Source organism: Emys orbicularis, chromosome 16 (genome assembly GCF_028017835.1).
Source record: "Emys orbicularis isolate rEmyOrb1 chromosome 16, rEmyOrb1.hap1, whole genome shotgun sequence".
NCBI lineage: Eukaryota > Metazoa > Chordata > Testudines > Emydidae > Emys > Emys orbicularis.
Genome location: NC_088698.1, coordinates 5,480,342 through 5,622,496, shown reverse-complemented (window position 1 = coordinate 5,622,496; position 142,155 = coordinate 5,480,342). Strand labels below are relative to the sequence as shown.

General features: G+C 53.4%; 1 protein-coding gene and 1 non-coding gene across 2 annotated transcripts; one reads left to right on the top strand and one right to left on the bottom strand.

The window, feature by feature from the left end:
• The first annotated feature begins 70,315 nt into the window (after window positions 1-70,315).
• On the top strand, window positions 70,316-124,596 carry RTN4R (reticulon 4 receptor). The gene is made up of 2 exons (XM_065417958.1): window positions 70,316-70,379; window positions 123,167-124,596. Exons 1-2 carry the CDS (start codon window positions 70,316-70,318, stop codon window positions 124,594-124,596), a joined length of 1,494 nt encoding a protein of 497 aa, XP_065274030.1.
• Window positions 124,597-141,491: 16,895 nt separating this feature from the next.
• On the bottom strand, window positions 141,492-141,564 carry TRNAK-CUU (transfer RNA lysine (anticodon CUU)). Its single transcript has one exon. It is a non-coding gene; the product is annotated as a tRNA-Lys (tRNA).
• Window positions 141,565-142,155: the final 591 nt, after the last annotated feature.

The window sequence follows — 142,155 nt, the reverse complement described above, 5'->3', positions numbered from 1 at the left end:
CATTGAGGGTGGAGCCTGGAGGAAGAATTTGGTCTCTTGCATCTGGTGTGGCTCCAAGACACAGCAGCAAACATGTGTGACACTGACTAGAGTGGCACCACCGAGCTAGTGGAGACATAGTCCACTGTTATCATGACTGAGGGAGGCCAGCTCTGTGTCCCTCCCTCTGCACCAGCCCCCACTCATCCCCAGCATTGCAACCATGGTTCGCACCAGGACGCCTCTCCTGGCGCGGTTCCCCAGGCAGCATGGTGGGGCAGAATGCTGCTAAGGACAGAAAGCCTGTGTCTGAAATGCTGCCAGCTCCACTGTTCCCTGATGTGCATCAGAGCCTCTCCTCTTCTACAAAGGGTTAAAAAGAGGAAGTAAACAGTGGAAACCTTGCAAATAAAGCCCAAGTTCCAAAGGAAAAGAATGGATCTAAGGGCGATGGAGAATTCGGAAGAGATGACCATATAATTATCCAGGCAAAGCAAGGTGTCTCCTGGAGATCAAAAGTGTTGGCTTCGTTCCCAACGGCAGCTGAGCTGCATGGGATCAGTCACACGGTAACTGGCAGCCACCCTGGATTTCCCAGGAGTCAGCCACTCAGCAGACTCCTTCCCATTCACCCATCCGCTGCCATATTCGGCTCTTTTCCCAGCTGCCCGCAGCACAGACAGAAGAAGAGAAGCTCTCCAATTAGCAACGAGCAGGTCTGGAGCACTAGCGAGCTCAGGGGGCTTGGGAACAGGCGTGAGGGCCTTTCTAGCTTGCCAGTTCAAATTCAGCCCGGTCATCAGACCAAAACGGTTACCATCCGATGGCCACTTGGTGGCTTATGTGCTGCGAGCTGTTGGGTCTCAGCCCATCCCTACTGGTGCAGGCATCAACTTGGAGATTCTGCCCCTGCAAATACTGACACACTCTCCCCATTTCCATATCTACCTTTCCGAATTAACAGTCAAACACCCACAGCTGAGGGAGAGACCCTGCATTTGTCAGATGTTGCGACTGTCACTCCTGGTGTTAATTCCTTTGCTGATCACCTTTATCAACCTCAACCCACCCTTCCCCCAGGCCATACTTGCTTTGCTGCCGTTTTCCTGAAGGTAAGGTCTCCAGGAGTGACATGCAAGCTTGTGTCGCTCAGGGGTGTGAATAAGCCACCCCCTGAGCGATGTAAGTTACACCCACCTGAGCCTCCCGCCAACATAGCTACTGCTGCTGCATGAGGGTTTTTTAAAAAATGGCACAACCCCAACCACCCACCACCCAGTTGACACTGATCGGGCTGTTCTTGCAAAGAGAACAAGGGCTGAGTGAGCCATCAATGCACTGATCTTTCCTTCCATCCCTAGAGGAGATCTCCCAAGTCCGAGGTGAGGCATGCTGCCCGCTGAGGGTGGGCAAACACTCCTTGTCTCTGCCCATGCTGGCCTTGTGCTGTGGACCAGTCAAAGCCCAATCCAGCACCTTTCTCCACCAGTAATATTCACCCCCCCCTCCCCCCATCATTACCAGGGCCCCAATACCAGCATCGCCACAGAACCTACACCAAGGTGCAGGAGAAATGCAAGGCGAGGGGCCAGCTTTGTGCTCGGTCCTGCGGGGTGGACCCGGGGCACAGGTGGGCAGTGGCCCGTTCTCCAGCCCCCATGGCATGAGGGGAAAGGTTTATTGAACCAATTAGATGAACTGAAAGGAACAAGCAGCCCTTCCATGCTCCTCACCTGGTCCCCTTTTCAACCCCAGCTCTTCCTGTGATCTTCTGTAGCGTGTGCCCAACATTTCCCACCGTTTGGCTATATTGTCATCATACCCCTGAGCTGCTGGCTTTCATTTCCCAACACGGTTGAATTCGAGACCCAGGAGCTGTCTGTCTCCCAGCTGTTTTAGAGAACATTCTGAACGCTCCACAAGGCCGGCAAGGGATGTGACCCAGATTTCAGTAGCCCGTTCACAGGAGCGGCAGACCTGGCCACCGGGCTGCCTCCCAAGATCTACCCTTGTGGATCGATAACCATTCTCGACATTGGTTTATCACAGCAGATGTAACTCACTCACCCCCCTTTTTGCCCTATGACTGCAGAGGCGTTAACAGGTCACTCCACCTTGAACCATCCCTTACAAACTGTGCTAACTACTTATGCTAAACAATCTGTTCCACCTGTGACACTGAGAGTATCTTTCCCAGACCTGTAGAAGAGCTCTGTGTGGCTGGAAAGCTTGTGTCTCCGACTGACAGAAGTTGATCTAATAAAAGATTACCTCTACCTCCCGCACCTTGTCTCTCTGATATCCTGGCACCAACAGAGCCACAACTACTCTGCCTACATTCTAGAGATAGGCCGGAGCCAGCCCAGCTTCACATCTGGCCTGACCCCACAACAGGCTGAGCTAAACGCTGGTGGCTGAGCACCCCGTGACGATGGAATGGTCAGAGTCAGTCACAGCTGTGTGGTGTGGGCCGCTCTTTCAACAGCAGAGGCCAGCCTGGCTCCCGCAAGGACATAACTCTCCAGAAAGGGCCTGTCTGTTCATAGGTGTGCAAGGCAGGGGTGGGACAGGGGCGTCCCTGCAGCGTGCCCAGGTGTGCAACACAGGTGGCATGAGTAGGGGCTGGAATGTGCACAGGTGTGCAAGTTGGGGTGAGGCAAGAAGGGGCCAGGCTGCATCCAGGTGTGCAAGGCTGGCAAAAGATAGGAAGGAATGGGGGTGGGGTATTCACTAAGGCTGGAGTGTGCACAGGTGTGCAAGGCAGGAGGCGGGGCTAAGGAGCTCGCCCTGTATCCTCCGTTGCACAAACGACTTGGAAGGGGTGGGCGGGAGGCAGGGTCTATGTATGTATGTGTGTGTGGGGGGGGGGACAGGAGGAGCTCAAAAGGGAGGGGGGATGTGGGGAGCCAGCGTCGGGGGCTGTCGGGACAAGGCAAGGCCAGACCAGGGAGCTGGGGGAAGGTTGGGTGAGGGAACCAGAGGGAGGAAGGGAGGGGGGCTAGGGGAGCCTGATTGGGGGGAAGGTGGGTTTAAGAGGGGAAATTGATTTGACTGGGAGGCATTGCAAGGGCTTGCAAGTGGGGAGTATGCAAATGAGGTCATGCATATTCATTGGGTTTGTTGCTTAACCCCCAGTGCCCATGGCCCTAGCTGGTGTGGGAGGGCAGTGCCCAGTGCAGCCTCCTGTGTGCTGAAGAGATCTGCCTGGGGGTGCTGGTGCTGCTGCATCTAGTAAATCTGAGACCTCGGATTGGCTGCTGACCCATTTGCCTGCCTCTTGGGGCAGAATAGCCAATCAGAGCTGCTGCAGGCAGAGCTCTCTCCCCCACCCCTCTCTGCAGCAACTTGACCCCATGAGCAATAGGGACAGGATGGTTCCTTTCCCCCTCTCCCACGCAGCACCTGCCTGGGAAGGGGCAGGAGCGGGGACCCCGCTGTAGCTGCTCACCTGGGTGGGGGTGTGTGTGAAGAGTCTCAGGAGGAGAGAGGGGAGGCTGGGGGCTGGGGGCTGGACTGATAGGGGATGGGGGCAGAATTAATTGCTGGGCAGGGCAGCGAGCATATCATCCAGTGCACTACTCCAGTGGCATGGCCGGCTACTGAGAGATGGCCAGTGTGAGGGAATCCTTGGCTGGCAGAAAGCCACAGTAGCTGGCCTACTGGGTTGTAAGGGAGCACATCAGGGTAGGAGGGGGTGGGGCTAGAGCACACAGTGCTCCTCATGAGCCTGGGCCAATGGTATGGCTAGCAGGGAACGGTCCCTGCTGGCCAAAACGGCCCCAGCCAGGCTCAGGATTGCCTGGGTCAGAAAGGTGGCATAACCATCAGTACACCATGCTCAGCTCAGGCACTGAGCCCTCAGTGTCTTTTTCAAACCTCTGCTGCTGAGCGTAACCCGGCCAGCCTACTGCGAAGTCCTGGATCCCTGCCTTTGCAGCTACTGCCGCAGCTGGGACAGGCCCTAGTTTGAATTCTTCAGCCCAATTCTGGGAAGTAAGACAATCGGTGTTTCACCGCACTCAACACTCCTGTAGTTAGAGGCTTGGTAAATGTTCACGCTGACGACAACGAAGGAGAGAGCACAGGGGCTAAAACGAGGCAGTGTGGGATGAACTAGCTTCCCTCTGCCAACATGTGGCAATACAGCCTCTCTGCTACTCCAGCCTTGGGCTCCCCGCAGTGCCTCTGCCAATGCCCCTCAATCTTGACCCGCAGTCCCCCTGCCATTCCAGTTCTGCCAGTCCTCAGTCCTTCTCCGGGGCATGCCTGCACCATTGGTCTGCCAATGCACCTCATCCGCAGCATCCCCTCCTACTCCAGCCGTCCTCTTCATCAGTGGGTGGCAGCATCACTTCCTGTGTCAGCTCTGCCCCTCACCCCACTCTGCTCATGCTCCTCAATCCTGACCCGTAACAACACCCTTCAGTCAAGCTCCAGTAGCCTCCCTCAGGGGGCGACTGTCAGCTCCTAGCAGTGAGACATATTCGCCTGTGGAATAGTCTAGGCATACCAGCATGGGGGACAAAGACTGGAGAAGACTGGACGAAGCGCTGGAGAGTAGAGTGTGGGAACAGTCCTGCCTTTGCCAGGAGCAGGGGGGAATGGCTGCGGGCTGTAGGTTTTTACTATCTCCAATGTGGGGTTCTCCATTGAGCCATGTGGTGGCTAGCAGATGATAAATGTGGCTAGTGGCATTAGAAGAAGGGCAAATTCATGTCCCTCCTTACTCGAGCCAGATATCAGCAAAACTCTCTAGAAGTCATGGGCTGGATGGCACAAGCACTGCCCCACCGGTGCTCTGCAGGCTGGGGGGGGGGGATCAGCCCAGAAGCCCCTGTTCCTGCCATTCCGTTGGGTGGATTTCCATTTCTGGTGTCAGCACAGAGCGCGTGGCAGATTTAGGGTTAGGTAAGGAGAGGCGTAACTGAGGTCATGATGCTCTGTGAGGACAGCCCAGCCCAGCTCATGGCTACCTAGAAGGAGCTACGTGTGCCCCAGCACAGGAGGGTGTCAGGGGGGGTCAGGCTCCAAAAGAGACTCACGCTCTGTTCTGCTCTGGCTTCCCCCACCTGGAAACACTGGGGGCCTGGGCCAGCAGAAGCAGAACTGAATCCACAGTGAGGTGTAACTGGCCCAGCCACAGCAGCAGGGCAGAGCTGACTCCAAAGCACCCTGGGAGGGCCAGGGCGGGGAAGCAGAGCTGAGATCATTGACCTGACTCTCTGGACTGAAGGAGAGCTGCCCCTGGGCTACCACTAAGGCCAGGTTGACGCTAAAAAGCTAGGTTCACCCAACTACCTCACTCAGGGGTGTGGAAAATCCACCCCCCAAGTGAAGGAGTTAAGCTAAATATAGTAGAAAGAGAGAGCCTGGGGCATGAGGCCTGGTACAAGAGGCCCGGTATGAGGCCTGAACTAAAGTAGTGGTCAAGCCCTGCCAATATGAAGCAAAGTTAGCAAAAGTCAGGCTGTGAGCAGATGTCCTGATCACAGAACCCGGCAAGAACAGGGCTGGTATTGCAAAAACACACACATTCCTGAGACGTGCTAGGCGCAGGACACTCGTGTCAGCACATTCCACGTATGGTACAAACACACTCCCCAAGGAGAACAGGACCTCTTTTAAAGATAAGGTCAGGAGGACAGTGTGATGAATAGAGACGTTTTAATCACACCAACAGGTACAAGGTAAAGGGTGGTACCTGACTACATTTGTATGGGTGTATAAAGAGGGGTCTCAGAGGGAGCGTGGTTGGCCAGCCAAGGGGGGAATGGACAGTCCCACCATTCACTGAGCTGAGTCTATTGTCATGGGCAGTATTGGTAGCACGTATCAGGTGCTAATACTGTGCTTTGTCGACTATAAACCTAGCCGGGTGCCTTTGCTACTGAAACAGATTTGTGGTCTTATTGGGTGGTTCGCTCGAGGTCAACCGGCTAACTGCGCAGAGCTGGGACAGCTCGTGGAGAGAACACACATGCAACCAGCGTCCGACAACACCGACTAACCCAAGAGGTTGGCAGAAGAATTCTTCTGTTGGCCTAGCTACAGCAACAGGAGAACCCCTCCTCTCACACAAGGGTTACATTGAAGTCCTATGCTGGCTGCAGTGGCACCAATGAGCAGTTTAAGTGTAGACACAGCCGAAAACTGAAATGACCGAGACGATACCAGTGTAGCTACATCGCTGTAGCTATGCCAGCATAACCATGTAACCAAAGGGGTTTTTCCGTCCGTGTGGGAACATCGCCTCCCCAAACAAGGGTCACTGTGTGGATGGAAGCACTCTTCTGGTGACATATCTGTGTCTCCACTGGAGGGCTGGTCAGCAGAGCTACGCTGCTCAGGGCTGTGGTTTCTTCACACCCCTGCTGTTGTGCCTGTGTTGACTTAACTTTTAAGTGTAGACCAGGTTAGACTTGCTGGAGGGGTTTTGGGGGAGCCTGGAACTCCATCCGCTGGCCATTTGTTACCTGGAAGGAGGGCACTGACCCAATCCCTGGCGTATTGGTTAGCGTTGCTCCATTTCTTATAGGAAAATATATGTAGGGGGGTTCCTTGTTTCTTTTGCCTGTGTTCCCCTCCCCCCTCCCCACCCCAGGTCAAAGAGCATTGTGGTTCCATGTTCCCAAAGGTCTCTGAGTGCTGCAGGGGCGGGGACCACCTGCTAGAGTGACCATGTAATGTCCCAGAGCCAGGCAGTGTGGGGACTGGAGCCAGCAATTATTTTGTTGTAGAACAGGCCCTCTAGAAACAGTGCCGGCTGGCCCTGGTGGGCCCCGTTGGCAGAAGGGGGACGCAGCAGAGGGTGTGGGGTAGGATATATCCTGCAGGACCTCTAACTTAGGGGGCTAGACAGAAGCTTGCTCTGAGATCCAGGTGTCTCATGACTGCCGCTGCAGGGCCACCTGCACCTTCCTGCGGGGCCGGCCTCTGGCAGAGCCCAGACACTGGGCTGGAGGGCCCCGGGTCTGATCCTGTGTCAGCAGGGGGCTCCGGGACCAATGAATGGACGCACCTGCCTTTGCATCGCCAGGCGCTGGTTCCCCTCAAACCACCCCTCATGGGGAGGCTGGCGATCGCCCTCCGGGGGCCAGCGCAGGGCCTGGGGGGAGGAGCCCCCTGCCGGCGGGGCAAGGAGCGGGCTTCCTCTCAGCGTCGGCAATGGCACCGCCCCATCGCCGGCAAGGAGACCCGCCGGCGGGCCGGTGCTCCGGGGCCCCTCGGTGGCATCCCGGCCCGGCTAGGGCAGTGCGGGATGGGGAGAGCAGCCCGGCCGCCCCCGCCAGCTCCCTTTTGGCATCAGCAACGAGCCCCCGTCCCCGCCGCCCGTCCTCCATACCCCGGGCGCTCTCTTCAGACCCCTGTCCCATGGAGCCCGGCAGCGACCGGGGCCCTGGTCGGACACCTGCCCAGCAAACCCGCCCTCCAGGCGGGCCGGGCCGGCCGCTGTGTCCCGTTATCCCCCCTCCCCAAGTGCGCGGTCCGGGGTCCCCGCACGACCCCGCTTCGCTCCCCTCTGCCCCCTTCCCGTCCCGCGGGCAGGCAGCAGCCCCGGGATCCCGGTCCCCACCGGCGGGCGGCGCCCCCCGCCAGCCCCGTGCGCCCCCTCCGCTCCGCGCTGCGCCCCGCTCCCGGAGCCGCCCCGCCCTGTCCCCCAGCCCCCTCTCCAGCCAGGAAATCCGAGCTCGGCTGATTCCTCCACGTCAAACCACATGATCCCATAAAACATTCAGCGCGCTGCAGCCCGCCCGGCAGCCCGCGTTCCCCTCCCGCGCCCCGCTCGGCTCCCAGGGACCCCGCGCCGCAGCCGCCTCTCCCCGACAGGACCCGTGCGCGCCGCGGCGGCCGCTGCGCCCCAGCCGTGCGCCTTGGGGCGGGGAGCCGGCGCCTGGATGCTGACTCCGGCCCCGGGGCGACTTGTTCCCCCGCTGCGCGCGGGCTCCGGCAGCGGGCGAGCCCCCGCCCTGCGCTCGGGCTGAAGTTCGCACGCGGACCTGCCCGCGCTGGCTGGCGAGGACTGTACCCCGGCGCCCGTTTGCCTGCCGAGCCGAGCCTGCCCCGACCCCTAAGATGAAGAGGGCGATCGCTGAAGGTAGGTGCGTCCCCACCGCGGGGACCCTCGGCCGGAGCGCCATGGGGGCTGGGGGCAGGGCTCCAGCAACTTCCCAGCCGGCAACTTTAGTCCCGTGGAGAGCGCGGAGCGGCCAGGACCCACCTGCTTCCACTGCCGGGACATGGGACTGAGCCGGGGGACGCGCTGGGAGGCGATCCGGGCTCCCCGCCCCGGCAGTCTGAGCCGGGCTTGCGACCCAAGTTCCTGGGGGTGGGGGGGATCGGGAGCAGGGGCCGGTGCGCTGAGGTGTTGGGGGCAGGCTGGAGCTAAGGAGCGGACACTGTATTCCCCAAGGAGGGAGAAATGGGGGAAGGGCTCCCGGCTTTGCCCCCTCCCCCGGCACCTGGCTCAGCGCTTCTGTGCCATTGCGGAGTCCGAGCGCTGGTGTGAACAGCCGGGATCCGGAATCCACCGCTCCCATCCCCCCCGCTAGGTCAGGGACCAGAAGGGCACCGGGCTGGCTGTTGTGCCCAGCACCATCTGGGCTCTCCGTCTGGAGGCTGCACCCCGCACCCCTCCCGAGCTGCCTCCAGCGGGGGCTGCGGGGCTTCCCGGCCGAGCTGGGGCAGCGGGAGTGGGAAGGAGGCTGCTGGGGGAAGCAGCCTCCTTTGCCTCCCAGGGGGATCCGGGACATCTGCTCTGCGCTCAGACCGCACCGAGGCGGTGGGCAGGTGGGACGAGAAGCCAAGACCTGGCTGGTAGGAAAACCGGGGAGCGAGCCCCCGAGCCCCCCCAGTGCCGGCGGAGGGCTCCGTGTTCAGCCGGGGTCAGCACTGCCCGCTCCCGAGCGCTGGGGCTGGGAGAGAGGCAGCAGGTTCTCTGACCGCCCCCAAACCTCGGCGCTTTGGGCTGGGAACAAGCGCTCCAGAAAGGAGGGTTACATTAAAACACCGGGTGGAAGGAAGGGCAGCGGGTGCCGAAGGTGTGCAGCAGAGGGAGGGCAGGGAAGGGCCAGTCACCAGCATCTCTGGCTCTGCGTCCCGGGGAGGACTGCGAATGGGAGGCGAGGAGGGGGACAAAGGGAAATCTACAAGGCAAGTTCTCCTGACTTGGCAAAGTTTGCGAATTCCCCCTTAAGGGGCTCGGGAGAGTGACAGGCCACTGGAAGCCGGATCAGGGCTGGGGCAGGGGGTCAGAAGGAGAGGAAGTGGTTCCCTGGCAGTGAGCCTGCAGTGAATGTGCGGGGCTGGGAGAAAGCCCGAGATGATTGAGGGTTAGGGAGTGTGTAACAAATACATCGTTAACTAATTGTTCCTCTGGCCTACTTTGTCTCATTTCAATGTCCATTCGTCAACGGCAGTAAACTAGATGAAGGGGGAAATGTCTGAGAACAAACCGTGGTGTGTAGGTTAGGAATTGAATTGGTCTCACTGTGGGGAAGATCTGTGTGTGTAATAAGCATTCAGTGCCGCTGGCCTTTCAGAAAAACCCCGTGGGCTGTTGCCATCCAAAGGAATAAAAGCTTCTCCTTCCACAGAGAATAGCTCTGTTTGGTTGCTCAGACAGTCCCCGCGATATTGTGGGCTACCTGGCACCTTGCATGGCTGAACAGGGAGATGGCTGCCAGGAGCAGGCAGTGCTTGGGTAGTGGCTCATGCCGTTAAGGGTAGCCAGCTTGTTCACCTTGGGGTAAAACTTGAAGGACCTACATTTGGGAAAGCGTGCTCCCATCCTGCAGGGTGCAGAGACGCCCACTGGCTCCGGGGCATGGCTGAAAACAACCCACAGGTTGCAATTTTTAAATCAAAAGACATCAACGCATGTTAGCAAGCGAGTATTGTCCAGGCTGCCAGTCAAAGGGATCTGTGTGACACAGCTCTCTCTAATAACCTGTCCGTGTGTGCAGTCTCCACAGTCCTCCTTTCTGGGAGTGACCCCAGCATCACCTAGCGTTGTTTCTTGGAGGGCACACGGTGGCTGATTTATTTGCAATGCTCTAGTGAGATATCCCAGCTCCAATCCAAACGGCAAGCAGCGTCTTCGGAGAGTTTGAACGGCATCTAGTTTTGTGTGCATGCGTGGGAGCAGGTTGCTGAGGCCCCTCCGGGCCAGGGCATTGGTGTTTCAGGAGTCACCAATTCCATGATGTATTACGGCCTTGTGCACAAATGTCCTTAGATCTGAATGGGTGCCTGTATCCTGAGCACCCTGCGGATTTGGCTGTGCGCAGACTCCTGGCACCGATCTGGTGGTAACCTGTGGGTTTTCTGCCTGCCATTCTATTGCAGGGAGCTGGCCGTGCCCAGGGTGTGCTGTGCCCCAGATACAGAGAGCACTACACAGAGGTGGGGGCAGCAGCAGAACGTTTTCTCTCTGTTGGCGGTATGCAGGGCTGCGTAGGGCATGCTCTCTGCACAGTGGCCCCCCACGAGCGCCCGACAGTCATCGGCATCACGTGAAAAGCCAGGACATTAAATACAGGAAAGCTGCTACAGGACCTCTGTTCATAGAGCATGGCAGGTGCACAGGGGCCTTTAAAGGACAGCCCTGGCCTGCTCCCGGGGGGTGCTGAATGCCCTCCACTGCTGGCCCTAAATGTGAGTTGGGAAGATGACTGTGAAATGCCAGGTGTACCTTGGAGGACGTGCTCCCCAGGATCAGGCCCTGAGCGAGTGAACTGTGGGGCTCTGGCTGCCTCTCCCTTCCTACCTGCCCCCACTTTCCCAGAGTTCGCTGCTAGTAAGCTGGAAATACACAGCTGGGGCAGCAAAGCCTTTCCTCTGCCGCCTTAGCTCACATCAAGCCTTCACACCAACCCCCGTTCCATTTACAGCCTATGAAATCCCCATTCTTCTCCGGGATTCCTCAATGGGAAACAGCTGTTTTAAAACCTTTATTCCCCCAAGAAACTAAGCCTGGTGAATAAGTATTGATTGGAGGAGGAGATGAGCAGCATTTGATTGCTCTGACCAGGAGGTAACATTCATCAGCTCTTTTTTGTTTTGTTTTGACCCTTTATTGCTTTCAGGACAGTTTTTGTTACATAATTTATTGGGGTGGGGGGGAGATGTGGCATTTCACAAGCCTTGCTTCCTCCTGGAACCTGTATTCTTTGGGCCATACCGGGATGGGATACCGAGACATACAGAAGTTGTGATCTTAGGGTTGTGTGAGCCCCAGTGCTTTGGTGCTGCTCTCTGCCATGCTGGATTGTATCAGCACAGATGGTGGTGTGCCCCCGCTTGGTTCGGTGATGTTTTCCTCACTAGGAGTGCTGGAAAAGGCTGTGCTAGAAAACGATTTAATTAGATCTGGTGAGACAAAGAGCCGCCGTGACCCTCGCGAGCTCTCTAGCTCGTGAGCAGCGTGTTCCAGGGCTGCTTACCAATAAGCTGCGACACGCCAGCCCCGTCTTCAAACTAGCCACGTCCTCCGTTAATTACCTCCCTGCCGCTCCCTGCTGCTCTGAGCTGGCCTTGACTCGGAGCCTTGCGGGAGCCTACGCAGGAGAAGCTTGTAGGCCCAAGTGTGTGGGAGGCTGGGACGGAGGGACAGGGCAGCTTGCAATGGAACCGAGATCCCGTCCCCTTTTAGAACATGACACCCGCCCTGCTCGGCAGGACCAGCCAGGATCTGCAGGACAGCGGCTGTCTGGCATTCATCCTCTGCACGTGTTCCTCCAGTTGAAATAAGGGCCGAGTTCCTGGGCAATCCTGGTGTAACTGCACTGACTTCAGGGATTTACAGCAGGGATGACTTTGGCGTCTAGGCAAAAACTGCCCCTCCAGCAGCGTCTAGTTACTCTGAAGCGCCCAAAAGCCTTAGGCCGGAGCTGCTGAGTTTAAAGTTAGAGCTCTGGGGCGCGTGGGCCCAAGGGACGCTCTGGTCGGGTGTGCATTCCCATGCCATGTTGCTGCTGCTATTTGCTGTACTTGCATATGTGGTGGCAGCGCTAGTTGTGAGTGGCAAAGCCCAGGCAATCCCCCCTGTAAGCCGGCCCTTGCCGCATGTACCTGTGCTCCCGAGGGAGCCTGGGCACGCTCCTGCCGTCTGCCTCGGTGCTGGATGTTCTGTGCTGCGCTGCTTCCCGGAGAGCCGCTTCTTGCTTGCGGAAAGTGCTGAGACGGAAGCCCGGTGCTTGGAGCCTAGGTGAAGGTGTGGGCTGTTGCCTGCTGGACTGGAGGAGGCTTGGGAGGGTGGATGGAGCCAGCATCCCTAACGAAGAGACTAGAGCTTGTACTACAAGCTCCACTCTGAGCCAGCATGAACACAATGTGCCTGGCTCCTGTGCCAGCTCCTCATTGTGCTGTGCGGCAGCTCCTTTTCAAGAGGCTGTGAGTACAGCACAAGAGTGCTATCCACACTGCACAGCAGACCAAAAGGGGGGGGGGGAAGGAGTCGGTTTAATTAGGTGTGTACTCGCTTCCCCCTGGATTTGAAATGCTTTCTGCTGCCGTCGCCTTCATTAAGACATATCTCTGAGAGCCAGGAGCCAAATTCCTCCTTTGATGTTTCTAGAGGAGTTGATTTATCCGGGAGGCGCACCCCGCAGCAGGAATATCCCGTGCCTCTCCGAGGCGGCGCTATACAAAGCCACGTGACCATACAGGGGTCTGTGAACGCACTAAGGGCTTGAATGCACTTGAGACACTGCAGCGGCGTTGGAGCCTTTAGTGTAGACAGAATCTGCACCGACAGCTCTGGTCTCCACCTCCCTGAGAGGCAGTAGCTATGTGGACAGAAGAATTCTCGTTCCATCCACCTAGCGCTGCCTGCACCAGGGGTTCACTCGGGGGTGGATTTTTCACACCCGTGAGCAGTGTAACTTTTTAGTATAGACCAGGCCTGAGAGCCTGCTGCCTGTCTACATGGAAGGCTTTGAGGGTGGGTGTTTGGAGCTGCATTCTGGGGCCGCCGCTGGCTGGTGGGGTTTGAGTGTATGGGGTTCTGGGACTTCTCCAGAATAGATACCAGTGAGTGTGGGGCAAAGAGGCCTGCATTCTGCACTCTGCAAAGCCCAGCCTCCCACCTCCCATATTCACTGTTCCAGCTTCGGGAGGGGCCAGCGGCCAAGGAGAGCCGTGAACAAATAAACAGCGTCAAGCAGGAAATGGGGAGTCTCAGAACGTGTGTGTAAAGAAGTCGAGACTTAATACAGGCTCCCTCGCCCCCCAGCTATGTCTGCAGTTGGGTCTTGTTATGTTTGCCTGTGTCCCCTGCACAAATTCTATACCTCGAACCCCTGGCTGACTGCTGCTCAACTCCAGTTCTGTGCTGGCCAGTGGAAGGCCATAGATTTCAGTGCATTGATCCTGGCCTAAAGCTGGAGTAGCGCTGGGTGAATGGAATCCAGTGTGTACAACGGCCATGTTGTGTGTGCAGTCTGCTGTGATGATGGGCACTCTACGTCTGCCTTAGCCAGACACGGTGTACACGGGCATTCTGCACATGCTCAGACTGTTCATATCTGCTCCATTGTTAGAAGGGCACCGAGAGCTGGGCCTCCGACATCCTATTCTTAGCTCTGCCATTGACTCGTTGTGACTGTGTCTTTCACCCGTCTGTGCCTTAGTTTCTCTGTCTGTAAATTGGGGATAATGGTGCTGACCTGTCTCCCCAAAGGCTCTGTGATGGGGCTTGGAGGTCACGGGGCGAAGGGGGTGGAGATGACAAAGTAGCCTCTACTACTTGTTCATATCTTGGTATTGGCTATTCCAAAGGAGAAGCAGGCGTGGCTGTGCCGGGGCATGTGGGAGGGTCCCTTCTATGGCAGTGACATTCTAGTCCCAGGATTGGTGCTGTTTCAGAATCAGCTGTGTTCTGTTGCCTACGGTCTGTCCTCCTCAGAGTCCCAGGGCCTTACATTTCAGCTCTTGGGCTAAGCAAAAGTGTCACCAGCTCTTGTGATATGGGATGGATTTCTTAAAGCCCGAGCTCCTAGAGTCAGGGGATTTAGGTGGGAATCTCAGATTCCATTAGGAAAAAAAAATCAGTTTCTAGCCCTTGTGTTTGCTGAGAAAAGTGGGAAACATGACCCGAGTGTGAGCGAGAGGCTCAAGAACCAGAAGACAAATAGCCCCCACATTTATGATTTTTAAGCCTGTCTCATGGCGTTTTGGGGGCCTGGCTCATGAGTTTTGACAGTGTGGGGTTGGCGAAACAGAAACCAGTGCTGGCCTTGTGGCAGGGAAGTTAAATGGGATTTGGGTGGGGTGGGTGCCTGAGCCAAAGCCCACTGGAGCCAAAGGGGGTCTTTCCATCAGCTTCAGCGAGCTCTGTCTCAGGCCCCAAGGAGGACCTGGTGGGTGTCTGATTGGGGGGTCACAGTGGAGATACCTAGGTGAGGCCTGCTATGGGCCCCACTGGTCCTTGGGATTTATGGATCTCTTGTGGTCCGGCTGCATGTGAGGCACGTTTTCTCCCAGGCGGGTCACTGTCCCAGCCAGCATGTTCCTCCATTTCACTGTTAATTGAAGCAGAATTGCTTGGCAAACAGCCCAGAGTGGAAAAGCCTGAGAAATGCCACAAACTTTGCTAACATTCCAGTTGATCGCATACACTTGCAAAACTCTGCTCCGTTTTCTTTAATTCACATATTTCAGTGCAAGTTCACAACATTTCCTGGAATTTTCACCCCCCTGCCGTTCCTCCATCTGTTCTCCCCCCTCCCACCTAGATGAAAGCTCAATAGTTTTACCTTTCCTGGGACTAGCCTAGATGGATGTTTTAACTTCAATCACACTTTCCCTTTTACTCACATGCTGCTCCTCGAACGGGAAGCAAATGAATGTTTATGCTTAATATTTAAACCTCCTGTTTCCCTTGCTTCGCTGCGTGTGTGGGGAAATTGGATTGAGAACGCAGCAAGGATGTGGCCTTGTAGTAACTGATCAGTTATTATTGCTATTTATTACTTATATTGTGCCCTAGGTGTGTGTAGTGCTCTTACAGAAAGAAATCAGCCCTTTAAATTTGCACTTGAAAATCACTTTCCTGGCTCCTGGAATTGTCTCCTGTATTCTGCTCTGTGGGGGAAATTGGTTCACTCCTTTTTTGGTAAGAACAAAGGTTTTTTGAGAACCATCTGGCTGCTGAATTCTTCTCCGGAAGCTGTGCAGTTTGCTGGGAGTTCATTTGCGTCTTTAGCTACTAAAGAGAAAGTAAAAGTGACTGATTAGTCTGAGACTGGAAGCGTTCACATCAAAGTGACAGATTTTGCGAGCTGGGTTTGGGAAAGTGTTTAAAACTGGTGTGTTTTCATTAAATGTTGAAGACTGTGGGCAGATTTGGGCTCTCGGCGCTGCCGCACGGCCCTGGACTCCGCAACCCGTGTGTTATTGTTGGAGTGAATTGTGTGGCTGTTCCCGGTGGTGTGTGCTTATTTGATTATTTTAAATATTGATTTTAATTGTGTGTCTTTCTCAGGGCTGGGAGTGATGATGAGACCTGCATACAACACACCCCGTGCATAATTCAGCAATGTTTGTGTGGATCAGGTGTGAGCTCAGCCTGATTTCAAGGGGGGAGGGAATCTCTGGAGACCCTAAATTCAGCTCCTCACCCTTCTGTGCATCTAGGGGCCACGGCCGGGCTGCAGAGCAAGGTGTGAATTCAGCAGCCCAGTTTATGTGCCTCCGCAGACAAAAGGCAGCACTGGAGACTGTAATAGGAAATATTGAGATTAACGGTCTCTCTCTCTGCACATGTCAGTGGTCATTGAAAAGCTGTGGGGAACTTTCTGCCTGGGATGTTTCCCTGGGCACCCTCCAGCTGAGAGGCTGCGTAGGGGTCTAGGAAGTTGTAGTTTGGCTGTGGAGCACAAGTTGTGTCTCTCTGGAAGCGTCTCCTTCTCCCTGCAAGCGCCGTTTGGTGACTAGCGTTTTCCATGCCAATACGCATGCTGCTAGCTTTGGCTTTACACTAGAGGGCTGTCTGTCCCTTTCCCTTCGGAGGGACCGCGTTAGTCTGTGCGCTCCGGATGGGTATGTCTGCAGTCGCCAAACAATTCAATAGCAGCCGTTTGGTCAGGTGGGAAATGCTTGGAAAGCTTTTATTTACCACTCCTGGAGTCTATTTGTGCTGCACACAAACAGCTGCGCTCTGGTGCCGCTCCTTGCATTGGAGCTGTTTGTATTAAACTCTGGGGAGACCTTCATTTCTGTCCATTGGATCCCATTCTCTCCTGACCCACTGCGGAGGGACGGCCGCAGCCTGCACGCCATTCAGAGGAGCCAGGGGTCCTCTGGGTCAGTTTGGCTTCCCTCTCTTGTACATTCCCTGGAGCTTGGTGCCAATCTTGGGAACTGGGGAGTGGGGCTGCTGCTTGCCTGTCGCTGCGCTGCATGCCCCCTACCCCGCTGCAGAGGGGGGATCAGAGCCCCGGAAGGTGGAGGGGCCTGTGCTTTGCCACTGGGCAGAGCCTTCCAGAGCCCTGGGCACCAAGCCATTGAGAGCAGGGCGAGAAGGCAGCTGCGGGTAATGGAGAGGAGCCGCTCCCTGCAGGGAGAACAGGCCTATCAAAAATCAGGGTGGGCGGTAGTGTCATGTGCAGGCTTGGGCCCTTAGCAAGCACAGGGCCTTACTCCTGAGACTGTGGGCACCAGTGCAGGAGGAATGGGCCTTGCTGGGGATGGGGGCCATTGTTTGAATAAGAGAGTGATGAGGCCCCAGAGAAGATAAGAAGCCTGCTATTGCTGCACGCTAAGGGAGTTCTCCTGTAGCTTGCATGGCAGAGGCTGGTGGCTTTGGAGCAGAAGGACACACGCTAGCACAGGGGTGGGCAAACTTTTTGGCCCGGGGGCCACATTGGGGTTGCAAAACTGTATGGAGGGCCGGGTAGGGAAGGTTGTGCCTCTCCAAACAGCCTGGCCCCTGCCCCCTATCCGACCCCTCCCACTTCCCGCCCCCTGACTGCCCCCCTCAGAACCCCTGACCCATCCAACCCTCCCTGCTCCTTGACCCCTGACTTCCCCCTCCTGGGATCCCCCGCCCCAACCACCCCTGGGACCCCACCCCCTATCCAACCCCGCTGCTCCCAGTCCCCTGACTGCTCTGACTCCTATCCAGACCCCTGCCCCTTGACAGGCCCCCTGGACCCCACACCTATCCAACCCCCCCGTTCCCTGTCCTCTGACCCCTATCCACACCTCTGCCCCTTGACAGCCCCCCTGGACTCCATGCCTATCCAACCCCCCCCCCATTCCCTGTCCTCTGACCCCTATCCATACCCCTGCCCCCTGACAGGCCCCCCCGGGACTCCCACGCTTATCCAACACCCCCCCACCCTCGTCCCCCATCCCCTGACTGCCCCCAGAAAACCTCCACCCCATCCAACCGCTCCCACTGCCCCCCCAGGACCCCCCGCCCCTTATCCAACCCCCCGGCCCCCTTACCATGCCACTCAGAGTAGCATGTCTGGCAACCGCGCCGCCTGGCCGGAGCTAGACACACTGCCACGCTGCTTGGCAGGAGCGCGCAACCCCCGCCGCCCAGAGCGCTGCCCGTGTGGCGGCGTGGCTGTGGGGGAGGGGGACAGCAGGGGAGGGGCCGGGGGTTGCCTCCCCGGCCGGGAGCTCAAGGGCCAGGCAGGACGGTCCTGCGGGCTGTAGTTTGCCCACCTCTGCGCTAGAGCGTGTGTGTGATTTATACTCATCATGTCTCTTGTCTGTCACACGTAGCCCTACTACAGACGGATCATTCCCAGGGACAGAGTCCCCAGCCCGCCCCCTCGACCGCTGGCACCTCAGCTCTGCCCGCCCAGCCCCAGGCTGGAATTCCTTTGCAAAACGCCTTTGACAAATCCAGGCCTTCCAGGGTATGTGTTGCCATAAAAGAACCAAAGCATTTCTCCTAGACTCTAGACCAGGTTTAAAGTCGCTAGGCTGCAGAGGGCCACAAACCCGAATGAGGAGGGTAATGGTCGAGGCAGAGGGCCTTCTGAAGTCCCAGAGGCGTTTCCGCAATCTATTCACCGATTGTCACTGTCACTGTCTGGGAGAGGGCAGGTTCCCTGCAGCCGGCCCAGGAAATGCGGACGCATTCTTGGTGGGCCCTGCTTGGACGGTGCACAGGTGTGTAGCCCAGCAGCACGTGGCTCCGGCCGCTTCTGGCACATGTCAATTCCTTGTCAGAGCCTGACTTAGCGCGAGCGATAACTTCTCCCCCTCCCCCTCTCTCAATTTGCAGCTAACATCCCCTGATGGGAGGGTGGAATTAATAACGGTAATTGCAGCCCCTCACGATGCGGCGCGCTCACGCTAACCACACAAGCAATGATGGATTGTGGGAAACCGCTCACAGGAACCGCTCCGGCACGAGGAAGTTGATGCGGAGATGGCCTATTAGCGGCCCCTCTCCATCCATCACTGCGGACGGGCGCTTCGGGGAACACGGCACCTCCTCCTTGGAAAACCCCTTCGGCCGGCGGGCGTCCCCGGTAGCCTGCCAGGGGAGAGGGCAGGAGAAGGGCGCGTGGGCAAGGAAGGGGAGTGGAGTGGGACCCGTCCATGCTGTGAACTACCAGGCTGTGTGTTCTGCAGGGGCTTGGCTGTCTCCCAGCAGTGACTGGCGCTGCCCTCTCCCTTCTCAGCGTGGGCTCTGCCCAGGCATTGCCTTGATCATTCAGCGACCCACCTGCAGGGGCCCAGGTCCTGGGTATTGCCCTAGCTTCCTTCCCCATGCTCCGCCCAGCTGCGGGGCCCTGGCTTCCCCTCCCTCTCCCGCCCCTGTGGTGGGAGCTGTGAATTAGAAGCCCTGTGGAGGATGCCATTTGCTGCAGGTTGATAATTCGTCGCTCCCTGATTTCACATCTCAAACACGATCTACTCTAAACCCTGTCGCGACAGGTGATCTGGGAGCAGCCCGGACTCGCCTCTTTACCGACCCCCCCGTCTCTCTGCCTCCCCAGCTCTGCCGGGCCCCTCGTCCCGTCTGGCCCTGGCAGCAAATCCAGTGGCACTGGGGCCAATTCTGGCATTGGGTGGTGTTGTACTTAAAGCCCCAGCTCCTGGAGTCCTGAGGTTCTGGGAGGATCTCCACTTGCATTTCAAAATGCAAAGTACATTTCTGCCCTTCCGGCTGTGGAGAAGAGCTGGAAAATGTGGCTCCTGAGGGCTCAAAACCCAGAGGGCAAATAAACAATATTGTCGTGTCTGTGTAAAGGTGTTTAAAAAAAATCTCACCATTTTTGCGGCCCTGACTCATGATTTTGGATGCATTGGGGTTGGTGCTGCTGCCATGTCCTTGACTGACTGAAACGCAAGGCCTGGAAATTAGGCAGAAATGATCTGAGCTGTGCCCCCAGCCCCGGTTTGGTCCCCATCCTCTAGGGGATGCTGGCCCCTGACACAGCTCCTGTCCTGTGTGGAGTGGAGCCGCTCCCCAAAACCTGGCCACATGGGCTCTGGGTGGGTCACAGCTGACTGCCTGTGCGTGGTGGGAACGTGCCCGTCTGGGCCCTGGTGTCCCTGCTGGAGGAGTGGCGTTGTCTCTGAATGCTGGCCTCTGCCTTTCGGATTGGAAGGAAGCATCCAGGGATCAGCATGGCCAGAGAGAGAGATCTGCTCTAGCTGCTGAATAAATGAAGCCAACCCTGCCCCTTGGCAGCCGCCCAGGAGCGACTGGCTTTGCTTGGACAGGTCTTTCCAGGGTGAAATGCTTTTCTTCACCTAGGATTTATTTTTGGCTTTCCTAGTGCTTGGCTAGTCTTACAGTTAATCCGGGGATTCTAGCCCGTCAGCTGGGAGCTCCTGCCATGCTGCTGGGAGACAGCCATCTCCCAGAGTGTTTGCTAGGTCGTGGCCCGTAGATTTGCAAGATGATCTTGGATTTGTTTGCCATAATCATCTGGGCGTGTGTAACCCACGTGTGCCTGGAGAGAGGCAGTGCCCCCGCTGGTGGAAAGAGATGTCTGTGTCTGCTCTGTGAGCGGGCGGAGGAGAGAGCTCTTTGCACCACACACACCACAAAGATGGGGAGTTTGCTCTCTCTTCGGAGACGGGGCCAGCCAGCTCTGCGGGCGCGCAGGCTCTGTCGCGATTCGGGAGCAAATGCTGGGATAAGGACCAGCTAGGTGTCATGCTGTGTGCGCGCAGATTGGCTCGGTTCTCATTGCATGAGTGTGTGGCTCTCTCCTCTCCTAGGCCTTGGGAGATGGCGTGTTTCAGATGTAAATGCCCCGGGATGGCGTCTGGGCTGCTCCACCGCTGCATTCTCGTCGCTTGCCACTGGGCATCTCCGTGGGGAGTGTTGTTTGTTATTCTGATGAATTTGGATCTCCGGGCTGGTCACAGGTGCTGCCTTGAGGCCACAGATGCAGAAATCTCTGGGAGCAGCCGGGCTGGAGCTGTGCAAGGTTCCCCACAATGCATCCCCAGTGCGCCTCCCCCCTGAGCATGAGGGAGCACATCTAGGGATGGTGTGTGTGTGGGGGGGGGGGAGTTCAGGCTCCATTGGCTTCTCTTTGGCAACTTTCAGCAAGGGCCCAGCGAATGGCAGCTCAGGCGGCGTGCTTTGTCCCCCCCCCCGGAATCCAGGGAGAGCACCACCCGCTTGTGGCACAGCTATCCAGCCACCTGGGTGTAGTAACTTCCTGTTGCTACTGGTCTGGGCGGAGTTGTTACAGCCCCACTGCATGCTGCATTCAGATCCTCTTCCTCTCCGCGGAAGAGACCTGGGAGCACATGGGCCACGGGCAGCTCTGTGGTTCCCAGGCTCCAGCGAGGGCTGTGGCAAGCAGCCCCGAGGGCCAGGGGGCCATGCACTGGCCTCCACTCCATGTCTGCAGGTGAGAAAAGGAGTTTTGAGGCACATGCTGCTGTTTCGACACTAGCAGGTAGTGTGGTCTAGTGGGTAGAGCACAGGGGCTGGATGGCCTGGGTTCCAGGCCCAGCTCTGTCACTGACAGGCAGAGGTTCTGATAGCCTGCGGCTATCACAGAGTGGTGAGTGCTGAGCGTCCCTGAAAAGCCAGGCCTGCAACCTCTGTTTCCCTGCTCTCCGTCTGTCAATGAGATCATGTTACTCACTTGTCCATCTTCCGATTGAATGTGCGTCAGGCCTCACCAGAGAGCGTGCTGGGGGCTGCTTACCCTAGACCTGCTCTCTCCAGGTAGTAAAGATGAGACCCTACCAGAGCCTGAGCATCGCAAAAACAGGAGCTGGAACAAATGGATCAATCAAAGCCCCACAGGTCACCAGGCCCAGCTGGTCCAGCTGAGAGTGCTGACGGGCCTTGAGAATGAGCTGCTAGAAAAAATAGGCCATCTCTCCTTAAAATCAGCTGCTGTGCCAGAGAGCTGGAGGGCAGCGTGTGTTCGCCTGTCTTTTAAATGACAGGAACTAAGAGCAGTCCTGGGAATTAGGGCAGTGAGCTGGACCTCTGCACCAGGGGCACTGGGAAGCAATAATTAAAGACGGGTATAAAAACACTGGAAGGATCCTGATATGATGGGAGTTAATGGTTTCTGTAAAGGAAAACTGGGCATCTCCAGTCTGCAGAATTCTTTGAGCATGTCACCAAAAGCATGGCTAGGGGAGGAGGGGGGTGATGTTTGGACTTTCTGAAGGCTTTTCCCAAGGTCCCCAACAAGGGGCTGTTAAGGAAACTAAGTGATCGTCATTTCTGATCCATGACAAAATGTTACCTCTCCCTCCAAGAAACAGAAAGCAGAAAGTAGGAATACAAAATTCTGTATTCAACATGGCCGAAAGTTAACATCGGGAGGCCTCAAGGATCTGTCCTGGGATTGGTGTCGATCATGGATTGATGGCTGATCTAGAAAGGGGTGTGAACTCTGAGGGGGCAAAACCCTGGGACACAGATGACACAAGCCTTTAGCTTAATCGAGAAGAGAGGAGACTTCACGGCCTGTCGGAGGGAACTAACCAAGGTTGGTGACTGGGCGTCAGAATGGCCGAGGAATTTCCGAGCTGATCGATGCAAAGCAGCGTGCGCTGGATGGATTATTTCCATCTCCTCATTCATATTGCTGGGTTTAGATGGACTGTAACACCTGTGCCTGCCAAAGAAACCTCGGCTCAGAGCGCATCATCAGGCAAGATGTTCGTGTATCCAGAAAAGAACCCCAAGGAACCAGAATGCCTTCTTGTTCGTTAATGGTACGCCGTCCTTTGGGGGTATTTTGTGTACTTCTGGTCACCTGATCTCAAAATAGACACCGTCGCCCATCTTTATGCTAAAATTATCCGAGAGAGGAGACAAGTTCACCGTGGAGAGACGTCAGAAACCCTGGGACTGTTTGCTGCAGTAAGGCGACGAACCAGAGGAGGCAGGAGAGTGGAGGACGCAATAGTGAATGGCACAGAGAGGGTAGATCGGCCCCTTTCCCCAGACCACACGGGGGCATTCAGTGAAATCGAAAGGCAACACATGTAAAGCTGATAAAAAGGGATGACTTTAGGCGACACATAGCTAGGTTATGGAACTCATTGCCTTAGGGTGTTTCTTGCCCCTTCCCCGCATGCATCCAGCCTGGCCACTGTGGGACTAGAAGGGTTCCCAGTCTGGTCTGGTCTCTGGCAGGCAGGGACGCTGGGAGGATGAGTGGTTAGCATTTGCCCTGTGTGCTCAGTAACCTTCGCTACCTTGGGGGCAATATTTTATTCCCCTCCAACCTAGGGGGCGCCGTGGAGAGTCCGACGGGCCCCGCTGGACAGCGTGTGCTGCATGCGGTGCCGCTCTCTCGAGCCGCTGTGCAGCGCCAGGACGCTGCACGGAAACGTGCACGTTTAGCTTTGGGATTCGTTAGCGGCTTTGTTTGCGGGAAACGAGACTCAACGTGTCCGGGTGGGGCTGGCCTGTGCTGGGGAGGGGGTGAGCACTGGAGGCCGTTAGCCAGTGAGCACAGTGGCTTTGGAGGGAGCATCAGCCTAGCATGCACCCCAGTGGTGCCAGGTGGTGGTGTCAATCCGTGGTGCCTCCATGCAGTGTGGGGCGGCACGGTCCCTGGCAAATGGGCGCTGCCCGGCCTGGCCCCTGCTGGCCCGGCCCCTGCGTGGCCTCGGCTCGCTGGCAGCAGAGGCCGGTCACCGACGCGAGGTGATGTGTGGAGTATGTTTCTGTGACTGGGGCTGGCTCTGGAGTGATAACTGGGGGGAGGGGAGCCATGGTCAGTAGTGGCACATTTCACAGCAGTGAGAGCTGCTCACGGTGCCTGGACTTGATGCAAGAAGCCTCTTCCTTTCCCTTTACAACAGGGCTTTCTTCCAGGGCTTGACCCACCGCCAGCTGGAGACAGTGGGAGCCTTTCCGCTGGCTTGAATGGGCTTCGGGCCTGGAAAGAGTTAACAGCAATAGTAGATTCATAGGTATTAAGGCCCAAAGGGACCAGCATGACCCTCTCGACTGATCCCCTGGCTAGCCAGGCCAGAGAGTAGCCGGCCACTCAATGCTCAAGAGAGCCCGTCCCATAACAAACCAGCGTGTTCACGACAGTGCTAATGACAGACCTTCCCATAACAAGCCAGAGTGCAGCTTGCCTTTACGAGCCTCCCTAAAAATAGCACACCTGGATGCCCATGTGATGCGCTTTAGTAGGAAAATAGGTTCATTTCCCAGCTCCTCCGGGAGCATTGGAAACAGCAGAGAGTAAACAGTGGTTTTTTCAGGCGATAACAACTACTTTGGAGGTGCCCTTTCCAGCCATTTTCGATTCCACCCCCGTCTCCAGCGGGGCTGCGGAGGGCAGCACCCGGCCCTGACGATCTCTGGAGAAGATCTCACCGTGCTGTATTTGCTTGGCTGCTAATTAAGAGACTGTTCAATCCCCGCTCTGTCCCCTGCAACTCCCTGTAAATGCAGATAAGAGCCATTACAAATCCATCACAAGGTGCATTAAAATCCCCTTAATTAATAAGCAGGAGACACTGAAATCTACAAGAGCGTGAGCAGCCAAGGGGAACGTGACACGGCTGGGCACTGAGATGCTGAAGCAACTGGGCAGGGCGGCTCTGCTCCCTGCTGGGCCCAGGCTCACCACAGGGGCGGCACCACCTTAAAGGGAACGTCGGCTTGGGGAAGCAGCTGCTCACGCAGCATGGTATAAATGGCCAGTGTCGATGCCAGAGCCCTCTGATGTGCCCAGGGACCCTCTCCCCCCGGCTCCCCGGCTGAGCCTTGCTCAGATGGTTGGAAAGAGAACCAACCATGTGATTTAAAATCACGAATGAGCTGACAGCACCTGCCCCCAGTAAAGTAGATCATTCTGTAGACAGATAGTTGTGCAGTTTGCCGAAGGCCAACATTTTCCAATTTGGCCTCGCTTTCAGGTGCCTCCATTTCTGGATGCCAGAGGGGTTGCTAGCTGGGTTCCTAAAACTGGAGTCACCCAGATTTAGGACGGAATTGAAAATGTCAGCCCACGCGACTTGCACAAGGTCCCAGAGAGAATCAGTGGCAGCGCTAGGAGATGAACCCAGGAGTCCTGGCCCCAGCTGTTCTGGGCGCGCTGCAGCCTCATTCTTTCTAAACTGAAACACAAGATGAAATGGATGGGACATTTTGGGAGGGGCTGGCTGGTTTCCAGTTGCACCCTCCAGGGAGGAGACAAGAGAGACATCAGAGCAGTCTGTTTTGGGACGGGCATGGGCTGTTCTGCATCACAGCCGCTGGCAGGGTTTGGATTGTTAAGCCCGTTTATTTAGATAGTGCTGCCCCCTGCCCCGAACCCTCGCTAAGGCGACTGTGCCATGTGCTAATTGGGAGCATCCCCACCCTAGCAGGAGCCCTCTAACGTTGGGCCCATAGAGTCAGAGGCCCCAGAAGCTCTTTAGAAGGCTCCCACCCCCCTGCCATGCACGCCTCTCTTACCCAAGCCGTGAGGCAGTGCAATGTAGCCTGTAGCCGAGATCTGGGACTGAGGCTCAGCCCAATGGCCCTGGTGCCGTCGTCTGTGATTTCCTCTTGTTTAGCTGATGACGGGGCTTGTCTCACAGTTAGTTACCTCTCGCCTGATTGCTTCCTCGCAGCGCCTCTCCTGGGGCTATCGCTCCTTGTCATGCACACTGCGCCCCTTGCTGCGCACCTGGACGGCTGCTTGGCACAGCCAAGGCCCAATTACAGTTTGAATTCCCTATTTGGAAGAGGCTGTGAAGTTCTCCATTAGCACCTGGCAGGGCAGGCAGCGAGAAGTGGAGTTGGCAGGACATGGCCCCCTACTCAGAGGGCCAGGATGCACCGCACGCACATCTCTCAGGATCTCGTTGTCACGGAGTCTGGGGGGACTCGGGGCCCTGCACCCCCGGCTTCCTGCGATCCACCATGACTCTCAGCCAGCCAGTAAAGCAGAAGGTTTATTTAGACGACAGGAATACAGTCCAAGACAGGTCTTGCAGGCGCAGACAACAGGACCCCCTCAGTTAGGTCCATCTTGGGGTCCCCAGGCACCCTAGCCCCCCTGGGAGGTCAGAGCCCCGTCTGCCTCCCAGCCATCTCCCCAGCCAGCTCCTGAAGCTCTGCCTTCAGCGACCCCTCCCACAGCCTTTGTTCAGTTTCCCGGGCAAAGGTGTCGCCTGGCCTCTAACCCCTTCCTGGGTTCTCATGTTACATGCTCAGGTATTCTCCGTCGGTCAGTCTCCCATCCCCCAATGCAGACCATCCTAGCCACACTCCCCTGTCAGCATTCACAGACCACAGTAAGAACAGTCCCAGTTCATCACATCTCTCCCCCCTTCGAGACCGAACTGAGCGGGGTCACTTTAGTCAGTGACCTGGGGAAGTTCGAACCTACCCCCATTCCCGTGGATGCCCCAGCATCCCTCCCATTCCTTGGTGAGAATTGCACCAGGCCCCTCCAGTTTCACACACACCCCTTAGGTCGGGGGTGCTCGATGGCACTCGTAGTTCGCATGTGGGAAGGTTTATGCGGCCTGTGCCCTTTTCCCACCCCAATACCCCCGGGGGTTCCAACTGGGCTGGGGTCTTCTCCCAGCGTTCCAGTCTGGATGTCGGTGATTCGGGCTCTCTTGGTTCAGAGCCCCCCTTTTTACCCTGGCCGCCCTCTGGAAAGGCTCCTCTATGCTTGTTCCAATGGTTAATTATTCTCATAGTTAAAAATGTATGTCTTATTTCCAGTTTGATTTTGTCTAGCTTCAACTTCCAGCCATTGGATCATGTTAGACCTTTCTCAGCTAGACTGAAGACGCTATTATTAAATATTTGTTCCCCATGAAGGTACTTACAGACTCTGATTAAGTCACCCCTGAGCCTTCTCTTTGTTAAGCTAAATAGACTGAGCTCCTTGAGTCTATCACAATAAGGCAGGTTTTCTAGTCCTTTAATCATTCTCCCAGCTCTTCTCTGAACCCTCTCCGATATATCAACATCCTTCTTGAATAGTGGGCACTGGAACTGTATTCAAGCAGTGGTCTCACCAGTGTAAACACAGAGGTAAAATAACCTCTTTACTCTGACTCAAGATTTTCCTGTTTATGCATCTCAGGATCACATTAGCTCTTTTGGTCAGAGTTACATGGAAAGCTCATGTTCAGCTGACTATCTACAATGGCCCCAGATCGTTTTCAGAGTCCACACTTCCCAGGATTGAGTCCCCCATCCTGTAACTACAGCCTACATTCTTTGCTCCTGGATGTATACCTTTATCCAGATTAAAACACATATTGTTTGCTTGCACCCAGTGTATTACACTATCTAGATTGCTCTGTACCAGTGACCTGTCCTCTTCACTGTTTACCACTGCCCCAATTTTTGTGTCATCTGCAAACTTTATTAGGGATGATTTTTTTGCTTTCTTCCAGGTCATTGATAAGTATGTTAAATAGCATAGGGCCAAGAGCCGATCCCTGCAGGACTCCAGTGGGAACAGACCCACTCGATGGTGATTCCCTGTATACAGTTCCATTTTGGGACCTATCTGTTAGCCAGTTTTTAATCCATTTATTTGTGCCATTTTAATTTTATATCATTCTAGTTTTTTAATCAAAATGTCATGCAGCACCAAGTCAAATACGTTACAGAAGTCCAAGTATGTTATGTTAATACTATTACCTTTATCAACCGAATTTGTAATATCATCAAAATAAGACGTCATTAGTTTGACAGGATCTATTTTCCATAAACCCACATTGATTTTCATTAATTACATTACCCTCCTATAGTTCATTATTTATCGAGTCTTGTATCATCTGCTCCGTTATCTTGCCCTGGATCGATGTCAGGCTGACAGACCCATAATTACCCAGGTCATCTCATTTACTCTTTTTAAAAATTGGCACCTTAGTTTTCATCCGGTCTTCTGGAACTTCCCCAGTGCTCCGAGTCATATTGAAAATCAACATTAATGGTCCAGCGAGTTCCTCACCCCCCTCTTTTAAAACTCTTGGATGCAAGTTATCTGAACCTGTTCATTTTAAAATGGTCTGTCTTTAGTAGCTTCTTTTAATATCCTCCAGAGATACTAATGGAATGGAAAGAGTGTTATTGTCACCTTATTCTGAGACTATATCATCTGTTTTTCCCCAAATACAGAACAGAAATATTGATTGAACACCTCTGCCTTTTCTGCATTATTATCCATAACTTTACTAGTTCCATCTAGTAATGGACCAGTACCATCATCAGGATTCTTTTTGTTCCCAATATATTTAAAACAATTCTTCTTATTGTCTGTAACTTTGCTGGCCAGAGATTTCTCCTTGTGTTCCTTGGCAGTTTTCTATAATTCCTAAATTCTGATTTATATTCATTACTATCAACTTCCCTTTTCTTCCATTTGTTATAGATTGTTTGCTTTTAGTTTTTTTACAGCTGCCTTCACTTCCCCTCTAAAGCAGTTTTAAAAAAAACAACAACCACCTAGCATTGCCTTCTTTCTCAGTTGTGGGATTGTGGCTTTTTGCACATCTAGTAAGGTGTTCTTAAATAATTCCCAGTTAGCATTTTTCTGATTATATTTTTCCTCCCAGCTGAGTTGGTTCATCCTTTTTTTTCAGCTTTGTGAAATTGGCCCCAAGAATATATATTATTGGTCTGGACATTATTCTGCTGCACATTCTAAGTCATGATCACTTGTACCTAAGCTACCATTCACTTTTTATTCTCTGATCAGTTCCTTTTTACCTGTTAGGACAAGGTCTAATACAGAATTCCACAGTGTTGGCTGCAACACTTTTTAGTTAAGAAATTGCCATCTGTAATGGTTAGAAATTCCAAGGTCGTTTTAGTACCTGGCCAGGGGATTCAGGGGACCTGGGGCAAAGCAATTTTGGGGGCCCCTTCCATAAAAAAAAGTTGCAATACTATAGAATACTATATTCTCGTGGGGGCCCCTGTGGGGCCCGGGGCCTGGGGCAAATTGCCCCACTTGCCCCCGGGCGGCCCTGGTACCGGCAACCTTTGTGAGATGATGCACAAGCAAAGCACCAAGCAGCCAAGTCAAAAGGCCCCTTCGCCGTCTCTGGACCAGGAGGGAGACTGCAGCATTCCTCGCTTCCTCCTTTGCGGATTTCCCAGTATTTACTGGCTTGTAGCACGATCGCAATGCAATTTGGGTATAAAAGTGAATACATTAACCCTCTGGCCTCTTCTACCACTCAGGCAGGACTGACACGCGTTCCCCCGTATTTGATCAGGACGCATACAGCCCCAGGGCTGGAGGGAATTAGGAGGATGGGTAGAACTGAAACAGAATTTCCCTTCCTCCTAAGAGGAGGCATTCCTTCCAGAAGAGCTTCCCCCACGCTGTGCGGTGGCGCCTAACACCTGAGCTACTATTTCCCATTTCCGGTGCCAGCTCCACAGCAAAGCGACAGAGCGAGATTTCAAATATTACAATTTGAGGACAGAACGGGCCTTTTCTTAATTGCCTTGCTTGTCTGGAGAAAACCCCCAGTGTAGTTACTAGGAATTCAATATAGAAATTACTAGTTCCTACCCTCGGTGGACTAATTTTGCGGGCAGCGGAAGAATGAGGGAGTTAATGCACACTCTAATGAATGTCAATCTTGTCTCATAATGAATAGGAATCACAGTTTGCTGCACATTGTAGGGAAATGAAAAGCACCCAAAGTTCAATTCACTTTTTCCCCCCCCGTTTGCAAGATAATACAGTGCCTGGCAGATGAGTAGATTCATTTGTCAACGCTCAGGATTTTTATCTTGCACTGTACAAGGTTTTCCTTCAGCTGAGCTTCCTTACATTTCCTATACAAGCCAAGCCACAATGCAGTTTACAGAGCTGAATCTTTCTGACAGTAGAGTGCTTTCTCCCTCTTAGCAAACCATCCAGACAATGCCAAGCAGAGATGACCCAGTCCCTGCATGGTGTGTGGCTGCTGCTTGCAGGCATGACTTTGCTTGCCGGATTTAGAGAGAAGTGTGTGTGTGTGTGTGTGTGTGTGTGTGTGTGTGTGTGTGGCTCTTTTGTGCAATAAAATTCCTCAGAGGAAACACAACCCCCTGTCCTACCCCCCACACGCGAAGGCAGTATCCTTGTCCATTAGACCTGCTATCTTCGTTGTCGGCAAGGATCCCCCACCACCATGTGATGCCAAAGCTTTTGTTTGCAGTGCAAACTTTACATCTGACTGAGGCTGGGCTGTTGTTACATTGCTCTGGGCACTGGCAAAAGAGGCTGGGTGGCTGCCTGGAGGGACAAGGGGGTGGATCAGAGCAGGCCAGGCTGTCCCATTGCAAGGGGGGGACATCAGTAAGGAGTGGGAGGAGACACAGCACTGTCCTGCCTGTTTACTGGGCACTAGGGGAAGTAGGATGTTTAGAGCCCCATCCAGCTCTCCCTTCCCCAATACCGGTTCTCCTCACCACATTCCTCTGCTTCCATCCCTGAACTTCTCCATCCCTGTGTATTCATGATGCCCTCCTTCCATCTTCCCCCGGCCTGCCAGCAACCTCGATGTCAGGACGATGGTATTGAGTGCTGGTCTGCTGGGTCCCTGGATGGCGTCCCTAGTCTCCGCACCACGCCGTATGCTGAACCAGCAGCCTGACCATCAGCCTCCGTGCTCACGGCCCAGGCCCTGACTGTCTGGACAGACAGAATTCGCATGGGACACGTGCACTATATAAAGACCCTGACAGGAAGAGGAAGCTCTCTGAGAAACAGGCCATTTCCTGCTGGTTGCTGCCTAGCCCACCTTGCCTAGCCACCCTGGCATAAACCTTACCTTGCCCCCCTGCTGCGTTGCCTGACCCTGTGTCACTTGGACTTGCCTTGCTGACCTTGGTGCCCGTCTGCTCTCACCTCTCTGACCCACCGACCTGACCCCTTGGACTGGGACTGTCGGCTTCTGACCCCTGTTCGAACTCTGATCGTTGTTCCGGGCTGCATCTGATAGCGACTGACTTCTTGGCTACCCACCGCCACACACACTTGACCGCTGCCCTGCCCTGTACCTGCCTCAGCCATCAGGCATGACGCACCTGCTGTTTGGGGCAACCCCTCTTCCCCCTCACCAGCTAGAGGCTATTGCAGCCTGGGGACAGGATGCTGGGAGGTGAAGCCAAAGCCCAGCTGTCCAGGGCCTGCTGATATCCGGCAGGCGCTGGGAGGGGCACGAGGGTACTGCAGGGTCCCGGGAGCAGTGTGCCTCGGAGGCTGTGCCAGTCTCTCAGACCTGTTGGGCCTGTGCACTGATCAGTGATGGGGCACTGGGTACAGGTGCCAGGACCCGTCACCGCAGTGTGCCCCTGGGAATCCAGCACCTCCCTGCTGATGGCGTGCAGGCAGCTTCAGCACCAGGGACAGCTCCAGCCCCTGGTCTTGGCCTTTCCCTGGAGTCTAATGAAGGGCACAGCAGCCCCTTGCCCGGGGTGCCAGGTGAGCCAGGCAGGGCTGTGGGGATTCTTGGGCTCCTTGGGAGTCCCACAGCAAACACCTGAGTCGTGGCCCCGCCCAGCTGAGGCACCATTGAACGGGGAGGGAGGGGGGACCCATCTCTGTCCCCAAGCTCTGTGGGTCGGGGGTTGGCAGGACTGGCTGGGCCCAGAGCCCTCACGGAGAGTCTCTGGGGTGTTCAGGGTGTCTGCAGCATGTTCTCCATGGGGCTCATCCTGGCTCTGTTCTCCCCAGAGCCCGCTCTTTCCTTGCTCTGCCTGGCAGCCCTACCAACTTCCTGCAGGCCTGGCACAGGCAGAACCTCCCTGGCCTGGGTCGGGTGGGCGATGAACTCGGAGAGGGCCACAGGGTCAGGCCGTTCGACGTCATGGCAGCTCTGGCTGCACGGGGTGAGTGCAGCCCCTGAGGGCCATGCTTCTGCCCACTGCGTGTGTTGGCACATCCGGCACTGCCTGTTTCTCTGGGCTCGGCCTTCCCACTGTGCCCTGCCTGCGCCTGCCCAGCTGTGCATGATGCAGTGCCCAAGCTCCCCTGAGGGGCCAGGTGGAGAAGGCAGAGCTGAGGCCTTGGACCCGGGCCCCACTTATGAGCTCCCGAATGCCCTTCTCTCCCACTGGCTGCGCTGGGAAACAAGGGATCTCAGCAGCTCCCGCTGCACCTCGCAGAGCTGGGTCCTTCCCATGGGCCCTAGGGGTCAAACCCTGGGAGCACCTGCCCCTTCGTGTGGGCAAGTGTAACCCGCTGAGTACAGGGGACAGCGGCAGGCCCTGGCTCCGGCAGGGATAAATGCCCGACGTTGCCTTTCATAGAAAGATCCCCGACCGCTGCCTGGGGCCAGGGCCGCTCCCCAACTCCGGGGCAGCCCCTGACCTCTCCCAGTCCTTTCCATGTGGCAGCCAAGGAAAGCTTTTCAGTACAGTTTCTCTCCAGCGCAAATGAAAACTCCAGCTGAGCTGCAGCCGGCTTCCTGCCAGGGGAGTTTAAAGTTCCCCTGTTTTTAAATATTTATTAACATGAAAATGTAGTTAGCACTTCAGCTGAGGGCCATACAGGAGAGGTCTCTTTGTTGGAATGGAAGTTAGTGATGCTGAAAAGCCATTAAGCCGTAAATATAAACTATATTAAGTGCTCAGTAGTAACCTTAAATGTCCCTTTGTCGGCTGCTTTGCTTCTGGAAGCTGCACGGCTGGTCGGGGATTAGTCACTGCTATCACTTCCCTGCAAGCGCCGGGCTGCCTGCTAGCTTGGAGGTGGTGGCGAGCAGTTCCGAGGGAGGGGAAGCACAGGGCTGATTATCCCCCCGCGCCGGGCGAGCGGCACGCAATGAGTGTGAACGGGGCACGGCAGCTCTCAAACAGCCCTGCTGGGGGATGGCAGGGCCTGGACTCTGTGGCATCACTCGGATCAAGCCCCAGATGGCCAGATGCTCCTGCATCTCCCTTCCGGCTGCTTCCTGGACCTTTCCCAGCTCACAGTCCCAGGCTCGTGCGCGTCAGGCTGCCCCAGGCGTAGGCTCCAGATTGCAGGGCTCTGGCACCCAGGACGGGCTGCGAAGCTGCTGGCGGTACGGAGACCCTGGGCCAAGGCAGGGGGCTGCTAGAGAGGAGGGAAATCAAGGAAGGGACTCGACCCAATCACAGCCTGGCTTGGGTCAAGATGTGGGCCACGATGCAGAAGATCCTTATGTTGTTTTCTGTGCTGGCTCCCCATTGGCTGGTTTGCTCATGAGCCATTGGGGTACCTAGCAGTGTGGCTCTGCCTGGAGCAGCCCCCTGCCCTGTCTCTCATGGGGTGGGAGCAGCACACACTGAATTCCTCACTGTTTCCCCAAGCTGCCGGCTCACCCTCAGGCCAGGACAGCCCTGCCCCATGGCTCCTGGGGAGAGGGGGCTTGGTCTCTTTGCTCTGTTTGATCCCTGACTTCTTCTGGGCTCCAGAGCCAGAGGCCCGGTTTGTGCCACGAGACTGAGACCCTGTGATGCGCCGCAGTTTCTGGACCAGGTCAGCCCGAATCTGAGACAGGACTTGGTATGTGATTCTGAACCCCCCACCCCTGATCCTGGGCGGGACGGGAGCCAATGTTGTGCCGACTCTAAGCTCTGTATCCTGTGCCCCAGACCACTGTTGCCGTGTCTGTTTGAGCCATTTGCTGAGGCCAACCTGGAATGCTGGGTAATAGCCACATGGCCTGGGCCTGATCCTAGTCCCCTGCCTCAAACAGCAGCTGTGGGTGCATGGTGGAAACGGCTGGCTCAGCTCTTTGGCCTGTTCTATGCTGAAGGGCAGACTGGATGGTCATAGCAACCCTCTGGCCTTAACGCCTAGTAGGGTGACCAGACAGCAAATGTGAAAAATCAGGACGGGGGTGGGGGGTAATAGGAGCCTATATAAGAAAAAGACCCAAAAATCGGGACTGTCCCTATAAAATTGGGACATCTGGTCACCCTAGCACCTGGGACTGTATGCCACCCCCAGCCCTTCCTTCTATTCCCTCTGCCCATCCTGCCATGATGGCGCCACCAATAAGAAAGGACGTGATGTGGATTGCATCCTCAGCAAGTCTGCAGATGACACTAAGCTGGGGGGAGAGGTAGATAAGCTGGAGGGTAGGGATAGGGTCCAGAGGGACCTAGACAAATTGGAGGATTGGACCGAAAGAAATCTGATGAGGTTCAACAAGGACAAGTGCAGAGTCCTGCACTTAGGAAGGAAGAATCCCATGCACCTCTACAGGCTGGGGACCGACTGGCTAAGCAGCAGTTCTGCAGAAAAGGACCTGGGGATTACAGTGGACGAGAAGCTGGTTATGAGTCGATAGTGTGTTCTTGTTGCCAAGAAGGTTAACGACATATTGGGCTGCATTAGTAGGAGCATTGCCAGCAGATCGAGGGATGTGATTATTCCCCTCTATTCGACACTGGTGAGGCCACATCTGGAGTATTGCACCCAGTTTTGCCCCCCCCACCTCCACTACAGAAGGGATGTGGACAAATTGGAGAGTCAGCGGAGGGCAACAAAAATGATTAGGGGGCTGGGGTACATAACTTACGAGGAGAAGCTGAAGGAACTGGGCTTGTTTAGTCTGCAGAAGAGAAGAGTGAGGTGGGATTTGATAGCAGCCTTCAATAGGGTGATCAGATGTCCCGATTTTATAGGGACGGTCCTGATTTTTGGGTCTTTTTCTTATCTAGGCTTCTATTACCCCCCATCCCCATCCCAGTTTTTCACATTTGCTGTCTGGTCACCCTAGCCTTCAACTACCTGATGGGGGATTCCAAAGAGGACGGAGCTCGGCTGTTCTCAGTGGTGGCAGATGACAGAACAAGGAGCAATGGTCTCAAGTTGCAGTGGGGGAGGTTTAGGTTGGATATTAGGAAACACTTTTTCACCAGGAGGGTGGTGAAGCACGGGAATGGGTTACCTAGGGAGGTGGTGGAATCTCCTTCCTTAGAGGTTTTTAAGGTCAGGCTTGACAAAGCCCTGGCTGGGATGATTTAGTTGGGGATTGGTCCTGCTTTGAGCAGGGGGTTGGACTAGATGACCTCCTGAGGTCCCTTCCAACCCTAATATTCTATGATTCTATGAAAATGGAGTCAATGGGGCTAGCAGGCCGTGTGCCCCTGGCCCCGCGTGCTCCTCACCCGCCGATCACTCCGGGTGCAGCTTGCCGCTCTCCCCCGCCCTGTGCAGGCTGTGGGGCGAGGCCTCTGAGCACTGCTGCCATGTCCACACCTCTGCAGCGGTGCCGCGCTGCTCCGCTGACTGGCGTTAACAGGCTCGCTGGCTCCTGCACTCAGGCTCGGCACCTTCCGTGGTGTCGTCTCCATGGAACGTCACCAAGCGCTGGGCCTGGGAGATCACAGGGCCCGGCTCCCTGATCAGTTGGCAGGCCCCAGGGGCTCTGGGTCAGGGCCCAGCTTCCTCCACGGGCTTTGCTCGGCTGGGGCACTATCTGAATGACTGCTGTTCTCGCCCATATGGGAGGGTGGGGACCTTTGAGGTCTCTCTTTCCTTCCCAGCCTTTGCCAGTGCACTGCGAGCAGCAAGGCGTTCCCTGGGGACACGGGGGTTGGCTCTGGCTGGCCTCCTCTCCACTGGTGAGCTTAATGCCAATGGGGGCAGGGCTGGGAGGCAGACCAGCCAAGCAGGCAGCATGCTCTGTTTGGATCCAGAGGTTTTCTTTGGAAGCGCAGCTCCTTCCCCGCGTGCTGGGCTCGGGGCCCTGCTGCACACCCGGCTGTGCTGCGGGGATGGGATCCAGACCACAGTCCGTGGGACTTTATGTAGCAAACTTCCATCACGAAGGAGAGTTTATATTTCGCTGTAGCACCAGCCTGAATAAAGCTTGCAAATCAAAGTCCCTCTCTGGTTGCTGAGAGTGGATTCACGAGGCAGGCTATGTGGATTTTGTAGGCAATTAAATTTTACATAATAGAGTAACTAGACTGTACAAATTTAAAGAGCACCTGGAATACTCAGGCATATTCTGAAAAATCTAATCTCGTATTTCAGCTCTGGCCCATTAATCTGTCATGTTCCTTTCCTGAATTTCCTCTTCTATCAGCACTGCTGCAGACGCAGGCAATTGGCTGGTAAATGCACACTTTCTCTGCCACGCGAAGCTCCCAGCCAGAGCTCTGTTATACAAACCTGCTCTCCCCCGAGTCCCGCTCCCATCCCGCCCGCTGCCGTGTGAGAGCCTTCTCCTCTGCAGCCCCTGAGCTCTGGCCGATCCTGTGTTTTTCTCTCCCTCATTGAAAGATGAGGGTGAGTCACATCTCAGCGCCCTTCTCCCTTGGCCTGCACCTCCTAACTTCTCCCTCTTACTTCTAATTCATTCTTGAACTTGACTCTGGCAGGCGTCTGGGGCTGCAGCCTGCGTGGGAGTTTTGCAGAGCTCAGAGCGGCTGGGGTGTCTGCTCAGGCCAGAGAGCAGCAGGCGGCTTCTGCCTCGTTACTGGCCTCCCGGGGGCAGGAAGGTGCAGCCAGGTGGTGGTACTGCCTGGGGAGTAGCATGTGGGGTGGGGTCGGGTCCTGTGTGTGGAGGGGAGGAGTGGACATGCGTCGTCAAAGCCGAGACGGCAAAGGCCTATTGGATCCCATCCTGCCTTGCCGTCCCGGCCACACGTGCACCCTCAGCCCACTCCCTAGTGCTCTGCCCTGGGGTAGTGCAGCCCAGTTTGGCTCTGTGCACTTGGCTCTCTCTCCCCAGCCCTGCTCTGTGCTCCAGTGTCACCTGTGTGTCACAGGCCATGCTGCCAGCTTCCCCTCACAGCTGGTGGGTGCAGATCCTGAGCCCGAGTCTGGCCTGCTGCTTCCTCTTTGCTGTGAAGATTCCCCTGCCTGCCAACGAGCTCCCAGCTGGGATCCCATTACAGAGTCCTGCTGGACCGAGCCAGCCTTCTCCCTCGTCTCCTTTCCTCCAGCCTGTCCCTAACGAGCTCCCGGCGGCCAGCGCTCAGGCACTGGCCTGCTCACAGCACGAGCCAATCCATGCAGTCCCCTTTGTGTCCTTACACACTTCTCTCATTGCTGCCCTTGTCTCTTGCTCCAGTTCTTTCTGGCCAGATGGACTGCAACAAGAGGCCGGCTGCTCGCTGCACTCGGCCCAGGGGGTTGGAAGAGACTCCAGCTCATCTCTTCCAGAGCACGACATTCCTGTATGTCAGCGCTCCCTAAGCCAGAGCTGCAGCGCGAACGGCCTTCTGCTGCAGAGAATCCGGCTTCTTTGCCTGAGCCTCCATTCCCAGATTTGGGGCCTGGAGGACTCTGATGTCAGCCATCGGCATGTTTAGATCCCGGGTAACAGGGGTCGGGCTGGGTGGTTAATGTCCGGGGTCAGGAATCAGGGATGAGGCTGTTTCTCTCATAGAATCATAGAATCATAGAATATCAGGGTTGGAAGGGACCTCAGGAGGTCATCTAGTCCAACCCCCTGCTCAAAGCAGGACCAATTCCCAACTAAATCATCCCAGCCAGGGCTTTGTCAAGCCGGGCCTTAGGAGACTCCACCACCTCCCTAGGTAACACATTCCAGTGCTTCACCACCCTCCTAGTGAAATAGTGTTTCCTAATATCCAACCTAGACCTCCCCCACTGCAACTTGAGACCATTGCTCCTTGTTCTGTCATCTGCCACCATTGAGAACAGTCGAGTTCCATCCTCTTTGGAACCCCCCTTCAGGTAGTTGAAGGCTGCTATCAAATCCCCCCTCATTCTTCTCTTCTGGAGACTAAACAATCCCAGTTCCCTCAGCCTCTCCTCATAAGTCATGCGCTCCAGACCCCTAATCATTTTTGTTGCCCTCCGCTGGACTCTTTCCAATTTTTCCACATCCTTCTTGTAGTGTGGGGCCCAAAACTGGACACAGTACTCCAGATGAGGCCTCACCAATGTCGAATAAAGGGGAACGATCACGTCCCTCGATCTGCTGGCAATGCCCCTACTTATACAGCCCAAAATGCCGTTAGCCTTCTTGGCAACAAGAGCACACTGTTGACTCATATCCAGCTTCTCGTCCACTGTGACCCCTAGGTCCTTTTCTGCAGAACTGCTACCTAGCCATTCGGTCCCTAGTCTGTAGCTGTGCATGGGATTCTTCCGTCCTAAGTGCAGGACTCTGCACTTGTCCTTGTTGAACCTCATCAGGTTTCTTTTGGCCCAATCCTCTAATTTGTCTAGGTCCCTCTGTATCCGATCCCTACCCTCTAGTGTATCTACCACGCCTCCGAGTTTAGTGTCATCGGCAAACTTGCTGAGAGTGCAGTCCACACCATCCTCCAGATCACTAATAAAGATATTAAACAAAACCGGCCCCAGGACCGACCCTTGGGGCACTCCGCTTGAAACTGGCTGCCAACTAGACATGGAGCCATTGATCACTACCCGTTGAGCCCGACGATCTAGCCAGCTTTCTATCCACCTTACAGTCCATTCATCCAGCCCATACTTCTTTAACTTGGCAGCAAGAATACTGTGGGAGACCGTATCAAAAGCTTTGCTAAAGTCAAGGAATAACACATCCACTGCTTTCCCCTCATCCACAGAGCCAGTTATCTCCTCATAGAAGGCAATTAGGTTAGTCAGGCACGACTTCCCCTTGGTGAATCCATGCTGACTGTTCCTGATCACTTTCCTCTCCTCTAAGTGGGACTGAGGGATTGTGATGCTTGGATCTGGGATGGCGGGGCTCCGGGGTTGGCGTCTGGGACAGGGATGTTTGCATCTTGGACATCTGGAGCGGAGCTGAGGGAATCTATTTTTTCTTTTGATGAAAGAGGGGCTGCCCCTCCTCTCTCTTTAGTTGGACCTTTAACTGGAAGCTCTTTGGGGCAGGGACTGTCTCTGCATTGGTCTGGAACAGCAGCTAGCATGGTGGAGCCAACACTGGCATCCCTGGGTGTGACTACAACACTCGTAATAATTAAAGTAGTACCTCCTCTTTCAGGGCCTCGTGCAGCTCCCTCTGGAGCAGGGTACGGACTGGGAGCCCCTGCCCCATCTCTGCGCTGGATCGCCAGGCACAGCGACAGCTGCATCCTGGCCCCCGCAGTCACCGACACCAGAAAGTTGCAGCCGTTTACAAACCAGTTTAGCTAAACGGGGCAACCCCTTGTGTAGACACACCCACTCTCTCTCTCTGATGGGAGTGGTTTATCTCGCTTTAGGTGAAGTCGGTGAGGAATCAGTTTAAGCCAAATTACTATGAGCCACTGGGAAGCCCCTCCCACACACACACTGGGGTTGCCTGGGCTTAATGAAATCAGTTTAAAACACCCCTTCAGGACATGGGGTGTGGACATGGGGATATTACATCAGTGAGGTTTGTTTGCTTTAAAGGCAGAGATTTAACTGTAGTGAACTTACATTTCGTCCACACAGCTTTGCGTTAGTTCAGATTAACTGCCCCGCTTTCTGGGCAGAGGCAGAGATGCTCCTACATTGATGCCGGGGTAGCTGTGGTGAATTAATGCTCTGTAAGCAGGGAAATGAATATTAGTTGGCTTCCCATTTAGGGGTTGAGCTGTACCCGAATGAAGTTTGTCAGACAAGTGACAATACGGCTTCAATTAAACTAACAACAGTTCAACAAGGAACCTAGTGCAAACTTTTTCCAACGTAATTCCCCATGCTCTAGGCCCCCTGTACTTTATTTGGGAGCTGAGTCGGTGTGTGGGGTGGGAAAGGGTTCTGGAGATATTTGTAAAGGGGTTTTGTTTGGGAGTTGGGCGGTCGGTTTCTGTACATAGAGACGCGGGCTGGTGTGTCCTGATCCCCTCCCATACTTCTCTCGGCTCCCTCACATGTTTCAAAACCTCCTCTTCTCCTTGGCTCAGCTGAGACTATCATAAAACTGACTCTGGGAGCTCATTTAAAATCCAGCTAGAGGGGAAATAGAAACAAATATTGACCTGTTTTGGTTTCCTTGTGTGAACAATCCAAGCTATTTGACTGATTTAAGCTCCCATCCTTGATTAGTGAAAAGATAGATTATTTTCACTTTGAATTGTTCAGAAACAAATAAAGGGCTGGGGTATTGGTAGGGTCATTTATCTTTGCCGTTCTTGAAAGAATCAAACAATTCCAGAGTCGGATACCTAACGCGAGCACTGCAGGTGGGGTTGCTGGTTTTTGTGGGTGCATTTTTTGTTTGTGAGATGTGTTGGAGGGATCTACTTTTCAGAACAAAATGAGCAAGAATTGAAAAGATTTTGAAAGCACTCTCTGGAGAGGTTGGAAAGTCCTGAACACTTCTGAGATGTTTTAGAAATTCTGAGTTAACCCTGATCATTTTGTTTAAAAAAAAAAAACCCAACAACCCAGCCCTGGCATTCTTTGTGAGGACTTCTAAAAGACTCCGGAATGCACTGGCTGCTGAATAAATTATAAATGCACTTCCTCTGGTAGGGCTCCCGTTCCAGGCAGCAGATCAAAAAGCAAATTAAATACTCTTTGGTGTAATTTCAAATGGAGCTAGTGGGTTCATTCTGAAGATTATGGATTCAAATTATTTATCTTTTCTGTTAAACTACTGAGAGGGGAAAACGCTTTGGTTAAAAGTTTTGACTTGGAGTGGGTTGAAAGGGGAAAGCCGAGAAAGAGACCGGAGCGCCTCAGCCCTTTGCATTGATCTCCCGGGACTTGTGTTGGGTTGTGCCTGCGTTGTGCTCTGGCTGCTGCATGCCCAGGAGATGACGTCTGCTCCACCCTAAGGCCATCGCTGCTTGGTAACAGAATCTGGAGGGGAGCTCCCGAGGCGTCCTCCTTTCCACGTGGCGTGGAGATCACGGATATCCACTTAAGAATACTTTACTCAGGCTGATCCAGTGTTCATAAGCTGCCCATCACGGAGAGGGGGGACTGAGTATTTCGGCCCAGGAGTGAAATCCAGGCCCCACTGAAGACAGTGGTAATTTTGCCATCGACTTCAGTAGAGGCAGGATGTCAGCCGCAAGTGTGCTGGTGGTCATGGGTGCTCCCAATTCTGGGCCTGCAGGGCAGTGTGGCCTGATCCACAGCCCACGGAGATCAACGGGAAACCCTCTCACTGACTCCACAGACCCCCATCAGACCCACAGTCAGAGCCGTTCTGCAGACTGAGGGCCCGTGGCTGGGGATGACTCAGCTAGAAACTAGGCTCCATGAGTGCTGGAACTAAGGGTGCTGGGGGGGCTGCCGCACCCCCTGGCTTGAAGTGATTTCCATCATATCCAGCGTTTACAGCTTGGTTGAATGGATGTGAGCACCTCCCTCCCCCTGTACAAATTGTTCCAGCCCCCTCCCTCCCCCCGTTGGGATCCCAAACTGAAGGGTCATCATGGTGTCTATGCACTTCTCAGCCAAGTGCCTGGCCCCTGAGCCCTGCAGCACTCCATCCCCGGGGAGCCCACGTCCTCTCCCCTAAAACGGGTGCTTGTGGCGTGAGCTGTTTGGGCAGAATGCTCCCTGGGTGTGGGGCCAGCGCAGGGGAAGCGCGGGTAGGGTAACCAACTTTCTAATTGCTGACAACCAGACCCCCCTGCCCCACCTCTCCCCCCCCCAGGCCCCGCCCCTGCTCTGACTTTTCCCACCAAGCCCTGCCCTGCCTCTTCCTCCAGGCCCCACTCGGTCATCTTCCCCTCCCCCCGTCACTTGCTGCTCTCCTCCCTCATCCTTCCTTGTAGCGGATCCTCTTCACCGCCCCCCATGCCCCCCGGAGCTGGCATGGCATGGCATGGCTGCCTGCCCACGAGATCCAGGTAGGAGGTGGCCCCGGCTGAGCAGAGGCTGGCGCAGGTTGATGACTCGTCACCTCCCCACACCTGCCCACGGTAACTGGACTTTTGGTGTCCGGTTAGTACATCTGAGTGGACACTGTCAGGTCCCCTTTTCGACTGGACTTTCTGGTCGACTGGACTTTCTGGTCGGGCACATGGCAACCGTAAGTGGGGCCAGTGCAGGGGAAGCATGGAGCAGTGCGGGGCCAGTACACAGCCCAGTGCAGGAGGCGCGTGGGGGCGAGTGCAGTGGCCAATGCAGGGGGCATGTGTGTTTAGTGCAGGGGCCAGCTCAGGGAGTGTGTGGGCCTGGTGTCGGCCCTTGGCACTGTGGTGAATTTCACCCTCTTGAGCAATTGCCAAGTGTGCAGCAGCGGCCCCGTTTGCCTGCAGAGCTGCCGCACCACCGGCTTTTAACGTGCTAGCGCAAACCATTCAGGGAGCCCTGGAGAACGAAAGACAAGCCGGAGCCGGCTCTGAGTGGAGCCTGCTGTGCCACTGGCGCTGGAGAGGAAAGGTGGTTTTATTGGAACGGCTGTGCATTAGGTTATGTAAGGCTATAATAGCGCTGGATGCTGTAGAACAATCCAAACTGCACTTTCTCTCTCATTCCTCTGGCTTCCTGCCTGCAAATTGGCCGCATGATGTGTCAGTTTCACCCAGCTTCGGTCCCGGACATGAGTTATCAACTTGAGTTCAAAAAAGGCTTGAAGTATATTTGAAACATTTAAAAAATCCTCTTGAATCTCCGCAGTGAGCGCCGATAACGGGGAACGGTCAGAAATATTATAAATTGATCAGTGCTTGGTCTGAAAAAGAAGATGACTCCTTAACATCATTAAGTGGTGACCTTTAAAACTCATATTCTCCCTGCCAGCCAGAAATGACAGCGGAATGGAGCAGAGACGGATGGCGGTGGTGGGGAATAAAATCAATTGTTTGCCGAGATGTGTGTGTGTTTTCAGTGGTGCACAGGTCCCTGGACCGCTGTTCGTTGCCTCTTGCAGCACATTTCTGTTTTACAGCAGAATAAATTCTCTCTGCTACCCAGGATGAATTGTCAGTCATATGTCATGTTTTACAAGAGGCTGACAGCCCCAACTGGGGGAGAGGGATGGTCCCCAGCCTGAGCTCACCTCAGTGACTTGATTAGATTTCTCATGCAGAAACAGACGAGTGGGTCGTGTCCCGGTGGGTGTTCTGGTTGGGACGTTTGTCCAGTTGGTTTGCACCCCACTTGCACCTGGCTGGGCCTTTGTGCTGCCTCTCTGCTCTGTCTGGGTTATTGCCACGATGGGCACTAGGGGGCAGCGCCAGACCTGGGGTGCAGTGCCCATCGGGGCAGTGCCAGCCCCACTGATCTCGCCCCAGCTCTGGCCCTAGAACCTCAGCTGCCCGGGTACTAACTGGCTGTGAATGGGCGAGGAGACCGGTCCGAGGTTCAGTCTCTCCATGGGGGCCCTGGAATAACCATTGCCTCAGGGGAGGGGCTCGACTTGAGCCCTCATGTGGGGTGGAGGCAGGTAGGTCCAGGCCCTGGTGGTGTGGCCCTGACTCCAGTGGAGTCTGGCCCGTTGTTCTCCACGGTGCTCTGCACCTGATCACGTGACCCTAAAGAGCCCCCCCCCCCCCCCATTCCTTAACATGCGTGGGCATGTCAGCACCCGTCATGCCTCAGGCGCCAGGGGACCTGCTCAAACAGCACTGGCTTTCTGGGTTAAACCCTCAGGATCCCGGTCCGGCCGCGCAGCCCATGGCTGGGCCCTCACACTGCTGGCCCTCATCCCCTAACTCCTGCTCCAGCCATGCACCGTGCGAGCACGTACTCCCCGGAGAGACTTTGAGCTCCTCACCACTGGACTGATGTAGGGACCGTGCTGGTGCCCCCATGGGCTCTATGTCTGATGGTGCTTTGGGATGTGGCTGGCAGGGTGGGGGGCTCTGCACGTTGGCCACCAGGGCTCTGGAAGTCCTTGCTCACACCTAGGGACGCGGGTGGTTGTCTTGTGCCTGGAAAGGGGAGACTTCCCCGGCGTGCAGTGAGCGCCTGGCTGGGTGAGGCGGTGGCATGGTCCGTGTGGCTCGGGGGGCAGGAGGGGGGAGGAGGGGGGCTTGGCAGAGTGGCACACCTCAGAGGGTCCCCAGGGAGCAGTGCAGAGGAGGGAGGAGAGAGGCTGCACGAAGCCCGAGCTGGACTGCGCTGTCACCGGTGGGACTCTTAGGGGCCTTTGACGGTGAGGTGCCGACATCGGGCCTGATTCTGATCTTCCCCATTGATTGCACTGTGGTTACTCCTGGTTTACATCAGCATCAGCTCAGAATCAGCCCCGCTGGGCCAAACCCACAGTGCAAACCTGGAGGAGCTCAGGGATCTCGGTGGAGGGCAGGGCTTGGCCTTTGCTTTGATTTCTGCCACCTCCAGCTGTAGGAATCGCTAGGGGCCATCTGGCTGGGGACCCCGCCTCCATCCGGGGCTAGCAGATGCCCCACAATGCACCTGTGCAATTATGCCTGGAGGGAGGGGTCACTTGGTGACCCTACTTGTCTTGCACGTAAGGGTCAGTGTGTAACTAGAGGCCCAAATTCTGATCTGAGCCGCCCTGGGGTAGATCTGGAGCGGCTCTGTTCCATCCGTGGCACGTCTCCATGGAAAGCTCAGGACTCAGTTTGCTGCTGTCTCGGCTGCGCTCTTCGTCCGCTCCAGCGCGCACCCTCCGAAGGGGAAATGCTGCCAAGGAAGTGCAGGGAAGCAATGCATCTTCTTTACGACCCGCTTTATTTCTCCTTTGAACTTTCCGAGGCTGATGGAGAGGATCCCGTGCGCTGTGGTGCGAGAGACCGGCGCCACTGCAGAGGGAAATGTCACTTTGTCGTTGGTCCACTGGGCAGTCAATCATCCCTACCAAAGAGGAGCCGAGACCAGGGAAGGAGTGTGGCTGCTTGGAGGAGAAGGGCTGGGAAAATCCCGGGTCTGGGCGGCCGAGGGAAGCAGCGGAACAGATGGGCATGTGCGCTAGAGCCTGGAGCTGCAGAATAAGCAGCATCCCAGATGCCCAGTTTGTCCAGTGGCCTGTGGGTTGCAGACCCAGGCAGCTCCCTGCACTGTGAGACAGGAACGTGCCCGTAAGGTGGCCAGCTGGGAGCCCGCTGGTCCTGCGTTGCAGAGCTGGGGGGAGTGCGCTGACCAGCTGCGCTGGGGGTTAGGCACAGCCAGGAGCCCAGGGCCGAGTGAGCTCACCACTGCGGGAGGAGACGAACGGGGGCTGGGAAGAGGCGGGGCTGCCCCACCATGAGCCGTAAAAGAGGAGCGCCCCTCCATTCCCTTCACCAACCCCAGCGCCACGTGCCTCACCACCTGCCTCCACCCCATGCCAAGTCTCTCTCCTTTGCAGTAATCCTCAAAGCATGTGGTCCCTGCTCAGGCTGATGCGCGTCACATTTCTGCCCCCCCAGGACCGACCCCAGGCTGCTGCTGCTCTGACATCCCCAGGAGCCACCTGCATTCCCAGTGGCTGTGGCCAGTTCCGCTCTCTGCCCCGCCCCGGGCAATGGCACGTCATGCCCAGCCCCTCTCATTGCCTGCCAGCTGCTTTGCTGCCTGGGTAAAGGGGCCTGAAGGCGGAGCGCTTGCATTGCAGCTGCAGATCTGTGTCTGCTCCCAACTTGGCCTGACTTTGGGCTGTCTTTGGCTGAGCTCGTGCAGCCCTTAAAGCAGGCAGTTACCCTCATTTATAGTCCCCAGATTTATGGGAGCCGTAGATCAAGAGGGAGACTAATAGCTTTGGTGTAACCCCCCTCGCAGAAGGGTCCCCAGCCTGGGAGCGGGTTGGCTCAGACACGTCCGCAGGATCCTTTCTGGGACAGAGCCTCCTTAACTCTCTAGCTTCCAAAGCAGCCGTGCAGGGCTAGGCTGGGTCTGTTGCGGAGGGACGGGATGCAGGGACAAGCGCTCACTCCACACACTGCGCGGCGGGGGGATGGGTCTCCACAGCCTCATGCCTGGTCTGCAAGTCGACCCCAGCTACAGAGCTCAGGGGTGTGAGAAATCCACGCCCCTGCGTGACAGCGGGAAGCCAGACGAACCCCCAGTGGAGGCCGTGCTAGGCTGGCAGAAGAAGTCTTCTGTCGACCAAGCTACTGCCTCTCAGAGAGGTGGATTAATCACGCTGATGGGAGACCACATATGTAGTGTCTACGCGGAAGCGTTACATGGCACAGGTGTGCCATGGCAGCGGTTCTAGTGTAGACAGGACCTCAGTGTCTAGGCCAGGAACAAAACACTGGTGGGTTCTTCTAAGCTGCCCCAAGCTCTCCAAACCCCCTCGGCTCCCCAAAACCTCAGGAGAAGAGGCTCCCTTGGCTTCCATCCTGGGGACCTTCCAGTCCCAGTCCGAGCAGCTGTGGGTCACCCTGGCTGTGCTGCAAAGCATCTGCCGCTCCTTTGGGTGCGGTCAGCACAGTGGGTTGTGTTACTGCTGCTGTTTTCGTCCCCCGGGAGCTCTGGTCAGGCCGAGCCTTGGGATCAGAGCTGGACCCATCATGGATTTGTAGGGCCGCTGGCAACTCTGCAAAATGACCAAGAATTGCTTTGGATTGAACAAAGCTTGAATTGGCCCCGCAATGAACCCTTCCCTTTGGATTGCAGGCGGTTTGAAATGTTTTAGAAATAACATTCACGGACGCTGGGAAGTGCCGAGGTGTTCAGCGTTGGGAAGGGGAGAGGCTGGAGCTGGGAAACGTGGACAGGAGACATTTTGATTGGTTGGATATTTCCGTTTGTTTGTTTCTAGGGTTTTTGTTGAAACAAATCAGAGAAATGGAGGCAGATTCACAGAGCCTCTCCCCAGCTCTACATAGGCCTGGCTGGCCTGATCTCTCCCGACCCCGGGGGGAGCTGCTGCTCCTGGGGCCCAGAAGGCTGGGGGAACTGGCTTTTGAGCTTCCAGCTCTGTGCTTCCTAGTCATAGCGGGCTCCACTGGGCCCTGCTTGGCGTACCCTTGGCCCGGAAGGCAGCGCCGCTTACTCTCCCCTACCTCAGGAGCACTTAAAGAGACGGGTGCGCAGAAAGCGGCGAGCTGCTGGCCCAGAGCCACCAGGGATCTGCTCCCTCCGGCCACGTTCTCCTGTGTGTCTCCAGCTGCTCTCGCCCGGCCTGTGGGTGCTCTCCCCAGGAGGCTTTGACTCTGTGTCCCTCTCCATCCAGCTATGCTGAGGGGATGCACTGTCCCACCTGCACCCCGGGTTCTGCTCCTCCCCACAGTGTCCTGTAGGGCCACTCTGCTTGCGGGAGGGACTCAGAGCGGCTCTGCGTGGGTCCTCTGCCGCGCCCCACCAGGAGCCCATCCCAGGCAGCATCGTGGCTGTCACTGTTGTTCCCTCTGGTGTTTTCGCTCTGGAGGGCCTAATTATTGTGTGGCTCGGTGAGAGAGCCTCCATGGTGCATGCACAAGTGTGCGTGCTTCCGAGAGGATGTCAGCACCTGCACAGCCAGGACAGTACTTATTGACTGTAATCAAATCATCCTTTAACCTTCTCTGTGCAAAGCTAAAGTAGATGGAGCTCTTTGAGTCTATCACTAGAAGGCAGGTTTTCTAATCCTTTAATCATTCTCACAGCTCTTCTTTGAACCCTCTCCAGTTTATCAACATCCTTCCTGAATTGTGGGCACCAGAACTGGACCCAGTTTTCCAGCAGCCGTCGCACCAGTGCCAAATACAGAGGTAAAATAACCTCTCGGCTCCTACTCGAAATTGCAGTTTATGCATCCAAAGATCGCATTACACCTTTTGGCCAGAGCGTTGTACTGGGAGCTCATATTCAGTTGAGTATCCACCATGACCCCCAAATGTTTTCACAGTCACTGCCTCCCAGGACAGAGTCCCCCACCCTAGGTTACTAGTGGAGTTCCTCAGGGATCAGTTTTGGGACCAATCTTATTTAATCTTTTTATTACTGACCTTGGCACAAAAAGTGGGAATGTGCTAATAAAGTTTGCGGATGACACAAAGCTGGGAGGTATTGCTAACACAGAGAAGGACTGGGATATCATACAGGAAGATCTGGATGACCTTGTAAACTGGAGTAATAGTAATAGGATGAAATTTAATAGTGAAATGTGCAAGGTCATGCATTTAGGGATTAATAACAAGAATGTTGGTTATAAATTGGGGACACATCAGTTGGAAGTAACAGAGGAGGAGAAGGACCTCGGAGTATTGGTTGATCACAGGATGACTATGAGCCGCCAATGTGATATGGCCGTTAAAAAAGCTAATGCGGTCTTGGGATGCATCAGGCGAGGTATTTCCAGTAGAGATAAGGAGGTGTTAGTACCGTTATATACAAGGCACTGGTGAGACCTCATCTGGAATATTGTGTGCAGTTCTGGTCTCCCATGTTTAAGAAGGATGAATTCAAACTGGAACAGGTACAGAGAAGGGCTACTAGGATGATCCGAGGAATGGAAAACCTGTCTTATGAAAGGAGACTCAAAGAGCTCGGCTTGTTTAGCCTAACCAAAAGAAGGCTGAGGGGAGATATGATTGCTCTCTACAAATACATCAGAGGGATAAATACCAGGGAGGGAGAGGAATTATTTAAGCTCAGTACGAATGTGAACACAAGAACAAATGGATATAAACTGCCCATCAGGAAGTTTAGACTTGAAATTAGACGAAGGTTTCTAACCATCAGAGGAGTGAAGTTCTGGAACAGCCTTCCAAGGGGAGTAGTGGGGGCAAAAGACATATGTGGCTTCAAGACTAAGCTTGATAAGTTTATGGAGAGGATGGTATGATGGGATAGCCTAATTTTGGCAATTAATTGGTCTTTGATTATTAACAGGTAAATATGCCCAATGGTCTGTGATGGGTTGTTAGATGGGGTGGGATCTGAGTTACTACAGAGAATTCTTTCCTGGGTGTCTGGCTGGTGAGTCTTGCCCACATGCTCAGGGTTTAACTGATCACCATATTTGGGGTCGGGAAGGAATTTTCCTCCAGGGAAGATTGGCAGAGGCCCTGGAGGTTTTTCACCTTCCTCTGCAGCGTGGGGCACGGGTCACTTGCTAAAGGATTCTCTGAACCTTGAGGTCTTTAAACCATGATCTGAGGACTTCAATAACTCAGACATAGGTCAGGGGTTTGTTACAGGAGTGGGTGGGTGAGATTCTGTGGCCTGCGTTGTGCAGGAGGTCAGACTAGATGATCATAATGGTCCCTTCTGACCTTAAAGTCTATGAGTCTATCCTGTGAGTTAATGACATCTTCATCATATAGACCCACGGAAAGGAGGCCCTTGAAGAATTCCACCTGGACTTCAACAATTTCCACCCCACCATCAATCTCAGCCTGGACCAGTCCACACAAGAGATCCACTTCCTGGACACTACAGTGCAAATAAGTGATGGTCACATAAACACCACCCTATACCAGAAACCTACTGACCACTGTACGTACCTACATGCCTCCAGCTTCCATCCAAGACACATCACACGATCCATTGTCTACAGCCAAGCCCTAAGATACAACTGAATTTGCTCCAACTCCTCAGACAGAGACAAACACCTACAAGATCTTTATCAAGCATTCGTAAAACTACGATACCCACCTGGGGAAGTGAGGAAACAGATTGACAGAGCAAGACGGGTACCCAGAAATCACCTACTACAGGACAGGCCCAACAAGGACAATAATAGAACACCACTGGCCATCACATACAGCCCCCAGCTAAAACCTCTCCAGCGCATTATCCACGATCTACAACCTATCCTGGAAAATGATCCCTCACTCTCACAGACCTTGGGAGGGAGGCCAGTCCTCGCTTACAGACAACCCCCCAACCTGAAACAAATACTCACCAGCAACTACACACCACACCACAGAAACACCAACCCAGGAACCAATCCCTGTAGCAAACCTCATTGCCTACTCTGTCCCCATATCTACTCTGGCGACACCATCAGAGGACCCAACCACATCAGCCACACCATCAAGGGCTCATTCACCTGCACATCCACTAATGTTATATATGCCATCATGTGCCAGCAATGCCCCTCTGCCATGTACATTGGCCAAACCGGACAGTCCCTCCGCAAAAGAATAAATGGACACAAATCGGACATCAGGAATGGTAACATACATAAGCCAGTAAGTGAACACTTCAATCTCCCTGGTCATTCTAGTACAGATTTAAAAGTCACTATCATTGAACAAAAAAACTTCAGAAACAGACTTCAAAGAGAAACAGCAGAACTAAAATTCATTTGCAAATTGAACACCATTAATCTGGGCTTGAATAGGGACTGGGAGTGGCTGGCTCATTACAGAAGCAGCTTTTCCTCTCCTGGAATTGACACCTCCTCATCTATTATTGGGAGTGGACCACATCCACCCTGATTGAATTGGCCCTGTCAACACTGGTTCTCCACTTGCGAAGTAACTCCCTGCTCTCCATGTGTCAGTATATAATGCCTGCATCTGTAACTTTCACTCTATGCATCTGAAGAAGTGAAGTTTTTACCCACGAAAGCTTATGCCCAAATAAATCTGTTAGTCTTTAAGGTGCCACCAGACTCCTTGTTGTTTTTGTAGATACAGACTAACACGGCTACCCCCTGATACTATCCTGTGAGTGTGGCCTACATTCTTTGTTCCCAGATGTACACGTTTACATTTAGCCGTATTAAAACATATATTACTTGCTTGCATCCAGTTTACTAAGCAATCTAGATCGCTCTGTGTCAGTGCCCTTCATCATTTACCATGGCCTCAAGTTTTCTGTCATCTGCAAACCTGATCAATGATGATTTTCATTTCCTTCCAGGCCATTGATAAAATGGTAAATGGTGAAGGGTCGGACCCTACTAGAAATGTGTGATGACGATTCCCTGTTTACAGTTACATTTTGAGACCGATCAGTTAGCCAGCTTTTAATCCATTTAATCTCTGCCATGTTCATTTTATATCATTCTCGGGTTTTGATCAAAGTGTTCTGTGGGACCAAGTCGAATAGCTAACAGAGTCTAAGTATATTACATCAATACTATTACCTTTATCAACAAAACTTGACAAAAGAAGATATCAGGTTAGTTTGGCAGGATGAATTTTTCCATAAACCCATATTGATTGGCATTAATTACATTACCCTCCTTTAGTTCATTATTAATCAAGTCCCATATTGGGCACTCCATTATCTTGCTCAGGATCAATGTCAGACTGACAGTAGATAATTACCCAGGTCATCCTGTTTACCCTTTTAAAAACTAGCACACAATTAGTTTTCTTCCAGTCTCTGGAACTTCCCCAGTTCTCCAAGACTTATTGCAAATCTGCATTAATGGTCCAGCAATCTTCTCAGCCAGCTCTTTTAAAACTCTTGCATGCAAGTTATCCGGACCTGCTGATTTTAAAAGTCCAGCTTTCGTAGCAGCTGTTTGACATCCTCCTGAGATACTGGTGGAACAGAAAGAGTGTCATCATTATTGGGTGGCAGGACTACATATGATCTGGCTTTTTCTGAAATATGGAATAGAAATATTGTATTGAACACCTCTGCCTTTTCTACACAATTCTATCATTTCCATCTTCTTTATACACTTAAACATGCCTTCTGCCTGATGCAAAGGGAGGGCCACTCCCTGGAAATGCTGCCGAATGGGGTATCCCCTGGCTGTCTGGCACTGCTCAGCACCCCCTGCTGTTTCATGGCAGATACACCAGCTGTGTCTGGCTGGGGCTCGCCTGTCATTCCCATCTGATGGCTCCAAGGTGGCCTATCTGGGATCAGGGGATGTTCTGAATCCAGTGCCCAGTCACAGCAACCCCCACTGGCAGAGGTGCCAGGGACAGCCTGGGATTGAACCCACTCTATGCCCATCAAGTTGGCACTGGGCAGAGTGATGGGCCTGGGGGCAGAGGGTTCTGTTCCTCTCTCTATGCCTCTGACTCCGTTCTGTGGTGCTGATGGTACTGGGTTGGGGGGAGTCTCCATCAGTGGCCGTTTTAAAATCCATGGTGGATTTTTTAAAATCTGCTCTGGTTGAAAGGGAATTATTGGGGGGCTGCTCTGCCCTGTGGGATACAGGGAGGTCAGTCAGGATAGTCCAATGGTCCCTTCTGGCCTGGGAATCTCTGTGGGGGTTGCTCACGTTTGGAGCAGCTCATGCACCCTGCAGCCTGACAGGCAGAATAGCTCCGATTGAGACTCCTGGAGCCAGCAGTCAGGGGCCAATAAAGCAAAGATGGGGAAGGAGACACTCTGGGAGCGAGCCGGGCGCCGAGGTGCTGAGCCGCAGAGAGTTCCAGGCGCCAAGGACATCGTGCCACAGAGAGAGCTGGGCGCCAAGGGCATCATGCCGCAGAGAGAGCCAGGTGCCAAGGTGCTGAGCCACAGAGAGAGCCAGGCACTGAGGGTGCTGCATTGCAGAGAGAGCTGGGCACCGAGGGCATCATGCTGCAGAAAGAGCCAGGTGCCGAGGGCATCATGCCACAGAGAGAGCCAGGTGCCGAGGTGCTGAGCCACAGAGAGAGCCAGGCACTGAGCGTGCTGCATTGCAGAGAGAGCTGGGCACCGAGGGCATCATGCTGCAGAAAGAGCCAGGTGCCGAGGGCATCGTGCCACAGAGAGAGCCGGGCGCCGAGGGCATCGTGCCACAGAGAGAGCCGGGCGCCGAGGGCAACGTGCTGCAGAGAGAGCCGGGCACTGAGGGCATCGTGCCACAGAAGGAGCCGGGCGCCGAGGGCATCATGCCACAGAGAGAGCCGGGCACTGAGGGCATCGTGCCGCAGAAGGAGTCGGGCACCGAGGGCATCGTGCTGCAGAGAGAGCCGGGTGCCGAGGTGCTGAGCTGCAGAGAGTGCCAGGCGCCGAGGACATCGTGCTGCAGAGAGAGCTGGGCACCAAGGTGCTTAGCTGCAGGAGGAGCCGGGCGCCGAGGTGCTGAGCTGCAGAGAGAGCCGGGCACCCAGGGCACCATGGAGAGCCGTGTAGCCACAGCCGCGTGAGCTAGCCACCAAGCACGTACCTAGGCTCTCGGATGGATCGTAGTCACGCCGGCCAGCCCCTCCCGCCGCTGGTGCTGCCATTGCCACACAGTGATGTTTAGCACCATGGCTCGGTCTGGGCCAGTGAGGGTACGTCCCCTCGGTTGCCATTACACCTCCTGCTCCAGCGTCAATGGACACTGAGTGGTGCTGTGCCCAGGCGGGTGCCGACTCCGGGCTGCTCTCTGATGCCCCCCGCAGACATGAGACAGGGCAGGCTGGAGCTCTCTGCGTCTGGCGAGGGAGGAGAGGCCTGTGGCGTTGGCTTGTGGCCACGAGAGGAGCAGGCCCCTCCCCTCTTTTCAGGACTTGTCTACACTACCTCTTAAGTCAACGTAACTTACATCGCTCGGGGGGTGAAAAAACCAACCCCCTGAGCGACACGTTACGTTGCCGTCAAGCCCTGTCTGCACTGCGCTGTGCGGGCGGGAGACGCTCTTCCTCCGTCAACAGGAGAGCACTCGCCCATCGATGGTGTGCGGTAGTGAAGACAAGTCCTTTGTTCCAACATGTCTCTAGCAGCCAATGTTTTCCTGAATAGAGTCCGGGCTCGATACTTTCTGCAAACTCTCAGCTGGGGACTGCCTTGGGGCCAGCTATCCCAGACAGTAGAATTGGGCCAGACTGCACTGGGAGAAGAAGGGATGATGGTAATCGGACTGCTGTGATTTTTAAGGTTGCATCCTTGCCCCCGCCAGGGATCTGCTAGAGCTCACTGAGGAGCTGGCACCATGGCTGGGAGATATTCTGCTTCTTTAGCCCTTCGATTGCTTGAGCAGTTACAAAAAATTGTCTTTAAAAATTCATGTTGTTCTGTATCATGTTAAATATTTATTTTTGAGGAACAATGCGAGCCCCTCTCCCCCTGCCTTGCTATGATCCCTATTTTGCATATGAAGTGATTAATAATTAAGCGGCCGTATTTTATTTTGACTAGCAGATCAGATGCAGCAGCCGGTTGGGTGCTGTGTGGAGCCATGAATTTCAGAGAAGGGAGGGTGCAGGAATTCACCTTCATCTCCAGACAGAGGGCTGTTCCTGCTATATTACTGCAGCTTGCCGGATGGGATCAGGAAGTCAGCACTCCTGGCCCAGGTCACCCTGGGAAGGAGATCTCAGAGATCAACAGGGACCATTGTCATCATCTAGCCTGACCTCCTGTACAGCACAAGCCAGAGAACTGCCCCAAAATAATTCCTAGAGCAGATCGTTTAGAAGAACACCCAATCTTGATTTAAAAATTAACCGTGATGGAGAATCCACCATGATCCTGGGTAAATTGTTCCAGTGGTTAATTGCCTTCACTGTTCTTAATTTCCTCCCTATTTCCCGTCTGAATTTGTCTAGTTTCAACTGCCAGCCATTGGATCATGTTCAACCTTGCTCTGCTAGAGCGAAGAGCCCATTATTAAATATTTGTTCCCCGTGTAGGTATTTACAGACTGTGATCAAGTCACCCCTTAACCTTCTCTTTGTTAAGCTAAGTAGATTGAGCTCCTTGTGTCTGTCACTAGAAGGCAGGTTTTCTAATCCTTTAATCATTCTTGTGGCTCTTCTCTGAACCCTCTCCAATTTATCAACATGCTTCTTGGATTGTGGGCATCAGAACTGGAGGCAGGGCTGGCTCTACCATTTTTGCCGCACCAAGCAAAAAAAATAAAAAAAGCCGCCCGGACGGTGCCGCCCCAAGAATGGACGGAATGCCGCCCCTTAGCATGTGCCGCCCCAGGCACGTGCTTCCTCCGCTGGTGCCTGGAGCCGGCCCTGATTGGAGGCAGTATTCCAGCAGGTTTCAGAGTGGTAGCCATGTTAGTCTGTATCAGCAGCAAAAACAACGAGGAGTTGTTTGTTATTCCAGCGGCAGTCTCACCCGTGTCAAACACAGAGGTAAAATAACCTCTCTATTCTGACTCGAGATTCCCCTGTTTATGCATCCCAGGATCATATTAACTCTTTTGGCCCCCGCATTGGCCTGCTCACGTTCAGCTGATTATCCACCCCCAAATCTTGCTGAGAGTCAGCCTTTTCCAGGGTAGACTCCCCCAGCTGGTCAGAGTGGCCTACATGCTTTGGTCCTAGCTACAGTATATGCATTTACATTTAGCCGTATTAGAACTCAGATCGTTGGCTTGCCTCCAGTTTCCCAAGTGATCCATCTCACTCTGTAGCAGCGACCTGCCCTCTTCACTATTTACCGCTCCCCCCCTCTCCGTTTTTGTGTCATCTGCAAACTCTGTGAGGATCCTTTCATGGCTTCCTCCCTATTTGTAGCATCAAGGGGCACGGGTTTGCCCTGCCATGGAAAAGGCCATGAGATCCAGCCCCACACCCAGAGGATCCCCAGGATCAGGGCAAGACCAGGACTATCTCTGTAGCCTCAGGCCATGTTATCCCTCTGCATTGTCAACTCTGCTGGGCTCGTGCTGAGGCGAAGAGGTTACACTATTGTTTGTCTAGGTACTGATGGATGGAGAAGAGATCTGATACAGGGCGGGGGGAGAGGCTTGCAGCCTCACTGCCAAAGGCACAAAACGTTCCAATGGCTGAGAGTTAAAGTTAAACAAATTCAGGCTTGAAATAAGACACAATTTCCTAGCAGTGAGGGTGGTTAAACACTGGAACAGCTCACTGGGGAGGTGATGGACTCCATCACTTGGAGGCTTTAAAATGAGATTCAATATCTTTCTAAGAGATTGCTTTCATCCAGTTTCAGGGGGTAATTCTGTGGCCTGTGGGTGGGCTCAGGCTGGCTGGTTGAGTTTCCTTCTGGCCCTTCCTGGGCCATGAAGAGCAAGGGAAGCTCTGCATTACCCTCAACATGCCCATAATACTTGCAGCTCTGCATTAAGACAGGGGCTATAATCAGTTCAAATCTCATGCTTCAGGTCGCCAACCAGTCCATTGCAGGGGTCAGGAAGGATTTTCCCCCTGAAGCATAATTGGCCACACGTGGTCTGTATTTTGTTTTGCCTTCCCCAGAAACATCAGGCATTGGGGACAGGTCATCTGGTGGGGTGGACAGCTGCCAGGAGGTGATACAGAGACTCCCCTTTCTTAGATGCCTGGCTGGTGGGTCTTGCTCACCTGCTCAGGATCATACTGATTGCCAGCTATGGGGTGAGGAAGGAATCTTCCCCCAGGTCAGATTGGCAGGGACCTTGGGAGTGTTTCACCTTCCTCTGCAGCGTGGGGCATGGATCGCCTGCTGGGACCATCTGGGCATGTCTCACCTAGACAGTTCCCTGCCGTCTGGTGGCACCTTGGTCTCTCCCATTCACATCACAGTTTAGTCTCCCGGGGACTGGCTAACCCAAGTTCTCGGGCTCAGTGTAGGGGGATCTGGGTGAAACACAATGACCAGACTGGATGATCTAAAGGCCCCTTCCAGCCGTTCAACTCTGTGAAACTGTGTGAGGATGCTGCACGTCCCTCCCTGGTCCTGCCCAGCCAGCCCAGCCCTTTGCCTGGCTCTTCCTCACCTGCTGCTCCCCGGGCCAGTGAAGAGGCCGCGCACGGTTCAGGAGACTGTCATGGAGGGGGCTGACCCCATGCTGCAAGGAGGGAGATCCACTCGTGCCTGATTTCCCCCACCCTTTAGTATGGGGGGGAGGGTTCAAAGGTGCCCAGGCTCCTCCCATTCTGCCCCTTGAGAGGTACGTGAGGGCGCTGGGCAGGGAGCGTGGCAGTATCATCTAGGCAATATCCAATACAGTAGACATATGTCTAACATAGTAAGTTGAATTCAATACAGGCCGAAACAAACCCGACACGCTGAAACGAGACATCCGGACATTATGGAAGTGAGGAGTTAAAACAAATTGCTCTGAAATCTCTCCATCAAAAATGGTGTCAAAATTGACACGTTCTCGTGAACCAATTTGGTTTCCACAGAGCTGCGTTTTCCAGTGGCAAACGGTTCCATCCCAGACGAGCTCTACGTTTATGGCTCGAATGACAGACTGCCGGCACTGTGGGAGATCGGCTCCAGAGTCCCAGGAAATCTGTGTCGCCAAACTACTTCTGCTTGCCTGGGGTGAGGCCTTGTCCTGGAGAGCGAGGATGCTCTGAAGGACCTGTAGCAGAGGGTAGGTCACTGGCAGTGCCTGGAAATGAGGCGTGCTGTGTCTGGGGATAGGGTGTGGGGGGCACACGGAGTGGCTGGTATTTCTTATTTAACAGCTTCATTAGTGAGCTGGAGGAAGGAATAAACAACATGGTAATGAAATTCACAGATGGTGCTAAACTGGGAGGTGTTGCAAACAACAGGGAAAGTGGAGAAATAACGCAAAAGGACTAAGAGAGCCTAGAAATTCATGCACAACACAATGGAGCGAGAGTCCGCTTACAAGCAACTGATACAAAACAGACATTCAAGGACAGGGCCGGCCCTGAATAGGAGTAACGATGGAAGGACCTCAGTGAGACTGTACAACAGCAAAGTAGCGCTGAGCTGGTGGTACGGTGTGGAAACTGAAAAGGCCAACAGCATTTGGGATCCCTGCACCATGGAGCAGGGAAGGGCAGGCTGTGTCCGCGTGGCTTTGGGGTGACCGCACTTGGAATCTTGCCTTTATTTCTGGGCACGCTGGTAGCCAAAAGACACTGAAAAACAAGAGGAAAATACTTGCAGCTCGCCCCAGCGATGGCTGGCGTGTGTGTAACAGTCAAAGTCTCCAAGTGGCTCTCCTTTTTTCCAGCTCTCCGATCAGTTTCTGGCTCTTCTCAGCCCCTTCTCCACTGCAAACGAGAACCCCTTTGTACCTGGGCCACTGCATCTTAGCACTGAGCGTGGATGGGCTCAAATGATTCCCCGAGGTGCAGTAATGTGCAAATCCTGGGCAGTGGCAGCAGATGCCTTCCTGGAGTCAGGCATAGCAGGGTGGGCATGAGGGCAGCAGTGGTTCCTTGCTAACTGGCGTATTGCTGTCCCTCAGCCAGGCCAGGGGGACTTCAGCTGTGACGCTTTCTGGCCATTGCATTTTATAATAAGCAATTACTGGTTGAAGTCCTGCCCTGGCAGAACTGTGGGGCTGGGACCCAGGGAGAGATGGGAGTCGCTGTCTTGTGAAATGGAAAATGGATTTCTTTTCATCTGAAGCTGCCTGGCCCAGTGCCAGCCGAGCAGCCGCCTCTCCAACCAAGCACACGGCGGCTGTGAGATGTGACTCGCTCTCTTTCCTTTATCAGCTGTTCAGTGCAGAGAATGGCTTTGCTGAGAGAGGAGCTGGGGCGGGGAGCCGGGTTTATGGAGTCGGGAATGCAGCACGAAACGGAATTGGGGTGGGGCGGGCTTTGTTCTTTGCCTCTCTCCCTGTGAGGCTGGCAGCCCACGCCCACAGCTCTGCAGATTTCCAGCCACTGTGACTGCCCCCGTCAGCCACCCAGGGCCCTTGGTGAATTGATACTTGACGAGGACGATGGCACTTAGCGCAGCTCCAGCAGCCGCCACTTCACAAACCAGCACGCAGGCAGGCACTGATTTGCAGCTGAGGGACAGAGAGATTGTGTGACTTGCCCAAGGCCTTAGAGTGCACGAGTGGCAAAGGCAGGACTACAACCCCTTCTCCTCCCACGAGTGAGTCCTGACGGCCAGCCCCCTAGAGATACACAGGCCCCAAACTCAGCCCCATACACCAGTGCAAGTGGGTCGGGCCTGTTCTTGGGTGGCTGAGGGAGAAGCCGGTGGAGGTTTCCTTTGGGGGAAAGAAGGAATGTGTTTTACTATTGCAGTGACTTTTGGCCCTGGTGTCATGCTGAGTTTGTGTATTGCAGCGCAAACACCCGCCATCAGGGAAGGGAACCTTGTCAGAAATGTCCCATTCGCATCCATTTCTTAGCACGCACATCTTGAGCTGTCTCCAGCCCTTCCTGGGGCCTGCTGACCAATGGCAAACACGGAGTGATCGCTGCTGGTCAGCACGGAGCACATCAAAACCCAGTGCTCCTCCCAAATGTGCAGAACACCAACTCCTGCTCTTCCAGCCAGCTGTAGAAAAGACACTGGTGGGATCATGGAGTCCTGGGTGGATTCGTGGACACGGGGTGACCCTGGTTTGGCCTGATCATCTCAGACTGCCATGTATTCTAGACCACTGCGTCGTTTGACAATTCAGATCCCAAGGGGAACGCTGGTCACCGTTCGGTCTGGGAGCTTCGCCTTCTAATCCCCCTGTCCTAGGGTGCTGGGCTGTGATCTGGGGCTGTGGGTCAATATTTGGCCTGGAGGCCTGGCAGGAAAAGCCGGCTTGGCAGGAGGAAGCGGTGGGGCTGAGTCAGGGGTTGGCATTGGTCTCTCAGGGTGTGCAGCACCCCAGCATGATGTTGGAGGAGGTTTGCTGCTAGACGTTGTTATGTTCACAGCGTGCATGCAGAGAGTTAGATAAAAATACAACATGCTTTTGCTGGAAGGTTGTGACCTAACCCTCCTTTGTTTCTTACAGTCCAGAAAGATGACACACAGGAACCGCAAACCAGAGAGAGACAGAGCAGGCTGCTCCCTCAAACAGAGAGGCCCAGGCCATCCCTTCTTACTCTAGGCTGTCTGCCTGTTGCTGGCGTGGCAGGTCCAGATCACACACTTCCCTACAGCGCCCCCCAGCCCATAGAAAGAACAGGGAAGAATCCCTGAAATTTAAAGTGACAACCTATGATTTTAAATGTGTTTTCAGTACAGCACAGAGATAGAATCATAGGACTGGAAGAGACCTCGAGAGGTCTTCTAGTCCAGTCCGCTGCACTCATGCTAGGACTAAGTATTATCTAGACCATCCCTGCTTCTCACCACCTTAGTATCATGGCCTAGATAAAAGCCTGGTTCCTGGGAAATCAGCTTCCTAGAAATAAGCAATGGAAGGGACCTACTTAGTCACCTGATCTGTCCCTGGCCAAGGCAGGGCAGATGCCATTGAGAATTAGAGACCAAGAAATAACCCCAAATAACATCAGTGGAGTGGCTGTTGTATGGTACTGGGGGTGGGTATGGGGTCTCAGTGCAGCTGGCTCCATGGGACGGCTCCAGAAGTGGGAAGAGCGTCAATCTGACTGGGTCTGTCGGGTGGTACCAAGAGATGGGAGAGTGTGACTGACTCGGTGGGATGGTAGCGAGGGTGGGGACTTCTACAGACTAGGGACCGAATGGCTAGGCAGCAGTTCTGCAGAGAAGGACCTAGGGGTTATAGTGGACGAGAAGCTGGATATGAGTCGACAGTGTACCCTTGTTGCCAAGAAGGCTAATGGCATTTTTTGCTGTATAAGTAGGGGCATTGCCAGCAGATCAAGGGATGTGATCATTCCCCTCTATTCGGCACTGGTGAGGCCTCATCACCCACACTACAAGAAGGATGTGGAAAAATTGGAGAGAGTCCAGCGGAGGGCAACAAAAATGATTAGGGAGCTGGAGCACATGACTTACGAGGAGAGGCTGAGGGAACTGGGATTATTTAGTCTGCATAAGAGAAGAATGAGGGGGGATTTGATAGCTGCTTTCAACTACCTGAAAGGGGGTTCCAAAGAGGATGGATCTAGACTGTTCTCAATGGTGGCAGATGACAGAACAAGGAGCAATGGTCTCAAGTTGCAGTGGGGGAGGTTTAGGTTGGATATTAGGAAACACTATTTCACTAGGAGGGTGGTGAAGCACTGGAATGGGTTACCTAGGGAGGTGGTGGAATCTCCTTCCTTAGAGGTTTTTAAGGCCCGGCTTGACAAAGCCCTGGCTGGGATGATTTAGTTGGGGATTGGTCCTGCTTTGAGCAGGGGGTTGGACTAGATACCTCCTGAGGTCCCTTCCAATCCTGAGATTCTGGGATTTATGACTGGTTCGGTGGGAGGGTACCGGGGGTGGACGTGTCAGTGTGACTAGCTTGGTCACACACTCAGTGTGACACTGGCTCTGCAGTGGTAGCCGGGCCACATGGCTGGGCCCTCCGGGGGCAGCGTGGGGGGTGGGGGTGTGGTGGCCGTGTGCTGGGCACTGTCAGGCTGTGGGAGTTATTGGATTGGGGGTGAGGGGGTTCCCTGGCTATAGAAAAGGGACAGAATCTGGGTGCTTCGCCAGCAGAATCCATCCCTCCCCCTTAGCCCTGCTCATGCTGCCCGTCTGCTACAGTGCGCTGGAGGACGTGTGTAATGGCTCCTGTGGGCCCGGCTCTGCCACAGCACCACACAGTAATCTGCTCAGCCGGGTGCTGCTCTGATTGTCACCCGGCAACAGCCCCGAGAGGATGACTGTGCCCAGGGACCATGCGAGGGCACAGCCAGGTCCCGCCGCTGGCAAGGACAGCTGGGGAGAGGCAGCTCACAGCCTCGGAAGCTATGGAGCCCCCACGGGGCAGCAATGGGAGCCCCGCCTACCCCAAACAGGGGGAGCATGGCGTGCTAGGGGTGTGGGTCGGGAGAAGGGCTGCACTGGTGGCTCAGGAAGTCGTGCAGGAGGGCCGAGTGATTTGCGTGGTGTCCGTAGCCCTGAGGTACCTGCCTGCAAATGGGAGCCCCACGGCGAATAGGTAAAATATTGGTCCTCCTTACATGTCTCTGTGTCCTGTGTGTGCACATGGCGTGTGGAGGGTGTGTGCATGCAGCGTGTGCGTGTGGAACAGGCACGCGTGTGGCTCGCTCTCAGCGCTGCAGACCGGGCCCCGGTTCCGCTGACCGTTGCACCCTTTGTTCCCGATGTCCGCTGCATTCTACCGGTTTCGCAGAAATTCTCCATTTCGCTGCAAAAACGAGGGCAGAGTGAAAACTCAGCATTTTCACAGCACTCGGGTGGGGAACTGGGAACGGACCAGGAGCCTTTCTAACAGAGGTCAGCAACTCTCCACGCCTCTCATCGTGCGGGGGGCCGGGCTCCTGGGGAAGGCAGGCCGGCTTCCTGGGCTGCTTTGGCTGATGTCCGGCTTTCAGACGTGGAGCAGGATCTGGCTCAGCGGGCGGCTGGCTCTGTAGTTAGCAGGCTGCTGGGAGGCTGAGCCTGGGCTGGGGAGCAGAAGGCCCTGACATTGCTACGGAGAAGGTTCTGACGGCCTGGCCGGCGCTGATGCTGCCAACGCCTTTCTGGAGTGAGGATGGTGGCAACACTGAGGCATAAATGTTAGTGTTACAACACAGGCAGGGGGTCTGTGGGCAGTGCGTGTGAGTGTGCATGTGTGTGTTGTTAATAAGTAATAGCCACACAAGAGTGTGAACTGAGGGAGCCGTGAAGGCTGCGGTCTCAGCCCACGTGCGAGGCCGAGCGAGGAGTGGACGTTCTCCTGGGGTATTGGCAGAGCATGGAAGTTTGCGGATGAGTACGAATGAGAAGGGGATATGGGATCCTGGCTAACAGCGAATCCAGTCGCATAGCCTGCTCCTGCTGCGTCGGTTAGTTGCACAATCCCTCCAATCTGGGAACAGACCATGTGAACGTGAATCTTGGCCACTGATTTGCTTGTTCCTTGAAGAAATGCCCAAACGCCCTAGAGATGGCGAGGCACCACGACCCCGTAGCGATGGGGGCAGAGAAAGGCCATTGACAGACTCTTGGGCGCAGGACAGTGCTTGCAACCCAGATCCAGATGCAGGCACCAGAGCCAGCTATTCTGGCTCCAGGTTACGGTGGAGGCCCCTGGCGAAGGAATGGAAAATGTTGGTCACGGCTGCACCTCACTCTGTCCCGGGGGTGTGGAGAAAAGGTGGGCAGGACAGGTCGGGAAGGCAGGGACCCGCGCAGGATTCCCGGTGTGGCGAGCAGTGAGGCAGTGGCCCTAGGGACAGGTCAGGGCTGCAGGAGGCTGGGGGCTGGCCATGCAGAGCTGTGAGTTGAGGTAACATCCCCCAGTCTCCCAGCAGCCCCATTCTGGAGCGGGGCATTGTACCCGTGTAGCATACAGACTCAGAGAGCCAGCCGTCCCCTCCCTGCACCCCAGAGAGGTGTGCTGAGGGGAGCAATGAACACAGCCCCAGGCACAACCCCCAGCAGCAGTGGGTGTGCTTCCCCCCGCCTCTCTCCTCGCTTTATTCCCCTGCTCTCTGGCTCGTTCTCCTGCAGCCTCCGGCCCTGCTCCTCTGCTTTCCCTCACTCTCCGCTCTTCATCAGATCCACTTCACGGCCTGCTGCCCACCCATTGCCCTCTGGGATCCAGCCCCCCATCTCTCTCTTCCACCTGGGGAAAGGACTGCAGGATTGGCCTGGGGCCCCTCCTCCCCATACCTGGTGTTTCCAGTTGTGCCCCCTCCTGGCAGCAGGGCGGGGTGGCAGTGCCCTCTGGCCTACCCAGAGCTGGGGCTGCAGGGGCACCGAGAGAGGGGGATGTATCCCTAGCAGAGAGGTGTGGCCTGGCCTGGCACGGGCAGGGCTAGGGCTGGGTACCGGGGAGCGAGAATGACCCCGCCTTCACATCTGAGATGGCCTGTTGGACGCCCCGGGGCCGGCGCGTGCGTCTGCGGGCAGGATTTGGCTCTTGGGAAGGCCCTGGTCACACGCTCCTGGGGGCGAGATGCTGAAATGGGACGTGGGCAATTTGAGCAGCCATCTAGGATCACCCTTTGGATGGCAGCCCCTGCTGCAGGGCCCAAGGGCTGGATCTGGCGCATGAGCCGCGTTCAGGTGTGTCAGAACCGCCCGACATTTCAACCTGATCCGGGGCGTGCGAAGAGAAGGGACTTAATGGGAGCTGGGATCCATGCGTGCCAAACGAGGAGCATTCCCTGAGCCCCGCAACTGAACAGAGACGCCGGGCACTGCCCGTGTGAGCCCCTCGACATCATGCCAGCATCTGCAGAAGGAGGAGGGAGGCAGGGGGATCTGATTAGACCCTTCTCAGCAGATCTGGTATGGGAACGGGAGTGACACTGGAGAAATGGCTTGTTCCCAGAACCGCTGGGGCTAATGTGCTAAAGTTGGGGCAGGGGGACGCGGGCTGAAATCCGTCAGATCCAGGCACTGGGCACCATGCAGGTCTGCATCTGGCACCATCTTCAGTGACCTTTCCCTTGTGCCTATTTTCCTGACTGGCTGCCCAGTGTCTATGCCTGGGTTCCATACCCTGGCTTGCCAGTTGGCACCGCTGGACGGCGGGGTGGGGGATAGACTCACGGGTGAGTTCACTTTTGGTCGGTGCTGGTTTTTCTGCAGCGGTGCACGTTGCTGGGCAGGGACAGCTCCAGACCTGGCTGCTGGGCAGGTACCCTGTGGGCATCAGGGGACACCGTGTCCATGACATAGATCTGATCTGGAGGCATCAGGGGCCCCATTTTCCAGGCTTATGGGAGGAGAGCTTAATGCACCAAAGTGCCATGTCCTGGCATCTCAGCCTCACCCCCCACTATCCACCCCCTGTGCTGCCGTCTGCCCCGCTCCAGGTGCCCACAGAATGGATCAACTTCTCAGTGGCCGGATAGGGAGCAGGGGGAGGCCATGCTGCTGGTCTGGCCCCATGACCCTGCAGCCGTCACTGAGCAGGGCCGACACGTGGCCAAGCAGCTTCCAGGGACTCCAGTCTTGTTCCTTGGGGATTGTTTCCTCTGAGAGGGGTCTTGGCAGAGGTGGGAGAAAGGGAGATGCCATTAGCCAAGCCCCGCGAAGGGGACAGTGCTGGGAGGGGCCTGGTGCATTTGGGGGTGAGCAGGGCTGGGGGTGCCGCTGGTTCCTATTGAACAATAGAACATAGGGAATGTTTCCTTGTGAATGATGGGAAAGCCCACCCCCCCCCGCCCCTCCGCGAAGGGAAAGAGATGTTCTGGGGGGTGTCGCCAGGCGCCAGGATGGCACCGACTCTGCGATCTCCCCATTACCCAGGAGGGGAGGCCCAGCCACAGGGACTCTGGCCAGAAGCTGAGCTACTTGCCCTCCCTGCTGCTTTCTGGGCAGTCCTGGGAGAGAGGCAGGGCCTTGTGCTGGCTGGTGTGCCAAGGGGGCTTGATTCTGGTGAATAGTGCAGGACTGACGGGCTCCATGGAGAGCAGATAGGGCCCCGGCATAGACCCCAGGGGCCACATCCTCAGTGCACCTCAGGGGGTGGAACATCCAGCATTACAGCTCCTTGGGCACCATTTAGAGCAGCCTTGGGGCTGCTCTAGGTTGAGGTGGCTGCCCATGGCCCTTGAGGGACTGTTCCAGCTGCTCTGCCACAGCTATGCTCCTTGCCCTCCTGGCCCCCCAATTCCACAAGATAGGTGTGAGGCGGGGAGGATACGGAGCTATGGTACCAGCTGTAAACTCTGGGGTTTCCTTTATGCAGCAAAACTCCTCTGGGGCCAGAGAACCTGCCTAGGGTTGATTGCAACGTCCCAGCAGCACAAAGCAGCTATAACAGAGCTGACAATCTGGCCCTGAAAATGTAGGCTCCCATGCCCTGAGTGCAGCGACCCCTCCAGGAGGCGAAGGGAGCTTGCTCTCTGGGCAGATGCAGGTGAATTACAGAGGGCTGGTGGCACTCACCCAGCCACCATGCGTTGGGAACGTCCGCTCGCTCACCACCCTGCGCGTGCTTACCCTGTGGCAGCGCATCCAGGAGACGTCAGCTCCCCTGAGGCTCCCGGATGCTTCTGGTGCTTTCTTGGTCTGACTCTTCTTGGTCTCACTGGCCATTGGCAGCACTGGTGGCTTTTAAGGGGCCCAGATAGCTGGGGCTGGAGCTTCGTCAGAACCTCGTGAGGCCTGGAAGACTCTGGGAGTGGGCCACGCTGTGTGAGGTTTGCATGGGCCAGTCTGATCTTGGTGACAGTGGGGTCAATGCAGGGTTACCCCACTGCAGATTTACTTCAGCACAGATGGTCCCAGTGGACAGTTGGCATGCAGTGCTAATGGAAAACGCTCCCCGGGGGCAGCAGGCCAGTGGGATACAGAGGTATGGAAGAGAAGGGTACATCATAGAGGCAAGCCCTACAGACGAGTATGGAACAGAGCTGTACACTATAAAGGTGTGTGGAGTAGAGGCAGCCCCTATAGAGGCAGGCCCAGCAGAAGTGTGTGGTCTAAGGTAGCAGTTTCCAAACTGTATTGGTTCACGTTGTAGCTTCTTAAAAACAATGGATGTTTGACGTACCACATGCAGATTTCTTCTTTTTGTGCACATTTAATTTGAGGCTTTAGTAGGATTAATTTAAGTATTGCCAGGTTCTGCAGTAAAATGTGTGTGCATCCTTTACCAACAGTGCAGGGTTTTGGACAGTGCATCACAAAGGCGCACAACGAAGCTGCCATGATGCTGCTTTGTCTTTCCTGTCACTCAGCCGACGGGAAGCAATCGGTGATGCCATAAAGGGCGTGATGGGCTTTGGTGAGTGCGGCTGAGTGGCAGCCAGTGGCTTGACTGTCTAAAGTGTCTAATGTACGTTTGACGTTCCTGCTCATTTGCATCTAGACGGTTGGTGAACACGAGCCGAAGCCCGCTCTGCTGCCCTTGTACCTCATGTAAATCAAGGCAATACCAAACTCCTTGAGTGATTCTCTGAGACAACAAAAGCGATGGCTGTCCATGGGCTCTGTGTGTGTGTGTGTGTGTGTGTGTGTGTGTGTGTGTGTGTGTGTGTGTGAAAGGGTAAAAGGACGGGGGGGCTAGGTGTGTGTGTGAAAGGACAGGGGGCTCTGAGGGTGAGTGTAATAGGATGGGGGCTCTGGGGTGTGTGTGAAAGAACGGGGCGTTCAGGGGTTTGCCTAAGAGGCCGGGGGGCTCTGGTGTGTGTGTGAAGGTGGGGGCTCTGGGCAGGGCCAGCACAACCCATTAGGCGACCTAGGCGGTCGCCTAGGGCGCTGCGATTTGGGGGGCGGCGACCGCGGCGGTATTTCCGCGGCGGGACCTTCCGCCGCCTCTGTGGGGGGCGGCATTTCGGGCCGGGACCTTCCGCCGCCCTGGGCTCTGGGGTGTGAGTGTGAAAGAACGGGGGGTTCAGGGGTGTGTGTAAGAGGCCGGGGGGCTCTGGGGTGTGTGTGTGTGTGAAAGAACGGGGGGTTCAGGGGTGTGTGTAAGAGGCCGGGGGGCTCTGGGGTGTGTGTGTGTGAAAGAACGGGGGGTTCAGGGGTGTGTGTAAGAGGCCGGGGGGCTCTGGGGTGTGTGTGAAGGTGGGGGCTCTGGGGTGTGTGTGTGTGTGTGTGTGTGTGTGTGAAAGAATGGGGGGTTCAGGGGTGTGTGTGTGTGTGAAAGAATGGGGGGCTCTGGGGTGTGTGTGTGTGTGTGTGAAAGAACGGGGGGCTCTGGTGTGTGTGTGTGTGTGTGTGAAAGAATGGGGGGCTCTGGGGTATGTGTGTGTGTGTGTGTGTGTGAAAGAACGGGGGGTTCTGGGGTGTGCAAGGGTCTGGGGGGGGCTCAGAGGCTGGCAGAGGGAGGTGGGGTGTCTTGTTGGAAGTGCTGCGGGTTTACCGGGGCACCAGGCAGCTTCAGCTCCAGCCCCTGGGTGCCTGCCATGCAGGGCAAACTTCCCAGGTGCTCCCCCTGCTGGGAGGAGAATCAAACTGCAGCCAGCGGGTGGTTCTGAGGCTGAGGAGCCAGGCAGCTCTCCCTAGTCCTGTGACCTGGCTTGAATCCCCTGGACCCAACCCCCACCCCCACCCCGCAACGTGCCCGTGGGGACAGGAGGGAGCTCCTCGCAGAGCCCTGCAGGGCCAGGCTGCAGCGCTGCACGGGGGGGGGGGGGCAGAGGGAGCTCTTGCATGCCGGCGTGTGATACGAAACTTCCCGAGTTCCCCTCAGGAGCTTGATGTGCGTGGCTCAGTGCGGACGGGAGGCCAGGCCTGGGATGGCAGAGCACATGTCTGCACAGAACACCATGCGCCACTCGATGGAGCGGCCAGGCAGGCGTGGTCGGCCAGTGTTATCCGCCATTTTGGCTGAAGGCGGCTTCTCGAGTATTTCCCAGCATGCCGCATGGCATATGGCCCTATTGGAAACAGAGCCGGGGTTTTAGAGTTTGCAGCCTCTCGTTTCCAACAAACTCACGCACCCCAAGTGACACAGGTGCCGCCGTTTGGGAACCCCTTTCCTAGCGTCTTATGACCTGGGCAGCAGCAGGAAATGCACCCAGTTCTATGCTCCTAGTGCATGATTGGCCATTGGCGCCTGAGCTCGGACGTTAGCTTCTCTATGTCCTTGTCTGGCTTCCATCACCAGAGGATGTGAGCGCCCCTGACAGGTGGCACACAGGCCGAAGGATTAGCAATATAATCAGAGCAGGGCACCTTGTTTGTGGCTGACGAGCCCCTGAAATGTGCATCCTGGCAACCCCGACCTGCCTTAGTTACGCTAGATTTGGGCCCTGTTGTGCTGGGCACTGTACCAGGCGCTCACGGTGTGACGAGACAAGCGAGAGCGGGCAGGAAGTTCTGTTCTCCCCACTGCACAGATGGGGACTGGAGCCCAGAGCAGTTCATGACTTGCACCAGTTCACACACCCAGACTATGGGGGAGCAGGAAATGGAGCCAGATCTCCTGTGTTACAGGCCAGGGCCCTCCCCACTGGCCCGCACTTCCCCCATGACAGACATCTCTCCCTTGCTCACACGGATTGGAGCGGCATGGGACCTCCTCTCTGGAGGAGGCCAACACGCCCATAGCTACCTCTGAAGTATCCTGTCACGAGGGGTGGCGAGACCCCGATGTCTCCTCTGAGTGCCCCGCCCAAACCCCAGCTGCCAGGGCAGTAGGAGAACCTGGCAGAAACTGCATCACAAGCAGCAGGGAGAAATGGTAGAGTCTGTGTTTGGGAAGAAACTTGGGCCTTGCAGAGAAGCGACCAAGGCCTAGAGCCAGGTCAAGGCCAGCTGGAGCAACTGCTGTTAGGAACGGGGCTTCCATGGCCCCAGCCCCACAGAGCTGTGCGCCTAGGCCTGGCCCCATGAAGGACGGTGCAACACTCAGTGTGGCAACAGCCAACTTTTAGGCTCCTAAAAAATCCCAGGAAGACAGTGATTCCCAGAGCCGGAGTCAGGCGCCTGTGCTCCCTGTACACAACAGCCCTCAGGCTAGGCAGGGGCTGCCTAATCTAGGTAATGGTAGAGGTGACGGAGAGGGGTCTGGCCTAACCCCTGCCTCTCTGAGGGAGATACGGGCCTGGATCTGGCCCACAGGGGGTCCGTGAATGGGAACTCCTCTCCTGGAGTCGGGTGGCTTAGGCCCCTAAACTGGTTCTGATGGGAATGAGTGAGGGGCCTGTCTCACGTGGTGGTGGTGCCCAGCGTATAACCTTTAGCCCAGTGGTCTGAGCACTCCCCTGTGATGTGGGAGACCCAGGTTCAGTTACCTCCTCTCTGCTTCAGGGGAGAAAACCACTGGGCTAAAAGTTACAAGGTGGGCATCGCCACCGACTCCTCTGCCCAGAACCGCGTGGGCACACACGCACACAGGCTCTGCAGGCAAGATGGGTGTTCCTCCACCTGTCTTCCCCCAGCTCATGGGTCGCTCTGGGGCTGGGGGACCCAGGCTTGTGGACTCAGTGTTTTGGGTTTACAATGACTCTCACAGCCATGCTAACTTGTCCACACAGCACTATGCAGACCTTCTGGCTCAGGGCTGCAGCTTTGACCCGTGTCCAGACTGCAAAATGACAGGGCTTGGACCCAAGTCTCTGCAGCACTCAGGCTCTGACCCTCCCCACAGCAAGGACCTGTGTCCTGAGTCCTTGCTGGCCCAAGTCAGACTGATTTGTGTGTGGCCAGAAGGCAGGCTTGGGCTCAAACCCCGAGTCAGAGCCCGGGCTTCGTGTGCTGTGTAGACATTCCAGAAGTGACTTGCCCAGGGTCATGCAGGGAGCCTGTGTCAGAGCAGGGAACAGACCCTGGGACACCGGCTGGCACAAACCAATGAGCATCCTGCCTCCCTTGGTGTATTGTTTTAATGCTTTTTCCATGTGGCGCTTCCTCCCCCCTCCCTCCCTCCCCAGTGTTTCCTCAGAGGTGGGGTGGGGCTGGCTAATAGCAGAGTGTTCCCTGGCAGTCGCTGGCCCAACAGCTCTCCTCAGCCATGGTTCTCCCAGTGGGAAAGGCCCCTCTTTAAATAGAAGCACGAGTGCTTCTCTGGTTGTCGAGTGTTTCTGGAAGGAGCCGCGCCAGGGCTTTTAGCGCTTGACCTTTCCCGTTCGGCTGCAGTTTCTGAGCATGGGGCCGGCTGTAAAGTGCCTGTGGCTGCTGGGCTGGCCTCGCCCAGCGTGTTCTCCTTGGGAGAGCCCGGGCACTGAGTGAGACCTCGCTGTACAAAACAAGCTCCTGACTGCGGCAGAGAGCTGGGAGCAGCCGTGTTTCCATCAGCTGGGCCCTGTGCCCAGCCATTGCACAAGGCGGGCCCGGTCTGGGTATGGGCAGGGAGAGGGCAATGGATAGGAAGGGACAGGAAGAAGTGCAAGGCCAGGAGGCCAGGGCTTGGTCTTGTTACAGGGGTCACCCAGCTCCGCAGGGGTTATGTTCTTTCCCCACATCAGGCCTCAGAGTGAAAACCACTGAATCCTGGTAACACTGCAGCACAATGTACCACGCTGGCTTCGAGCGGGTGGGCATATCCCTCTAGTGCCTGCCCATGGCAAGTGTACCATGCTGGCTTAGAGCACATGGACGTGCTCCTTTAGTCCCTGCCCCTGGCAAGGATAGGAGCCTGCTACTTGCCCAAGGCTAGTGGGATTTTTCTGGAGCTGAAGTGGCCGAGTTTGTGCTGGAGGTAACTGCTCCGGCCCCATGTCTCAGGGCCATGGTTCATTACACAAATGTTTCCTATGGGTTATTATAACCCCCCACCAAAACTCCTGCCACAGTCAACGTTTATAGGCATTGGCATTCATTTGTGGGGAGGGCTGGCAAGCACTTGAGATCCACCCACAATGCACTGGGGGAGCTTTACTATTATAGTATTTGTATTCCAGTTGTGCTGGGTGCTACACACACACACACACACACACACACACACACACACACACACGTGTCCCAGCTCAGGCACCAATGGCCAATCATAGGTCCCTGCTGGCAGCAATGCAGCTTGCGTGTGTGCTGGCAGAGTCCGTGTTTGGAGAGAAAGTTGGCTCTTGCAGACAAGCACCCAAAGCCCTCTTCTGGCCTTGGAATCTATGAATTGGACAAAGCAGAATCCCTGCCTGCTTTGCCCCACTCCCTCGTCCCCTTAACCAGACTCCATCACTTCCTGCCATCTCCTCCCCATGCCAGGCACCCGCTGTCACTTTTAGCCCTGATGCGGTGCCATGGCCATCCGAAAGGGAACCCCTGCCTTGCGCTGCGTGCCATGCTGCGACGCACAGGCAATCGGTATGTCTCGCTCTAAAGCCTGTGCCACAGGGCGTTTTCTCCTTGGGGGGTTGAAGTAAACTTGTTTCTCAAAACCAGAACGAGCTCTGCCCTCACAGCCGTAAACACCTCCACCCGTTAGTGCACAGCCGGGCTAGAACCCAGGCCCTGCAGATCCCCGGCACAGACCTCTGCTAGTTCATTTACTGGGGCACATGCTCTGTTTTGTGTGATGCAGCCGTTGGAGGAGGGCTCAGTCCCTGGCTCTAGAAGGGAAATATGGTGTAGCGGTTAAAGAGGGACTAACCAAAGCACATATATTTGGCACATTCAGTCTGAAAGGCATTTGTGTGTAGCACTGCTGTATTGGAGAGAGGAGTTTTAGTCCCATTGCTGGCTGCTGTGACCTCCTATAAACTCCCCTTTAACTTCTTTGTGACTTAGTGAAGGCTGCTAGTTGGTTGCCTTCCCAGGTTGGGTTATGAAGCCTCAGTCAGTAATAAAGGCTGTGACGTGCGTAAAAATCAGGGTGGGCACTAATCGTAGTTTACAAAATAGTCATTTATTTAAATCACGACCTTTGTATTTAAATTGATTTTTTTTATTTAAATCAGATTTTTCATTTCCACATTGCCAGTCCTTTACTTCCTGCCTGTTTCACAGTCTTCAATTGCTAAAGTGGATGTTTTGTACTTTGTTTTTTAATTGGTTCCTAACTGTTAGTAGAACATCAGATTTTACAGAGAGCTTTTTCTAAGGCATTCCATACTTCAAATGCTCATCTGTGCTGAAAAAGACCTCGTTAACATCCCGACTATGAGAACAGCACAAACTCAGACACAAAATTGATAAGCAAAGAGCTATCTTTGCAACCCACCCCACCCTCTGAGATATCGAACTGCCTCGCTCGCATCACAGAAGCGGAAATGCTTTGACCAGAGTGTGCTCCTCCATCAGAATTTGCAATGTGAAGTTACTGGGACTTGTGCTTCTGTCAAGGCTGATTCCCCACTCTGGCACGTCGAGTGCAGAAGGTGGGGGCCCGCAAGGATTTTAAAAATTAATACTGGCCACTCCAGGCTTGTATTAAACTCCCAAGGCTACAGCTTCTCTCTGACCTTGGCTGGGTAGATGCTGTGATCACCCAAGTCAAAAAACCCCTTGGGACTCAGGAAAGCGCACTTTGGAATTCCTCCCTGTGGGTTACCCTCAGGCCCTTTCACTGCCCCTCCGGGGAAGAGCTGAGAAAGAAAACAAAGGAAATTAGCTGTTGCCACCAGCTAATTAAACAACATGTGCACAAACCTTGTAGGGCACCAAAAATCCAATCCTGATCTTTAAAAAGGTAAATTTTATTAAAAACAAAAAGAAAAAAAATACATCTGGAACTTAGGCTTTTGCTAGATTTTAAAAGAGCAATTCCAAAAATTAAGCACTAAAAATAGCTTTCTTGAGGGTTCAGCTTAAAGGTTACAAGTAAACAAAAGCATCTGGGATTAGCACAGAGGAGCCCACTAGCTATAAGAAATAAACAGAAATAAACCAAATTGCATCTTTCTAAACATTCCTGATCTACTTACACATCTGGGGGCTCCAAATAAGTCGTTCTAGGTATGATCTGATGATCTATGATCACACCTGGCTTAAAGCTTCTCACAGCATAACTGCTCCCTGTTCCCCTCTTTCCCGGAGAACAACAACAGAGACAAAGGGGAAGTCTTTTTTCCCCATTTTAAAAAGCTCTAGCCTTCCCATTGGCTCTTTTGGTCAGGTGCCCACTCCCTTTCCTTTACCTGGAGGACTTTTTAACCCTTTACAGGTAAAGCAAGCCGAGAACAGCCACCAAGAGGGACTTTACAGCTAACTGGCTGGCTGGGTGTCCATAAAAGGGAGCTACCTCCCTCCCAGCTTCTAAGTCATTTAGATGCTTTTTGACAATCCCAAATTGAGGAGCCTAAATCTGGGTGGATGAGCCTAGCTTTAGGCTGCAATTGTTGAAAGCTTTAGGTTGCGTGTTAGAGAAATTCACAACAACTTTGCTAATGTGTTGCAAGCCTGGTTCACTTTTCATTGTTAACGCGGAATTGATTTTGGTTTGACGTGACAAAGATTTTATGCCACCGCAAGAGAAAATGTTGAATCAAAATACAATGGGAGTCCCTGATGCTGAACCCTGTGGCTGTTCATGTGGGCCTTAAAGATCTGCAGAATCCGGGCCTTTGTTTGCCATATGTGGGGAATTTTGCAGTGTTGTCAAATTACAAAATTACATCACAGGAGTGACCGTTCAAAAAAGCAAAACAGCCCCCATCCCTTATTTCCCTTTTTATAGATTGGCACTAGAAGATTGGCACTTAAGAAGACCAGTCAGCTTAACTTCTGTACCCGGAAAGAAAATGCAGCAAATAATTAAGCAATCAGCTTGCAAACATCTAGAAGATAATAAGGTGATAAGTAACAGTCAGCATGGATTTGTCAAAAACAAATCATGTCAAACCAACCTGATAGCTTTCTTTGACAGGGTAACAAGTCTTGTGGATTGGGGGGGGGGGGGGAGAAGTGGTAGACGTGGTATATCTTGACTTTAGTAAAGTTTTTGATACTGTCTCGCGTGACCTTCTCATAAACAAACTAGGGAAATGCAACCTAGATGGAGCTACTATAAGGTGGGTGCAAAAACTGGTTGGAAAACCGGTACCAGAGAGTAGTTATCGGTGGTTCACAGTCAAGCTGGAAGGGCATAACGAGTGGGGTCCCACAGGGATTGGTTCTGGGTCTGGTTCTGTTCAATATCTTCATCAATGATTTAGATAATGGCATAGAGTGTACACTTTTAAAGTTTGCAGATGATACTAAGCTGAGAGGGGTTGCAAGTGCTTTGGAGGATAGGATTAAAATTCAAAATGATCTGGACAAACTGGAGAAATGGTCTGAAGTAAATAGGGTGAAATTCAAAAAGGACAAATGCAAAATACTCCATTTAGGAATTAACAAGTAGTTGCACACATACAAAATGGGAAATGATTGCCTAGGAAGGAGTACTGCGGAAAGGAATCTGAGGGTCATAGTGGACCACAAGCTAAATATAAGTGAACAGTGTAACCCTGTTACAAAAAAAGCGAACATCATTCTGGGCTGCATTAGCAGGAGTGTTGTTAGCAAGACACAAGAAGTAATTCTTCTGCTCTACACCGCGCTGATTAGGCCTCAACTGGAGTATTGTGTCCAGTTCTGGGTGCCACATTTCAGGAAAGATGTGGACAAATTGGAGAAAGTGCAGAGAAGAGCAACAAAAATTATTAAAGGTCTAGAAAACATGACCGATGAAGTGGGTTCTAGCCCACGAAAGCTTATGCCCAAATAAATTTGTTAGTCTCTAAGGTGCCACAAGGACTCCTCGTTGTTGATGGGTTTTTTTGATGACCTATGAGGGAAGATTGAATAAACTGGGTTTGTTTAGTCTGGAAAAGAGAAGACTGAGAGGGGACATGATAACAGTTTTCAAGTACATAAAAGATTGTTACAAGGAGGAGGAGGAAGAATTGTTGTTCTTAACCTCTGAGGATAGGACAAGAAGCAATGGGCTTAAATTGCAGCAAGGGAGATTTAGGTTGGACATTAGGAAAAACTTCCTGTCAGGGTGGTTAAGCACTGGAATAAATTGCCGAGGGAGGTTGTGGAATCTCCATCATTGGAGATTTTTAAGAGCAGGTCAGACAAACACCTGCCAGGGATGGTCTAGATAATACTTAGTCCTGCCAGGAGTGCAGAGGACTGGACTAGATGACCTCTCGAGGTCCCTTCCAGTTCTATGATTCTATGACATGCCTTAAGGGAGTTGGTCATTCCTTCACTGCGTCAGCTGTTGCTGACCATGGTGCCCTCCTGTTTGATGCCTGGCATCAGACCAAAGCTGCGTGGTTCAAATGGCAGTAGCTGACCCCAGTTCTTTGTGATAAAAAAGATGCCAATCAAGTTAAAAGGGAGAGTGTATAAAATTATTATTCGATCCATCCTGACACATGGAACAGAGAAGTGGCTAGGCACAGGAAAGGAAATCCGTGCACTCGCCACCACGGCCATGAAGGTGTGCAGATGCTCAGACGGTTGGGCGTGCTGTGACAAGAAACAAAATGGGATTGTGAGGGGCCTGGTGCCCCTTGCTCCAGCTGAAGACAAGTTGAGAAAGCCTCATCTCCATGGTATGGAAATGTCTGGTGGAGACCTGCGATTTCTCTTGGGCGGATGGTCCTTGCAATGGTTGTAGAGGGAAGATGATCAAGGGGAGGCCGAACACCCCCTTGGGCTGGATATCATAGAATCATAGGGCTGGAAGGGACCTCAGGAGGTCATCTAGTCCAACCCTCTGCTTAAAGCAGAACCAATCCCAGGACAGATTTTTACCCCAGTTCCCTAAATGGCCTCCTCAAGGATTGAACTCACAACCCTGGGTTTAGTAGGCCAATGCTCAAACCACTGAGCTATCCCTCCCCCCCTTTTTTTCTTTTTTTTTTCTTTTTTGTTTTTTTTTTAAAGCAGGACTAATCCCTATCAGTGGACCCCCTGCTGGCCTTGGGATCTAGGAATCCGTGAAAAACCCAGGCCAGTCCCAAGACATGGTTTCCCATGTCACCAGATGGGATGGTCCCTCAGGATGCGCTCCGTCTCCCTCAGTCCTGACGCAGCCCATGTCCCCCACTATTCCAGCCATGGGCTCCCCCCCACAGCTCTGCCGGTGCCCCTCAAACCTGACCCACAGCCCCCTCCTGCTCTTCCAGCCCTGAGCTCTGCTGATCTCCCTCCCTCGTGACCCCCCAACCCCCCCTGCTCTTCCAGTCTTGAGCTCCCCCCTCACAGCTCTTCAAAGCCCCTCAGTCCTGCCCCTGCTGTTCCAAGCTGGGGCAACCCCCAGTTCAGCTAATTCCTACCCTGCAGGCCCCCCTCCAATTCCAAGTTGAGGGAGCCATGCGGCTCGCTCAGAGCAGGCTCTGCTCAGTGCTCCGCAGGAGGCACACACAGCCCTTGGGAGAAGCCCAAACTTGTCCCTTGGCAGCGGCGGACAGAGGTTTCCCCCCGGGGCTGCACAGGCCGAACTTGGCGGGTGTGTGAGCAGGTGGGAGGGGCCAGCGCTGGAAGCAACGGTATGTGCCATTGCCTAGAGATGCCAGGGCATTGCAGAGACCTGCTTGGAAGAGCCTGGAGCCTGCCCGCGTGGCAGATTTAGATGCTTGGGTGGGTGAGGGGCCCTGCTTGACAGTGGAGGCAGGAGCAGGGAAAGCAGCAAATCACTGAACTGCGCTTGGCGAAAGGTCAGCAGGGAGGATTTACAGCCAGGCGCTGGGCCGGGGGCTCATCAGCATTCTGGGCCGGCGCTTGGAGCAGGGCAGGAACAGGGCACCCGTGGTCCCTGCTGTGTGCGTGCAGGTTCGGAGTCCAGCCTCTACCCCCTATCCTCCGAATGCCCACGTCACACGCCGGGCACAGGCAGGGAGCCCCTGGGAATGGCCCTGGCCATCAGAGGCAGTGTTGGGTTTACCAGGGACTGGGGCAGAGCCTCCATGCGGGGCCCAGACTCCCTGGGGATGGGCCCCTTGCACAGTCCAAGAGTCACCAGGGGCAGCTGTGAGGAGCCTCCCTCTGGCCGAGTGACTCAGAGCTGCTTGCGGGCGTTGCTCTGTGCGGATGGGGGCCCTGTGGGAGCCCCACGGGGAGGGCCAGTCTGCTGCTCGCTCTCACACACTAACTATGCGTGTGCGTGGATGTGAGGGTGTGCAGTACATGGGGCTGTGTGAGTGGGCACGGGCTGTACGTGTGTGTGTGTGTCTGCCCACGGGCATGCCGCCAACTCCCCCAAGGGGAAGAGGGCCATAGGCATCAGCACCCTGGCTGGCCTGGATCCTGCTCCCATTGACTCCCGCTTAGCTAAGTGTCTCCATTGCCGAGAGCCCTGCCCCGGAGGTGCACACGGGGGTTTGCACTGAGGGCTGCTTGGCAGAAGAACTGGTTCTTTCCATTCTGGCAGTTGTAGGGCTGGATGCTGTGGGGCACGGGGCTTGCCCCACTCCCCTGGATTCCAGTGGGCTTGGGGGTGAGCAATCCCTAGCCGGAGGAATAGCCTGCCCCCTGGGAAGAGGGCATTTCTCTCTCACATTACATAATGAATGCTGGACAATGCATTCTGCATCCTACATACCCACCCTACGAGCTGCCCGCTTGGCACCAAGTACCATCCTACGACAACAGGGGCTTCCCAGCAGCCCGGTTTCACGCACAGATGCAGGTTCCTGGGAGAACAACATAAGATGATGGGGGCGTATTCATACTAATAAGGGACGGCAACAGCACTGTTTACTTTGCTTTTGTTAGGAAGTTTGTTTCCATCCATGATCCCAAAATGAAATTAAAAGGCTCTGTTTACCTTGCCGAATTAGCGTCTGCTCCAGCAGGTAAAGCGTTTCAGCAGAGAATTAATGGACTCGGGCACAGATTTGTGTTGAAAATATGTGCATATTTCCCCACCAGAGGATTTCTATGAAATGAGCTGGAATCTCGGGCTTTTGTGTTTAAATAAAATATCATCCCAAGTTTAAACCAGCCACCCACCCACGCTGCTGAAACACGGTGGCCCCGAAAGGAAAGATTTCACATATGAAATAGCAGAGTTTCATGGTTTGCCTGCAGTAGATTCAACGGTGATTTTACAGCAGCGTGACATTTGGATGTTGCTTAAAGATTCAGGACCTGGAATGGGTCAGAATGGCAAATCAGACCTAAAGTGAAAGAAAGATGGTCCCGTGTGTTCTGGGAGCTGGATTCCAGCCCAGGAGCTGGGCTGGATTTGGGAATGTATCTCTCCCCATCCCCCCCAAAAGGCGTCAAATTGTGGTCTGCAGTGTAACTCAGTGCAGAGCTGAGCCCCCCGTATCTGCCTCTGAATCCTGGAAGTGACTCTGACACCTCTAAAATTTGTAGCCCAGGAGAAGGAAGATATGATCTAAAAGCAATGTAGCAAAAACAGCCTTTGCATCTCAAAATGACTGCTTCGGCCTGCCCAAATGCAGCTTGAAAATAACTTGTGTCTGCTCCAGTCGGTGATTCACGTGCCTATTTGCAAACAATTCAAATGCAGTAAATTGAGAGGAAACAGAAATCAGGCTCCTAAGTGAAGCTGCATAAATCCAGTAAATGATTGATGAGGAAAGTCTTTTTTAAAGGCCTGCTGCTTTCTGTCTCCAGTGCTGAGACAGAGAATAATGGAGCCTTCACTTATTTGGGCCGGGCAGAATGGGGAGAGCTGGCAGTGACCTCTGATCTCTGCTCAAGGTCGCAGTCACAGCTTGCTCTCCTCGCTGAGATGTTACCGGGATGAGATGTCCTCACAGAGCAATGTTAACCCCGGAGCTGATGAGCACCAGAGAGCAAGGGACACAGCATTAGGCTCCTAGAACCACTGCTGGAGCCAAAAGAATGTGACTCGCCAGGACAAAAGTGCACTTGGCGAAGAATCATAGAATCATAGAATATCAGGGTTGGAAGGGACCTCAGGAGGTATCTAGTCCAACTCCCTGCTCAAAGCAGGACCAATCCCCGAAGAAGGCCCTGTCCTCAGGGCCGGTGCTACCATTTAGGCAAACTAGGCGGTTGCCTAGGGCGCCAAGATTTGGGGGCTCCAAAAAACAGTGCCCCCAATTTTTGTTTTACAGCGTTCCTACGCCCCCTCCCCGAGTGCGCGGTCGCCGCTCCACTTCTCCCACCTCCCAGGCTTGCAGCGCCAATCAGCTGTTTGGTGCCGCAAGCCTGGGAGGGGAGGAGAATTAGAGCGGGGGTGGCGTGCTCGGGGAGGAGGCGGAGCAGAGGTGAGCTGGGGTGGGGAGCTGCCGCATGGCTCCCCGGGTGGGGGAGCTGCCGCGGGGAGGGCGTCTCAGGGCAGGGGGGGGGGGCGCTGCCGTGCGGGGGGGCGCCTCAGGGCGGAGGGGGGGGTGCAAGGTGAAAGTTTTGCCTAGGGCGCGAAACTTCCTTGCACCGGCCCTGCCTGTCCTGCAAGGGGCTCAGCGCTCCAAGCTCCCTGCGCACCACACAGGATCAGAGCCGTGGGCCAAATCCTTCAGGAGCGGTGCACTTGCACTTCTCACTGACTTCTAGGGCAACGCGCGGGTGAGTGTCTGGCCTGACGTATACAGGACTCGCCTCACCCCTTGCTGGAATGCTGCTAGCTCTGGGGTGGGACTCAGCAGCTGCCCAGCAACATGAGGCACCAGCTTCGGCCAGGCAGTGGTAGACGCTTGGATTTTAAGACCAGGAAGTCCAGTCTGACCTGCATAGCACTGGCCGGAGACCCAACGCAAGGATTCGTACATCCAGCTCTGCACGCCTGGCTGAGCTAGGATTGATCTCTTAGGTGGTTCTGTAGTCTTGACAGAACAATCTACCTAGAGTCAAAACTCCTGAGACCCAAGTCAAGCAGGGCTGCGTCCACACTGCAGAGTAATAGGGCTCAGAGTCTGGGTCCCAGCTCGACTCGAGCAGAGACCCTCCAGCCCGACAGGGTCCTGGGACCCTGGGTTAGTGCAATTGCTGTGTAGACGCAAGGAGAGTTACATTCCAGTGTAGACATACCCTGAGGGTGAGGCACCGGTGTTTCCCTACACCTGAGCTGGGATTCAGACAGGACACTGGGACTCACGTTCCTGTTCTTGTCTCAGGCTAGGTCTACACTACAGCGGGGGTCCGACCTAAGATACGCAACTTCAGCTACGTGAATACCGTAGCTGAAGTTGCGTATTTTAGGTCGGCTTACCTGGCTGTGAGGACGGGGGAAAGTCGACCGCTGCCGCGCTGCCGCCGACTCCGCTGCCGCCTCTTGCCGTGGTGGATTTCCGGAGTCGACGGCAGAGCGATCAGGGATCGATTTTATCGCGTCTTCACTAGACGCGGTAAGTCGATCCCCGATAGACCGATTGCTACCCGCCGGATCGGCGGGTAGTGAAGACAAACCCTCAGATGACACAAAGGGGTTAACGCGTTGGCGGGGGGTCCTGCTGGGAGGGGCCATGCAGAACAACTGCGGGGGATGCGTGTAACACGCCCTGAGCTCTGCTGATGGGAAGTGCTCCGTTGCTCACCTCGGCAGAGGGCCTGGCTAGCTGTGAGTGCAGCTTAGACTGGGAATCACCAGCTCCCTGCAGACCCAGAGCCGTGGGGCACACAGCCGGGGCCGTGGAGCGCCGGGCTAAGTTCTGTGGCCTTGGGTCACTGCTGCCCCTCCCACCATGACCGGAGAGCGAGGACGGGCTGCTAGGCCACTCCCGCTCACTGAGGAGAATCTCCGCATGCCCCGGGCACTACCCTGCTCCTGGGCCTGGTGACAAACATGGTACCGGGATGGAAACCCAGAGGAAATGACGGGCATCCCCAGCACTTGGGGATGGATCTGCTCTCCGTGGGCATCTTGCGGGGTGCCAGCTGCTGCTTCTGACGCCACCCTCGGAGCAGCACGTGGCTTAACACCTCTTCCCAGGGACTCCTGCCCAGGGCCCTCGGCTGCCCCCACGGACAGGCCAAGAGAGCATCCCTTCGTCTGCCCGAGCCCTGCCAGGAAGGAGGGAGCCCTTCCCTTCACTGCGTCCCATAATCCACCTCCCTCCGATGGGGACTGCTCCCCTAAAGGCACTGGGCAGGAGTGACAAGGGGAAGAAGGTGGGGTTCAAATCACGGCACTAACTTGCTGTTTGCTACCCTCAGCCCAGGAGTTCGGCCCCATCACCCTGCATCTGTCTCTTCTCTAGATGGGAGCTTTTAGGGGCAGGATCCGTCTCACCCTATGAGCGTGCGAAATGATGTCAGTCAGGGTCTGTGCAGCGCCTGGCACAACAGGGCCCTGATCCGGGTTGGACTTTAGACATTACTGTAATCATCATAATCATTAACGATCATAATCAACATGCAGGGGGGCAGCCACCGGGGCAAAGTGTATCGGTGCATTTCAGCATTTCTTTTACGGGGCCCCACCCAACTCCCAGGACTTGAGCATCTCACCAGCCTCCCAGCTGCAGGCCAGCACTGTCCCAGGATCCAGCAGTAGCCCTGGGGATTTCACGTTAATTGGCTGTAGGGGGCGCACTGTGGCTGACTAGTGGCCAGTGCGCCTCCTCGCACATGCACTCGCTCTTTGAGCCCTTGCCCCCGGAGCCTGCCTTGCTCTGATCTCGCTCCGGGACATCTCACAGCGCCCTCCCATGGAACACCAGGGCTTGACGCTGCCCATGGCCGCACTGGCCCCGCGGCGGGAAATGCTCCATTGAGTGCGTGGTGTGGAACGGCCATAGTGACCAGGAGAGATAGCTGGGTGTGTCACAGGAAGGGGACGTGTCCCCTTCCCCAGGGCCAAGGCAGCATTGCCCTCGTCTCCATGCAGAAACCCTGGAGACCCCACAGAGCAGGGAGCACAGTCAATTCTGCATGGACAGCGACACACAAGGGCCTCATTGTGATGGGCTGAAACACTCCAGCCCGTCAGAGCCACCGGTCACGAGGGACGTGTCCCCACGAGCCGCTTTCAGCCGTGGATTGGGATGGGTCCCATCCCTTGGTGTCTTTCCATTGGGACTGTCCGCTAGCTGGGCGGGATGCAGGACTGGGGTCTCTGCCGATGCTCAGGACCTGCAGAAGGACGTGCTCCTGACCCTTCACGCCCTGCTGCTGGGTGTGGCAGAAATGGACAGACAGACACGTGGCTATTTTTCCTCCTCAGTCTCTCACGGCTGAAGGAGTCAGAGATGTGGATTCGGCCCCTGGCTGCTCCCCACCAGTCTTCGCTTCGCTGCTGTGATGCTCCCAGTGCTTTTGGCTTCCCCGGGCTGCAGGAGACTGGCTTCCTCAGCTGCATGAAGACCTTTGCCAGGGGGATAGCTCAGTGGTTTGAGCATTGGCCTGCTAAACCCAGGGTTGTGAGTTCAAGCCTTGAAGGGGCCATTTAGGAATCTGGGGCAAAAAAATCTGTCTGGGGATTGGTCCTGCTTTGAGTAGGGGTTGGACTAGATGACCTCCTGAGGTCCCTTCCAGCCCTATGATTCTGCCAGCTGCCCTTTAGCTCCATGGAGGGGCAGCTGGGAGGCCCCTGTTAGGTGTGCGTCCAGGAGCAGCCTCACCATTTTGTCGGGTTTGCTCTTTTGCAGGGCTAGCAGAATTCCTCAGCGAAGAGACATTTGTCAATTTACATAATTACAGCGCTGCAAACTCATCCACATTCGCAGCTCCCCGCACCAGCTCCCCTGGGACACGCCGTTTCTTGCCCATGAATAATTTATCAGCAGCACCATTCCAAACTGGCCCTGGGTCTGTTGTGTTTGGGCTGGATTTCCATTTGCCTTGCACAAACGGCATGCCTTAGGAGGCGACAGGGAATGGCTCTGCTTTCTACAGACCCTCCTTTCACTCTGTTACATCATGTAAGAGCTAAGGGGCTGCTGCTTGAAACGGCCAGGCTGTGCAGTGAGAACTGGCCAAAAGCAGCACATATACCTGTGGAACTCCCTGCCACAGGAGGGTTGGTAACTTCGTGCCCCCATTTGTAGCTGGGCCGTCTCCTGCCTGCAGGTATCTGCTGCAGGAGTGTCTCAGTGTGTCTCTGGCATTGCCCACTGAAGGTGGCGGGATGCAGTCAAGGTGGACAGAGGGTCTGACCAGGTGTGGCAAACCAGGCCAGGATGTGACCTCAGCAAGGACTCAGTCTGGGGTTCTGCAACTGGCAGCTTCTCCCGGTCTCTTCCAGAGGACTTGCTCGTATCTTGGGTTTCAGAGAATAGCCTATGCCCAGCAGCACAGGGCTGCTTGGACACATCCATTTGCCCCCCACTCAAGTAAGGATGTTTAGAGCCCTGACCAAGCGACAAGGGGCACTGCAGTTACTGGCCACGGCCCTTCCTGGGCTCACGGGCTGGGGTGGTGACTGCGCAGGGATGTGGCTGGACTCCCGTAGGGCTGGGGTACTTCCCCTTGGTGCCATGCGGATTAGTGTCCCTGCGGAGCCCTGCTCCATGCCACACAGTTCACGGGATCAGCCACGTGGGCAGCACAGAGCTGCACTGCCCAGGGAGTGCCCCAGGATGGGCATTTCCTGATCTGCCAGCATGTAGTGAGTGTGGCTGCACCCTCTTCTGTGTCCAGGCAGCGCTGCTGGGCCATGCAGGGGGGAGATTAAACTCTGTTCTTCTCCTGGCCCTGGGGGGTAGCTTGTGTCTCCAGGAGCTCTGTGGTTCAGGGCACAGGGACTGCAGCTGGGACTGTCTACTCCGAGGGGTGTGCCAAGGGGAAAGGACCCCCTGCACACACTCAGCAGCTGGCACAATCTGCTCACTGTGAGCTCTGCCTCGCTCCCTGCCCCCAGACAAAAGAGACAGCCCCAAGCACTCCTCTCCCCTGCCTGCTGTGACGGGGCAGGGCTCAAACTCCACACAGGAGAACCCTGGGCCCAGCTGCAGGAGCAGCGCCCTGTGCATGAACTGAGCTCCACCTAGGGGCAGTGTGCTGGGCAGGGGACAATTCGGGTTCCTCTCGCATCAGATGCTCCTTGGTCCTGGGAAGAGCTCACATCTAAACCAGCACTTCCCAGGAGCCTGACGTTCCTACCCATGGGACATAGATAACAATAATGGGCATAGGGTGGGTAGGTAGATAGACAGATAGATGGGGATGGATGGATGGATAGATAGATAGATGGGGATGGATGAATAGATAGCGGGGTGTTTATGGGGGTGGATAGACAGATGGGTATATAGATAGCTCGGTGTGTATGGGGATGGATGGATAATAGATAGAGCGGTGTGCATGAGGATGAATAGATAGATGGAGGATGTGGATGGGGATGGATAGATAGATTATATAGATGGGTGTGCATGATGGGTAGATGGATAGAGGTGTGCGTATATGGATGAATAGATAGATGGGTAGATAGATAGAGGGGTGTGTATAGGGGTGAATAGATGATAGATAGAGGGGTGTGTATGGGGATGGATAGATGGAGGGGTGTGTATGGGGGTGGATAGATAGATGGGTAGATAGAAGGATGTGGATGGGGCTGGGTAGATAAACAGAGGGTGTGTATGGGGTGGGTAGATAGATGGAGGGGTGTGTATGGGGATGGATAGATGGAGGGGTGTGTATAGGGGTGGATAGATAGATGGGTAGATAGAAGGATGTGGATGGGGCTGGGTAGATAAACAGAGGGTGTGTATGGGGTGGGTAGATAGATGGAGGGGTGTGTATAGGGATGGATAGATAGATGGGTAGATAGAAGGATGTGGATGGGGCTGGGTAGATAAACAGAGGGTGTGTATGGGGTGGGTAGATAGATGGAGGGGTGTGTATAGGGGTGGATAGATAGATGGAGGGGTGTGTATAGGGATGGATAGATAGATGGGTAGATAGAAGGATGTGGATGGGGCTGGGTAGATAAACAGAGGGTGTGTATGGGGTGGGTAGATAGATGGAGGGGTGTGTATAGGGGTGGATAGATAGATGGAGGGGTGTGTATAGGGATGGATAGATAGATGGGTAGATAGAAGGATGTGTATGGGGCTGGGTAGATAAACAGAGGGTGTGTATGGGGTGGGTAGATAGATGGAGGGGTGTGTATAGGGGTGGATAGATAGATGGAGGGGTGTGTATAGGGATGGATAGATAGATGGGTAGATAGAAGGATGTGGATGGGGCTGGGTAGATAAACAGAGGGTGTGTATGGGGTGGGTAGATAGATGGAGGGGTGTGTATAGGGGTGGATAGATAGATGGAGGGGTGTGTATAGGGATGGATAGATAGATGGGTAGATAGAAGGATGTGGATGGGGCTGGGTAGATAAACAGAGGGTGTGTATGGGGTGGGTAGATAGATGGAGGGGTGTGTATAGGGGTGGATAGATAGATGGAGGGGTGTGTATAGGGATGGATAGATAGATGGGTAGATAGAAGGATGTGGATGGGGCTGGGTAGATAAACAGAGGGTGTGTATGGGGTGGGTAGATAGATGGAGGGGTGTGTATGGGGATGGATAGATGGAGGGGTGTGTATAGGGATGGATAGATAGATGGGTAGATAGAAGGATGTGGATGAGGCTGGGTAGATAAACAGAGGGTGTGTATGGGGTGGGTAGATAGATGGAGGGGTGTGTATGGGGATGGATAGATGGAGGGGTGTGTATAGGGATGGATAGATAGATGGGTAGATAGAAGGATGTGGATGGGGCTGGGTAGATAAACAGAGGGTGTGTATGGGGTGGGTAGATAGATGGAGGGGTGTGTATAGGGGTGGATAGATAGATGGGTAGATAGAAGGATGTGGATGGGGCTGGGTAGATAAACAGAGGGTGTGTATGGGGTGGGTAGATAGATGGAGGGGTGTGTATGGGGATGGATAGATGGAGGGGTGTGTATAGGGATGGATAGATAGATGGGTAGATAGAAGGATGTGGATGGGGCTGGGTAGATAAACAGAGGGTGTGTATGGGGTGGGTAGATAGATGGAGGGGTGTGTATAGGGATGGATAGATAGATGGGTAGATAGAAGGATGTGGATGGGGCTGGGTAGATAAACAGAGGGTGTGTATGGGGTGGGTAGATAGATGGAGGGGTGTGTATAGGGATGGATAGATAGATGGGTAGATAGATGGATGTGGATGGGGCTGGGTAGATAAACAGAGGGTGTGTATGGGGTGGGTAGATAGATTAGATAGATGGGTGTGCATGATGGGTAGATGGATAGAAGTGTGTGTATGGGGTGAATAGCTGATCGAGGGATGTGGATGGGGTGGGTAGATAGATGAACAGAGGGGTGTGTTTGGGGTGGATAGATAGATGGGTAGATAGAGGGGTGTGGATGGGGTGAATAGCTGATCGAGGGATGTGGATGGGGTGGATAGATAGATGAACAGAGGGGTGTGTTTGGGGTGGATAGATAGATGGGTAGATAGAGGGGTGTGGATGGGGTGAATAGCTGATCGAGGGATGTGGATGGGGTGGGTAGCTAGATGAACAGAGGGGTGTGTTTGGGGCTAGATGATAGCTATTTCTCAGGTATCGCATCCCTTGCAGTTGCACAGTATCTGTTGATAAAATCCCACCTGAGAGAAATACAAACGTTTGTACTGCAAATGCCCTTCAGATTGGCTCTTGCAGGTTCCCTTTTTAAAATTCATTTTCTATTTTCCAAAGCGTGTTTGTTTGCCTTCCCAGCCCAGCCCCACAGCCAGCCCCTCTCTGACAGGCAGGGAAAGTAACACTTTTCCTTTCTCCTTTGCAAGCCTTTTAAAACCCCCGCAAATTCAGAACATCGCCGGCACTTGCCTAATCCCGAGGCAGCTAATGATTTGACTCTTCGGAGGCAGGGCTGTGGTACGAGAGCCCAGGCAGACTCCAGGATTTCATGCTACACTGGCTGGTTTTAGTGACTACAGGCAGATCCAGCTGGTTCCTGATATTTGTCTGCAAAGCCCAAAGGGTTGCAAGGATGGATTGAAGAGAAAAGGAATAAAAGGACAATGGGCCAGATCCCCAGCTGGTGTGAATGGACGTGATTCCAGAGAAGCCAACGGGCTACGCTGCTTTACACCAGCCAGGGATCTTGCCCAGTATGTATGGGTTAGCTAAGCAATGACTCGGGGGCATATAATAACTCACTGCACATCTGTTGGACGTGACCCCAAGGAGCGTGGGTGACGGCGTCGGGTGGGACATGGTGCCATTATTGCCCTGAACTGGAGAATGTCCTCGACCCCTTTCAGTCCGGCATGTTGCAGTAACTTTTTAAAAGTGCCTAGATTTGTCTGTGCCCAGTCTCGGGGGTTAGCTTCCCTCCAGAGCCGGGAATAAAGCCCGGGATTCCTGATTCCCAGGTTCTCCTTCCATTGACAAATATTCATGGAGGCCACTGACAAAGTGTGTGTTGCAGGCGCACATGCTTCCACTCACGCCGGTGGCTGATCCACACACAGGATAACAGCCTCGTACTGGGGCTCCTTTAGTTCCCATGGTAGAAGCCTTCTCTGTGACTAGAAAGGCCCTGGAGGTAGTGGTGTCACATGATGGGATATCTGCTTTAAACGAAAATAGGAAATTACATGCAACAGTTAAAAACAAGTTGCAGCTGCCACTAGGGTGTCAACTGTCTAATCGCACAACCCCAAACACCCCTGCCCCGCCCCTGCCCTGAGGCCACACCCCTGCCCTTTCCCTGAGGCCCTGCCCCTGCCCCACCCCTTCTCTGAGGTCCCACCCCCACTCACTCCATCCCCCCCCCTCTGTCTCTCACTGTCCTCCACCCTCACTCAATTTCACCGGGCTGGGGCAGGGGATTGGGGTGCAGGAGGGGGTGCAGGCTCCGGGCTGGGGTGGGGCTGAGGGGTTCGGAGTGTAGGAGGGGGCTCTGGGCTGAGCCCTGGCTGGGATGCTTTAGTTGGGGTTGGTCCTGTTTTGAGCAGGGGGTTGGACTAGATGACCTCTTGAGGTCTCCTCCACCCCTAATCTTCTATGTTTCTATGATTCTAGATACTACTTAGTCCTGCCTCAGTGCAGGGGACTGGACTAAATGACCTCTCGAGGTCCCTTCCAGTCCTATGATTCTCTGTTGGTGAAGACTGTATCGTAGTGTACACGCAGAGGGGGACAGACTTAAGGCTGCACAGGCCCTGTGGTTCTGGTGCTTGCTAACAAAGGCTGGGCTTTGCAACCTAACTGGCAGCTGTGTTTTGTTTCAAAAGGAGGCACTGTTTATTCCTGTGAGCCCTGCGCTCACACCCAGAGGCGCGAACGCCACGCTCATCAGAAGGTGCGATCTCACAGGGGGGCGTGAAACCCACACGTGTGGTTCCCATCTCACATCCCTGTTAGTTGAATCAGCGGGTGTGAGAGGTGGTGCAGTGCTGTTGGGGGCTGGCTATTGTGAAAACCCCTCTGCGAAGGCTTTTCACAGTAGGATGGCAGTGCGAATGTTCATCTGTTTTTGAAGAGCCTGCTGCTGCTGATGTATTATTTATACAGCAGAAAATTAGACTCTGAGGAATGAAGTATTCTTCAAATAAGCTTGCTGATTGTGTCAAGATGCACAGGCTGTTGGGTCCCTGGTTTGGGGAGAGCTGCAGAGGAAGAGAAAATAGCCTCTGGCCATTGCTCTGAGGTGTGACATCGACAGGCGCCACCCGGAGCAGCACTTCAGCCATTTCAGCTGGAGCGAAAGGATCCGGGTCCCTGAATGCAGCCAGTCTGGTCAGGCCCTGAAGTCTTGGTGACATCAGTGGTAGGGGCTCAGATGGGAGATCAAGGCCACAAAGAGAGCAGGAAAGAAGGATGTTTTGCGCTGGAAGAGAAATATTAAACCCAGAACGTGCCGCTTCCCATTGTTACGTTTTGCAAGGAAATCTGGTGCATTTCATTATTAGCAAATGGCTGCCAAGGCCAGGAGACTATTGTTATGAGCTGGGGTCGTTTACTCCCTAATTAATGTTGTAATTCTTCATGTGTTCCCAGTGCAGTTCTTGAGCAAATGAGGTGGAATGTAATTAATACAAGAAGCAACTTCCCCTCTTCGCTGTCTTTCTCCAATAATTGTAATGTGTACGCAGACCTAGAGGGAAAGTGTATTCACCGGCCATGAAATGGAGTGAAAAGGGACATTTTAAACACAGCCATCAAATGGGGTGTTCTCAGAGCCATGAAATGGGGCTTTCTCAGAGCTGCGAAATGGAGAGCACACAGCGGTGAAATGGGGTGTTCTCACATGGCTGTGAATCAGGGGTTTCTAAGAGCCGTGAAATGGGGCATTCTCAGAATTGTGTAATGGGTTGTTCCCGGAACCATGCAATGGGGCCTGATCAGAGCCGTGAAATGGGGGGTTCTCAGAGCTCTGAAATGGGGGGATCTCATGCAGCTGTTTTTCAGAGGTATTCTCAGAGCTGCGAAATGGGACATTCTCACGGAGCCGTGAAATACCATGTTTCCACAGAACCAGGAATGACTGCGTTCTCCTCGAGCTGTGAAATCTGTTTCTGGCGAGTTGTGCGGAGTACATTCACACCTAGCTGGGAAACAGCAATGGAAGTTGGACAGGAAGGGGGTTAGATGATGGGGTTGCCAAAAGATGCACAAGGCTTTTGTAGATTCAAGAAGAAATTTGATAGATATAGGAAGAGCTGAGCTCCATTCCCACCCAGAGCAGCATTCACGTCGAGTTACACTTGCCTGTGTGCTGCGGGAGAGGCGAGCCCGCACAGGTTTATTTCCCAAAGGGCTCCCTTGATTTTTTTCCTGACTCCTAAGGTCTGAGCAGACTGACTTCTAACCTCCCAGAGCATCCACTCTGAGGTCAGACCAAGGGACATAGGCTTGGTGCTGAGGCACAGGGTTTGTCCTAAATAGCAAAGGGATTCGTCCCCACTGTGAGTGCAGTGATGGGGGTAAGCTGAGACGGAGGTAAGCGCCTTGGACGCATGATCCCCCATGAGGCAGAGCGGTCTGTGTCCCAAGTTCTTCTGATTAGGGTGAACCAAACCTCTCCATTGCTAGCAAAGGTCCACCGTGCTGATGCCTCCGTTGCCAGCACAATGGAGGCTGGAGTGGCCGCCCCTTGGGAAAATACTCTCATCCTACTTCTGTGGAGTTCGTTCTGCTGAGCTGCCATAAGTAATACTCGCGCTTGGCACTTCCATCAGGCGTCACCATCCCTGGATGTCTAGAGGAGCAGGCCAGGGCATCATCCCCATCACGTCACAGATGGGGATTGAGGCACAGGGAAGCGACTTGACTGAGGTCACCAGGCAGGTGAGGGGTTCAGTCAGGAGCAGGACGCAGGTGGCTAGTGGCTAGTTCTGGGGATGACCCGCTGTGCTATGCTGCCTGCACAGAAGAGAACTGCTCCGCAACGTTCGCTAGCCCCGTTAGCAGTGCTGCTGCATTGGAGGGCAAAGGTGTCTGACCATCACTGGGTGTGAATGTGGCAACCAAAGAGTGCGGTGCCCTTGCTGGTCAACGTCCAAATAATCCAGCAGCTCCGTTCAAGGCTGGGCTTGTGCTTCCGGTGCGGCGAGGTGACCGCACAAAGCCGGGAGCTGGTTAGAGCCCAAGGAAGGCGTTTTGCGGAGAGTGACCTGTGGTGGTTAAACAAGACGGTTCTCATCAGAGCTGCTGCCCTCAGACGTGGCCTCCGTTCTTCCCGTTTGCAGTGGGAGATGCTGCCTCTGCGTCTCTGCCTCACATCGCTCCTGTTATTTCCGATCCAGCCCCAAACTGCAGGGACTTGGCTGCCGGTCCAGATGTTGTCTGCAGAGGATCCGATTCCCTGCACAAGCTGATCACTGTGTCTCAGGCCACGTCCGCACTCTAGTACGAGAAGAGATATCCTAGTACTAGAAGAAATATCCTGGCAGACTCCCTCGTGGAGCTGGGGCTTATACTGGCAAGAGTTCTCTTGCCTGTGTAATTTAAACACGTTCCCCAAATGGAGTAAGTTACCCTGGCAAAAGGCCTCTTTTGCCTGCCGAACTGCATCTACACTAGGGCTTTTGCCGGCACAGCTATGTCGGTCACAGAGGGGGGTGTGTGAATTGTTCACACTCTGAACTGACACAGCTTTACTGGTATGAGTTTCTCGTATAGACCAGGGTGGAAACCACTCCTGCAGAGTGCCAAAGTGTCACTGAAATCCCACTCAAACCATCGGCCTTGTGCTGACCCTCTGCATGGGGTAAATGTCCCCCTCTAGCCTTGGAGTTCCCTCCCTTCTCAGCATGCTGGCCGGCAGCCCCTGATGTTGGCAGCAGCTGAAGCTTAGCCCCACCTGACGGCTGTCTAGAGGCCTGTGTGAAGTGAGTTGTGGATCTCAGGTCAGGACACAGGTGTCCATCTGGGTGGAGAAGCCGAAGAGTGAGTGAGCCCTGGAGCCCAAGCTGTCTCCTTCCCCCTGAAATGGGTTTCCTAGGTCAGAGTGGGCAGAAGGAGCTGGGTGGGGAAGTTTGCCCTGTATCTGCTGATGCGGCATCTCCTCTGTGGTAGTCAAGGTCTTTGAGGCCCTCGGTCCAGGTCCTTCGCTCAAACCGGTTTTGAGAGGCAATCAGGAGCTGGCAGGACATGGCAGGGAGCCAGGCGTTGCTGAGATCGGTCTAGCTGCCCATCAAATAACAGCCCCCAGACAGCTTGTGCCAATTGCACTCGGCTGGGGTCCCTGGCTCCCCGCTCACGGCACGAGGACCTGCCCAGCGAGCAGGTCGGATTCTGCTCCCGCTTGCTCGTCCCTCCTCAGCCCAAGCTATTGGTTATTTCACGCTTCCCCGGGGGTGCTCCGGCCTTTGACGGCTCCTTGATGAAGATGCTGAGTGCCAGGCTCGCCTGCCCACCTGCTGCTGCGTTTCGCCAAGGAAGCCAGCTGCGCTTTGCTGCAATCCCTGAGCCTCCTAGCTCTGGGCTGGAGGTTGCAAACCTGCCCTGCCTTTCACAGGCAGCCGTGGATGCCGTTGCAATGCCAGAGGCTTCTCGGGCTTCTTTCGACACAGCAAACCCGCTTCTCAGGCCACAGGGCCGCCTGGCGCAGGGCTGGGGGTGGGAAGTGGCGCTTCCTCTTTTCTGTGTAGCTGCATGTTACAGCTACTGCCATGGACTGGACTGGAAAGGCAGGGGAATAGCAGCAGGCTACTGGCCTCTGATATTTATGGGAAACTGGGAACTCCTGGAGGGAAGGGGCCCAATCCAGCTTGACACTGCCATGTATCAATGGAGGTGAGTCACTCTGGTTAACGCTGGGGCCAGCAAGAGCAGAATGCAGCCCCAGAGCGCAACTTGGTCGTTCTGCGGCTCTGATTTCATTGGCCTGGTGACAGGCATTCTGTCTCTGTGTTCCCCAATGAGCTCCGCTCACTGGATCCACCCCTCACTCCTGCGCTGGTCCCGCCTCTATAGCTCAGGGACTCAGTGTTGCCAGCCCTCCGGATTTTATTGTGAGTCACCTGATATTTGGTCTTTTTGTTAAAGCCCCAGCTCCAGGAGTCATGGGATTTAGGTCAGTTTTTAGCCCTCGTGGTTGTGGGGAGAGCTGGGATAATTGGCCCCAAAGATTCACACACCAAAAGTCAGGGGGGAAAAAAGATCTTTTTTTAAAAAATCTCACGATTTTAAAGGGGAGCTCATGATTTTGGGGGCCTGACTGCTGGCCCCTGGGGGTTGGCAATACTACAGCGGCCTGTGTTGTCGGAGCTGGAAGTGGGAGTTCTCCTCCCCTATGTGCATGTCTGGGCTTCTTGTAGCTTCCGGCAGTGCCATCCGTGCCGTGCAGCTGCAGAGCCTCAGACACTGGTAGCCAGCTGTGGCACCCGCTGTCCTGCTGCATGGAGAGAGCCGGGGGATGTCCAGCTGGCAGAGAGGTGCAAGGAGAGCTCCATGCAGGGGCTGGTCTGCATGTATCCAGCACTGCCCTCTGCGGGACAGAAGAGGTCAGAATGGCTCATACGTAGCTCTGCTGACAAATTGTTTTATCTTGTGCATTGAGCCTGAATCCTGCTGGTAGCCAATAGTTCTCCTTTAGCTCCCCGGGCACCGATGATCCTGGGTCTCTTCTTTATGCTGTAAGTCTGCACTTTCACTGATGGCCGAGACCCGTCCACTTCACAACCGAGGACTAAATCTCCTTCCAAGCGTCGAATTCTGCTCTCACGTACTCCAGCTTTACACTGGGTAACTGGCCCCAACTCTGACAGATGCGCCATACACAAGGCAGGAGGTGCAGCTCCAGCTGCTGCTCCGTGCTCCAGAATCTGAGCTTTCATTAAAACATTATGTTCCTGGTCCTTATATGTCTGAGCCCAGGGTAGCTGATGTAGTGATGGCTTTAGAGTTCGCAGACAGTCTGAAACAATAGCTCTAGTGTGGAAACGGCCCCATTCTTTAAAACTGTCGTTAACTCTGAAACCTAAAGACTGCAAGATATCTGTGTTAACTGTTTCGCTGCTGATTGGTTTAGCAGAAACACCCAGCTATTGTGCTTGTCCCACAATCCCAAACTGCCTCCCATGCCTCTCCATGTGTCAGAAGCCCAACGGCCCCCTCCACTGGCTGCCAAAACCTACACATTTCCCCCTGACAACATCCACAATGCATCTGTCAGAGCACTGTGCCCCAGTGGTGCTGGAACAATTTGTATAGTGTGTGTGTGTGGGGGGGGGGGGGTCTGAGAGCCATTGAACCAAACTGTAAACCCTGGATATGATGGAAACCACTTCAAGCCGGGGGTGTGGCAGCATCCCCAGAGCCCCTAATTCCAGCACCTATGCTGTCCCCTGAGCCGTATGATATCTGTCCCTGCACGGTTGGTGGCAGTACTCTTGGCCATAGCTAGAAGTGCTGTCCCGTCAAGCACATCTCTGTCTGCTGGAGCTCAGGGCTTGCTAATTACCGGCAGCACCTTCTGAACCCACCACAACCCAGCCCTGATTGTCTGAATATGCTAAGCCTGACAACCGTCCAGCTGCCCCATAGCACAGGTGGACAGAGAGCAGCCCATCCTCCCTCCCTTAACAGCATCACACTTCACCAGCCCCTTGACCCACACCTGAAACCTACCAGCTGATAAATAGTGACCGAATCAGCTCTGGCCTGCAACGACTCCAGCTCATTTATTGAGTGAGGGAGTGAAAGGCAGCTGGCAGGCTCTCCCTGGCAGCCTAGTCCTGCTTTGAAGAAGCTCATGAAATATAAACTGTACAGGGCATTAGGCTTCTGTCCGCCCTTCATGCCTATGGAGAAATAAAGGCTTTTCTTTTCAGCACTAGTGAATGCCATGCCTGAGTCCTCCACCTGAAAACGCTGGGTTTGCTATGGAAACCGGGCCTCCCAATCCGACAGCTCTCCGGTCCTCGGCTCGAGAAGAGTCGGCGGCAAAGATTTCTGATCTGGAAACAATGAATCTGAGAGCGACAGAAACAGGGACTGGTGCAAACCCAGAGTCAGATCACTGACTTCATTGGAGTGACTCTTGATTTATACGGGGGAACGGAGAGCAGAATTGGTAGAGACACAGAAAGAGAAGAGCAGAGAAGCAGAAACTCTGTTTTGTTTTTCTTTTCTTTTCTTTTCTTTTCTTTTCTTTTCGTTCCCCCCTCCCTCCCAGCCCTCCAGATTGAAGCGTATGGTGACACATGTCATAATGTTTCCAGGGAGGCTGTACATTCTTGTAACAAAAATAACTCTGCAGACAGTCCCTGCCGTTAGAAGTTTCCTTTTGCCTTTTTGCTGAACGATCTGGCTGGTTCCTACATGGGATACTCATCCAAACTGCCTGTGTCTCACCACTCGCCAGAACGATAAAGGCAGCAAGTTCACTGAACCCACTACAGATGATTTATTAATGCATGTATTTAGCACCCAGGAGCCCCAGTCCTGGACCAGGACCCCACTGTGTCAGGCACTGTACAAACCCAGAACAAAATGCTGGTCCCTGCCCCAAGAACAGACATTCTGGGAACTGACACAGTCAGCGACTGAACTCGCCAAATGGAATAGAATGGAAGTGTCTTGTCAATGACATGCTGTCTCCATCCCTAAAGGCCTATGGGTGGAGAGGCCTTTGGATGACCCAATGTCAGTGACTATTTCTTTGCCCCTCCCCCTGGATGAGATTTGGTGGCTCATCTGATAGTGGGAAGACCAGTATTCCTGGCCTTGCATTCCGTGCAAAGCCCTGGATTGCAGCTGGTTCAGCCCCCCCACGCCCCCTTCTCGCCTTATCCCTCCTGTAATTAAATTCGGCCTTTTTATAATGTCATTGTTTCCGTAATGGCAAGAAAAGGCAGTTTCCTTCTGATGGACGTGGAGTCAGGGAACTGCTGATTAGAGTGGTTTAGACTGGAGCGTGCTGGCGGGGACAGTGTATGAGAAGGTTCCTGAACTGCAGAAGCTGCTCTTCAGCCTCACGGCTTCGGCTGTGCCCAGAATCACAAGTGCTGTAATTAGTTCCTCCCTGCAACGAGCTGGGGAATTGCTGCCGTTCACGGCGTTTTCTCTTGTGAAGGGGAAGGGACAAACCAGAAGCAGAACTGAAAGCCTATCCAGTGGGCGGGCGGCTTGTTGTATTCCAGAGTATCCGCCCAGGAGGCTGCTGAGAAGGGGGGGGTCACATAACCCGCTCGCGGTCAGCTCATTGAATCCGAAACCTGGGTTGCCGTCAGCCTGTTTGTGCCACTTTATCATTCGCGGCTCACAAATGCTGGGGTAGCCGGGGTGTGGCTGGGAGGAACGGTCAGGAACTGCAGGTGCTGGGTCGTGAGCAGAGCTGGGTCGAATCGAGAGAGGCGGGTCTTTTCTGGATAAAAGGAAATTGGAAAAGAAGGCGGCAGTTAACATGCGTCGGGTCATCCGATGAAGGCCGTGTGAGTGACACAGGCAGTGCCGTCACTCAGATAGCCATGGCTTGGCTGGAGAGGATTTGGGCACTAAAGAGTGAAGTTTTGTGCTGTTCTCTTGCAGTCAGAGGCAGGCTCCCTCCCTGCCCGCCTTCTATCTCTTCCAGAGCTCTGGTCACCATGAACCTGAGCACCCGACCAGCTCCCCTGTGTGCAGAACAGGCCGACTCCCCCATTGCAAACTTGGGCACTGGAACCAGGAGCCGCTGGAAGAGCAGGGACCTGACCCCAGCTCTCCTGAGTGCCAGCCTAGTGCTCTGACCGTTGAACGATCGGTCCTCGCTTCTAAGGTCGCCACTGGAATTGGCGGCCTGGGTGCGTGTGCGTAGTCCCGTGTGTGCAATGCGTTGCTGACACGGGCTATGGACAAGCTGCAGGCACTGGGATGGGCTTTGCCAAACGACTTCAGCTAAATAGATGTGTAGAAACCTGGGCTCGTTCACACACCCCTGCAAAGGGCTGAGTCCAGGGCTGCGCCGTTCGGCCAGGCAGGGCTGCTCTAGAGGAAAGCACGGGCAGCTGAAAACTCCTCTTCCCCGGCTGGTGCTGCCAGAGACGCTAGCCCAGCCGAGGAGGAGAGGGGACGTGCGTGTGTTAATCTGGGGGGGGGTTGTGCTGGCTGTTTTTTCCCTGCTAGCTGTTCCTGTTGGAGGGAAGGAGCTGGGCCGGGAGCTATGGTTTTTGCAGTTGGGTTTGCAGGGGGATCGGTGTGACGTGGCAGCCGAGTGACGATGAGGAACAGCAGCAGGCCAGGAGGGCACAGGCGTCTCCGTCACGTGCCCGGCAGGAAGCGGAGGTGCTGCATGGTGAGCAGGGATGGGGGAAGCCACTGGGGACCTGCCCACGCAGATTACGCAGCCTTGGCTTCCTGCCTTCGCTTCGGCGAGAACGCGCAGCGCAGCAGAAATCTGCAGAGACTGCGGGGCATCAGCGTAACGGGCGTGTGATCAGACCAGGTGCTCGCTGGTGGGGCCAGCCCTGCTAAATGCAGGGCCACCACAAGCTTTGAAGCAAGGCCTTTGCAGGAGGGAGAGACGACAGGCTACCGCAATTCACGCTGCATGGGGAGGGACCCCACTAGAGGTGGCTTAGAGCCTCTGGCCACCGCGTCTCGATCACCCCTTCCTCCAGGCTCCCCATTTCTCCTCCCCAGGGCATTCAGGCACCAGCCTCTCACCTCCCCTTGAAAGATAACCTGGAGTCTGGGGTCCTCATTCCCATTGGGCAATGGGCTGAGGCTGAGATTCAGGCCCCCCCCCCAAATCCTAAAGGGGAGCTCCCTGGTGGGAGCTGAGACAGCCACGAGCTGGAGGCTGGGCACGTTTCCTGACATGCTGGCATCCTCTCGGTCCCTAGCAGGATGTTGGCGGAGTTGTTTTCAGTCGTTCTGCCTTAGGAGGCAGCTCTGTGACGGAGCCGAGCCCCCATTTGCACTTCTGAAACCAAGATCTTCCAGCATTGGCCATGGAAAGGTGAGCATGGGAGCCACAGCCCAGCAGCTATGGCCCTCCCCTGGGATATGGGAGACCCAGAACTGAATCCTTACTCAGCCCCAGGCCTGGAACCCAGATGTCTCTTCTGCCAGGCCACTGCCCTGGTCACCTGGCCATTCTGGCACGGGTGTCGCTCTCAGTCCCCCACTGGAGCTGTTCCACTTTGTCTAACTAGTGAATATTCATTGGGAGACTGAGTGCATAGGCTGGTGTGCTGGAGCAGGGCCTTGGACTTGGGTCTCCTGTATCTCCGGGGGGGTGCTCCAATCACCAGGCTATTTGGGGGCAGAAGGGGGTATCTGGCTCCCTCTTGTTCTGACCAGAAATTCCATCCTGGACCTGAGAAACTTGCCCAGAAAAGTTTCATTGAAACCAACCCTTTCCCACATCAAGTTTGACAAATGGACATTTTCAGTCTAGTGCCTGGAGCTGGCGCTGCCCATTGAGCACAAGGTGGGGTGGGGTGCCCGCTGACTGAGGGCAGGTCTGCGCTACAGCTGGAGGGGTCATTCCCAGCACGGGGGGATGGACGCGCACTAGCTTTGATGGAGCTAGTGCGCTAGAAACACCAGGGTAGCTGCAGCGGCGTGGGTGGCAACTGAGGGTAGCTGCAGAGTATGATCCCGTGTGACCCTAGGTTCTCCAACACCAGGCGGTATGGGAGGGAGGGAGAGAGGGAGGGGGTATATACTTGGTGGCTAGCCCATCCCATTGCCACAGCCACACTGCTGTGTGGCTCAATCAGAGCTAGTGCAGGTATGTCTACCCAAGCCAGCTGCCGTGCAGATGTACCCATGAAAGGTGTTGGGTGCGGGGACTGTGCTGTCCGTCTCCAGGGGATAGGTTCTCCCTTCATGGAGGTTTACCATCTCTTTCAGCCTTTGCAATGAGCTTCATAACCAGCCTCCCATTCATTCGCCTAGAGGAGCAGGGGGTTCCCAGGCTAGTTCCAACTCAAGGTGTCCCAGATCACTACAGTGAGCTCCAGGGAGGGCAGAAAGATCCTTAGCAAACGTCTGTGACAATGCCAGGCCCTGGTTTTCAGAACTCTCCCTGTGGGTTTGTCCAAATGATCCATTCAGAGGGGAGCAACGAGGGGCTGAGTATGAAGCCATGGGGAACTTGGGAACTCAGATGTTTGGTTTCTCTTTTTGGCAGAGAGAGGTATTCCCTGGTCCTCGCAAATTAGAAATAACCCAGAATTTAACTGAAAACAAAATCTTTGCTGCCTTCCACTGGGACTAGGTAGATATGCAGCCTGGCCATTCCTGGCTGCTGAGTCCATGTGCTGGTCTCTAAACTAGGGACGATCAAACCTATTAAGATGATAGATGAGCAAACCCTCAGTGACCAAGGGGAATGTGCTGTCTACATGGAGCTGACGGGGATAAACACCAGGGAGCGATAAGAATTACTTGGGGTTAAGCTAGATGCTATGAATGGCACAAGGGGGTAAAACAAGAAGTCATGGGACCTGGTGGAACCCAGGGACAGTAGAATAAAATGAAAGGACCCTTCCCGACAGTGAGTTGCATTAGACCGCGAGACTGTTCTACTGACATCGTGGACCATGCCATGTAAAGACCCATCCTTCACCGGCTGTGGATGGTCTAATAGTCTGTGCTACCTGTCCATGGTGCTAAGGAAAGTTAGAATAACCCTCCTCCCCCAGAGTTTTTATACCTGTTGGAGCCTTGTTTATACCTGTTGGAGACTTGTCTGAGCCAGACTTGGGACTGAAGATTGGGTTTGTGACAGTGTACCTCATAAGGCTTTATGGGGGGTGCTCATAAATGTATGTATGATATAACTGGAATAGGGTTTTGCTACATATGCCATGTAACATATCTATGTAAAGGTTATGATCTACTGGTTATGTTCATCCTAGTTGTATGCAGGCACCATTTGTGTGTTCAAAGTTATGAACATTGGCTGTATAATTGCTTGATTTCTAAGTAGCCTTCGTTAGAACATTTGGTCACTTCTTGGGAAAGGAATGTGCAAGTTAAGTGCTCAATCAGGAAGCACTTAACAGACAAAAGAGCTTGGAAGACTCCAATCCACATAAGAAGTCTACCTGAGGACGTTCAAGGTAGCATGTGGGTAATGGCTGCTACCTGCAAGTCCTGAGTCATGCATGGGCATGTGACTTGCCCAGGTGATTCCGAATCTCCATTTTGTGACTGGATTCTACACAGGGTGAGGAGAGGGTCTCCACCCACAAGAGAAAGTCTATTTAAACCCCTGGGAGACCCCTCCATTTTGTCTTCAACTGGCTAAAGAAGGAGCCTTCCTACCCCCCAGGATACTTCAAGGAAACTGGAACAAAGGACAGTAACTACAGGGGGTGTGAGTGATTGCTGGACCCAGGCTAAAAGGAGATTAGTCTGTAAAAGGGAGTATTCTGGAACTGGTGAGGATCTTATCTGTATTTAGTTTGTTTAGACATAGATTTGTGCATTTTATTTTATTTTGCTTGGTGACTTACTTTGTTCTGTCTGTTACTACTTGGAACCACTTAAATCCTACTTTCTGTATTTAATAAAATCACTTTTTACTTATTAATTGACCCAGAGTATGTATTAATACCTGGAGGAGCAAACAACCATGCATATCTCTTTATCAGTGTTATAGAGGGCGAACAATTTATGAGTTTACCTGGTATAAGCTTTATACAGGGTAAAATGGATTTATTTGGGTTTAGACCCCATTGGGAGTTGGGCATCTGAGTGCTAAAAACAAGCACACTTCTGTGAGCTGTTTTCAGGTAAACCTGCAGCTTTGGGGCAGGTAATTCAGACCCTGGGTCTGTGTTGGAGCAGACGGGAGTGTCTGACTCAGCAAGACAGGGTGCTGAAGTCCTGAGCTGGCAGGGAAAACAGGAGCAGAGGTAGTCTCGGCACATCAGTTGGCAGCTCCCAGGGGGGTTTCTGTGATCCAACCCGTCACAGGGTTTTTTTGTGAGATTCCCAGAACTTCCAGCTTCTGCTGACATGGAGATGCTGTAGGAAAGGCCTTTCTTGTTGAGGTGCTTCCAGTTCTGGAAGCCAGGCAGCGCAAAGGCCGGGAGAAATGGGGAAATAATCCTGGAAAATGTGAATCAGGAGAGGTTTGTCCCCCTATTTGGTGGGAGCTTTGTGACCTGGGGGGTTCACTTTATCCAAATCTCATTCCTAGTAAACCTGCATTGCCAACCAGAATTGTGAGATTGGTTTAAAAAGATCATTAGATTAAAAAAAAAATCCTGGATTCTTTGTTGTTTGTTTTCTGCTTTCTGAGCCTTTAGGAGGCACTTGGCTCATAGTTTCAAGCTTTTCATTGCAACCCAGAGCGCTAGAGCCTGACTTTAAAATCAATGAAAGCTGAGTTAAATAAACCACTCCAGCAGCTGGGGCTTTAAGAAGAGCACCAAATATTGTGAGACTTGCAATGAAATCATGAGAGTTGGCAACACTGATACAGAGCCAGGCCTCGGAAGCCTACCCTGCCTTGTCAGAGACGCGTTGCCTGTCATGAGCTAAACCCGTGAAAAAAGAGAGGTGATCCGAGTGGCCCACATTGAAAGTTAAGGCAACACATTCATCACTGGACTGATCCACTAATTCCAATGTTCTGCAGTGGTGGTGAGCGACAGTTCTGTAATCTCACTCCGGGAAGTGACTGCACAGGTCATATTCTGTCAAGGCGAAAGCGGGTGATGTTTTGACTTCCTGGTTCCAGCTTTGTCTAGTTTAAAAGCATTTCAGAGTTATCTTCTCACTTGCTTTCTTGGTAATGCTAGCGTCAGGAGAGTCAATATAAAACCTCAGTTCTCCCTGAAAATATTTCCTCTGTAAGCAAAAAGAATGATACAGATTCCAAAGTGGTGCTGGAATATTTGCAGGGCACAGGGCCAATGGGACAAGGACACACAGATCTGCAGGGCAGAAGAAGTTATAAGAGCATCAAGGCTTCCCAGGTTTTCCTCTCACACAGAATAGCTGGGGGAGTTAATATCTTCCACAAGAAGTAGCTGCATTTTTCCAAGCAAAATCAACTTGCCTTTTCCTCCTTTAAGGCCCCTTTGACATTATTCCTCTGTCCCCATTGAAACTGACAGCTCCTCCAGACTCAGGAGGGGCTAATTTAATTAACCCGCTTTTCTTCTCTCCTGATCGTTGATGAAGATGTCTAATAAGTCTGGCTCTCACATTCATCCCAGCAGCTCCTGACCACACAACTCCCCTCTACTTACTGCATCACCGTTAGCATTATGCTTTAGTTCAGATTATCCAGCCATATTTCTGTCCACATGACAGCGGTTCTAGACAACCTAGTCTGAATTCATGCATCAAGTACAATTTCAAGAGACACTGGATCAAATGTTTTAATAAAATCTTATCTCTCTATCTCTCTATCTCTGTATCTTTTAACACAGCCATTGCTGATGTGTCTGAGTAGAAATGGATTTGTGTAGCACAAACATGCAGTCTGAAAGGCAGGATTTTCCTCTTTTTCCTTGTGAGGATCAGGGACTGGACGTGAGGCAAAGGGTTTTTGTGTGTTTGAGGATTTGGAGTGGTTCTCTGGGGACCATTTGTCTGGTATCACTTGTTCTTTAGAAGCAGTATAAGTCCAGCCAGTCGCCTCACCCTCAAACAATTCACCCATTCCCCTATTCGTTTAAGAATCCATTCCCAAATTTCCCTTACTTTTAACCCCCTCTATGCACTACTTTTCTCTTCCTCCTTGCATTTGTCTCTCTGCTGCCTCCTTCTCTCACCTGGCACTGGCCCCTTCCCCACTTTCTGTCCAATGTGGGCATGAAAGCTATCTCCCTGGTAGTCCATGCCACCTCAGATTTCTTCTCAGATTTCTTTCGGTCATTGACTTTCCTGAGCTTGTGATTAGAGCAGAGGACCGAACAGCAGGAGAATGGGTATAATTCTTAGCTTTTCCACAGATTTCCTGTGTGACCTCAGGCGAGTCTCTTCAAAATGCTCCGTGCCTCAGTTTCCCCATCTGTATAATGGAAATAATGTTATTTTCCTGAGGTGAGACCCCGAGGTGGGAGGTGATAGACAAGGATATAATGCATCCTTGCTCACACCTCCTTGTAAAACCTCCCTTTTCTCCTTTGCCTCTGGCCTGTTAATGTCCTTCTCCGGCTTCTGTGACTCGCCGTTAACTCGGTAAACGCTCGGAACACTCCAAGCGCAGCTGTGTTGTGTGACAGACCAAGTGCAGGGTGGGGCCTTCGGAGAGACAACCCTGGAACTGCCCTTGTGAGAGGTTCTAGTGGGCGCTAGCCTGCTCTAGAAATGCTCCTTACAGTCTGCAGGATTTCAGAGTTGTCCCTACAGAACCCCTTGGGGCTCATTCTTATTACACTCTGTAGGGCACCGAGGACGGGTCCCCTTGCCCGGAAATGACCCACACTCCTCTTCCTTCTCTAGAGAGCATGCCCCTAACCCCCAACTGCCCGCCCCCAGTACAGAGCCCCTGGGATCACCGGCAGTGCCCTACCCAAGCCCACAGTGGGCAGGTAGGGAACTCCAGGTTCCCTGGCCTGCTGCTACCTACCACCTGCCCTTGCTGCTGCCAAGAGAGGAGGTGTTTATAGGAGGAAGTGCACTGTGTGCAGTTGGGCTTTGCTGCACACAGTGGTCTTGAACCGGACCAGTAGCCAGATACCTCTCTTGTCTATCCACAGCGAATCTCCCGGCAGGGACCTTCCACATCCAGGATTAGCCAGCCCCTGGATGATAGCCTCTGGGGACCAGCTAGCATCACAAAGGCTCAGTGACAGGCGTCACCTTCAGCAGGATTTAAAGCCATTAGGAGAGAGGAGAAAGCAATAGCTGTTGGATTTTAGCATGAGCTAATGTCGAGCTATGCATTTGGGAGCTGAGATCTCCTAAGGTGACCTCTAGGCTGCTGGGTAGCAGAGCTGGCGGGTTCTGATAATGAAAGGCATTTCTGAGAGCAGCATCCTGAGGATGGGAGCGGGGGTGCATTGTGCTGCCTCAGCAGTGGAGGCCATCAGGATTCTAGGCTGCATCAAAAGCGTTCTAGGAACAAAAGCAGGTGTTTTCCCATTGCACAGGCCATGAAGCGCCCCCCAGCAAGAGCACTCATTCGCACTGCCTTAGAGAGAAGATTGCTCCAGGCGTGAGCACCAAACCTCCCTAGAGATGTGCAAATTCTGGAGAAAGTCCACAACAACTGACCGAAGCAAAAGAGGGCATCCTGAGACTGGGCTGGAGCAGTGGGAGGAGAAAAGGCCATTTCTTGGAGGGCATTGCAGTATATACATGCCTAAAAGGAGGTCGTATGGACGTGGGTGAGAATCTGTTGACACTGAGGGTGTGTCTGCCCTTCGAGCTGGAGGAGTAATTCCCAGTCTGAGGAGACATACCCATGCTAGCTCTGATTGAGCTCCTGCTAATCCTATTCTGAATCCTGCTGTGCTCAGTGATGCCTTGGGGCAGTGAGTTCCACAGGTTAATTAGGTGTTTGGTAATAAAATGTCCTTTTTGTAATCTGAGAAATGTTACTTTGTTTGACTCTTTCAATGACTTGATTTTTACTAGCACTAAAATGGCAAGTGGCACTTACTCTCCCTGCAAGGGCTAGTCCTGTCTCCTAAAACCCCAGCAACAGGGAACAATTAAACAGCGTGATTTCCCTGGGCATTTTCCAAAAGGCAAGAGCAACATGAAAGTTTCCCTTAATAGCATGAGGGGGTTTCTGCTGCACTGGAAATGCCGTGTGAGGACTGGCAAAGCTGCCACGGGGCACACAGCTTAATGGGTTGCTGCCAGCTCAGGACCGGGAAGTGAATTTTGTTTTCAGCAAACAGCTCTCAATGGTTTGGTTCTTTTCATTAAATAATCAGATCCAACAGGGGGTGAATTCCCGGCAAATTGGTGCCACCCACAAGCGATGCCTTCAGCCAGCATGGCAACAATATGCACAGCGACTCGGATGATGTTTGGATCAGTAACTAATGGCTGTTGTTTTAAAAGAGAGATGAGAGCCTCCGTGCGTCAGGAACCAGCTCCTAGAGAAAGCACAAGGAACCTCTGGGAGAGTCAATGCTCAGAAAATTTTTACTCCTCTGTGAAACCGGCCAGAGCACTAGAGCAAGCTGCCAAAGGACAATATGGATAGCGGTCTCTGGGGATGTCCCAGGCTGCCACTAGACGCCATCAATCCAGAATGGTTTATAGATAATGCCATGAGTCCTGCCATGGCTCTGTCTCATCTGCTCCTCCTCCCAGGGGGTCAGTGCAAGATGGTTTAAAAACCTGGCCAAGGAGCGCTTCAAATGTTGATTCTAATTGTTCATAAATCCTAGAAAACTGGAGCTATTCCAGAGGACTAGGTGAAAGCCAAGGTCATGCCACCATTTAAAAATAGCAAGTGGGCTGACCCAGGTAATTATCTGCTAGTTAGCCTGACATCAATCCTGAGCAAAACAAAAACACTGAAAGGCTGATATTGGGCTTCACCAATAAAGAACTAAAGGATGGAAATATAACAAATACCAGGCAGCATAGGTTCATGGAAAATAGATCTCAAACAAACCTGAGATTTTTCTTTGGTGAGGTTAAAGATACTTTATTTGTTATTTTCTATTGAGATTGCCCCTACGAGTCCAGGACCTTATCGCAGGAGTGATGGAAGCTCCCTAAAAGAGAGGGTGGAGCCACCAGAACCCAAACCATGGCCCTGCCCTCTCCCCCCCCCACATGATGCCCCTTCCCCTGAAGACCTGCCCTCACACCGCCCCTTCTCCACAAGCCCCTGCCCTCATGCTGTCCCTTCCCCTGAGTCCCTTCCCCTATGCAGCCCCATTTCCCCGAACCCCTGCCCTTGCGCTGCCTATTCCCCCTGAGGTTCCCCCCCTTCACCGCCTCTTCCCCCTAAATCCCGCCCCCCCCATTCGCTCCTCTCCGCCCCCTCCCCCATTGCTCGACCTTATGGCTGGTAAAAAGTGATGGGGCCATGGCCCCCTGGTTCCTCTGTTCTGGCGCCCCTAGCACTATGTGTTCTTCAAACACAGAACAAAATGATGGTCCCTGATACATTTGTGTATTCGTAATATATTTTGTGACAAAGTTCCTCCTCTATCTTGGTGGGTCCTGCACTTATTGGCAGATTTTCTTGCCTCAGAGATTCACCATGTGGGTTGGGGAACAGCCCAGAGACCTTCCCCTCTGGAAGAACCCACAGTCCAGGTCAATTGGGAGGTTTGGGGGGAACCCGGGCCCACCCTCTACTCCGGGTTCCAGCCCAGCGCCCTGTGGACTGCAGCTGTCTATAGTGCCTCCTGTAACAGCTGCATGACAGCTACAACTCCCTGGGCTACTTCCCCATGGCCTCCTCCAAACACCTTCCTTATTCTCACCACAGGACCTTCCTCCTGGTGTCTGATAACGCTTGTGCTCCTCAGTCCTCCAGCAGCACACCCTCTCAGCTCCTTGCGCCTCTTGCTCCCAGCTCCTCACACTCGCACCACAAACTGAAGTGAGCTCCTTTTTAAAACCCAGGTGCCCTGATTAGCCTGCCTTAATTGATTCTAGCAGTTTCTTCTTAATTAGCTCCAGGTGTCCTAATTAGCCTGCCTGCCTTAACTGGTTCTAGCAGGTTCCTGATTACTCTAGTGCAGCCCCTTCTCTGGTCACTCAGGGAACAGAAAACTACTCATCCAGTGACCAGTATATTTGCCCTCTACCAGACTCCTGTACCCCACTGGTCTGGGTCTGTCACAATTTAGATTTCTGTAAGGCGTTTCACTTAGTGCAGCATGACACTTGATTAAAAATTAGCACTATACAAAATCCATGTAGCTAAATGAATTAAAAAGTGGCTAACTGATAGATCTCAAAACCTAATTGTTAATGAGGAATCGTCACTGAGTCAGGGGTTTCTAGTGAGGTCCCACAGGATCGGTTCTCAGTCCATTAGTCCATATTCTATGAACAGTCTGGAAGCCAATATAAACCCATTGCTGGTAATGTTTGCAGATGACACCGAGATGGTTGATAAATAATGGAGGCGGGTCACCAATACAGAGCAATCTGGTAAACTGGTGAGAATCAAACAACATGCATTTTAATACAGCTAAATGCCAGGTCATCCACCTTGGAACAAAGACTATAGGCCATGCTTGGAAGCTGGGGAATTGTATTGTGGAAAACAGTGACTCTGAAAAGGATTTAGGGGCCATAGTGAATAACCAAATGAACATGAGCTCTCAATGCCAAGCTGTGGCAAAAAGGATGAATATGATCCTTGGATGTGTAAACAGGGGAATCTAAGGTATGAGGAGGGAGGTGATTTTAATCTGATTAAAGAGCAAGAAGGCTCTAATCTAGTAGACAAAGTCCTAACAAGATCCAAATACTGGAAGTTGAATCTAGACTTATTCAAACAGGAAATACGGTGCAAATTTGTAACAATGAGGGTAAGTACCCGGTGGAACAGATTCCCGAGGGATGTGGTAAGCATTCCATCAACTGGAGCGAGTCTTTTAATCAAGACTGGGTATATTTCCAAGAGGTATGCTACAGCTCAAGCAGAAATTACGGATTTGGTGCATGAATCACTGGGTGATATTCTTTGCCCTGTGTTATACAGATCAAACTAGATGATTATAATGGTCTCTTCTGGCCTTAAAATGTACGACTCAGTTAATTGTTCCTTCCATACAGTATATTCTGCGGGGCTTCATCAGTCTAGAGCCGTGTGCAGGCTCGGGATTGGAAGCTTTTCCCCAGTGCTATCTTGCTGGTTTCCATGCAAGCAGGAAGGTGTATTATTAGCATCCCATTGTATTCATGTTTAGTTTGGCTTCACAGAGTCTGCACATCTTAGGGAAATTCATTTATAGAGTTGTGGCTGTCTCGTTTCATATCTGGTGAGAGAGGATGAGAGAGCTGCATAGCGCAGCCAAGTGTGTCGAATGCTGAAACTGCATAGGAGACAATGCTGACATCTGATAAGGGGCAGCAGCATTCAGATTTACACACGTATTAGCTCTCAGTCCTGGTTTTTAGCTGGGAATCAGAGAACATACTGTGCGCACCATGGAATGTGTACTGGGGACCTGGGGAATGAACAGCGGTGAGGGCCCAGGTTGTGATGGTAGGGGATTGTGGGGAAAACGATGATGGGGAAGACACAGGTTTACTGGGGAAGGAAGACGCTGGGCTGATTTCCTTCTCCTTGGGATTCTCTCTGGTGGATGAGGCTGGATTCTCTGGTGTATGGTGAAACCAGGAGTGCTTTGAGAGAGATTCTGTGACTTCCCCTTCCCAAGGCCAGCTCCCCTCATCTGGTAGAGAACCTGCCTCTCATTCAGTGTTTGCCAATGTCAAGATATCAAATATCATGAGTCAAACCTTTCCCCCCAATCATGAGATTACCAAAAAATCCTGTTGTAGTTGGTCTTATGACTTGTTAACGCCCCTCTCTCCTCTGCCAGTGCATGTGCGAGGGCGTCAGGTTGACAAGTCAACCTTGAATGCACGCAGCCTCTCCCTGGCTGCTCGGATGGAGACTCCATTTAGCCCCCTGCTCACCCCAAGGAAGGGCAGACGCTCTCCATTTCCTCACACTGTCCCAATTCTAGATTCTCTCCCCCCCCCCTCGTTTATTTCCCATGACAAAAGAAGGGCTGGATGGTAGTTTGAGAATCACTGACCTAATTAAGAATCGAAGGGGTAGCCGTGTTAGTCTGGATCTATAAAAGCAGCAAAGAGTCCTGTGGCACCTTATAGACTAACAGACGTATAGGAGCATGAGCTTTCGTGGATGAACTTCCACTACATGCATCCGAAGAAGTGGGTATTCACCCATGAAAGCTCATGCTCCTATACGTCTGTTAGTCTATAAGGTGCCACAGGACTCTTTGCTGCTGACCTAATTAAGGCATCGTGAGTCGCACTCACACACAGAACTTCTATTCCTGTTATCCTGAGACCCCGAAATCTGCCTCCTTTTGCTCCCCCAGTGCCCTACTCCCCCAATTCTCCAATCCCAGCTGCAACGTCTCTGCTGCCTCTCACAGTCCCTGTGTCCTGCCCAGCCCCTGACCTATAAACTGGCAGCCATGTTGTCTGTGGCCCTGGCTTCAGTCTCACTGAGAACAGTGGGGGGCGTCAGCCAACTTTATTAAGGGCAGCCTCCCTTCCCCGTGCAGATAGATTGTAGGGAAATGGCCACCATCTGCTGTGAGGAGCTGGCAGCCATTTTGTAAGGGACAATTTGCGAGTTGGCGCCTTCCATCATGTTTTCATGAGCCAGGAAAATGCCACCCCGAAATCATGAGAGTCGCGATGGAACCGCCAGGTTTGGCCACACTGCTCGTGCCACGGCTCCACCATCTCCCAGGAGCTTGGCACAGTTACTCTGGGCTTTGCCACCTGTGCCTAGGGTGAGCAGCAATTTCCCCTCCTGCCCTCCGTGTGCTTGCCCTTGCTGCCCTGGGTTACTAGGCGAGTGAGCCGCCTCCAGTCCCAGTGGTTGATGCTACAGCCTGTCCGGCTTTAGATGCACTTTTACAAACCTCTGATTCCACCACGGTGCTGAGGTCAGAAATATTTGTGGCTCCCTTCCCAGGGGCGCCATTTAGTGGGGGCGAGAGGGGGACTCCTGCCCCCCTCTCTCCCCGACTTTCATACAGGAGTTCTGCTCAGGCACAGGTCCTAGCGGCATGGCAGAGCTCTGAACTGCCCTGCAGCCTAAGGAGTAGAATGTGAGTTCATCAGAGGAGAGGTGCTGGTCCCAGCTTGTGCCCTGGGGCAGGGAGTCAGCATTTTGCTTGTAAACAGAGGCAGGGTGATTCAGCTAAGAAAGGGCTGGTAATTAAACTAAGGATCTGGAAGTCCTTAGATGAGCCTGTAAAACAGGAATCACTCTGTGCGGACAGAGAGGGGGGAATGTTGAAGAGAGAAGCAGGGGAACTCAGAGCTAAGGTTACGCTCAGAGAAGAGGGAGATGCCACAGCCGCTGAACCTCCGGTTGTGAGGTTTGGTGGCGACGTTTTTTTGCTTTATTATGCCCCATGCAGGTTCCGGGGCAGCTGAAGAGGCACATATAGGCACTCCGGGCTGCAGGTGGGGGGTCGTTCCGGGCTGTGGTTAGCCCGGGGCTCCTCCGGGCAGGTGGGTGGGTGGGGGCTTTGGCCAGCCTGGGGCTCCTGCAGCTGAGGGGAGGGGAAACTCCGGGCTTCTCCAAGCGGGGAGGGCTTGTGGCTCTGGCTGGAGGGGGGGGGGCACCTCGGGCTCCGGCCGTGGGGGAGGACGCAGGCGGAAGGGACAGAGCCAGGGGCTAGCCTCTCCAAAGGGGGGCTCCACCTGCTGCCCATGGGAGGGGGATAGGTGAAAAGAAGGAGACAAAACCAGGGGAAGGCCTAGCAGTGGTATAGAGAAGTTCCCACTCTACCGGTGGTACTTATGTGGCCTCTTCACCCTAGTATCTGAGCACCTCACAATGTCTAACCTATTTCTCCTCACAGACCCACTGAGGAAGAGCAGTGCTGTTATCCCCATGTACATGAGGGGCACTGAGGCACACATAGACTAAAGGCCAGATTTTCAAAGGTATGCAGGCACCTACTGGGATTTTCAGAAGTGCCTAGAAGGTCAGGTGCTTTGTAAACCCCACTAGATGCCTAGATGAATCTTTGGGTGCCTAAAAACCTTTGAAACTCTGTCCCTAAGGTAAGGTACCAGCCTGAGGTCAGACAGGAAGTCCATGGGGGAAGTAGAACCCAGGTCTACTAATTTAGAAACAACTTGAGAGTACACACACAAACCACCACATAGATTTCCATTGTTAACAATCGAAATTCACAGATAGGCAGAGTAAGAAAAATGCTGCTTGAGAAGGCAGAGTTTGATTTAAGGGATATTTACTGTGTATATTTTATCAAGTGAGGTTGACAATTTGTGTTTTAACGGTTATAAAGCCTTAACTTTGTGAATCTCAACGTCCACGGTCATTAAATAATTACTGTCTGACCCCTCCCCCATCATTTCCCATGAGTGCGAAAATCTAAATAGATAAAAATAAAAGAAAATGCTTAAAACTCATAATTTTGCTCAACTGTGAAAATTTCAGTTTACAGAAATGGAAAAAATGCCTAAAAATAAACATTGATATTATCTGTCAAAATTATACAAAATTAAAAAATGGAATTCAGCCAAGCCTAGTAATACAGCATGAGCTGCTTCTGACAATTGAAAACATTCCTGTGTTCAGAATCAGTCACCCCAGAGTGGTTCTAGGTGGCACTTGTGCTTCAGGAACTGCCCGTGGCGATTCATCTGGTGGGACTCCTCACTCTGGGGCAGTGCTGAGCCAGTGAACGGCCTGGGGCATTGTGGGACTGTGCTGCTGGAAGTGCCATCTTTGGGATGAGATATAAAACCAAGATCCTAGCTTCTTGTGATAATCCAGGATAATCCACTGTGTTCTATGCAAGAGCAAAGGAAGTGTTAACTCTGATATCTGGGCCAGATCCCAGCTCAGTGATTCCATTCCATCTTCCTACGCTCCACCTGCAGTGTCATGGCAACATTAATCTTCATGAGAAACTCCTTGCTGTGCCATACTGTTGGTGTGGGATCGCTGCTGGGTTCTAGAAGTGGCTGATTTTGGATCTGTATCCCTAGGGATTCTAGAATTGTGGAGTCAGGCTGTAGAGCACTTTGTATGAGAGTGTTTTAGAGGAGATGATTATTGTTAACAGTCGCTTTCTTGGCACAGGGCAAACACAGTTCTTCTCTAGGGTAGTGGGAAAGGAGCCCATTCCCCTGGAGTTTCTCCCACATCCTGCACTACCTTAGATACTGGTCATTGAGGACCTAAACAGTTTGTTTCTGTGCAGGACACTGACACACTGAAATTTCTGGTAGTAGTGACCTCATATTGAAGGTCTGAATGGGGGCCCTAGGACATTCCAGGCAGAATGATACAGCATGAGCTCCTGGAGGTATTGTGCTACCGCAGCACTATGTTACCTACTTGCTTTTGCTAAGCACAAGGACGTACTGAGCCCTGTGAGGGGGATGTAAAAAAGGAGAGAGGCTCCTGGCTCCCTTTTCTCCCAATTGCACAACCATGCGGGAGGCCCAGTTTTGTAACAACCCTTTAACTCTTAAAGCTAAATAGGGTGGCTCATGCCACTGAGAGCTATCGTTTCAGGCTGTCTCCAGACTCAGGAAGACGTTACTGCATTGATCACATGTTAAGGTTTTCTGTGCAGCTGAGATCTGGGAACATTTTTGTTTGAAGGAAAGCTGAGATTCTGGAGCATGATTCTTTGGGAAGAAGAGGTGGGTTCTACAGCAAACTCCATAGCCACAGAATGTGGCTTTCTCATTCCCTGCCCACAATAGGGAAATATTAGCTGAATTGGTGGTGCTGTTATTGCTATCATCATAGGGGGGAGCTGAGCTCTAGTGACATTAAGTTGCCTGACACTTTTCATAATAGAAAGATTCCTGCAACCTTTTCTTAGAGAAGATTTCACATTTCTATGGTTTGCAGAAGGCTTTTGAAATTTGTCAGGGGAAAAGCCCTCAGGCTAGAGAAGTGCCTTTTTTGTTCCCCATGGAATTCCTTTCAGATCTACTGAAATATCAACTGTTAAAAAATCGCCATTTCCTTGGGGAAATGTTTACAGCCTGCCCACATAATAACTAAACACAAGCATTCCAAGTCTGGGCTAACGCTACTGCCAAAGTACTAGGAACACCTGAGGGTCGCTGGAGTGGTTAGGGGGAAATAGAGCCAGCCTGGATAACTCCTAGCAGAACTAACACATGGCCCCAGCAAGCTGCAATTCCCCTCTGAGATAGCAGCTGTTTACTACTATTAGCTAATTGCTTAGCTCAAATTGTAGTGTTCTATGTTGAAGGTTTGGGGTTCAAACCCTGCTAATGTTTCATGATGGGGGGGAAGTAAGAAATTTTGCTTTAAAGAATCAATTTAAACCTCATTTTGTATTTTTACATTTAATTATCTTAAGGAAAGGTTGATTCGTATTGCTGGTATAATTTGATACTTCTTTTTGCTAACCAGGAGGAAGTACTATATCTGTACCCGTTTATTTAAGCAATTACATTGCTTAACATGTATTTATTCAGATTCTTCATTTTTACATTTTTATTTTGTTAGAAAGTGCGGAATGTTGCATTTCTTATTTACAAGGTGATGATTAAAGCTTTACTTTTGATTTGTATCCAGCTGCATTTGGATGGAATTTGGAATTCAATTAAAAATGCACAAACACAGCATTTTAAAATTGTTTTTATTAGTTAAATAAATCTACCTTACATGTGCTGGATACATTAAAAAAAGAAAGTTTATCAAAACATGTTTTGCATTTAAACCTAACTGATTTATGAAACACAGGAAATATGATCTGTAGCTAGTGAATAGAACTGGTTGTTTCTGGTCACCATGTCCGTTGAAATTTTAGAACTAGTGAATCTCATGCTGTCACACTTAGATTTTATTTATAGACTGGAAGAGGCAAACAAGCTTTCCTGCTTTTTCAACTCTCAATCAGTTTCTTAACTTTGAATGAACTAGTCATTGAACTGAACTAACTGAATAAACTGAAATGGAGAAAATATTCCCTCTATATCTGCAGAAGAAGCTACTGCTGTTGAATGCTAGTTTAGCCCTTCAACATACTCTTAGGGCACGTCTTCACTTCCCGCCGGATCGGCGGGTAGCGATCTATCTATCGGGGATCGATTTATCGCGTCTAGTGTAGACGCGATAAAATCGATCCCCGATGGCTCTGCCGTCAACTCCGGAAATCCACCGCAGCGAGAGGCGGAAGCGGAGTCGATGGGGGAGCGGCAGCGGCCGACTCGCCGCCGTCCTCACAGCCAGATAAGTCGACCTAAAATACGCAACTTCAGCTACGCTATTCACGTAGCTGAAGTTGCGTATCTTAGGTCGACCCCGCCCCCAGTAGTGTAGACCTAGCCTTAGCCAGCAACTTCCACCAGTTCAGTCCTTTGACTTTCCTTAAAACTTTGGCAGCAAACGTATGCCGCTTGAATATTATTATTCTTTATTTAATTTAAATTATTCTAACAGTTTATGGTAAGTTTAAGTCCTCAGGTATGTTGTCAATTTTAATTTAAATTAAATAGGTTTATTTTAAAAGAAAAAAATGTATTTAATTTACATTTTAAACAATCTAATTTAAATAAAAAATCAGATTTTGAATTTAATTTTTTTAAAATCATTGAGTTTTATCCACCCTGGTTGCACACCATAGAACTCGTGTTTACCTTTTTTCCTTAAAAATAACCCCCTAAGATATTACATACCAAATACAAAACTTAAAAGAATGTTATTGAGGTTGCAAAGTTGAGCACTCAAAAGGGAGGGAATGCCAGCTTTACAATTGCCTATTCATCTTGAGCATATACATTGTGGAGCAATCTTTAATGACATGCTCATGTATTATTTTTTCCACAGGACAACACCTCATTTGGTGCGCAGGGTAGATGTACAAGGAGACAGAATTAAGGTTGCGCTGATGACCGGCATTTCCTAACGTTTGAGTGCTTGACTTTGCAAACCAAATAACATTCTTTTAACATAGTTCTCAAGTATGTCATCTTTATTAATGTATATTACGGTACCACCAAGGTCCCATTCATAGATTCTAAGGTCAGCGGGGACCACTGTTGTCATCTAGTCTGACCTCCTGTATCACACAGGCCAGATACTTGCCCCAGAATAATTCCTAGAGCAGAGCTTTTAGAAACACATCCCATCTTGATTTAAAAATTGTCAGTAATGGGGAATCCACCACGCCCCTTGGCAAATTAAATTGCTCCAGTGGTTAATTACTCTCTCCGTTAAAAAATTACATCTTATTTTCAGTCTGACTTTCTCTAACTTCAGCTTCCAGCCACTGGATTGTGATAGAGCCCATTATTAAATATTTGTTCCCCATGTAGATACTTATAGGCTGCAATCTGGTCACCCCCTTCACCTTCTCTTTGTTAAGCTAAATCGTACCAGCTCTCTACACACATGCAGCCGTGAAGGTTGATGGAGATGGAGCTCAAAGGATTGGCTCAGCATGTAGCACTGAAGGGTGTAGTTAATATGGGGTTATAGGTACCCTGGACACAAATTGGATTGTTCTCTCACCAGCTGGGGGTGCATGGTTCCCATTAGCAGTCATGGAGGGTGCTTCTCCCCCATGGGGGCGTGGTAATAAGGTTGATTCCCCCCTGAATGCTCCTATCCAGATTATAGGGTACTCTTCCCCACTCCATGTGGATGTAATTACTGGCATGAGACTAGCCCCCCGCAAAAAACTTGTACCCCATTAACCTACCAGCACACATTCAACCTAAAACACATAACCCCTGCTCCCCCCAAAATCCTTCCGCCTCAGTCAAAAATAGGGGAGAAACTGAAGTTACTTTGCAAAATGGGCTTAAAAGCCATAGGGTGAATTTCAAACAATAGCAATTTACAGCTGGGAATTAAGCCACTCTCCTCACGCCATATGCTATAAACAAAAGTAAAGTGCTGTTTGCATCAGCAAAAGGTTTTGTATTGTAAAGTAGCCCCTTTATGTCCAACCCGGAGTGAATTCAAATGATTATTGACCCTCCACTGTAGTAAAGCTGCATTATAATATCTCCAAATCAATAGAGACAAGAGGAAAGCGGGAGGGAAAGGTTCTGGCTCTGCAAACTGCAGAAAATTGCATTTTGCTTTGGCCTCTTAGAAAGTTTGCAAAGTGTCTATTAGAGGCCCCAGGAGCCTTTTCTTTCTAATTGCTGTATTTGACAATGCGATCGCACGTGGGACTAGCAGAAAGGCAGCTAATGGACCCACTTTAATTGCTTCCCAGTTCCATGAGTCATAACACTTGTATGGCAAAGGGGAAGTGCTGCTGTTTGACTGGAGGAGGTTTCTGGCTTTAAAGAAAGCTCAGGAGGAACAAATGCAAAACTCCAAGCCAAGCTCTTGGAAGGACTGAAGGTGCCAGGTGCTGAGTTTTCTTTTTATCTTTTGCTTTTGACCGGAACTGTGTTTTAAGCCAGTAAAGTTTTAATCATGATCTGGAAGGGAGAAGGGAATGGTCCCTCATGGGGATTTGGAATCAATCTCACCCTGAGGGTCTTTACCTCCACAGGGATGGGTGGGGATTGAAACAGCGCTAGAGGTGGTGGGCCTGGTCTGGGGCTCTGTGCTGAAGTGCAGTGGTTGATCCTGTGGGAGCATGCTGGGTGTGTGGAGGAATCTGCTGTCTCCTTTCTCCCAATCTGTGGGACATAATTCAGGGCCATTAGACTGGGCGGATATGGGGCCCTGCAGTGAACTGGAACCCACAGCTGGGCTTGCAATGCAGAACTCGGGGAAAACAAGCAACTGTATTCTATATGTGCCAGTCGGGCACTGGTGTAGCTGGGCCCCTGCTCTCCCTCCCCAGGCCCATCCCTTTGGTTACCTGCCTTCTCTTGTTCAGTTGGCAACATCAGGGGCCCTGCCCCACCAGTGACCTCTCGGCGGGGTCCTGGCAGGGTCCACCCTGTGGACTCTGAGTCCCATAGTGGCGTAGCTGGCAGTGCCCTGCAGGGTTGCAGGCTCTCTGCATACAGGGAAGGGAATGGGCTGGTTAACAGACACACAGCCAGGGCCTTGCTCTGGTCTGGGGCATGGGCAGGTGTCTGGTTTTCAACCGGAGAGTCCGGTCGAAAAGGGGACCTGACAGTATCCAGTCAGAGCTACTGACCAGACACCCAAAGTCCAGTGACCATGGGTGGGGGAGATGGGGAGGCGCCGAGTCGTCACCTGTGCCAGCCCCTGCTCAGCTGAAGCTGCCTTCTACCTGTGTCAGGAGGGGGAGTGGGGGAAAAGCAGTGACCAAATGGGTGGAGGGGAGAAGAAGAGCAAATGGGGGTGTGGCCTCGTGAAGAGGCAGGGCAGGGGCGGGTCCTTAGGAGAAGAGGTGGGGCTTCGGGGAAGGGGTGGGTCTTCGGGGGAGGTTCTGGCACTCCTGCTGGAGTGTCCGGTTTTTAAATATTACAAAGTTGGCAACCCTATGGCAGGAGATGACACCAGGCCTCTTTTAACTCGCAGAAGTAAAATCCCCCCAGCACTGGTTCCCTCGGCAACTAACATCGCCCAAGGGGCTCGATCCGAAGGGATCCTGAGCACCAGCCACTCCCGTTGGGGCCCCCAACAGTTGCAGATGCTCAGCCCCTCCCAGGATTGGGTCCCTTTATTCGGACTCAATTAACCCTGTTCACAGGGTTGAGAAGTTGCAGGCCACTGTCCTGGCTGGTATGTGTGACATCTCTGTTGTATTTGCGATGCATTCCCACAGATCTGAGCTTTGAAGTGCCAATGCTTTCTTCTCTGCTTTGTGCTCCGGGTAATCAGAGGCAGCAGGGTGTGAATGGTGATGGACAAAATACAAAGAGCTGCCCAGGCCACAAAGACAAGGCTGTTGTTCCCACAGGCTGGGTCCCTGTTAACTGTCAGCTCCCAAGGTAGGGAAACTAGAAAGCACATGGGGGAGGAAGGGGGAGGATGAGAGAAAAAGAAGGAGGAGAGGAAGATGGAGGGAGGGACAGGGAGTTGAAGAGGAAAGAGAGATGGAGGAGGCCCATACATATATACAAACAGAAACATGCAAGCAGGCACATGGACAAACACACATTCACACACACTCTGTCTGAAACAGCTCTTAAAATACCCCCAAATCATAGAATCACAGAAGGGACCTCAGGAGGTCATCCAGTCCAACCCCCTGCTCAAAGCAGGACCAACACCAACTAAATCCTCCCCACTCCCTCCTTTCTCACCCTCTTCAGAAGTGCCACCATCCTGCCTGTTACTCAGGCTGGTAACCTGGGTGTCGTCTTCGACACCGACCTCTCTCTAGCGCCTCCCATCCAGGATATGTCTAAATCTTGCCTGTTCTTGCTGCAGAACAGCTGTGAGATCCTATCCATCCCCACCACTAAAATTCCCATCCAAACGCTCGTCATCTCGCGCCTCCATTATTGCACCGTCCTTCACTCTGTTCTCGACCAATGCCGTCTTGCCTGACTCACGCCCATTCAGGACGCTGCTGCGGTCTCCTAGTGCATCGCTTTGGCTGTGTCAGCTCCCTCCTCTCTGTCCCATCAAATATATGCTGCCGATCTCCACTTTGATTGCCCTTCACAGCCTATCCCCACCTCCCCATCATCTATCATTCGCTGTCCAGATGTTGACTCCCACCTCCGAACAGTCAGTGATGTTCGCCTCCATCACCCACTTGCTGCATTTTCAAACAAGCATCTTCATGCTTTCTCCCCGGCGGCCGCTCACGTTTGGGAGGAGCTCCCCGCAAAGATCCCCAAAGCTACCTCACTGTCCCCCTTCCCAACCCTCCTCAACACTTGCTTTTGCTGTGATGTTTACAACAGACTTGTCTAAGGTTCGGCCCCTGGTTTGCAGAGACCACTGCCCATCATGCTGAGCAATCCTGACCCATTGTTTCCTTGTGTTCCCCTGTCTGTCTGTATCCACCGCTTGTCTTAGACCAGGGGCGGGCAAACTTTTTGGCCTGAGGGCCGCATCGGGTTTCGTAAATTGTATGGAGGGCCGGTTAGGGGAGGGGGTCATGGTCCGGCCCCCACCTCCTATCTGCCCCCCCCCCCGGGACTCCTGCCCCATCCAACCCCCCCTGTTCCCTGACATCCCCCCCCCCCCCCGGGACCCCTGCCCCATCCACACACACCCGCTTCCTGTCCCCTGGCTGTCCCCGGAACCCCTGCCCCTGACTGCCCCCTGCTGCCCCATCCAACCCCCCCTCCTTCCTGACTGCCCCCTGGGATCCCTGCCCCCATTCAACCCCATTTTCCCCCCCGACCACCATCCACATCCCTGCCCCCTGACCAACACCCCGAACTCCCCTGCCCTCTATCCAACCCCCCCTGCTCCCTGCCTCCTTACCGCGCTACCTGGAGCACCGGTGGCTGGAGCCGGGCCACGCTGCTGCTGCCGCCACCACGCAGCTCAGAGCACTGGGTCAGGACGGGCTCTGCAGCTGCGCTGCCCCAGGAGCTCGCAGCCCCGCCGCCCAGAGCATTGCGCCGGCGGCGGAGTGAGCGAGCTGAGGCTGCGGGTGAGGGGGAACAGCGGGGGAGGGGCTGGGGGCGAGCCTCCCAGGCCAGGAGCTCGGGGGCCGGCCAGGACGGTCCCACTGGCCGGATGTGGCCTGCGGGCCATAGTTTGCCCACCCCTGTCTTAGACTGTAAGCTCTTTGGAGCAGGGACCGTCTTTCTGTTCTGTTTGTACAGCACCTAGCACAGTGGGGGCCTGGGTCATGACTGGGCCCCTCGGGGCTCCCTCAGTACAAACACTACTAATAAACATAGCAAACTTGCTAACACACTATCCAACACACACTCACAAACACCCCCACCTACTACACACACATGCACACTGACAAATGCGCACACACACTCTATCCTACACACAGAGATACACACATGCCTCTTACACACTATCATGCACACGTACACTCAGAAACACACCCCGCATTACACACACCTGGAAACACACTAGCCTACCCACTTGAACACAGCTGCATTGTTATTGCGAGGCCCATGATCAGATCACAAAAGCTGGCAGATGCAGACACAAACACCCACCTGCTTCCTACACACGTCCCCTCGCCAACACAACTCCTCCACCCACAACACAACTCATCCACCCACAATCACACACAAATCCCCACACAACTACTGTGCACACACAGTCACAAACATGCACACACATGTGTCTTTTAAATAGAACCCAGCTCCATGTTCCAGCTCCCAGTCAAAGCCCCATCCAAAGGCTGGGACACTGGGAGGGGGCTGTTTTGTCCAGAGGAAATGCCACCCCTAGCCCAGGTCCCAGGGACGATCCGCCCCAGCCAGACCAGGAGCTCCCCTAAGATGCGCCCTTGTCTCTGCATGCCCCCCCCCCCACCTGCTGCCATGGCAAGTGCAGTGAAATCGCTGCTGTGCCCTCAGAGTTGGGGGGGCTGGGAGGAGAGCGAGTGCCCCTGCCCCACTGAAGTAGGGTTGCCAGCCCTCCAGGACTGTCCTGGAGTCTCCAGGAATTAAAGCTGAATCTTTAATTAAAGATGATGTCATGGGACGAAGCCTCCAGTAATACGGCCAACCAAACTTGGCAGCCCTACGCCGAACTCTTCCATCGCTGGGGGCTGCAGCGCTGGCGTGGACCCCAGCAGCCTATCCTGGGTCCCGCTGTGATGGCTGGGGAAGTTGGCCAGGCTCCTGGTGACCGGCGCTGCGAGCCCTGTGAGCGCAGGGCCCAGCCCAACAAAGGGAAACAAACTGGAAGCGAGAAAAGGCTGAGGAGACCATTGACAGGAGCTGTCTGGGGTGAAAGGAGCCACTCGCTAGCACCGAGCTCACTAATTAAAAGCCAGAGCAGCAGAGAGGCTTGTGCTGCCTGGAATTGCTTCCCCTCCGCTGCTTCTCTAGCAGCAGGACTCAAAGCCACTGACAGGCTCCCAGCAGCAGGAGCAAGGCCTGTCCCCTTCCTTCTGCTCCTGTGGGCTGGGAAGAAACACTGCCACACCTCTGGCTCTGTAGGCCAAGAGACTGGGGCTAGGCCTGGGCCTACAGCCAGCAGCTGTGGCCACCACCAGGGACCTGCGGGGCCCTCACTGTGCACAATGGTACAAAACACCCGAATGGACAGGACTGAAAGCAGGCGATATAGCTCTGAGGAGGAGGATGGGGGGTATAGTGACATGCGATCCCGGTCTCTTGTGCGTGGGAGGAGCGGTATATACACAAGCGTTGCCGGCCCCTGTCTGGGGCTGGAGATGGGTGTGCCGTCACACCGATTTCTGTCTTCTGCATTGGTTCTGTTGTGCCCCCCTCGCATATTGGCAGGGCACGTGTGGTGCATCCAGGGACGAGTTCGATTTGCTCCCAGGTCGGTTTTAGGCCCTGCACTATTGTAAATGCAGGGGAGGAAGAGCTGGAAGCAGCCCTGATTTGCCAGGCACGACGTGTAGCCTGGATGCTGTGTTACAATGGAGCGGATGCTGCTGTGGTGCAGACTGAATTCCACCCCTCTAGCGCCATCCCTGACCCCCTGGTGCTATGAATCACGCTGCTGAAGAAACCTCCAGAAAGACATATTTCCTTTCCTGCCGGTTTTCTGTCTTAGCGGGAGAGGAATCGTGCTGGCCAGCGAGATGCCGGGATTGTTTTAATTTCCCAAGAGGCTCCTCCCGGTGTGACATCTCCCCAGCAGGAGACTTCAGTTGCCTTGTGTTACTTTACTCCATACAACGGGTTGTGATGTGTCAAAACATGACAAGCCAGCCAGAATGTGTCATAATACTGAGCCCAACACGCCGCTTTCCAGGGAGGCACAGCACATAATAATATCAGGCTAGTATTATCCCAACATGCTGGGGAGGTTTCTTCTCCCAAGTGAAATATGATGTACAGGAATCTCATGTCTATCTGGGACTATTGGATCAGCAACCGATTTATTAGCTCTGCCGAGTGAATTTTTATGACAGGAGTGAAGCACTCGTCTAGGTTTCCAGTCTTTTATCACGTGAAAGAGCCTCTTCCCCCTCAGCCGCTTTGATACCTTTGTCGTTGCGTCAGTAAACAGTTTGGTAGAATTTCCATATGATTTATGCTCTTATCATCTGAGTTTGAAGTTGCTACTTAGACTCAGAGATGAGGAGATTGCATTAGATACAGTATCGGCTTTCAGGCTTGCCTGTGAAATGCAGTCAGCCATTCGAGAGCGGTGTTTTGATTCCATTGCACCTACGTTGGCTGGAACTGACAGGACTCTCTCTGTGTCCCGCTAATTTGTCTGGTTCCGTGTCAGTGTCTTGGTCTGCCTGACTTAGGGTGACCAGATGTCCTGATTTTATAGGGACAGTCCCGATTTTGGGGTCTTTTTCTTATATTGGCTCCTATTACCCCCCACCCCCTATCCTGATTTTTTCACATTTGCTGTCTGGTCACCCTACGTCTGACTCTCTGATCTCAACTCTCAAGCTGCTACTTTTAATGTAGGTGTAAAGAGGCATTAAAATGCATGACCAACATTTCCAGTTTCTTAACAAAGACCAAACCTGCCATAGAAACAAAGACTGAAAGGTGCTCTTTGTCCCTTGGCGAGGACTTTCCCGGCTCATGATAGGAGCGTGTCTCCTTCGCTCCAGATGCTGTGATGAGCTGGAATGGAGACACATGTGTTTGACGATCATGTGTTCCAAACGGCCTGGGGCATTTCGCAAACGGGCATGTGCTGCCGCTGCTGCTTTCAGATCATGGTTCAGCAGATTAGTTAGAGGGAACAACCTAATTACATGGCTGCTAATTGCTAGCAGAACCCTGTTAAAAATGCCTTCCCAGGTTCCTCAGGCTAGTCTCAGCCTGTAGTTCTCGCTGGGGCAATGGGCCCAGGGTAAGATGCATCTCTTGCTGCGAGCTGTGGCGCATGTCAATGTCTCCCTGTGGGTTTCTGGGTTACGGAGAGAGGAGAACACACCAGACCTGTCGCCTGAAGCGTGTCTCATTTCACAACCAGGCATGTACCCAGTACCGGGTTTACGACGGCGCCAATGGCGCTGTGGTGCCAGCCCCACACTCAGAAGTGGCCCTGGTGCCCAGACCGTGGCACTGCCCCCCCCACTCCACTTGCACTCTGCCCTGAGGCTCTGCCCCCACTCGGCCCCTTCCCCCTGAAGCCCTGCCCACCCCCTGCTCGCTCCTCTCCACTCCTTCCCTCCCTCTGTGCAAGCGGCAGGGCAGGGTCTCGACCGGGGGGAGGGGAGGGAGGAGAGGCCAAGCAGGGGACGGGCCTTGGGTGGGGGGGCAGGGGAAGGGCCACAGTCTGAGTGCCGGGGCCCACAAAAGGTTAATCTGGCCATGCATGCACCTCAAAAGTCACCTACCTTGCATTGTGAGTTTTTTGCTAATGCGTATTTGGGGCTGGGCCCTGTGAGGGCCGACTGCTCTCAGCTCTCACCAGCTTCAGTGGGGAGTTGAAAGCACACAAGCCCAGCTCCTCAAAGGTATTTCGGCATGAACTCCCATTGGAGGGTCTGGGCCTCAGCACCTTGTCTTGTGGGGCTGGGCTCTGGGAAGGAGTGGGGCTGAGATTCAGCAGGCAAATGTGTTGCCATTTCACACTCATTGCGCACACAAAGCACAAATGAAAGATTCTCCTGCGATGCAAACTCTCAGGGGTCCTTGAATCCGGCTGGGCACAACCTCCCTCCAGCACAGCGTCACCCTCTGGCAAGCATAAGCCATGCCCAGCTGCTCTTTCGGAGGGACTGCATGGATTTCCTAGGAGAAAAGGGAAGGCCAAGGTATGAGATCACATAGCACTTGGCTGGCAAAATGATCAGCATTAGAAGAGGCAGAAATGAAGCCCAATGCCCTAGTGCCTCTCTATAAATATGCTTGGCTTGTCAGTTCTTCTGAGAGTCGGATGCAATCATTTCCTGCCGGACAAAGGGGTTAGTGCAGAGAGAGCTGATGGAAAGGCACAAGAAGAGATGCTAGTTCACATTTCTGTACATTCACGTACCTGCTTGTGGGTGGCTGGGATGGCAGAGGGCGCAGCATGGGTTGTGGTGTGCCAGACTAAGAGGAACTAAAAGGATAGCACCAGCACCACCTGGCACAATGCAACCCGTGCCTGGCCAGTGCACCGTCTGCCATCCCCGCCCTGGGCCACTCCTGAGCAGAGGAACAGATTTATTTGGGCATAAGCTTTCGTGGGTAAAAAACCCACTTCTTCAGATGCATGGAGTGAAAGTTACAGATACAGGCATTATATCATGAGACATAATTTGGGCTTGAATAGGGACTGGGAGTGGCTGGCTCATTACAGAAGCAGCTTTGCCTCTCCTGGAATTGACACCTCCTCATCAATTATTGGGAGTGGACTACATCCACCCTGATTGAATTGGCCCTGTCAACACTGGTTCTCCACTTGTGAGGTAACTCCCTTCTCTCCATGTGTCAGTATATAATGTCTGCATCTGTAACTTTCACTCCATGCATCTGAAGAAGTGGGTTTTTTATCCACGAAAGCTTATGCCCAAATAAATCTGTTAGTCTTTAAGGTGCCACCAGACTCCTTGTTGTTTTTGTGGATACAGACTAACACGGCTACCCCCTGATTCCTGAGCAGAGGGCTTGTCTTCATGTACAGCGGTGCAGCCAACATAGTGCTGTCCCACCAATATAGCACTATCTTCCCGGGAGTTAGGTTAGCATAACTACGTCACTCAGGGGAGTGGATTTGTCACCCCCTTGAGCGACGTATTTATACCGATATAGGGCTGTAGCGTAGACCTGGTCCTAGTGTTGAATAGTGCTAAACGGTGCGGTGATTCTGCAATGGAAAGAAATGCCTCCAGGGAATAAGGCTATTTACTATTTTGGGGTAGGGACTGTCTGTGTGTTAGGACATTTATCCAGAGCCTCCCTCCACTTCCTGATTGTCACAACACACAATGCAATACCCACTACGCATAAATGATAAGGATACTAATTTCCACTTGTGGCCTAGCTCTGAGGCTTCCCAAGTGTGACAGACTGATACAGCATTCAGACTCTCTCCAAGCGTACATTGATTTTAACTATTGTGTTGAGTGGCAGAAGAGTTTTAATTCTTTATTGTAATTGTTTGGCTCCCCTGGCCCATGCTGTTTGTGGATACCGTGTGGTTAATGCAATGCACTTGCAAAGGTGAATTTCAGCCTAATACATGAGTTGCAGAGAAAAATGCTCTCCTGTAACTGACTCTAATTTACTTTCTATTTTTGTTGTCCTTTAGGAAGCAAACTGCTGATTTTGGTGCTTTGCTTGAACATCCAGTCGGAAGTGGAATCTTGCCCCGGGGCGTGTGTATGCTACAGTGAACCCAAGATCACAATAAGCTGTCAGCAGCAGGGACTGACAGTAATCCCCACTGAGATCCCCATACAGACCCAGCGCATCTTCCTGCACAACAACAAGATAACCCTGGTGAGGTCCACCAGCTTCAGTTCCTGCCGCAACATGACGATCCTTTGGATCCATTCCAACAACATCAGCCTCATCGAGTCCGGGGCATTTTATGGGCTTGACAAACTGGAGGAGTTAGACCTCAGTGACAATGTGAACTTGAAGTCCATCAATCCCACCACTTTCCGGGGTCTCATTCACCTTCACGCCTTACACCTGGATCGCTGTGGGCTCCTGGAGCTCTCCACAGGGCTTTTCCGAGGGTTGTTCTCCTTGCAGCATCTCTACCTTCAGGATAATAACCTGCAGAACCTGCTGGATGACACTTTCCTAGATCTTGCAAATCTCACCTACCTGTTTTTGCATGGTAATAAAATTAAGAGCTTGTCAGAGAATGTCTTTCGTGGGCTGATCAACCTGGATCGGCTCCTGTTGCACCAGAACAGAGTCAGCCTGGTTCACCGCAGGTCTTTTCATGACCTGGGGAAAGTGATGACCTTGTATCTGTTCAATAACAACTTGACGGTGCTCACTGGAGAAACGATGGCTCCCTTGGTGTCCCTCCAATACCTTCGTTTAAATAGCAACCAGTGGATCTGTGATTGTCAGGCTCAGTCCCTCTGGAATTGGTTTAAACAGTTTAAAGGATCTTCATCGGAGCTGGAGTGCCATCTGCCCACTAACTTGGCAGGGAGAGACCTCAAAAGACTGCAGAGCAGCGACTTGGAAGGATGTATCGACTCTTTCAATCAGATAAGAACAAGTGTTTTTAGTACTAAGACCAGATCTGGCAAACTGCCAACCACCGACTCCCCTCTAAATTCCCGGGACGGCACCCAGAAGTGCTGCCAACCGGAAACGGATAAATCCTTTATTTATGAAGCCAAGGGCAAAGCAAGTCCATCTTCACACAGCAGCCGTCCGTCCCCCAACAACCCTTTCAAAGACAAGGAGAACATGTCCAAGACCAAGTACATCGAAACAGACCCTTCCAAAAACGGGAGCAACAAGCAGATAAACGACTCCCCTTTTGGGACCTTCCCCAGCGTTGTAGACCCTCCATTGACCAAGTTGAAACCAGAATTCCTAGCTCCCATTCAACCCTCCACAGTCCCAACCAAAAAGAGGCAGGGGTGCTCGAAAAAAAACAAGTCGAAGGCCCAGTGCCGCCTCACCCAACAAGGAAACAGCTCCACATTACAGCCAAGCCTAAATCTTTTGCTTCCCCTCTTGGTGTGGAGCTTACTGTTGTTCTGCTAAAAGCAACTCTTTCCCTTGGCCAATGACATGTTAACACCAGAATTTTGCTGACCTCCATAAATGTTGCAAGAGTGAAGCAAACTGCTATACACCCCAAGAAAGCTTTGTTACACAAAAGTTAACTGGATGCCTTTATAAAAAAAAAAAGACAAAACCAAGATGTACATAATTTATTTGTCCTGAAACCTGTGAGTTATACCTTTGGTCTTTGGAACTGCACTTACTCACATAGCAGCTGTTGCTACAGCAGATGGTAAAGAAATAGAATTTACACACACACACACACACACACACACACCAAAAGAATATGTAAGAAAATGCTCCTGAAAGAATGTTTAAAATTTGTTTGTAACTTGAACTCATACTGAACGATGGTGCAAGTTCCCATTTGCGGAGGTGATGCATTTGATGCTACTTTACTCCTATGTTTATGAATATTGCAGTTTTACCGTGTTCATTTCCGTCATGCCATGTTTATGGGCAGCATTTGTTAAAGAATGCTGCCTTTTCCTTCACTAAGATTGCAGTATATATAGATATGCATTTTATTTTACTTGTGTACAAGTATACAAAAAAATATAAAATAAAGATTTCTTTTTCCTAAGCTGTCGTCATCCGCAAGAGGTGAAGCATGCTGGTTAACTGAAAAGCTTGGAAAATAAAAAGGGGGTCAGATCTTCTCATTTAACTTCAGGCCTGGGATGTAGGGTCCAATATTTAATGTGAAGGCAATAAATGAGACATGCATTGCACCATTATGCAATCTTTAATTGGCACCAACAAAGGATTTCCTTGCATGAAACATACTGTGCTAATGCTCCAGCTTCCCTTCCCACCTGTCCCACAGCTTCCCCCAACATCTCATGCATATTTCAAGATGCTCAGAATAGCTGGAAATATTAACCCAGCCCCCTCCAAGCCAAATGTCCCAAACTCTTTGGTGGAGGACTGGTGACTAAGCAATCCTGAGCGCTCACAGGAGTCACATGGGGCATTTTTCTTTAGGCCTGTACAAATTACTGAATCTGCCCGCTAATAGTCAGGAAGTGTTTCCAGAGCAATGCTGTGTTCACATTTGGGCTTCTCAACCAGGAAACATAGCCCCAGACAGGCTGCTGCTAGGCAATAAACATGGCCTTGTGGTCAAGCAATGGCTGGGTATCAAGGAGATCTGGGTGGCCTGCCCCGGGGGTCTGGTGGAATTCACTTCATTAGCCCTGCAGCTCGCTTTCCCATCTGTATAATGGGGATAATGCACCCTCGTGTTATGAAGATAAATACATTGTTGTCAGTGAGTTGCTCAGATACCATGGTGATGGGCTCATAAAGTACCTTGGATAGAAATCCGTCAACAATGTGCTCTTGTTGCCAAGAAGGCTAACGGCATTTTGGGCTGTATAAGTAGGGGCATTGCCAGCAGATCGAGGAACGTGATCGTTCCCCTTTATTCGACATTGGTGAGGCCTCATCTGGAGTAGTGTGTCCAGTTTTGGGCCCCACACTACAAGAAGGATGTGGAAAAATTGGAAAGAGTCCAGCGGAGGGCAACAAAAATGATTAGGGGTCTGGAGCACAGGACTTATGAGGAAAGGCTGAGGGAACTGGGATTGTTTAGTCTCCAGAAGAGAAGAAGGAGGGGGGATTTGATAGCTGCTTTCAACTACCTGAAGGGGGGTTCCAAAGAGGATGGACCTCGGCTGTTCTCAGTAGTGGCAGATGACAGAACAAGGAGCAATGGTCTCAAGTTGCAGTGGGGGAGGTCTAGGTTGGATATTAGGAAACACTATTTCATTAGGAGGGTGGTGAAGCACTGGAATGGGTTCCCTAGGGAGGTGGTGGAATCTCCTTCCTTGGAGGTTTTTAAGGCCCGGCTTGACAAAGCCCTGGCTGGGATGATTTAGTTGGGGATTGGTCCTGCTTTGAGCAGGGGGTTGGACTAGATGACCTCCTGAGGTCCCTTCCAACCCTGATATTCTATGATTCTATGATTCTATGGTTTCTTTTGTATTAAAACCAGACCTGTCTCTTTGTATCCCAGGTTATTCCAGAGCTGTGGGGGGCATCATTAGAAAATGGATTGGTTTTCCCTATAAAGTGGCTAGGTTTCCTCTGTGATCTGTAACTTCCTCAGGGAGAATGTGAAGTCATTTGTATCAGTGCCCCTAAGCCTGATTTGTAACAGGCAGGTGACACGTAATGACTTGACCTTTGCCTCTTTATTCCATGCGGGTCATAGGGCCTTCACCCCTGCCTTCCATTTTTGGCAGTCTCTTGCTGCAGTCTTAGCTTCTTCCCACGTCATTTTGATAGCTGTCAGTTCTGCTTCTGTTACGTGTTTTCCATCGTCTTTGGTCTGCCCCATTGCCTCTTGCCCTGGGGATTACAGGCCAATGCCAGCTGAAAAAATTAAAAGCAAAAGAATCAACACACGAGAACTACCAGTAACATTTTTCTGGGATTGACAGAGAAGAGGTCTGACACTTGACATATCTTGGCAGCACCGTAAACAAAGCAGGTGGAACAGACAAAGACATGAAAGGCAGACTAGCGAAAGCCTTTGCAACCCTAAAGCGGAGCCGGAGTAACAGAAACCTTGCCCTCTGAAGTAAACTTTGAATATTTAACACCACTGTAAAATCTGTCTTACCATATGGCGCTGAAACTTGGAGACTTATTAAATTCTTACTAACTAAACTTCAAGTTTTTAAAAGCAGCTCCCTTAGACAAATCTTCAACATCAGAGGGCCAGAAAAAATTCACAGATGAAGAGCTATGGAGGAGGATGAAATGGAAACGGATAGGACAGAAAATTATGGAATGAATTGTGCAGGAGATCAGGCTTGATGACATGGTGGTCCCTTCTGCCCTTAAAATTTATGATTCCATTGTTAGGCATGGAGCAGGGGGGTTTCACAGCCAAATATTTGCCATAGTAGAGCAAAAATGTCTGCACTGATGCACCAACAACACCCAAGTTCAAAACACACTCCAACCTGTGAAGGCCGCTCCCAGATCCACACCCAAGCCTCATGAGTGGCTTGTGTCTCTGACCTGGGCCAAACCTGAATCCCGCGTCTGAACTCCCCTGAACGTCGAGGTCACTCCAATCCAGCCCCGAGCCCTGGCACACACCCCCGAGGCAGAAGCCCCAAGCCTGGCACCTCCTGTGGGGCTGAAGCCCCAAGCCCTGGGGCTCCAGGAAGTATTTGGAGAGAATTTAAGATCTGGCTATGGCCTGCAGTGGAGCGGGCTCAGAGAAGCTTTGGGAGAACGATCTATAGTGTGAGAATGCTGAAAAAGGGGGCAAAATGTGTGTGGTGGTGGGGGAGAGGCACCCAGATACCTGTTCCAAAGTTGTTTCAATTCTGGGTAAGCAAATTGAAGTTAAGGATCATGACCCCATTATCCAATCCGTAGACACCAAATGCTGCTATAACCCTCCGACCCCAGCTCACGGGTTTGGGTTCAGGGCCCTGCTTTGCTTGCTGGGGCTTGGAGTGACTGTGCTCAGTTTCTGTCACTCCTTGCAGTAGTCTCCTTTCTGCACCTGGGTCTCACCTCGCCTGGGAGGGCCAAGGGGCGGATGGTGGGTTTGGGATGCGACAAGTGGGACAGGGATGGGACTAGAGCGGGGGTGGGGGGGAGCTAGCCAGGAAGGCCCGGGGTGTCTGAGGACAGGGGAGGAGAAGGGGCAGGAGGTGCTTTAGCTGTGTATTGGTGATGCTGATGTATAACAACAGCTGGCCCGTCCTTAATGCCTCTCATCCGAGGATCTCAAAGCCCTCCACAAAGACTAACCCCAGTTTACAGCATCACAGAGGCTAGGTGAGTTGCTCAAGTTCACATGGGGAATCAGTGGCAGAGTCAGGACCAGCACCCTGCTTTGTGCTAAGCCCCCTCACTTCCTCACCCCACAGCCACTGTTGTCAGGGGCTCCTGGCCTGGGCTGGGGGTGCCCTGCAGTTGGGTTCTTGTGGCAGACTTGGGAAGGGTGGCAGGGTGACACAACAGTGTATTTAAATACCAAAGTATAACCAACCTCCCCTTGAGCCCCTAGGCGGAGCTGGGATCCTGCATGCGGCATTCCCAGCCAGCACAGCATCTGTCCTCAATCGGGGGCCCTAGGCCCACCATGGCACAGGGCCCCCACGGCTCCAACACCATAGCCCTCCCCTGCCTTGGCGCGGCAGCATGGAGGTCGTGAGTGCAGTTGTGGGGCTGTGTAGCTCATGATTTTACGGCCTGCAAGGAGATCATGGAATTAGCCCAATGCTGGGACGTTCCAAACAGGATGTGAGTGTGGGGGGTGGCAGCGGGGATTCCTGCTTCGGCTGCCTGCTGTTGGAGAAATCCCAGCACTGGGCTGATCCAGTGACTCACGGGGCACTAGCGTCGCATGGGGCTGGCCAGCGGGGAGAAGGGGGCAGAGCTCACAATATGCAGCACATAGGCTCCCCAGTTCGGCCTGCCCCACAGTGACCCCCGGCAGCCACGTGTACTACTGGTTTGGACACACGGTTTCTGGAGCCAGCCTTTCAGGTCCTGAGCCTGTAGGGTGTGGCGTGCCCTGAGCACCCGGTGAGGTCACCGGGTGCTCAGTGCATCACAGGATCAGGCCCTTCAATCAGAGAGGCCCAGCGGCATCATGGACCTGAAAGCTAGGACAAGGGGCGCAGCACAACGCTTGGAATAAACCACGGGCCAGAAGAGCGCGTAACGTTGGTATGGCCTGTCCCCAGAGCAGTGACGTGTGAGTTTGCTGAAGCTGGACTCCTAGGGTTGCCAACTTTCTAATTGCACAAAATTGAACTCCCTAGGCCCGCCCCTTCCCCAAGGCCCCGCCCCCCGCTCACTACATTACCCCTCCCTGGGTGGCTCGCTCTCCCCCACCCTCACTCATGTTCAATGGGCTGGGGAAAGGGCTTAGGGTGTGGGAGGTGGTGAGGGCTCTAACTGGAGGTGCGGGCTCCGGGGTGGGACTGCGGGAGCTGCGGTGGGTCACCAGAGGGGCAAATTTAAACCAGTTTTATTAACCTTGTGGACACTCTCATTCATGGGCGGCAGGTGAAACTCCCTTTTTGGTAGGCTAAACCACCAGCCCCGCCCCTTCCACTCGAGGCCACGCCCTTACCCTGCCCCTTCCATCCCCCCTTGCCTGCTGGAACACCAACCCCTCCATCCTCACCGTGGCGGGAGGAGCCCTGGCAGAACTGCCCCACCCTGACCCCCGGTCCGGGATGGCCCGAGCACCACCCTGTCCTCCAGTCTGGGCCACTGTCCAGCCTGAGCACCAGCCCAAGCACCTGCCCAAGCTGCCCTGAGCCATCCTGGACCACCGGCCAGCCCGAGCCCCAAGCTCCAGGCCACTGACCGGAGCTGAGCCCCCGGCGGCTTCCGAGGAGAGGTGGGTGAGGAGGGACACGGCGGGTGGCCTTGCAGGGGACAGGGGCAGAGGGGAGGAGGCGGTGGGCAACGGGGACGTACAGACGCGGGGTGGAGTGGAGGAGAGGAGGGACTCCCCAGGTAGGGGCCTCGGGGAAGGGGCGGAGCATGGAGGCGAAGAGGGAGAGCACAGGCAGTGCCATCAGGGGCAGCTCTATGGTTTTTGCCTCCCCAAGCATGGCAGTCAGGCGGCTTTCAGCGGTGCACCTGCATGTGGTCCACTGGTCACACAGATTCGGCGGCACACCTGCAGGAGGTCCGCCAGTGCCGCGCCATCGGCGTCCCCACCACTGAATTGCCGCCGAAGCCGCGGGACCGGCAGACCTCCCGTAGGCGAGCCGCTGAAAGCTGCCTGCCTGCAGCCCTCACAGCGACCGACAGGCCGCCCCCTGCGGCTTGCCGCCCCAGGCACGCGCTTGCTGCGCTGGTGCCTGGAGCCGCCCCTGAGCGTCACCATGGCCCGGGCGTCCTGTGGCAAGTCAGCAACAGCTGCACCAGGGGAGACTTAGCCTCCCCGGGCCTGTTATACCCGCCGCCCATGCTCTCGTTTCCTTTAAATTACGCTTACTTCAGGAAATCCAAACTTGATTAGGAACGCTTTTAAGAACCCCAAATTAAACCCACTCTTAAACCGAATCCAGAACCTCGCCACCAGGTTTTGCAGTGCTTGGACTGAATTGGGGTAAAATACAAATTATGTTAAGCCAGTGCAGCTTCCCTGTGTAGACAAGCCCCGGTGACATCCCCAGCTCGGCTCAGCTTTAGTCTGTAGCATGCCCATTGGCTGTTTCGCATCACATGGCCAAAGCAAAGCATGAGCAGCCCCTAGCGCTCCAGTTCCAATTCCAGAGGGCAGGTTTTGCTGTCTGAATGGCGCCAGGGATGGGGGGTGTCCCAGGCAGGGCCGGTGCAAGGATGTTTCCCGCCCTAGGCGAAACTTCAACCTTGCGCCCTCCCCCCACCCCGAGCCCTGCGGCAGCTCCCCACCCCCCTCCGCCCTGAGACGCCCCCCCTCCGGCAGCTCCCCACCCCCCCGAGGCACCCCCCGCTGCGGCAGCTCCCCACCCCCCCTCCGCCCTGCGGCGCCTCCCCCGCGGCAGCTCCCCACCCCCCATCCGCCCTAAGGCACCCCCCCGCGGCAGCTCCCCGCCACCTGGCCCAGGGAGCCATGTGGCAGCTCCCCACTCCAGCTCACCTCTGCTCCGCCTCCTCCCCAAGCCCCGCGGCAGCTCCCCCCCCCCTGCCCTGAGGTGCCTCCCCTGCTGCAGCTCCCCTCCCCGGCCCGGGGAGCCGTGCAGCAGCTCCCCACCCCAGCTCACCTCTCTGTTCCGGCCCCTCCCCAAGCCCTGCGGCAGCTCCCCACACCCCCCCTGCCCTGAGGCGCCTCCCCTGCCGCAGCTCCCCCCCCCCTGCCCTGAGGTGCCCCCCCCCGGGGCAGCTCCCCAACCCCCCAGGCCCAGGGAGCCATGCGGCAGCTCCCCACCCCAGCTCATCTCCGCCCCCTTCCCAAGCATGCTGTCGCTGCTCCACTTCTCCCGCCTCCCAGGCTTGTGGCGCCAATCAGCTGTTTGGCGCCGCAAGCCTGGGAGGGAGAGAAGCAGAGCGGGGCGGCGAGCTCAGGGGAGGAGGCGGAGCAGAGGTGAGCTGGGGCGGGGAGTTCCCCTGTGTGCTGCCCCCCCCTTACTTGCTGCAGGTGGCCCTCCCCGCACCCCTCTGCCCCAGCTCACCTCCACTCCACCGCTGCCCCGGAGCCCGCTTTTGTCCGCCCCCAACCACTTGGCTCCCTAGGCAGCCGCCTAGTTTGCCTAGTGGTTGCACCGGCCCTGGTCCCAGGGGGCTGGACGGAGGGTTGAGATGGAAATGCGTGTCAGGGGGAGGTGGAAGGAGGGCAAGAGAAGAGCTGAGCCGGGAGGTGGAGCTGGGCCTCATGTCTGGGAGCTGCAATCCCCCCGCGCTGACAATCAGCTGGCCCCTTCCCCATTGCCTGGCACTGTTGTCATTTGCCCCAGTGTTGGTAAAACGCTATCAAATCAGGATGGAGCTGCCTCATGCCCACATTGCTCAGTTTAAATGACACCCAGTCGTCGGGGCCAGGCAACGGGGGCTCAGGGCCTGAGATTGTTTCCCGTCTCCCTTTCTCCCCGTACAGCATGAGATTGGCTGGTTTGGCCTCTCTCCTGACAGCATCTCAGAATGGTAACAAGAGTAAAATAAAGCAAACAAAGCAGGCGGGTGCAGTGGGGGAAGCCAGGAGGCAGATCTCAGCCGAGCCTTCAAAGGGGCGGAGAGACCGGCCAGGCTCCAGTGCTAATAAATTCCCAGAGCAAGGAGCGCAGGAGCAAGCCGTGCTCTCTCCAAATGCTGCATTTCCATGTTTGCTCAGGCGCCGCATTCATACCCGCTGTGCCTGTGTTCTCAGCTCTGCACAGAAGCAGTGATATTGTTCAGGGGACCCATGGAGGGCTGGGGACATGGTCGGGAGCCCGGGGCAGGTGGGGCTCTGCTTCTGGCCCTGTTCGGAGGCAGGACTATGGAATTCAGTGCATGGTCCTCCCTGGGTTTCTCCTGGGTCCAATGGTCTTTTCCGCGAAGTGGCAGTTTAATGCACCATCCATTGAGTTTCATGCCTGCTAGTAAAGGGGCAGTCAATGAGGAGATCTCCAGCAGCAGCCAAATCCTCCACTGGGTTTAATTACCACTCCCACTGCACTGGCATACATCACGCTCCATCCATGCCCGCTGCTGCCCGGTGCCGCCTCACGGGTGGGGGCTGAACGTCACCCACAAGAAGCCCGTTCACTAAGTAGAGCCAAACGTAGGGGCAAGTCACACCAAGGAGTGCTCAGACATTGCAAAGCCCCAGAGATCGGGCAACTCCTGGGCTAGTTTAATGGTGGATCCTCCCATCCACCACATGAGGGGCACCAGGGCGCCCGGGGAAGGGTCTGTCTGTCCCAGGGATATATCTGTTCCCATCATTGCTGAGTCTGAACCTGTCATTGTCTTTAGTGTCTTGAGCCTCGCTGTCCCCTGGTTTAGGTGCCTAAGTCCCGGGTTTAGGCTCTGCTGAGATCCTCTGAACACCTAAACTAGCTCGATGCCCAGGTTTTGCAGTACAAGTCCCCTTGGTGCCTGTGTTTCTGCCTCTGGACCTGCACGCTGCTGCTTCCCTGGATGCTTATTTCCTGCCTAAACCCCAGAGCGACCCGCAAACACAGGTTCATCCGCCGGGGCGGGAGGGGGTGGACGAGGAGCTCTCTCCCGTATAACTTTTAGCCTAGTGGTTAGGGCACTCACCTGCCATATGGGAGACCCCTCCCCCCTTTCACGTCCCCACTCTGCCTTAAGAGGAGAGGAATTTGAGAAGGGCTCTGCCACCTCTCAGATGAGGGCTCTAACTCCCAGGCTCTGAGGTGTTCTTGTGGGCCCCCCTCGGTCTCTCCAGATGAAGCTGACCCATTGTGGCTGAATAATGAAAGAGTCATTGGAGCAGGGGACTGCGCCAACTACCAGGGTATAGATTTGCTCTCTTCTCCCCCACCAGGGACCAGATTAAGGAGTCATTTGGTCCAGTATTGAGAGCACTCACCTAAGAGATGGCGGGTCCCTCTTTCAATCCCTTCTCTGGAGGAGTGGGGACTTGAACCAACAGTCTCCCTCAGCCTAGGTGAGTTCCCTGAGCACCAAGCTAACCCCAAAGAGGCTTTGTGGCTGTGAATGGCTGGCAGAGGTCGGTGCCTCTGTCTGTCAGAGGGACAGGACTCAGCACACACCCCTGTCATGGGATCTCCCTTGGGCTAGTCCCCACCTGGCCTGCTGGGCTTTTGTGGATGGCGGTCTGCGGTGTCTCTGTCTCCCCATTCACCGTACAGCTCATGGTCACAAAGGAAGCCTGCACCATTGGGCCGGCCAGCCCCCCTCCTCCATTCCTGCTCCTTGGCTTAGATCTCCGCAGTCCCCACAGCAATCAGATTCTAAACCAGCTCCGTCACAAACACTACTGCGCGGGATTCCCCTTTCAGATCTCGGTGGCAGGACAAGGCTCTTCCTGTGCACATGGCTGCAGCATCCCGAGAGGACCTAGTTCTTCCTTTCTTTCTTGATCCCGTTCATGGACCCACCTTCCTCCTTGAATTCCAGCACACATGCCCATCCTCTTGGCTAGCAGGATTTCATCCACAGGCGCCCCTTATTGTATGGACGGGCAATCTGGTTTGGCTAATGTCAGAGGCCCAGATGAGCTGGGGGTTGTCAGGGAGTCCCCTGTTAATAGAGCCGGCCTGGGGCCTGAGGGAGGAGACTGCCAGACTATGTTTAGCCCTTTTCCTCACCTTGAAAATGTGAACGGCTCCAAATTGATAACCCCCCTGCCCACCGTGTGCTGAGCTGAAGGGGACAGGCCATTAGGTTGCCCCCAAAAACACACGGACGTCTTATGGAAACCCACATGCTACCTGTGGGGTGAAAGCCAAAGACGGCCCTCCCTGAGCAGGGCCACCATCCCCAGCACACTGCTGGGGTGTGCAGGACTTACTCACCTTGAAGATGCTGGTGCCAGAGGCCTGCTTTAAAGTCCAATCGCTGGGCTGGGACAAAGCTGGCGGCCACTGCTCACTCAGGCTGCTGCTGCATCGGCATGCGCCTGCCTTTGCTGCAGCTGCTGCTCCAAGGGGAACTCAGCTGAAGGCCCAGGGGAGGCAGCTCCAGTTGCTTGTGAGAGGTTGGAAAGGAGGCAGAGCCCAGCTGCTTTGTTGCACTGAGTGGGAATCCTGCAGCTGCTGCAACCTCCTCTCTCAGCCTGGACAGCCCCAGCTCCGAATGGGAAAGGCCAGTACTGCCAGCTCTCTTCCCCGGCCCCTCGCCAGAGCCAGGTGACACCCACAGCCCTGTCAGACCCCCGCACCTCAGTAGCTTGGCCAAGCCCAAGTGCTCCAAGTCAGGCCCCAAAATACTGTGAGCAGTTCTGGCTGAACAATGGCCTTTTAAGGGTGCTGCCAATTCCAAAACACACAAAAAATTATCTTGGGTCGAACCAAATAAGTTGACAAAATATCAAGTTGGGGCGAAATGAAACGTTTTGATTCGCCCCAGCTTGACATTTTCTTTTCGATTCAGGCGCTTTCAGCAAAGCAAAGGACTAGCTTCCCAAAACGCAGGGGGCGAGGAACGCCCGCAGCACTTACCTGCCCGTGGTCAGGGTACTCTCCAGGGAGGTGAGAGACCAGGCACAGTGCCCCCACCCCTTGGAGAGAGTTGAAGCTGAGTCGGAAAATGCCTGATGTACGGGGCTACGGGCTATTCTGAGGGTGGGGCTCTCTCGCAATCTCTCCTCTTGAAGCTGTTCCCCTTTGTATAAATAATCTGCTAGTCTTCGGAGCAGGGACTCGAGCTTGACTCTCCCAGCACTGAGGGGAGTGCCCGGCCCACCGGGCTGTAGGGTTATTCCCACATACTTTCCCTGTCCAGGGATTATTCATTGTCATAGTTGGACCAGGGAAGGGGTGGGAGTGAGGAGAAACAGTGGGGACAGTGGGCGGGGAGGCAGAAGCCCTGTCCCTTACAAGGGGGGGAGGTGAGAGGGTGCCGCTGGGTTCATTGTGCTCCTCTATCCCCACACCCATCCTGTGAGAACAGTGTTGGCTCCGGAGCAGAGGGAGGAGGGTTCTGCCTGCTTCTTGCAGAAAGTCTGGTTGGCTGCTCTTCTCCAGGAGTGGGGAAGGCAGCCAATTCGAGTGGGATTTCCCCGGGCCAGAGCTGAAAGCTGTGAGCGGGCTGAAGGTTTTCAGGCTTGTGGCCAGGTGGCTCCAGGCCCTGCAGAAATCACGGGACTGGTGAGGAATTCATGAGCATTGGCACCACAGCCCCTGGAGTGGGTGGTGCCGGCCCTGCTGTAGGATGGGGCACTAGCCCTTTGGAGCCTGACCCTATTCCTGTCACTGTGGGCAGGAAACAAAGCTCAGTCTCTTAGTGTGTGTCACTCACCCTCTACACCTCCCAGTGAAGAGCCCCAGGGACCCATCCTGCACCTAGCCCCAGGGACCCATGGAGCACCCAGTGCACCACAGGCAGAGGGGCCCCCATCACATCCGAGCAGCTGCTGTACAGCCAGAGGCCACAGGACAATCCGCTCATTGCCTTGGTCTGCTACAGGGAGCATCACCTGCTGAGGGGGGGAGCCATAGACTCATAGACTCATAGACTCATAGACTTTAAGGTCAGAAGGGACCAATATGGTCATCTAGTCTGACCTCCCGCATGATGCAGGCCACAAAAGCTGACCCACCCACAACAGAATCTTCCAGCCTGCGACCCCTGCCCTATGCTGCGGAGGAAGGCGAAAAACCTCCAGGGCCTCTGCCAATCTACCCTGGAGGAAAATTCCTTCCCGACCCCAAATATGGCGATCAGCAGAACCCCGAGCATACAGGCAAGATTCTACAGCCGGACCCTCATTCTACCCGCGATGGCACGTTAATGCCTAATTGACTAAAATCACGTTATCCCATCAAACCATTCCCTCCATAAACTTATCAAGCCTAATCTTGAAGCCAGAGAGGTCCTTCGCCCCCACCGTTTCCCTCGGAAGGCTGTTCCAAAATTTCACCCCTCTGACGGTCAGAAACCTTCGTCTAATTTCAAGCCTAAACTTCCCCACGGCCAGTTTATATCCATTCGTTCTCGTGTCCACATTACTACTAAGCTGAAATAATTCCTCTCCCTCCTTTGTATTAATCCCTTTGATATATTTAAAGAGAGCAATCATATCCCCCCTCAGCCTTCTTTTGGTTAGGCTAAACAAACCGAGCTCCTCGAGTCTCCTTTCATAGGAAAGGTTTTCCATTCCTCGGATCATCCTAGTGGCCCTTCTCTGTACCCGTTCCAGTTTGAGTTCATCCTTTTTAAACATAGGAGACCAGAACTGCACACAGTACTCCAAATGAGGTCTCACCAGCGCCTTGTATAACGGAAGCAGCACCTCCCTGTCCCTACTAGAAATACCTCGCCTAACGCATCCCAAGATCGCATTAGCTTTTTTCACAGCCACGTCACATTGCCGACTCATAGTCATCCTGAGATCAACCAGGACTCCGAGGTCCTTCTCCTCCTCCGTCACTTCCAACCTATGCGTCCCTAACTTATAACTAAAATTCTTGTTAGTCATCCCTAAATGCATCACCTTACACTTCTCACTATTAAATCTCATCCTATTATTGTTACTCCAATTTACAAGGTCATCCAAGTCTCCCTGCAGAATATCCCGATCCTTCTCCGAATTGGCAATACCTCCCAACTTTGTGTCATCCGCAAACTTTATCAGCCCACTCCTGCATTCGGTTCCGAGGTCAGTAACGAATAGATTAAATAAAATCGGACCCAAAACCGAACCTTGAGGAACCCCACTGGTGACCTCCCTCCAACCCGACAGTTCCCCTTTCAGTACTACCCGCTGCAGTCTCCCCTTTAACCAGTTCTTTATCCACCTCTGAATTTTCATATCGATCCCCATCTTTTCTAATTTAACCAATAATTCCTCGTGCGGCACAGTATCAAACGCTTTACTAAAATCTAGGTAAATTAGATCCACCGCATTTCCTTTATCTAGAAGGTCTGTTACTTTCTCAAAGAAGGAGATCAAGTTGGTTTGGCACGATCTTCCTTTCGTAAACCCATGTTGTAATTTGTCCCAATTGCCATTCACCCCAAGGTCCTTAACTACTTTTTCCTTCAAAATTTTTTCCAGGACCTTGCATACTACAGAAGTTAAACTAACAGGCCTGTAGTTACCCGGGTCACTTTTTATCCCCTTCTTGAAAATAGGAACCACATTAGCTATTTTCCAGTCCATCGGTACCACCCCCGAGTTTACAGATTTATTAAAAATTACCGCCAAGGGGCTTGCAATTTCTCGCGCGAGCTCCTTCAATATTCTAGGATGAAGATCATCCGGTCCGCCCGATTTAGTCCCATTTAGCTGGTCAAGTTTGGCTTCCACCTCTGATACTTTAATGTCAATCGCCCCTCCTTTATTCCCCTCTGTCCCGCTCCCTCTATTCCTAAGCCCTTCATTAGCCTTGTTAAAGACCGATGCAAAATATTCATTTAGATATTGTGCCATGCTTAGATTGTCCTTAATCTCCACTCCATCTGCAAGCTTCAGTGGCCCCACTTCCTCTTTCTTTGTTTTCTTCCTATTTATATGGCTATAAAACCTCTTACTATTGGATTTAATTCCCCTCGCGAGGTCCAACTCTACACGGCTTTGGCCTTTCTCACCGCATCCCTACATGCTCTGACCTCAATAAGGTAGGTTTCTTTGCCGATCTCTCCTCTCTTCCATTCTTTGTACGCTTTCTGTTTTTTCTTAATCGCCCCTTTGAGACGCCCGCTCATCCAGCTGGGTCTAATTCTCCTGCCTACTGACCGTTTCCCCTTTCTCGGGATACAGGCCTCGGACAGCTCGTGCAACTTCAGCTTGAAATAATCCCAGGCCTCATCTGCCTTTAGCTCTCTAAGTATGTTAGCCCAATCCACTTCCCTAAGCAGTTGCCTTAATTTATTAAAGTTGGCCTTTTTGAAATCGTAAACCTTAGTCACAGTTTTATTTCTGTTAATCCTTCCATTTAGTTTAAACCGAATTAGCTCATGGTCACTCGTGCCAAGGTTGTCCCCTACAACCATTCCCTCAAAGAGGTCCTCACTACTCACCAGCACCAAATCTAAAATGGCATCCCCCCTCGTCGGTTCCGCTACTACTTGATGAAGGAATTCATCTGCTAGCACGTCAAGAAACATCTGAGCCCTATTATTGTTGCTAGCATTTGTTCCCCAATCTATGTCTGGGAAGTTAAAGTCCCCCATGATCACACAGCTCTTATTAGTTTTTACTTCCTTAAAAACATTAAATAGTTCTCTGTCCGCATCCAGGCTAGATCCCGGCGGTCTATAGCACACCCCAAGCAGTATCTCAGGGGAGGCTCTAGTAGTTCTTTTACCCAGTGTAATTATTGCCCAGACAGACTCCGTCTTATCCATTCCATCACTTATTATTTCTTTACAGTTTACCTCATTATTGACATACAACGCCACACCCCCACCTTTACCTTTTTTCCGGTCATTCCTAAACAGCACATACCCTTCCATACCTGCACTCCAGTCATGACTACCATTCCACCATGTTTCTGTTATTCCTACGATATCAGGTTTCATTTCTTGGACCAGGAGCTCCAATTCCTCCATTTTGTTACCTAGGCTTCTCGCATTTGTGTATAAACATCTTACCGTATGCTGTCTATCCTTTCTCCCATTAGTTATGCACTTTGGTACGGACCCCGTAGTGTCCATCTGCCCCCTCCTTCTTATGTCCAATTCCCTACCCTTACCTATATCTGTGCTTATCTCCTCGCCCTCTTTTTCAGTGTTGGAATCTGGCGTGGAGATCAACTGGACATCTCCCAACCGTCTCCCCCAAGTTCCTAGTTTAAAGCCCTTTTGATGAGATGAGCCAGCCTCCCTCCCAGAAGTCTATTTCCTTCCCTACTCAGGTGAAGTCCATCCCGCGAGAACAGCTGTCTGTCCCCGAAAGCCTCCCAGTGGCCATACATCCCAAAGCCCTCCTTATAGCACCACTCCCTTAGCCAGCTATTTATCCTCACAATCCTGTCAGCCCTTTGCTGTCCTTCTCTAGGAACAGGCAGAATCCCACTGAAGATAATCTGAGCCTCGACTTCCTTAAGCGTCTTCCCCAGCCTGGCATAATCTCCCTTGATTCTCTCTAGCGAGAACCTAGCCGTGTCATTTGTTCCTACGTGAAGGACAATCAAGGGGTTCTTACCTGCTCCTTTTAGAATCCTTTTCAACCGCAGGTCCACATCCCGTATTTTAGCGCCCGGCAGACAGCACACCCTTCTGTTTTCCGGGTCCGCCCTGGTCACAGGCCTGTCTAACCTCCTCAGTAAGGAGTCCCCAATCACATAAACCTGCCTTTGCCTGGGGGCAGCGCAATCTACCAATCTATCCCCTGTTCCCTGCGGCCGTAACTCCTGTCTGTCTCTATTTTCCCTTATAGTCCCCCTATTGCCATCCTGTATCCTCCCGGGGCAGAGTGTTGATGCTACTTCCATCAACTCCTCCCCGCTGTCTATTGGACTAGCCGCCCTTCTTTTCTTCCTCTGCCTCCCACCATCAGTTACCACCTGCTGCGTCCCCTCCTCGTTAGCCAAACACCCAAACCTGTTCCTGAGTTCTATTTCCCCCTCACTAGCCCTCCTTTTCCTTGGCCTGCTTCTCACGGTCACATGCTTCCACTGCTCTTGTTCTCCCCCCGACATTCCCCCCTCAGAGACCATAGCCCCCGCTTCCATCTGCACCCCCATGCTGGAGGAGGGCTGGGGGTGGAGCAGTTTTGCTGGCAATGCAGCACTACAGGAGTTTTTTGGGGGGAGTGTTTACTCAGGGATTGTCACTAGCTGGAGTAGCTGTCACGGGTGCCTCTGGGAACACCGTGAGCCTATTCCTGATCAGAGCCAACCCGAACCTTTGCCAGGCCCGAAAGTGACCCAAACACTGGAGCTTTATGAAGATTTCACAGCCTTTGGAGGAGTATGTGTTAAAGCTATGTTTGCCTCTGTCGTGCTGGAAGCAGTGGGGCAGCCATCCTGGACTGGACCACAGCTCCACCAGGCCTGGTGTCCTACCGCCAGATCTGCCCCAACCTGGATGCGTCCAAGGACAGCACTTTCCCCAGCCCAGAATGCACCTGGCCAACTGCATTGCTGAGCATGGGGGAGATTTTCTATCTTGACCCCTTTAGCGATCAGCTTCTGCTCAGGAGCAAGAGAGCGGATTAGCCTAGTCCTAGCATGGAGAGCCCCAGGTATTATTTTCTTGGTCATAACATTATCCTCCCCCTTTCAACTAGCTCAGTGGTGCCCAATCTTATGGCACAGGAAGGCCACATAAGCCTAAGCACAGCCTTGTGTGGGCCATACAGAGTCTGCATATGTTAATACGAGTGACAGTCACCTGTACTGATTTATGGTTTAAATTCCACTTGTTTTGTGTATATTTTGAGAGGTTGTTTCTATGTCCACTATGGTCCATTTACACACTTGTGTAAACTAAAATGATGTAAACACTAATGAATCAGCCATTAGCATATTGTGTTGAAGTGGGTTGTGGGCCTTATGAAATGCTGTGGTGGGCCATGTATTGGGCACCCCTGAACTAGATCATTCAGCTGTCATGGCAAAGTGCTTCAGTAGTCCCAGGATGCCTGTGGGTAGAATCATAGAATATCAGGGTTGGAAGGGACCTCAGTAGGTCATCTAGTCCAACCCACTGCTGCCAATCCCCAAATCGCCCCCTGAAGGATTGAACTCACAACCCTCGGTTTAGCAGGCCAATGCTCAAACCACTGAGCTATCCCTCCAACCTTAAAAAAGATTAAACTCAAGCACCCAAGATGGGGCTTGAACCCATGACCCTGAGAGTAAGAGTCTCATGTTCTACCAACTGAGCTAACCAGGCTGACTGGTCAGGGTAGAACAATGTTGAAGCTATCTTGCAGACTCAGGCTATCCCACCTATCTATTTCTCTGGCCCATCACTCTAGCAGTTCCCAAGCGTGGGTGAACTCAACTTCCCAACAGCCCTTGACGGTTATGACAGTATCATCTCCCCCTTGAATAGGGGACCTGTGGGAAAGTGACTGAGGGTAGAATGTTGAGAAGGGCTTAGCACCCACAATCAGGGCCAGCCTTTGAAGACAACACTGGGTGCTAAGCTGGGTTGACAATCTGGTTGCGGGTGCCCCTGTGAGAGTGTGAAAATCTGGCCTGGGGTGACCTGTTCAAGGTGATAGAAGAAATGTATGGCAGAGCCAAGGACTTAATGCAGATCTCCTGGGTGTCAAGTGAGTGCCTTAGCCATAAAAACACAATTTTATCCCTTGGCTTGCAGAGGATGGATAAACTTTGGATTATTGCCTGAACATTTGGGTCCTTATAAGGAAGGGGCAACAAGGTCTAGTGGCTGCAACACAGGCCAGACAATCAGGCATTCCTGAATTCCCATCCCAGGTCTGGCACTTCCAGAATGTGTGACTTTGGACATGTCACT

Coding starts and splice junctions, on each gene's coding strand:
- RTN4R (XM_065417958.1), top strand. CDS start 70,316: ATGGCCATCCGAAAGGGAACCCCTGCCTTGCGCTGCGTGCCATGCTGC. Junction 70,380..123,166: donor CTGCGACGCACAGGCAATCG/GTATGTCTCGCT, acceptor GTTGTCCTTTAG/GAAGCAAACTGCTGATTTTG.